This window comes from Callospermophilus lateralis, chromosome 19 (assembly GCF_048772815.1).
Source record: "Callospermophilus lateralis isolate mCalLat2 chromosome 19, mCalLat2.hap1, whole genome shotgun sequence".
Taxonomy (NCBI): Eukaryota; Metazoa; Chordata; class Mammalia; order Rodentia; family Sciuridae; genus Callospermophilus; species Callospermophilus lateralis.
Window position 1 is genome coordinate 20,424,698 of NC_135323.1, and position 136,380 is coordinate 20,561,077.

General features: G+C 45.0%; 2 protein-coding genes and 4 pseudogenes across 5 annotated transcripts; 2 read left to right on the forward strand and 4 right to left on the reverse strand.

Moving 5' to 3' along the window:
* Positions 1-2,281: 2,281 nt before the first annotated feature.
* On the reverse strand, positions 2,282-4,544 carry LOC143384679 (sulfotransferase 1A1-like; annotated as a pseudogene).
* Positions 4,545-10,522: 5,978 nt separating this feature from the next.
* On the reverse strand, positions 10,523-23,174 carry LOC143385448 (sulfotransferase 1A1-like; annotated as a pseudogene).
* A 14,077-nt stretch (positions 23,175-37,251) lies between these two features.
* Positions 37,252-114,613, forward strand: LOC143385449 (SAGA-associated factor 29-like; annotated as a pseudogene).
* On the reverse strand, positions 39,189-41,451 carry LOC143384965 (sulfotransferase 1A1-like). 3 transcript variants are annotated; one of them, XM_076840142.2, is made up of 7 exons: positions 41,304-41,451; positions 41,071-41,196; positions 40,890-40,987; positions 40,252-40,378; positions 40,069-40,163; positions 39,423-39,603; positions 39,189-39,301 (listed from the first exon to the last, which is right to left on the reverse strand). In XM_076840142.2, exons 1-7 carry the CDS (start codon positions 41,449-41,451, stop codon positions 39,189-39,191), a joined length of 888 nt encoding a protein of 295 aa, XP_076696257.2. The 3 variants fall into 3 exon arrangements, with proteins under 3 accessions (XP_076696257.2, XP_076696258.2, XP_076696259.2); XM_076840143.2 differs by lacking the exon at positions 41,071-41,196 and having other exon boundaries at positions 40,890-41,024; positions 41,292-41,336; XM_076840144.2 differs by lacking the exons at positions 40,069-40,163; positions 40,252-40,378.
* LOC143385251 (cysteine-rich PDZ-binding protein pseudogene) lies at positions 94,507-94,831 on the forward strand (annotated as a pseudogene).
* A 284-nt stretch (positions 114,614-114,897) lies between the features above and the next one.
* Positions 114,898-117,341, reverse strand: LOC143384970 (sulfotransferase 1A1-like). Of its 2 annotated transcripts, XM_076840148.2 has the most exons (7): positions 117,194-117,341; positions 116,973-117,098; positions 116,795-116,892; positions 116,017-116,143; positions 115,835-115,929; positions 115,134-115,314; positions 114,898-115,010 (listed from the first exon to the last, which is right to left on the reverse strand). In XM_076840148.2, the coding sequence occupies exons 1-7, from the start codon at positions 117,339-117,341 to the stop codon at positions 114,898-114,900; spliced, it is 888 nt and encodes a 295-aa protein (XP_076696263.2). The 2 variants fall into 2 exon arrangements, with proteins under 2 accessions (XP_076696263.2, XP_076696264.2); XM_076840149.2 differs by lacking the exons at positions 115,835-115,929; positions 116,017-116,143.
* Positions 117,342-136,380: the final 19,039 nt, after the last annotated feature.

The following is a 136,380-nucleotide window of genomic DNA, read 5'->3' on the forward strand; positions in this document are numbered from 1 at the left end:
AGTACAAAAGTGCCTGGAAGTGTATGGCTCCTGCGGGTTTTGATGACCCAAAACCCTCAGGTCAACGGTGCCCAGGTCAGGAGACAGAGGTGACTGCACCTCCAAACCCCCTTTTAGCAACTTTCTAGCTCCTCCCCTCAAGGGTGACCACTGTCCCTACACCTCATCACCCTGGCAGTTTAGCTTGTCAGGGTCCCAACTTGGACATCTTGTGGATGGGCAGGGAAGGGGCTGGAACCTTAGTGGTAACTGGGGAGGTGGGGGCTCCCAGTTGAGATCCTCTGACAGCACAGGGCAGGGTGCTGGGAGTCTCAAGGCAGGTATCCCTCCCTGGGGCCTCAGGGGTGCATGTCCTACCCACAGTGGCCAAGATTGTGGGTTTGTACAATGACTCAGTGCCTCCTCGTAAGACTATGTGCGGAGGGGTGCTGATGACCTTTCTGCAGCAGTCGGCTATGACCCTGCCCCTTTGGATCGGGAAGCCTGGTGACAAATGAGGGTGACAGCTAACATGGGGGGCCTGGTGTCCAGACCCCGACTAATGCTCCTTCCACTCACGGGCCCCCACCCCTCTGTGGAGCCATTCCAGCCTCAGGGGACTATGTGGCAAGCCTGGAGAAAAGGTGGCTGCATGGGTCAAGGTTGTAGATGGGGATGAGCAGTGGATTCTGACAGAGGTGGTCAGTTACAGCCATGCCACCAACAAGTGAGTGGACACCCACCCCACTGAACCTTGCTCACCACACGTCTTCCGCTGGCATTGTTCAGCCTGTGCACAGTGGGTGAAGAGCTCCCCCAGAGGACACCTGGCCAATAGGTATGGGAGGCACTGGGCTCCTCGGGCCACTTTCCCACTCTCCATCTCCCCCTCCTCCTCTTTCTGGCTCCCTGGCTTGCAGTGGGTACCTGGCTACCCCTGGTATTCTCCTTCCATTCCCCCACAGGTATGAGGTAGATGACATTGATGAAGAAGGCAAAGAGTGAGTGTCCAGCTGGGAATGGGTGGCCAGGCTCCTGGCAAGTGATCCACTGGGCTGCCTTAAGCCACCGGTGCATCATCCAACCCACCCAGTGGACAGCCAACCCAGAGATGGTCCCCGAGGCCTTATCCAGAGGGGCAGCTGGCGTTGGCTCAGTATCTCCAGACCACCTGCTTCCACCATGTCTGGATCCCACATCCCACAGCAGGTAAGGCAGCCTCCACGGAGAGGACTTTCATCACCTCAGGACCCCAGACAGGGCATGGGGTCATCTTCCAATTCCTTCTCTTTTCTGCTCTCATGGCCTCACAACTTCAAGGACCTGCCTCTTCCTTGTGAATCCCTCCTGCCCATCCTAAGCCCGAGCCTGAGCCTGGCCCCAGGGAGCAGGCCACTCTGCCTGCCTGTCTTTCCTCACTTGGGCAGTCAGAGTAGCGCGAGCTGGGTGCACGTGCCCAGACCTCCTGACTCCCGCTTTCACCCCTCCAGCTGACGCTGACCCATGTGAAACAGGTCACATGTAACCTGAGGCAGGCTGAATGCTCTTCTCCCTGGGCCTTCAGGACACCTGCCTGCTGCCCTCTGCGTTGCTTCATCTTCTTAACTCAGGGGTCCTGAGTGGCAACAGACCCCTTGTCATTCTAGCGTGACCCTTTGAGAATGGAATCTCACCCCTCCTCTCCCTGTGCTTTGTCTTCCGCCCTAGGCCACCTTCACTGAGGACCAGCTCTGGAGCAGCAGGGAGTGGGAGGGGGACCTGGACCCCTTGACTTCAGAGGGGAAGGTGAGGCCTGGAGGTGCCTGGAACTCTCAGGGTTCCTGGTGGCCCAGGGCTTCAGGCCAAGTGGAGGCTGGCCTGTCCTGGAAGCCTCTGAGCAGTGCCTCCTGTCTGCATCCTACAGGTCTCGGGTGAAAACTCCATTCTGTTTGAAGACATCGCCTTCGCAGAGGGCTGCTCCCCCTCCCTCAATGTGGCCCAGAGGTAAATGGTGGCTTGTAAAGAGTCCCCCAAAAGTGAAGTGTGTTAGGAGACTGGCGGGAGGAGGCAACAGAGGATCTTACAGGATTCAACGTCCTTCCTTTTCTCTCATGTCTCCTGGGCCTTCCCTCTGCACACTCTCTTTCCCACTCAGGCAGAGCACATGGTCCTGGCAGGCTGCCGGGCAGAGGGCCCTACTTGGTCCCAGTGGGATTTAGTTAGTGTCTGGTGGCCTCTTGGTGGACACATCATATTTTATTCCTGAGGTCATAGGTCAGACTTGTGTCCATGCTCCCCCTGTAGTGGCTCCCCACGACACCACTCAGAGCTGCCAGCGGAAGTTGAGCTTGCAGCCTGCCATCTTCTTAGCATAGTGGGCGTCAAAGCGCTCATTCTGGGCCACGGTGAAAGCAGATTTCCAGTCCCCCACGATACCTGGGGAGGGAAAACAGGGCCTGAGTCCCCCCACACAGGTGGCCCCAGGTGGCTCAGGGCAGGCTCTGGCAGCTGCTTTCACCCTCCCTTCTGCAGCCACCCACACTGGCCAGCACCCACCTTTCCTCATGAAGGGAGAAATACTGTGGTCCATGAACTCAGTTGCTATGGTGGTGTAGTTAGTCATGGGATTCTGCTTCATCTCCTTGAAGGATGTGTGCTGGACAATGTGATCCACGGTCTCCTCTGACACAGAATGCCCCAGAAACTCCAGGATCTTATTAATCTCACTTTTGGGGTTCTGAAGCAAGGCACAGGCTCTTCAGAGGGGGCTTCTATTTCTAAAGGAGGATACACAACAGAAATCCCCTCTCTGGTGTTCTGAGGGAGCTGGCCCTTCCATTGGAAACCTCTCAGCCCCAGCTGCTTCACTCTGGGCCTGTTTCCCTGGACCCACTCTTTTTAGGGTCCAGAACTGAGCCCTGCTTGGTGTCGTATGAAACAGAGCAGGGAAAGTATTTTTTTCAGGAAATAGGCCCCAGGGTTGGCAGAGCCCCGGGCATGTGCAGCTGAGCCAGGTGCTAGGAGATGAGGGCTGTGCTGGGTCCGAGCTGGGCTGGCTCTGTGGTTCCATGCCAGGAAGGCAGTGTGGGCAACCCTGGGCTGGGTGGGCCTGCCAAAGGGGAGGGTCCTGGGCCTTGTCAGGAACCCTGAGGTTCCAGTCGCCTGGGTGGAACATGGAAGGAAGCAGTGGCAGGCAGTCTCACCTCCTTCAGGTCTTCATAGAAGAGGTAGAGCACAGGGTGGGTGTGGCTCAGCTCCCACCACTCCTGCACGTGCTGGTACCAAGACCCATACGACACTGGGGAAGGGGACCAGCAGGGTTTGGTATGAGTTTTAGGTGACCGTCCTCAGCTCCAGCCCTCTCCTTCCTCCAGATTGGGACCCACCTTGTCCATCCATGAACTTCTCCAGGAAGCTGTCCCAGGTGCCAGGGTCAGGGTGCACCTTGGCCATTTTGTAGAAGTTGTAATAGGAGACAGCCACGTCCTTTGCATTGCGGGCAACATAGATCACCTGCAGGAACAGTCGACATCCACTGCCAGCTACACCACCCCACACACACACCCAGTACTGCCTGCCCCCCTGGTTCTGGTCCCCCTTCACAGCACCCCTTTGGGGGGGTCCCCTCTTGGCTAGACAAGGGAACATGCTGAGGCCTTGAGGCTGACTTGCTGGAGACCTCAGGGATGGCTACGGCAGCTGGGATCTGACCTCAGTTTTGATGGGAGACTCCTGGCTGGTCCCTGGAGCCATACTTCATCCTAAACTGACCCCAGGGATTCCACCACACACCCAGATGGAGAACAAGGTAGGCAGAGGACCCTCTAGTCCCTCTGTGAACCTCTGAGCACCAGGCTCCCCTGCCCTCGGGTCTTTACTGAAGAGTCTCACTCTCCTCCTCATCTTGGCCCTGCCACAGTGAGGGCCGGTGGCCTTCCCACTTGTGCAGAGACAAAGCTTGAAGAGACTTTCCCTGCACAACAGGACCAAAGCTGGAATGGCCTAGTGGCCTCTACTGCCACTCACCTTGACCTTCTGATCCAGCAGACTCTGGGGCATCAGGCCCAGGGGCAAGTGTGTCTTGAGGAGCCGAGGGGCAGGTGTATCTTTCAAAATATCCAGACCTAAGGTGTGGGCAGGGGAACTGGTGGTGAGCTGGAGCCCCATCTTCCTAATACCACTTGCCCCAGCACCCTGGTACTCACCTGAGGGAATACCTGGGCCTTTAAACTCAAGGTAGGGTACGCGTATGTAAATGGGTGCCCGGTGACACTTCTCTAGGTCACCACCCTGATAGATCATTTCCAGTATCTCGCTCAACCAAGTGGTGCCTAGAAAGAGAGAGAAGCAGACGTGAGCAGGATGAAGGGCTGGGCCCTGGAGACCAAGATGGGGACTGCAGCCCCAGTGGGGGAGCAAAGTGACCCCCCTCACTTACCAGACTTGGGGTAGGTGCTGAGGAGCACATCATCGGGCCAAGCCTGGAAGCTCTGAATCGGCCCCACCATCTCTGCAAAGTACTTGATGAGCGGGACCCCCTTCACATTGACCAGTGGAAGGCGGCAGGAGTCGTGGACAAGTTCCATGCTGCTGAGTCAGGGGCCAGCGCCTGCTCTGCTTCTCTGAATCCCTTCACAAAACAGCATTTGCTTGATTTTTGTTTTGAGATAAGGACTCTGAGGCTGCAGGGCGTCCTGTGATTTGCTCAGTATGTCTAAACTACTAAGTGGGGAGCTGGGATTGGAAAGAAAGTCTAACCCCAGTGCTGTGTTTCACAGCTTAGGCTGCACCTTCTTATTATTTGCAGAGCATGACCCCAGTGCCTTCCCACAGCCCAGTGCAATGTCAGCAATATCAGGGGTTGGAGTCCAGATACACAGATTTGGAAGCTTTCCCCGTGATTCTTGTGATTTCTTTAGCAGTTGAGACATTCCTGTAGGCTCTGCATTTTCCTTTGTGTTTATTTTTCATTTGTTTTGTATTGTCTGTGGTGCTGAGGGTAGAACCCAGGGTCTCTTGCATGCTAGTCAAGTCCTCTACCCCCGGCTGCGCACTAGCTGCCCTGCCCATCTTAACTCTTAACATGCAGCTCATTGTTCTTCCTCCACTGCTGAGACACAGCCCCAGTGGGCTCATTTCTGATGTTCCCCTCTTGAGTCCCTAGGCCCTTCACATCTGGAAATACCACAGGCCAGCCAGGCCTGGGATCCCACTTGCCCACCAAGCTCCATCTTGGCTCCAGGATAAACAGCTCAATTGAGCAGCTGAACTTGGCTGGTGGGCCAGTCTTGCATGTGAATGAGCAATACTGATCACTCAGAAAAAGAGGGGAAGGGGACTCGGCCAGGCTGGGTTTGTCTATTGAGATGGGTGGTCTATTGAGATGGAAAAGAACTGGGAGGTAGAATTCCAGTCAAGGGATCAAGTAGGTGCCTGATCAAGTGAAAGGAGCACCTGGAAGATGTTGGAGCAGGAGCTGGGCAGGGACCCAGGCTTGTGTCCTCCTGGGCATGCAGGGGATTGGTGGAGGTGTGGAGAGGGTACTGCAGAGCTGTTCTCTGTGGGTCCACAGTGGGACGGGTGAGGAGCCAGTCCTGGGAATGGCTATCCTCTGGAAGGAAGGTGGGGTTTAGGAATGGGTACATCAGGGTTACCATCCTTATCATTCAGCTGGATCCAGGCACACACCTGTCTTATAATCCAACATGTGGGTTTAACCTACAGGAAACAACAGAATTGGAATAAACAGAAAGAGCCCAAGGGTCAGATGGTCCCTCAGCTGTGATCTGGCTACTGCAGGGCTCCCCAAACTTTGTCCCTGTAGGGAAGGTTAACAGATGGCTTTTTCTAACAGATTATATCAAGGGAAGGGAGGAGAAAATGGGGTGCAGGGCCACTCACCTTCCTGCTGGCTCTAGGCTGGTCGTAAGGCACCCAGGGCTCAGGGCAGAGCAGCCTCAGGCATTTCTGGAACTGCAGGCTCTGAGAGCAGGGCAGGTCCAGAGTGCTGAGTGGGCAGGGCGAAGGGATGGGGGCGGAGCAGAGCAAGGAAGGCTGTTTTGAGGCAGCATGGGATAGGAATGAAAAATTATGTTGGAGCCTAGTAGTTCTAGGAAGGAGTGAGTCCCTGCTTCATGGCTCTTGAGTGACTTCAGAGACATTGCTCACAGCTGCTGAATGGCCCCACAGGTGCTTCTTTCCCTGGGCTTGAGGGGCCTCCAGAGACAGACATGAAGAGGCTGGGGCACAAGACCACAGGGCTCCATACAAGGGAGCTCCCCAGCTCCTCCTCAGCCTGTTCTCTTATTATGTTTTATTAAAATCCAGTCTCGCTGGGCACTGGAGGTCAAGGGGCTCTGAGTCAGGGGTGTGAGTCTCCTGTGCCTTCCCAGAATAGTGTGTCCTCAGAGGTCAGCTGGGGAAAGGGATTCAGAAGGGATAGGTAGGGGGATGGGGGACACATGGTTGGGCCAGTGGCCCCTCCTCACACCTCGTTCTCCTCAATTCATGTCCCAGCAAACAACAGAAGGTACCATTGTTCAAAACTCATTTTTCTTCCAGTAACTGGGATTGAACCTAGTGGCTCTAACCATTGAACCACATACCTCGTCCTGTTACAAACTTTTTTTCTCATGGAACAGGGTCTCACCAAGTAGCTTATGGTCTTGATAAGTCCTGAGGCTGGCTTTGAACTTTTGATCCTCCTGCCTCAGCCTCCTGAGTCACTGGGTTTATAGCATTTACCACCAGGTCTGTCTCACTACTCCTAACTGTACTCAATAAAAGCTGTCCAGTTTCTGGTAGAGAGGAGAGGGGATAGAAAAGCAGGGGCAGGGTTAGGGAGGTGGAGGGTTAGGTATGCTGTGTTTCCATGGAGACAAGATGTGGTCACATGTAGCCTAGATAGAGGCAGCTAGGAAAAATATGCCAGAATTACCCCTCACCTTTTCTCATTCCCAGCCATCCTCTTCCTCCTCAGTGCCCACCTGGCACACTCAGATCAGGTCACCCCAAAGTAGTGACTTCACACAATAATCAAGAGTGTAGCTGCCAAGGGTGCTGTTGGCAGGAGATGATACAGAGTCAGGCTTCTCAAGTCCTCTGCAGCCCTGGCTCTGGGGGCCAGTGACTCAGCTGCCTCAGCCTGACCTGGACCACTGGGCACCCTCTCCCCAGAACTAGGCCAGGCTGGGAAAGAGGACAGCACTCACCTAGGACATTGGCCCTCATGGGCAGAAGCTGCCCTGGCTCTTTCTGAAGGGACTCCTCTGCCAGGCAGATCACATGGGCCCTAGAGGAAATCCTTGGTGAGGGTCAGACTTCATCCCACCAGAGATGGCAGGCAGGGAAAGGAAGACAGGAGCAACTCACGTGTACTGAGAAGTAGAGCCAGGCCTCCATCTGTTAACTTGTTAAGTATTATTCAACCATATTCTCTCTGCTATCCTGTTTTTTGAGTTTTTTTTTTTGGGGGGTGGTATTGGGTATTGAACCCAGGGTCACTTGACCACTGAGCTACATACTCAGCCTTTATTATTTTTAAATTTGTTATCATTTATTTATTTATTTTTGATACCAGGGATTGAACTCAAGGGCACTTAACCATTGAACTAAATCCCCAGACCTTTTTAGTATTTTATTTAGAGACAAGTTGTCACTGAGTTGCTGAGGGCCTTGCTAAGTTGCTGAGGCTGGTTTCGAACTTATGATCCTTCTACCTCAGCCTCCTGAGCCACTTGGATTACAGGCTTGTTCCACCTCACCAGGCTTATTTTTTATTTTGATACAAGGTTTCATAAAGTTGCTGAGGCTGTACTCCCACTTCCCATCTCCTGCATTAGTCTCCCAAATTGCTGGGATTACAGGTGAGTGCCACCACCCCTGGCTACTCTCTTCTGAAACAGTGAATATAAACTTCCTTCCTGTAGTCTACTGTGAAGAGTGGGGGAGCTGATCAAAAGAAAAAATATCTATATATATTGTAAAAAAAACTAAATGTATATTTATAATAAATAATATTTATATTTAAAAATATATACATTTATATATAATAAATATGAATATCATATATAACATTACATATCACTCATTATATATTACATTTTATATTATAACATATAACATGTATTAATATTTTATATATAGTCTATACAATACATTATAACACATATGTATTAGGGTTCTCTAGAGGAACAGAGTCAACAGGAAGTTGATTATCAACAAGGGATTTATCAGGTTGGCTTATGCGACCAGAAGCTAGATAGTCCACAATGGCCACAATGGACTGGAGAGCTGGAAGAACCAGTAGCCGCACAGTCCAAGAGGCAGAGGCCCCAGAACCCGATGGATAAAGGTGCTACCCTAGACCAAGACCGACTGCTTCTGGAAACTCCCTGGAGAAACACTGGCAGAGTTTGCTTTGCAGGAGTGAAGAAGCCAGAGTCCAATATCCTCAGATGATCAAAGCAGCAATTAAGAGTCCTTTAAAGAAGAATGGATCTTGCCTCTGCTGCTGCTTCCTTGTTCTCCCAACTTTCACTGTATCGAAGCCCCCATCCTATTAGATGTGCTGCCACACTTAGGGAGGGTCTCCACTTTAGTTGGGTATCCCACATGCCAATCACCCTAGACACACCCTCATTGACACACCCAGAAGTTTCTCTTTAAAAAATTTTTTTTAATTGTGGACAGACATAATACCTTTATTTTATTTATTAGTGTTTATGTGGTGTTGAGGATCCTAGCCTCAGACATGCTAGGCAAACACTCTACCAACCGAGCTACAACCCCAGACCACCCAGAAGCTTCTTAACCCAATTAAATTGACAATTAAAATTAAACATTGAAAGAATCCTCCACACAAGACACTTCACCGGGGAGAATTCCAATTTTATTGCAAAAGCTGTGTGCTTATATAGATCTAAGGAGAGATGGCAGGGCTTAGATAAATGGCAGGCCACCTGTTTATTGGCAAGTTCTTCCAGATACCAGTTCTGGAGCCCAGGAATTATTTCTTATTTGGGCTAAGATTCCCCACCAGCAAGATTTGTAATTGGCGCCAGCAGGAGAGTTCAATCCATGGGAACTTTTCGCGCTAGTGAAAAAAAAAGGGGAAAGTAGGAAGAGAAGGTCATTAGGTGCCATGTTGGGGTTTTTCTCTGGGGTGTGACTGCCGTTATACTTTTTCCAACATTTCTCCCTTTTTGTTTTCTTAGGAACTGGGGCATCATTGATCAGATCCGGCTGCTTCCTGCTGTGTGGGGGCAGCATGGGGCCTAGAAGGGAAAGTGGAGGAATGTTCGGGGGGCAGGTCTGGGGATATCATGGCAGCCAGAAATAAAACGCAGTGACTATAGACAGCTACTTCTGTAGGGGTGAAGTCTATGAAGGTTCCCTGAAGCCATTAAACCAGTTCCCTGATGGCATTGAACCAGTCCTGGAGGGAGGATATTGTTGGTATCAGCCATTGGTCCTGTAAGAGAGACTCTAGGAAATACTGGAAGCGTTGCCTTGACATGGCGTCACCAGCACCTGAAGAAGATCAGAGCAAACAAAAACAGGATGAAGATAACAATTAAAGCAAAGGTCAGTTTTTGGCAGAAGTTCCATGTTGGGGGACTGACAGAGAAGAGGCCAAGGGCCATGAGGAGGCTTAAAAGGACATAAAGGCTCAAGAATCCAGGGTGGCAGATTAAGAGGTTCTCCGGGCTCCTTGTCTCCTGCTGTCTGATGTCCGTTGCATTCCATCGTGCCTGGTAGTGAGCTTCAGCACTGAGTGAGCTGTTCTCTTGAAGATATTGGGGGTTCATTGGTCATCAGAGGCTGGTAGTGCCTAAGCAGAAGCTGGTTGAAGGTTTGATTAGAAATTTTCTGTAATTGGGTTTGAAGGAACTTCATTATGCAGGGCAAGAGAGCACAAAAAAGGAGCATCCCAATAAGGAGCCCCAAGAGAGGTAGCAAGTACGTGGTGAGAGAGGATTGGAAGAACCCGATTATGGGAATAGAGGAGGTGGGTTTGAGCAACTGGGTCAATAATTCTTGTAATTTAATAACATTTTGTTCTATTAGACCAGATTCATTAATATAATAACAACATTCTTCCCTGAGAAATAAGCAACTACCTCCCTTTTCTGCTGTTAGAAGGTCAATTTGGGGTATGCTCGATTCTCATAGCGAGGCTTATCTAGAAAGCGTTTTCTTGCATGAATTATAAGGGCATCTGCCTTAGGTGTCAGGTCAGTGCTTACAGGATTCCTCAGTTTGGTCTGCTATGAAGCATAGCACTGCTGACAATAAGTTGGATGAGGTGGCCCGGTTGAATCCAGTAACATTAAGGGCCCAATTACAGCCAGTGAAAGGGCAATCGTCTTGACCCATAAACTGAGAGTGGGTGGTGCCATCCTGTTGCCATGTTGCTTGGATGTAGAAGCTCCATCTTTGGTTTGGGATAGAAGCTTGAGAGAGATTAATGATTAGTAACAGGAGAGGTTGGCGAGAAACTTTGAGTTTGGTGGGCCCCAGCATGGTGGAAATATGACTGTATGGGGTCCCGTCCAGCGAGGTTTCAACGACTGAGAATGTAGCTCTCGAAGTAAGACTGCATCACCCGGTTGGAGAAGGTCCGATTCCATTCCTGGTTGTGCTGGAACAGAAGTAACAGACGGTGCAGGAAGACACGGGTCTGTGTGTTCTCTTAGGAGTTTGTATAGAAACATGAGATAGGGCAGGTAGGACACAAGGTGAGGAGGAGTGACAGGAAAGTTTTAGTTGATTAATAAAGGCACCCATAGAACAGCTCAAAGGGGCTAAGGCCTGAGGGGGCTCAAGGGGTTGCCCGAATTTGGGTGAGGGCCAATGGCAAAAGATTGGGCCAGAACAGTCTGAGTTCAATAGCAAGTTTAGTGAGATGATCCTGGAGAATGCTGTTAGTCCTCTAAACCTTACTCAAGGATTGGGGTCAGTGGGGGATATGGAGCCTCCAAGTGCTGTTAAGGCCTTTGGAAACTAGTTGAACAACCTGAGAAGTGAAGGCTGGACCATTGTCTGACTGAATGGAGGCAGGAAGTTCGAACCTAGGAATGATCTGCTCAATGAGGATGGAGGTGACAGTGTCAGCACTTTCCAATGGTGTCAGCAGTTTTCTTGGAGGTAGGGAAGGCTTCTATCCAACTGTAAGAGAGTGCTATCCCCAAATTACAAACAGTTAAATCCTGTGTCAAGGCCTCACTGAAGAGGTAGGGACTGTCCCTGAAGCCTTGGGGTAGGCCTGTCTATGTCAGCTGTTGAAACCTAAAGAATGTGAGGTCTTCCCATGTGAAGGCAAAGAGGTAATAAGAGTCAGGATGCAGAGGCAGTGTAAAGAAGCCAGCTTTAAGATCCAAGACAGTAAAGTTAGTGGTCAAAGAGCGGGGGGGGAGTATGAGTAAGAAAAGTGTGAGGGTTGGAAACCACTGAGTGGATGGGAATAACTGCCTCGTTAATTAGGCGGAGGTCCTGGACCAAGTGATAGGCTCCAGAGGGTTTGTGCACCAGAAATATAGGAGTATTACAGGGGGAGTCAGTAAAGATTGGGAGTCCCCGGGCCAGCAACCAGTCTATAATGGGTTTAAATCCCTCCCTATGGGTTTTGGAGATAGGAAATTGGGAAAACAAGGAAATTTAGTTTGGTGTTTCAGCGGGGTATGGACTGGCTTGTGGTGGGAGGCTATAACCAGCGTGGAGATGTCAGAGAGGGTAAGAATTAGAGGCAGAAGGAGATGGGTGGTGGTATTCCTGGGGTGTAATTGTAGGGTGGCTCCTAATAATTGGAGAACATCTCTGCCTCGGAGAGGAACTGACAGGATGGAATGACCAGAAGAGTGAGTGAATGGGTGTCCCTCCAGGGCACAGGCCAGCTTTACAGTTGTGTTTGGGGAGAAGGGTTTGTCATCAATCCCCATAACTGAGACCTGGGAAGGAAACAGAGGCCTAGAATGGGCAGGCATTCTAGGCAAGACAGAATAGGTAGTTACTGTGTCCACAAGGAAGCTTATGGACTTACCCGCTGCCTGGAGCACTACCCTGGGCTCAGAGAGGGCGATGGAGGGTCTTTGAATCTGGGCTTCTTCAGTCTTCTGCGAACCACAAAAGTTCAGGAGAAGGGACTGCCTGACTGGTCATACCCCTGCGTAGAGGGGCCGAGGAAGGGCCAGCCATAGGGCAGTCACTCTTTCAATGTACTGTCTGATTATGGGTGGGGCAGGGCCTGGAAGGAGGTCATGGGTTTGGGCATTGGCAAGCCCAGTGGCTTTCGCATCCACATTTGAGGCAAGCCTCTGGTGGAGAGGAATGCTGGTTCCTCTGAAAAGTCCTCATTTCAGCCATAAGCCTCAGGGCTGCTGCCAAGGCTTGTGTTTGGGGGTTACCTTTTTCTGCAATGGAGCCTGCTTTAAATGCCATTTTCACCAGATCTCAGATAGGGGTCTGAGGGCCCTCCTTAGGTCATTTGAGTTTTTCCTAATATCATAGGCCAATTGAGTAATGAAATGGGTTGCTAACACTGTAGCCCTGGTGGGAGACTCAAGATCCAGCTTAGTGTATTTGGTTAGGGTCTCTGTAAGGCAGTTGAGAAATAAGGCTGGATTTTCATCAGGATTCTGGGAAAGATCTTGAAATGAGAATGGGATGTGTATTCGAATGATCCCTTCAGCACCAGGGACTTCCCTGAGAGGACAAAGGAACTATGGGTTATCTGACAAGAGGGATTGTAGGACCGGGTGTGGGTACTGACTGAGAGGAGAGGCATGAGTAGGGCGAGGGGGAAGGGCTTATCAGTAGAAGAGGTGAGCAGAGCGGGGGAGGAGGCTCAGAGGGATCTGGAGATCCCACCCATTGCAGTCAGGTGGGACCCATCCTGCCTGCCCGTTGGATCCGGGGCAGCAAGAGGGAGGCACAAGCCAGTCAAGGGCTCGCGCAAAAGCTGCTGTGCACAAAAGCTGCCGTGGTGCAATGAAGGTGAAGGATGGCGGCTCGCCCACTGGCCGAGGTGGAATCCTGAGGCCTCTCCAGGCCACCGAGGGCGAACTACCCGCCTGTTTCGCCCGCGGCACCGGGAAGGTGGAGCACCAGTGCACATGTCTGGTGGCCAGGCAGACTGGAAGCACGCAGACAGGGCCACGGGTGGGGGGCAGCGGAGGACAGGAAGAAGAAGGAGGGGAGGGGGATGTCTCCGTGGAGGAAGAGGAGGGGAAGTGCGCAGGTAGGGCCACTGCAGCAGGGAGGAGGAGGGGACACGGATGCGGTACCACTGGGAGGGAGAGCAGACATGAAGAGCGGAGGGAAGGGCACAGAGGGAAGGTTGGGAGCAGAGAGTGGAGGGTAGAACGGGAAGACCTGGGAATCCCCTTCCATCCTTTCAGATGCCAGCAATAGTTAAAAAGGTCCCGGAGGAGATTTGCTTCTAATGAGCCTTCTGGAGGCCAATGATTGCCATTATCCAGAGGATATGTAGGCCGATCTTGGGTACAGAATTTGATCAGGAGTTTGGGCTTGATGTCTGGTGTGAGGGAGAATGTGGCCAGATTTTTTCATTAGACATTTGAGGGGTGAGGCTTCAGGTACAGATGAAGAGGTATCCATAGTCACAGGGAGAGATGGAAGAGAGAGAGAGAGAGAGAGAGAGAGAGAGAGAGAGAGAGAGAGAGAGAGAGAGAATAAGAGTAAGAGAGAGAGACAAAGGGAAAATCTGGGCAGGAATAGCTTCCTGGAAGCTCAGGGCAAACGGGGGTCAAGTGGGTGCCCCCAAAATGACCGACCATCGTGAGGAAATACAGAGGGCACTACCTGGTCATCACCAGGGAAGTGCGATCTGTGACACCCAATAGGGTTGGAGCCACGGGCAACTGGACGTCAGGAAAGTTTTTCGACTGGAACAAGAGAGTCAGGAAAGAAAGGAACAGAGCTCAGGCAGAACTCAGGTCTGGGCCGGAAGTTCAGCTCCGAGCAGAATGCAGCTCCAGCAGGACACAGCTCCAGCGGGACACAGCTCCCATGGAAGAGGAAGAAACCAGGGAGCCTCTCGTGTAAACCCAGAAGCCTCACATCCCAAAGGGAAGCGGATCCCCAGAGGGTCCACTGCGGCCAGTGAAGGTCTTAGTGGGGTGGGTTCCCTCCTCCCTACCGGGTGTCAGGAGTGTGCTGGATGGTCATGGTCACAGATCCTGCTGTCAGCCTGAAGGGAGTTGGAGAGCCAGGGAGGGGGAACTTACCTAAACCAGATCAGTGGTGAGTTCAGGGAGCCAGCGTCTGAAAGAATGGACTAGGGCAGAGTGTCTCTGCTGAGCCTGGATGGGGCTCTTGTTAGAATGAGCTCACCCATGTCCTGGGTTTCGGCACCAGAATGAAAGAATCCTCCACGCAAGACACTTGGCTGGGGAGAATTCCAATTTTATTGCAAAAGGCTGTGTGCTTATACAGATCTAAGGAGAAACGGCAGGGCTTAGATAAATGGCAGGCCACACATTTATTGGCAAGTTCTTCCAGATATCAGTTCTGGAGCCCAGGAATTATTCCTTATTGGGACTAAGGTTCCTGCCAGTGAGATTTGAAATTGGCGCCAGCGGGCAAGTTCAATCCACAGGAACTTTTTGCGCCAGTGGAAAAAAAAGGGGAAAGTAGGAAGAGAAGGTCGTTAGGCACCATGTTGGGGTTTTTCTCTGGGGTGTGGCTGCCTTTATACTTTTCCCAACAACTATTACAATATAATACATTTCATGAATAAACATTTATATTTTATATCATCATATAATACATATTATATTACATTATAAATATAAATACCATATAGCATATAAATATATAATATATACTTATAAATACATATTTAATATAATATATTTCATAATTATATTTATTAATATATATTTATAATATGTAATAGTATAGTTTATATTCTTATTCTCTATATATGCACATATATAAATATATATACTATGAAACAAAAATACATTAAGGGCAACAGTGGGCCAATCGCTGAGGGGTGTACCTGTATTCCCAGAGATGAGAAGTGGACTCGGAATGACCGCATGTTCTTGGTCAGCCTGACTAATTGGGCAAGACTCTGTCAAAATAACAACAAAAACAAGTGTTGAGATGTAGTGTTTTGGTGTGAATTGATCAACACAATAAGTCACTAATACTGGTTGTGTAAAGCAATTGCTGTGATTAAACTACCCAATCACTTGTAACAGACCCCTCCTGTTGGAGCAAGAAGCACGGAGTCACTGTGGCTCTATGAGCAAACAGATGTGGCTGAAGTTTCTCCATCTCAGCTATTCCAGACTCCACCTTAGTTTTTCTGTTATTGTTCCCACGAATAGACAGCTGCAGGACCCACTTCTGAGAAAACAAAATGAAAGCTGTTTCCTGATAAACACACAAAAAATTTATTGTCTTCTGTACTTTGTATCCCACAAAATGTACTTGCACCCAGGATGTACAAATCACAACTGCGCCTGAACCCAGGATGTGGTTGTCTGACGGCTCTGCTAACTGCTTGTTTCAGCCTTTGTACCCTTCTTGCTTGCAATTCACAGATTCCATAGGATGTGGTTTTCTTCCTTAAATATTGGAACCACAGACAGCCTGGCCGGCTTCTGTCAGAAGGACGTTTGGGCATGGCAGAAGTGTCCCTGGCCAGGAAATAAAGCTCTCTAATTTGTTTCAAATTCAGTCTTTGAGTGTTTTCTGAACGGTCTCCCTATAACAGTAGCTGAGTGATACAGTGCCCCACATTCCATCCCCAGGGCAGCGTTTTGGCACCTAGCTCCTTTGGCCAGAAGATGAAAGAGCTGGCCCTGCTGGGGCCTCCAAGGTGCCTCCAATGGCTCCCAGGAGATATTTGAAGCAAGCATCTTTCAGTTCCAGGTGCCCCCACCCCCCTCTCCAGGGGCCCTAGGACACAGCTTCAGGCCCTGTGAGAAATAGAAAGTCTGGTGGTCCATTTTCAAAATATAGTATCAGTCTCAAGTGGGTTTAGTTGTAGCCATCTTAATTATGCGCTTTCCCTTTTGCCGCCCCCCCACTCCGATTTTAATATTAGCCAATCCCAAGGGTTGTACCATTGAGTCTTCCAATCAGGAAGGCCGTTGGGTATATGAGCCGGCCTACTGCCCGTCTGTTGTGCCTCCTAGCCAGATTCTGTGGCATTCCCTTTTGTCAGAAGTGAATGCCTAGGGCACCCACTTTCCAGCATAGTTTGATTTCTTGTGGCATGTCTGTCTTTATTTCTAACACCCCTGGCACACAAAGTCCCTATGGGTCTCTGGGAGGTGAAGCAAAGCTGGGCTGTGTCTTATGCATCTACCTTCTCTACTACCTGAATCCTGGGCATGGGGTCTGCAACTATGTGGGGTTCACTGTCAACTCCCCAGTGGCAAGAAAGGGCTGGGGGATCCGGTAGACCAAAGGGAGAAGGCCTTGGTAAGAAGGTGAGGGTCTTCCTTCAGACAGGCTGGCTTTTGGAGGCCTCAGGCTCTTTGGGGGCAAAGGGCAGATTATATTGGGAAAGGGAGCTGTATTAGATATAGGGGAGGGTCTATCCTAAAGGGCTGGCTAGGGCAGTCAACCCTGTGCAACTCTAAGCAGGTAGGGAAGGGTTCCACCACTGGGAAATTGATGAGCAATTCCTAGAATAAAGTAGAGCTTTCTGGATGAGGAACAGGGGACAGTTAAATACCTACAACTGCACTCAGGGCCTAAGGATGGCAAGTGTGATAAGACAAGCCTGCAAAGTGGTGAAGCCTGGAGGCTGGGCTTGAAGGCCTTGTGAGGAGGCTCTAGATGGGCTTGGAGGCCAGTGATGTTTAGGGATTCTCTCCTAGTTGGGCGCTGGTCGGGTGGAGACTCACAGGTTTCTACCTGTTCTCCTCCCAGGGATACGGTCTTCCTCATGCAAGCCTTAGTGTCTTCAGTAGCCGCCCTTAGAATCAACTGCCCAACTGGTGGGCCCAGGAATTGTTCCCTGCTCCAGCCGTCCCAATGCTGTTCTTCCTGGTCACAGTTTTAGAGGCCCTGACTGCACCCCCACACCCCTCAAAACTCCTGTCCCTCTTGGAGTCATGCATGGGCATGGAACTATGGCTGGGGAGTGGGTGTATGCACCAACCAATAGGCGCGCGCATGGGCAGGGTTCCTTGTCACACAGACTCTGATTGGCTAACTCATGGTAAATGCGTAACCCTTGACTGTTGGAAGCGCCCCCCCTCCACCCCACCACCAACTGAGGACTTGAACTGCAAAGAGGCTGATGTCTTGCTGCGGGTGTAAGTACATGTTCCAGTGGAAGAGACTCCAGGAAGGATTGAATGTAGGCCATCCCAGATTCCAGACTCTTCTTTTTAAGGAAAGTTGGTGAGGAGTGGTTATGGGGAGGTATGTGGGAATGACACCAGTCCAGTAATCTCACGTCGGTTTCTGGTAGACTGGTTATCCCAGGATCCTCGGGCAGACTTGGTCTTCATCATCTGATCAATAGATAGTGATAAGAAGTCCCTTAAATTATAGGTTTCTCGAAATATGATGTCTCCCTTCATCAGTGTGTTGAGTATTTAATTAACAGTGCACAGGTAGATTTACAGGTATCCCAGGAATTGGGAGTAACAGTCCTGGAAGAGAGACAGTCATCAAGAGTGACAGGCTGGAAAAGTATGCAGGATTTCTGAATTAAAATCCTATTTTTTGGTCCTTCATTTATGTCTGCATTCTCTTTTTATTATTTCTCCGATTACTACCTCTTCTCACCCACATGCAGACATTTATCCCTTTATCTTAAGAGGCAACTAGGAACAAGGTCTGTCTTCTCTGACTGCTTCTGGCTGACAAGGAACCATGAGCCTGCTTAGCCAGGGATGGAAAGTCCTGTCCTGAGCGATCTTAAGGAGAAATAGAAAGGCCAGAATTTGTTGGTTGTGGAATCATCATTCTTTGATAGCCTGGGCCTGTGAGATACTAGCCCACCACAGCAACAGATCAAATAACAAAGAAGTATTGCTATGTATAGTATAATGGCTAATAAAAAGAAAAAGCTGTTCTGGAACAAGATATTCCAGAAAACCCAGAGGTTCGGAAGTCATTGAAACTTTGGGCAGAATCAGACAACTTATTACTTTGAGAGTCAAGGTCTTATAGAAGACATAGTTCCAGAGTTATCAGGGGTAACACAACATTCCACTGTAAGGATGGCACCTGTTCCTTCTGGTGCTGCAGGTGATACACCCAGGGCCATTTGATCTTGTAAGATGAGCTTTCTCATCACTTTCATCTCATTGCTCAATAGTGAAATGTTCTGAGAGGGGATTTTTTTGCGTATATTTGCTAAAGAGCTTGACATGCCATCTGCAAGCCCCATTTGGGGAATAGAGATAAGCCAGATGATCACTCCAGTGAAAGACTGCTTGTTCTCACCAATGCTGTAGGTTTGGGAAGTTGGCTGGAGAATCTGTAGTGTTAATTCACATGCCTGTACCCAAGGATATCCTCATGCTTATTATCCAGCCTGGAGATAACCATGGCCAAAGATGGGAATCATGTAGTCATTAGGTGCCATTTATCACTGTGTTTTCAAGACTGGTTTCTCAAGCCCTGAATTCCTTCCACCCACCCCCTGCCCTTACTTCCTCCCGAGAAGGGATGTGCAGGTGAAGCTGGGGGTCGTGGTGGTGACAGGTTAACCCTTCTGGTCCAAGCCGTCATTTCCTGAAGATTTCTAGTTCCCCTGAACCACGAGTGGAAGAACCAGTGAGTATATCTATTCAGGAGGCCCCCAGAAGGGCCCATCATCCCCATGGTGCAGGAGAGATGCAGAGAGGGAGCCTCAGTCCTTTAAGAGCCCCAGCCTACAGCCCCCGGCACCCGCCACTGCATTCACCACATTGTGAAGGGAGCCCTCCTATATTTTATAGAGAAGTGACTTGTCTACAGTCATATGGCTTGCATAGAGGGTGAGACCAAGTGGGTAGACAAGGACATTTCTACACCTGCCCCCAGCGTTACCTATGCAGTAGATAACGAAGAAAGGGCAAGGAATGGGGTTTTTGGTTGTCCCTGCATGGTATGACCCAAGCCATAGGGTGTCCCAGACACCCATCCCAAGGAGCTCTGTGTTGTGCCAGTTCAGGCAGTCACTCCTACGTTGGGCAGCAAAAGCTGCTCCCAAGACCTGCTTGACATGGTTGGACAACCTCTGCCTACCGGGTCCCCCAGTCACAGAGGCCAGGCCAGGTGGGTGCATGGGAAGGGCTCCAAGAGACAGGAGCACGATGCAGACTTAGCCCATGACTCAGGATCTGCCCTATGGAAGCCGATCTTTGGTTTGCTTGTGTGAAAATGAGGGTCAAGGTCTTGCTTTGATTCTACAGATTTTCCTAAAGGCAGTAGAATGAACAGGACATAGCTTTCCTATGTTCACATATCAACACAGGACCAGTGACCTGCCACATCGAGACAACAACAAGAATAGGATCCAAATTAGAATAAGTTAACACTTCCTGTGTGTGTAATATATCCAAGCACTCTCTAATGACATGTATATTTAAAACGAATAAAAAGAAGAAACAGAATTTATCTTAAATATGTCGCATTGTTATTTTTATACTTTGGTCCTGCAGTAGGAAACGTGTATCCCATAGGCCTGTTGGTTCATGTCCCCTCATTTTATACCACTGGCCAAACAGTAGATGTGTTTACACTAACACCTCCACACATGTGTAGTGTGTTGCACATGGCTATGGTGTCACTGGGTGAGAGGTTTCAAGCTCCTTCATGTGCTTTCTGTGTGACCGTCCTTGGGTGAACTGTCCTTGCACAGCACACGACTGTCCTCAGGATTTCCCTACTTCATCCCAAGACAGAGGTGATTCTGGTCACACCTCCTGGATCTCTCTTCTTCTGTGACCCAGGGCCTGTGCCTCCCTCCTTCCTCCCACTGCCCACTATGCTTCTTGCTGTGGGGGGAACCTGGGGACTTAGCAGAGCCCCACCCCGTGTCCTGAAGCAAGGCCCATGTGTGGCTGCCACCCAGGTGCTGCCTTCCAGGCCCACAGACGTCTTGTCATGGTGGGCAGACCCCTCGGCCGTTGGTCTTGTCTCCTTGCCAGTTTGATTCTGTTTGAAGTTAAGGGGTACATGGAGCCATGCCTGAGAGGCCAAAGGTCCACACTGAATGGTTTGTTCTCAATTTTGGGTGAATTACCACATAAATGAGTAGAAAAGGGCCCAGAGGGTAAGGTTAAGGCTCCTGTGGGTTTTGCTGACCCAGCACACTCAGGCCAGGGGAGGAGACAGAGGTGACTGCACCTCCAAACCATACTTTGGAAACTTTCTAGCTCCTCCCCTCGAGGATGACCACTGTCCCCACACCTCATCGCCCTGGCAGTTTCGCTTGTCAGGGTCCCAACTTGGACATCTAGTGGATGGGCAGGGAAGGGGCTGGACCCTTGGTGGTAACTGGGGAGGTGGGGGCTCCCTGCTGAGCTCCTCTGACAGCACAGGGCAGGGTGCTGGGGTCTCAGGGCAGGTGCCCCTCCCTGGGGCCTCAAGGGCATGCTCCTTCCCTCTGTGGCCAAGACCGTGGGTTTGTACAATGGTTTGGAGCTGCCTCAGGAGCCCACATGCAGTGGGGTGCTGGTGATCTTGCTGCAGCAGTCAGCCATGATCCTGCCCTTTGAATCTAGAAGCCTGGTGACAAATACGCATGGCAGCTGGCAGGGTGGGCCTGGTGTTCAGGCCCAGATTAATGCTCCTTCCACTTTCAGGCCCCCACCCCTCCGTGGAGACACTCCAGCCTCAGGGGACTCTGTGCCCAGACCTCCTGATTCTGGTTTCATCCCTCTTGCTGACCCTGACCCATATGAACCTGGTCACATGTGACCTGATGGAGGCTGAACACCCTGTACCTGTACCTCCAGGACACCTGCCTGCTGCCATCTGGGCTGTCTTTGATCTCCTTAACACAGGGAAACTGAATGGCATCTGACCCCTTGTCATTCTAGCATGACCCTTTGGGGACGGAGTCTCACCCCTCCTCTCCCTGACCTTTGTCTTCTGCCCTAGGCCACCTTCACTGAGGACCAGCTCCGGAGCATCAGGGAGTGGGATGGGGATCTGGACCCCTTGACTTCAGAGGGGAAGGTGAGGCCTGGAGGTGCCTGGAACTCTCAGGGTTTCTGCTGGTCCAGGGCTTCAGGCCAAGAGGAGGCTGGCCTGTCCTGGAAACCTCTGAGCAGCGCCTCCTGCCTGCATCCTGCAGCCCATGATGAAAATTCCACCATATTTGAAGACACCTCCTATGCAGATGGCTGCTTCCCTCCTCTCAGTTTGGCCCAGAAGTACCTGGAGGCTTGCAAAACTTGTTTGCTCCCGGAGAAAGCACAAGTGATGTCCCCTCTCTGGTGTCACAAGGGAGCTGGCCACTTCCACTTGGAAATATCTTAGCCTGAGATTTTTCACTCTGGGAACTTTTGTAGACCCACTCTGTTTTTGATCATGGAGTGAACCTCCCCTTGGTGCCTTAGGAGAGGGGAAGGGAGAGTCTTCTTTCAGAACTGTGGTCCCAGGCTTGGCACAGCCTTGGGCATGAGTAACTGACCCAGATGCTAAGAGATAAGGGTTGTGCTGGGTCCTGACCTGGGCTGGCTCTGAGGTCCCAGGCCAGGAAGGCAGTGTGGGGAGTCCTGGACTGGGTGGGCCTGCCAATAGGGATGGTTTTGAGGGCCTTGTCAGGTCCCCTGAGGTTTCTGCGCCCTGGGTGGGACATAGATAGAAATAGAAGGCAGTCTCACCTCCTTCAGGTCTTCATAGAAGAAGTAGAGCACAGGATGAGTGCAGTTCAGCTCCCCCCATTCCTGCACGTGCTTGTACCATGAACAATAGGACACTGGGGAAGGGACCAGCAGGATTTGGTAAGAGTTTTAGGTGGTCATCCTCAGCTCCAGCCCTCTCCTTCCTCCAGGTTGGGGCCCACCTTGTCCATCCATGAACTTCTCCAGGAAGTTGTCCCAGGTGCCAGGGTCAGGGTACACCTTGGCCATTTTGTAGAAGTTGTAATAGGAGACAGCCACGTCCTTTGCATTGCGGGCAACATAGATCACCTGCAGGGACAGACGACACCCTCTGCCAGCTACACCACCCCATGCAAACACCCCAGTACTGCCTGCCCTCCTGGTGCCTGGACCCCTTCACTGCACCCCTGTGAGGGGTCCCGTCTCATCTTGACAAGGGTGAACACTGAGGCCTTGAGCCTGACTTGCTGGAGACCTCAGGCATGGCTAGGGCAGCTGGGATCTGAACTCAGTTTTGATGGGAGACTCCTGGTTGGTCCCTGGAGCCCTACTTCATACTAATCTGACCCCTGGGATTCCACCACACACCCAGATGGAGAACAAGGCAGGCAGAGGACCTCCAAACCCTCTGTTAGCCTCTGAGCACCAGGCTTCCCTGCCCTCAGGTCTGCACTGAAGAGTCTCGTTCTCCTCCTCATCTTGACCCTGCCACAGTGAGGGCAGGTGGCCCTCCCACTTGTGCAGAGACAAAGCTTGAAGAGGCTTTCCCTGCAGAACAGGACCAAAGCTGGAATGGCCTAGTGGCCTCTACTCCCACTCACCTTGACCTTCTGATCCAGCAGACTCTGGGAAGCAGGGCCAGACCAGGTGTATCTTGAGAATTCAAGGGGCGGGTGTGTCTTTCAAGTTTCCATACCTAAAGTGCAGGTAGGAAAAGGTGTGGTGACCTGGAGCCCAATCCTTCTAACACCACATGATACAGCAACCAACCACTCTCACCTGATGGAACCCCTGGGCATTTGAACTCAAGGAAGGGCACCCATAGATAGATTGGGTCCTGGTGACACTTCTCTGGGTCACCACCCTGATAGATCATGTTCACTATCTCACTTATTCATGTGGTACCTGTAAGTGAAGGAAACAGCGGTGATCAGGGTGGAGGGCCTGGTCCTATTGACCGAGTTCAGGGTTGCAGCCCCAATGGGAGAGCAGGGTGACTCTCTTTACTTACCAGACTTGGGTAGGTGCTGATGAGCAGGTCATCGGGCCAGGCCTGGAAGCTCTGAAGTGGCCCCATCACCTCTGCACAGTACTTGATGAGTGGGATGAGGGTCAGGGTGCACCTTGACCTTCTGATCCATTGGCCAGTGGAGGGCAGGAGGTGTCCTGGACCAGCTCCATGCTGCTGAGCCAGGGGCCAGTGCCTGCTCTGCTTCTCTGAATCCCTTCACAAAACAGCATTTGCTGGACAAATAGCATTTGCTTTGAAACAGGGACATTGAGGCTTCAGGAGTCCAGTGATTTTCTCAAGCTCAATAAGCTAGTAAGTGGCAGCTGGACTGGAAAGGGGTCTAACTCCAGTGCACTGGTTCACAGGTCATGCTGCATCTTCTGATTACTTGCAGAATTTTCCAGGACCCCAGGCCTGGCTGCATCCCAAGCAATATAAGCAACTTCTGGAGCTGCAGTCCAGAAACCGTTTCGGAAGTTTTCCAGGAAATCCTAGGAAGCACTTCAGCATGTGAGAAATTCCTCCAGGGTCTGCTCTTTGTTTTCCTTTGTTTTGGAAGGTTTGTGGTGCTGAGAATGGAGCCCAGCATTCCTACCTGCTAGCTAACAGTTCTACCATTGAGCTCTGTCCTTGCCCAGCCTGCCCGGGCTATTTGCTCATTGACCAGCTTGCGGCTCTTACTACATTCTGCTCACATCACAGCGTACATTCAATGGGCTCCTCCTTGAGCTCCTTGGTCCTTTCCATCCAGAAACACACTAGGCCAGCTTTAGCAGGGATTCGATTTGTCCAGCCAAGCTCCATCTAGGCTCCTGGACAAACATGACCAATTGAAATGAGGGGAAGAGTCCAGGGGTTGGATGTGTTCTCAGCTGTAATCTGGCTCCCGAAGTGCTCCCTACACACATGCCTTCAGGAGAAGGCAGTAGACAGCTTTTTCTAATGGACCATGTAAAAGAGGGAGAGCAGAGGGGAAAGATGGGGTGTGGGTCAGCTCAGCTACCCTCTGGCTGAAGTCTCTGGAGACCAAGGGATCAATCCAGAGCAGCCTCAGGCATTCCAGGATCTGCAGGTTCTGAAAACCAGGGTAAGCCCAGGGTACTGAGTGGGCAGGGCCAAGGGTCTGGGGCAGAACAGAGCAAGGAGGGCTGTTTTGAGGCAGCAGGAGATAGGAAAGACAAGGATGCGAGGGCCTATTAGCCCTGGAGGGAGCCCCTGCTTCATGGCTCCTGTGGGACCTCAAGGAGCCTGGCTCACGGCTGGAGGAGCACAGCCCACAGTTGCTTTTGTTTCCTGGGCTGAGGAGGCTGGACAGGAAGAGTCAAAGGGCCTCACAGAGGGAGAGCTCCCCACTCCTTTGCCTTTTCTACTGGGATTAAATCAATTTGTAGCTGGGCACCGGAGCTGGGAGTCCTCTGAGTCTCCTAAGAATAGTGAGTCCTCAGTGTCAGCTGGACAAAAACAGGCAAAGAGGCCTTTGGGCAGGGCAGAGGCTGGCCACATGGTAGGTCCACTGGCCCACCCCCCATTTCTGTTTTATTCACTGAGAATGAATACTACTTGCAAATACCAGAATTTACCCTTAACACACACTTTTGATTGTGCTCAAATAAAAACTGTCCAAAGTGTGGTGGAGGGGAATGGGTGAAGAAAAGTTGCAGAAAAGGGTTGAGGAGGCTGAGGATCAGGTGTCTGGCATGTCTGTCCAGTGTTCCTGTGGAGATAAGAACTTGGTCAAAGGCAGCCCAGGAGATGGAGGTGGATGAGCGAATGGGGGCCAGAATCACCTCTCACTTCTTCTCGTTCCAAGCCATCTTCTTCCTCAGTGCCCAGCTGGCAGAGCCAACTCACTCCCCAAAGTAGTGAGTTCCACCTGCTAAGGGTGCTCTTGGTAGCTTATGATACAGAGTCAGGCTTCTCAAGCTCCCTGTAGCCCTGACCCTGGGTGCAAAGGACTTAGCTACCCCACAATGGACTGGACCACTGGGCACCCTCTTTCCAGGACTAGGTTGGGCTGGAAAGAGGACAGCACTCACCTAGGACATTGGCCTTGTAGGAGCAGAAGCTGCTCTGACTCTTCCTGAAGGAATTCCTCTGCCAGGCAGATCACAAGAGTCTTTAGGGTCATTCAGGATGTGGGCACAGGGGACTTTCTTCATCCTGTCACTGGTGGCAATAGGCAATGGATGTCAGGAAAAAAGTCATTCACACTTAGTGAGAGCTCAGTAGAAGCCAGGCCTCCCTGGTAATTTATTCTGCATTGATTGAACCTCTGCCCTGAGGTGGACTCTATTCTAAAAGAGTGAACAAGAACTGGAGTTGAGTGTGAAGAGTGGAAAGACTGATGACAAGACAAGAAATATATACTCAGTGAGACAACATAGAGAATGAAGGGCTGAAGTAGGCTGGGCACCATACATACGTGTAATCCCAGTAATCCGGGAGGACAAGGTAAGATAATTGTATGTTCTCAGCCACTCTGGCTAGCATAGGGGACTGTCAATCAAAATTAATAGCAAAGGGCAGGGACTGTAGCTCATTGTCACAGTGCTTGCCTAGCACCTGTGGGCATTGGATTCTATCCTTAGCACCACATAAAAATAAACAAAATAAAGCCATGCTGTCCACCTACAACTATAAATTTTTTTAAAAAAAAATTAGAACGAAAACAGGCTGGGGATGTATGGTTCAGTCCCTGTACCTGAAAAATAAATGAATAGGCAGATAGGGAAAACCTTCACAAGGAAGAACTATAGAGAGGCAGTGAGGACTCTGGGAGCACATCATATGTGTTCAAGTCTGAAGGTCTATGTAAGAGACTTCTGCAAAATGGGAAAGGGAAATGGCCACAGAGTAAGTTGTTCTCACCCAGGTCCAATGTGGGTGGTGGAATTTGGGTTTCCTCTGCATGAAGCTGGTTGGCTGGGAAATAAATCTAAGAAAAGAAGGAGGTGAAGATCACACTACACAGAAAGTAATTTTGAAAAGCGAGGGCAGGACAGCTCTAATACCTCAGGGGCCGAGCTTCCACACTGGAAAGAGAGAGGGCAAGAACCCCTGTTTGCTTTATTATAGATGTGGGAAAATTCAAAGGTTTTCCATAGAATGTTCTTCTGCCAAATAAGGTAGGAGGTGGGGTGTCCAGACTCAGTGGGTCATCCCCAATTCTGGAGCCACAAGAGCAACCTTCCTAGCCCAGAGAAGAGTGAGGTCATGTGCATTGCCTAATTCCTTCAGTGGGAGGAGCCAAAAAATGATTTGCAATGACTAAAATAACCAAAATCTCCTTGGCTCAAGGCCGAGGGAAGACGCTAAATAGCTCAGGAGTGGCTTCCCACAAGTTGTGCTGAGTCAAATGATGGCAAAGAGTACTAATCATTCCTGACTTAGAGATGGAGCAAGCAGGCGGAAGGGTGTCAGTTTGCCTTGCCCCTCAACAAACAGCTTGACCCCAAATCCTCTGAACACAAGCTACTACCTGAGATGGACCTCACCTGGAGTGGTCTGGCACAAGGGCTCAACGGAACCAGTAACTGGGTCGGTTTCCTACTTGCAGTTTGAGGCCCTATCCAGAGTGGCTGTGATGAAAGCCAGCAGCACCGGACAGTGGTGGTGGTGGGCAGATCCGTGCTGAAGCTACCCAGCCACAGTGAGCAGAAGGCACTGCGCAGCACACCCAGATTGAAGGCTAAGGCAGCCTCATCCATCCTGTGTGACCCCACATGTGTGCACTCGAATTGCAGGTGGGAGGACAGAGCATTGGGGAGGCCAACGCAGGGGACATTCCTGGCGTCTTCAATCCCATCGTGTTTCTTACCTGAAGGACAAGCCATGAACGAGGAGACCAGGATGGGCCCTGTGAGAACCCAAACCACAACTGCCCCGCATGAGGACAAACCCCCTAACTACCCTTTGCCTCTGTCCCACCAACCACCATCATCCTACATGCTTCAAGCCCAGCCATGAGGTTTCACCTGCTTGGTTCAGATAGTGCCCCTGGCCCTTGCCAAACTCGGGCCCGCCTCAAGCCTCATCCACTTCCACAAACTCTGGCTCTTCCCTATAATCCGGCTTCCGCCAGGTCCCGCCTTTCTGTGATAGACAGTGTGCTGCGGGAAGTCAAGGGGGACTGCGGTTAACCCCACTGAAACGCAGGCCTGATGCAGAGGGTTCAGGCAGTAGAGCAGGTGGACAGACACTCAAGAAATGTCACTGCCTCTCTTTACTCGCCCGGGAGCCCATAGGACATTTGGGTCAGGGCCGAATGCTGGGGATGTGATTTCTGTGATCAAGAACCCAGGGGAGGGCCTGGGTAGCTAGGACTACAGGATGCTTGTTTCAAGAAGGACCAGAGGTGTAGGCGACGCACCCTGCATCCTGCAGCAGGTGCAGCTCAGCGCATCCTCTCCAGGCCAGAGCCAGAGGCCCAAGCCCCGCCCCAGAACAGGGGAGGCAGTACACGTGGCCAGCGCCAACCAATTAGCGAGCGCTGGGGCAGGGTCAGTCCTCAGGCAGGCTCTGATTGGCTAGCTGATGGCCAACGCCAAACTCTCGCCTGAGGGAGGAGGTGCTGCGCTGACGACGCCCCAGTGAGGTTCTGAGTAGTTGTTCCAGCGGAAGTGGCTTCACTAAGGACCCTGGCCAAGTCCCAGGGGTCCTTCTCTCTCTTCTGGGTCGCCTTCACCCCTGGGCTGCTGCGATGAGACAGCGCAGACCGCCTCTGGGAGGAGCTGCAGCGGGACTTGGAGGACGAGTAAGCAGTGAGTTGAGCGGCCTGGGTCCTCCCTAGGAGGGAAGAGGGCTCCTGGGGCCGGGTAGGACCTGCTTCCCATCCTTCTGCCCCCAAGGAGGTGGGGAGTATAGTATTTAGCCTTCATTGGGAGGTAAGGGCCATTGTAGCCGTTTTAAGTATAGCCCTTCCCTTACCCTGCACCAGTTTTAAAATTAGATAATAGCTTAGAATGTAACCCTGAGTTCCTTTTGTCCGGGCCCAGGCAGAGCTGTGTTAGAGATAAACAGAGGCCAACTTCCCACTCAGGTGCGCTTGCTAACCGCGTTTGGTAGCACATCATTGACTGGCCTACTTCTGAAGACATGTTAAATTTCTTGCGGCATCTTGTATTTGTAACAGTGGAAGCCAGGTTTTGGGGAAGTGCCAACCATGGTAATAGACCCCTCAGGGCTTATAGTACCACTAATCACCATATCCCAGAGAGCTGGGGCTTCCTGTTTGCTGGTGGCTTTGAAGATGGAGAGTTGAGAAATTACTTAGGGTTTCAGAGCCCTTACCAGATGAAAAATCTATCCCTCTCTCCAACATTACCCCAATATTAGAGGCATGATAGAGAATTCCCCTGCAGGTCCCCCGCTATTCAGAAGTCTCAGTGAGGCCCAAGCAACGGCCTTTGCGAGCTGGAATTCTGATGTTCAGTGGTCCCCAGGAGAAAACCCAGTGGCTCCATAACCTTGAACTTGATGTGGCTACTGATGCCCCGTGAGGACCATGTTTTTCTGAATCATGGCGTTAGGAAACAGACAGATGAGGATGGTGGGAACATGAGTTAAGAGAGTAATTTTATAAAATGGGCCCTCTTTGCTGACCCCCACATGCTTTGTTTTCCAAGAAGCAACCTACCTGCAGCCCTGCCTGGCCTCACTGGACAGGATATGTCACATCCCTCAGTAAATCACCTGTTCAGGAGAAATGTGGGCCCAAAATAATGTTGATAAGAGGAACTCAAATTATCCTGAAGGAGAAGACTTGTGACCAGATCCTGAAACTCTGGGAGATAACAATAGTTTTTCCTATCTATAAAATCTGTTAGAATGTGTGGTTAAGTATCCAATTAGAGAGTTTATGGATTGTCTTGATTCAGGAGCCATTTTGGCACTATAGCCTGTTTGAGCCTATGGAAACTGAAACCCAGATCTGTGAGTTTGCCATTAGATCTGGTGGGCCTTTTTAGGCCTAGCAATCCAGAAGAAAGTCAGAATCTGGGAGCATTTCACCCAGGGGAACACAGGTTGGAGAGACTGGAGAAAGCTGAGTTCTCCCCAGCTCCATATTTCCTGAAACACACAGGGATGGACTGGTTCCCAAGCCCCTCCCAAGTCTCACATCCACCTATCCCCAGATCCTACCATGTCCAGCATTGACCTGCACCCAACAGGGACCTCTAGCTCCCTAATCCCCAGTTTTCCAACCCCTTCGTATCTTCCAACATGGCTCATAGCTGCTATGTGGCCAAGTGGGCCAATGCAGAAACAGTTTCCTTGATAGAACACAGGTCCTCAGTCCAGGCCTCAGAACCCCCTGGAGATGTGCCTGACTAGGAATTTGAAAGGGTGGGGGTAGAAGAGATTGAGTTTGGAGATCAAGGATTGTGGGGTCCAGAAGCTAGGGTTGTGGCTTAGTGGTAGAGTGCTTGCCTAGCACATCTGAGGCACATAAAAAAATAAAATAAAAAATTTAAAAAATAGAATTGTGGGGTCACACAATAAATGTTGGTGAGGATATGGGGGAAAAGGTACACTCATACATTGCTCGTGGGACTGCAGATTGGTGCAACCACTATGGAAATCAGTATGGAGATTCCTCAGAAAACTCAGAATGGAATCACCATTTGACCCAGCTCTCCTACTCCTCAGTTTATAACCCAAAGGACTTAAAATCAACATACTACAGTGACATAGCCACATCAATGTTTATAGCAGCTCAATTCACAATAGCCAAACTATGGAACCAATCTTGGTGCCCTTCAATAGTTGAATGGAGAAAGAAAATGTGATATATATTTGATGGAATATTACTGAGCTTTAAAGAAAAATGAAATTACAGCATTTGCTGGTAAATGGATGGAGTTGGAGAATATCATATTCCAAAACACCAAATCCTGAATATTTTCTCTGATATGCAGATTCTAATTCATATTTGGGAAGTGGCACTAGGGAAGAATAGAGTTTCTTTAGATTAGGGAGAGGGGAGTGAAGGGAGGGGAAGGGACATGGGAATAGGAAGAAGAGTGAGACATGTTATTACCTTATGTACATATATGACTGCATGACTGATGTGATTCTACAATAAATGTAATCAGAAAAATGAGAAATTATACCCCATTTTATGTATATCAAAGTGCATAAATTCATTCTACTGTCATGTATAAACAATTAAAACAAAGTAAAAACTGAAAAAAATTAAAAAGTACAAGTGAAAAAAAATTAAGTTAAATTTTTTTAAAAAATGATAAAGAAAGAATTGTGGGGTCCATAGGTGACATAAGGGGTTAAGACCAGGCGCCTATATAAAATGTGTGGAACACAAAAGAGATTCTTGGAGTGTAGTCTTCCAACATGAACTGGCAATTATATATCCTGCTTCCAGATGTTCTGCCTCCAAGTCTAACTTTCCCAACCTAGAAACCCTCAACACCCTGAGGGTAGAACTACCAGCAAACTCCAGACGACCACACATATCAGCTGAGAAGGGAAGTAGCTACTGTTCAATTTTCTATCAAGATCCTTTTTTTTCCCCTCTCATATTTCTACCATTTTTGAAACCAAGTAGTTTTTATGCATCAGTTTATTGAGGACTGAGGGGTGTCTCCCTAGTATATTATTGGTTTATTGTGTATTTTTTTTACTTTTGATTTTTTCATTTTTCCATTTTTATTATTTTTTCTTTTACTTTATATATTTTCCTCTCAGTTATCTGTTTCACTCGATGCTCTTTCTCTTTTCTCCTACTAACAGCCAACTCCTATTAATTCCTCTCTCTTCCTATAATATTTTACTTCTATCTTCTCTTTTCCTGTCTCATAAAGATCACATCTGATGCCACTTCTATTTTCTTTGTCCACCATTTGAAGTCAGAAGCCCCTTTTGCAAACTTACTGTTTATATTGTAGGTAATGATTGAACACATCATTTCTGTGAATTGTGACAAATCTGTACACATCTTAATAGGAGGTATTTGGTTTAAGACTGTGTATTGTTTGTATTGGGTGCTGTTAAATTTAATTCTAATATTCTTCCTTAATGGGAGGTACTGGAAACATTCAGGGACACTATAAGTCTATAGGGTAGGAATTGTACTGCCTCAGATCACATGGCTAGATGAGAAGATACACAAACAACATGAAAAACTAAGGGAATAAAGTGCTCCAAACAAACCAGGACGCTCCAATAATAGAATCCATTGCCATCACAGTAGAAGAAATATCAGAGAAGGAGTTCAAAATGTACATGGTTAAACTGATCCATGATGTGAAGGAGGATGTAAGGAGTGAAATTAGAGATAAATTTCTGGTGAAAGATAGCTTCAATAAAGAGATAGAGATCCTGAAGTGATATAAGCAAAAATATGTGAAATGGGGCTGGGGTTGTGGCTCAGAGGTAGAGCACTCACCTAGCATGTGTGAGGCCCTGGGTTCGATCCTCAGCACCACATAAAAATAAATAAATAAAACAAAGGTATTTTGTACAACTAAAAAATAAAAAAAAAAAAGTGAAACGAAGGACTAAATAAACCAAAGTAAAATTCACCAATAGAATAGACCACCTGGAAGACAGAACCTTAGGCAATGAAGAGAAAATATATAATCCCTTTCTTTTGGATACCAGGGATTGAACTCAGGGGCACTCAGCCACTGAGCCACATCTGCAGCCCTATTTTGCATTTTAATTAGAAACAGGGTCTTACTGAGTTGTTTAGTGCCTCACTTTTGCTAAGACTGGCTTTGAACTTGTGATCCTCCTGCCTCAGACCCTCTGAGCCACTGGAATTACAAGTGTGTGCCACCATGCCTGCAAAGTACTTTATCTTGAAAATAAAGTTGAACACACAGAGAAGATGGTAAGAAACCATGAATAGAACTTCCACGAATTGTGGGATAACATGAAAAGATGAAATTTAAGATTTATCAGGATAGACAAAGGAACGGAGATACAAAACAAAGGAATACACAACCTGTTTGATGAAGTAATATCACAAAATTTCCCAAACCTAAAGAATGAAATGGAAAATCAAATACAAGAGGCTGACAGGACTTCAAGTGAACAAAATTACAACAAACCCACACCAAGTCACCTTATAATGTGAATAACTAACATATAGAACAAGGATAGAATTTTAATGGCTGTGAGAGAAAAATATCAGATTATGTATAGGGGAAACTAATTTGGATCTCAGCTGATTTCTCAACCCAGACCTTCTACACTAGAAGGTCCTGGAACAGTGTGTATGTATGTATATAATAAGTATGTGTGTGTGTGTGTGTGTGTGTGTGTGTGTGTGTGTGTGTGTATACACATATGTCAAGCTCTTAAAGAAAATGAATGCCAACCAAGAATTTTATATCCAGTAAAATTAAGCTTCAGATATGAAAATGAAAAAAATCCTTGCATGATAAAAGAAAGTTAAAAGAATTCATAACTAGAAAGCCTGTACTTCAGAATATTCTCAATAAAATATTCCCTGAGGAGGAATTGAAAAAGCAATGTGAAACCTAGCAAACTACACTAAAGGAATAGTCAATGAGAGCAGTAACTAAGTCAAATTAAAAATCAGAAATAAACCAAATGACCAGGAATTCAAATCATATCTCAATCATAACTTTGAATTATAATGACGTAAACTCATCAAACAAAAGACAGGCTGGCAGACTGGATTAAAAACAACAAATGCTATCTCCAATTGACTCACCTCATTGGCAAAGCCATCCACAGACTGAAGGTGAAAGGATTAGAAAAAACATATTACTCATATTAATTGGGTAAACAAGCAGGGTTTTTCCATCCCCATATCAGATGAAATGGACTTTAAGCCAAAGTTAGTCAGAAAGGAGAAAGAAGTACATTTCATACTGTTTAAGAAAATTATACATCAGTAAGACATAACAATCATAAACATTTATGCCCCAAACAATGGAGCATCGATGTACATAAAACAATCCCTTCTTAATTTCAAGAGTCAAACAGACCACAACCCAATAATACTGGGTGTCTTTCGCACACCTCTCTCACCACTGGATAGATCTTGCAAACAAAAGTGAATAAGACAATCAACAATTTAGACTTAATGGACACATATAGAATATGTTATTCATCAAGGAGTGAATACACTTTCTTCTCAGCAGCACAAAGATCCTTCTCTAAAGTAGCTCATATTTTAGGTCACAAAGCAAGTCATAGCAAACACACAAAAAATTATAGTACCATGCATTCTATCAGGTCACAATGGAATGAAATTAGAAATTAATGAAAAAAATAAAAAAGCTACTCTAATACCTGGAGACTAAATAATATGCTATTGAATGATAAATGGATAGCAGAAGATATCAGGGATGAAATTTAAAAAAACTTAGAGATAAATGAGAAAACTTTATACAATATATCAAAATCTCTGAGACACTATGAAGGCAGTGCTAGGAGGAAAGTTGAGCTCGTTCATTGAGGGAATAGAAAGTCAATGAGTAAATGACCTAACTTTACACCTGAAAGCCCTAGAAAAAGAAAAATTTTTATATACTCAAAGTAGTAGAAAATAGGAAATGATTAAAATCAGAGCTAACATCAACGAAACTGAAACAAAAGAAACAATTCCAAAAATTGACAAAACAAAAAGTTTGTTCTTTGAAAAAATAAAGTTGATAAACCCTTAGTGCACTAATGAAGTGACAGAGATAAAACTCAAATTGACACAATTTGTGATGAAAAAGGAAATATCACAAAGGACACTCCTGAAATACCAGAGGAGAATTAGAAACTATTTTGAAAATTTGTACTCCAATGAAATAGTACATCTTGAAGTCATTGACAAATTTCCAGAGATATGTGATCTACCCAAACTGAATCAGGAGGACATACACAAATTAAACAGATCAGTTTCAAGCAATGAAATAGAAGATGACATCAAAAGCCTACCAACCAAGAAAAGCCCAAGGCCAGATGGATTCTTAGCCAAATTCTATAAGACCTTCAAAGAAGAATGAACACCAATTCTCCTCAAATTATTCCATGGGATAGAAAAGGAGGGAACTCTTCTAAACTCATTCTATAAAGCTAGTATTGCCCTGATACCAAAACCAGACGTCAAGGAAAGAAAACTTCAGACCAAATTCCATGATAAAGATAGATGCAAAAATTATCAATAAAATTCTAGCAAAGGGCATACCAAAATATATTAGAAAGAGAGTGCACCACCATCAAGTAGAGTTCATCCCAGGGATTCAGGGTTGATTCAACATACGGAAAACAATAAACCTAATTCATCACATTAATAGCCTTAAAGACAAGAATCATTGATCATCTCAATAGATTCAGAAAAAGCATTTGGCAAAAAGCAACACCCCTTCATGTTCAAAACACTAGAAAAACTAGGGATAGTAGGAATATACCTCAATATTGTAAAAGCTATCTATGCTAAACCCAAGGCCCACATCATTCTAAAGGGAGAAAATTGAAAGCATTTCCTCTAAAAACTGGAACAGAACAGGGATGCTCTCTTTCATCACTTCTATTCAACATAGTCCTGTAAACTCTAACTAGAGCAAGTAGATAAAAACAGATAAAATAGGTTAAAAGGAAAAGAAGAACTCAAATTTTCTCTATTTGCTGGGACATAATTCTAAATTTAGAAGATCAAAAAAAATTCACCAGAAAACTTCTAGAACTAATAAATGAATTCAGCAAAGTATCAGGATATAAAATCAACACCAATAAATCAAACACGTTCTAATACATCCACTGAAAGAGAAATTAGGAAAACTATTCCATTTACAATAGCATTAAAAATAAAATACTTGGCAATCAATCTAACAAAAGAGGTGAAGGATGTCTACAAGGAAAACTACAGAACACTAAAGAAAGAAATTGAGGAAGACCTTAGAAGATGGAAAGATCTCTGATGCTGTTGAATAGGCAAAATTAATATTGTCAAAATGGCCATACTACCAAAAGTGTTATACAGAGTTAATGAATTCATATTAAAATCCAAATGATACTTTTTAAAAAACATTGTTTTTGGTTGTAGATGCACACAATACCTTTATTTAGTATTTTTAATGTAGTACTGGGGATCAAACCCAGTGCCTCATGCATGCTAGGCAAGCGTTCCACCACTGAGCCACAACCACATCCCCAAATGATATTCTTAACAGAAGTAAAAAAAAAGCAAACATGAAATTCATTTGGAGAAGTAAGAGACCCAGAGTAGTCAAAACAATCTTTACAAAGAAGAATGAAGCAGTAGGCATCACAATACTGCACCTCAAACTATACTACAGAGCCATAGTAACAAAAACCGCATGGTATTGGCACCAAAACAGAATAGAAGACACAGAGGCAAACCCACATAAATACAATTATGTCATCTTAGACAGAGGCACCAAAAACATTCATTGTAGCAAAGATAGCGTCTTCAAAAAATGGTGCTGGGAAAACTGGTAATCCATAGGTAGCAGAATGAAAATAAATTTCTAACTCTCACACTGCAAAAAACTCAACTCAAAGTGGATCAAAGACTTAAGAACTAGGAGAGACCTGGTGGCTAATAGATGAAAAAGTAGACCCAAATCCTCACTATGTAGGGTTAGGAACTGAATTGCTTAACAAGACTCCTGAAGCACAAGAAGTAAAATCAGAATCAATAAATGGGATAGATTCAAACTAAAAAAGCTTCTTCTCAGCAAAGAAAATGAGAGCCTACAGAATGGGTAAAAATCTTTACCACATGCATCACAGATAGAGCTTTAAGAACTGAAAAAACTCAATACCAAGAAAACAAGTAACCCAATCAATCATAACTGAGCTAAGAAATTGAACAGACACTTCACAGAAGAAATACAATTAATTAACAAACATGAAAAAAATGTTCAACATCTCTAGAAATTAGCAAAATGCAAATCAAAACTACTCTAAAACTCCATCTCACTTCAATCACAATGGCAATTATCAAAAATACAAACAATTATAAATATTGGCAAAGATGTGGGGGAAAAAGGTACACTAATAGTTGCTGGTAGAACTACAAATTGGTGCAACCACTATGGAAAGTAGTATGGAGATTCCTCAGAAAACTTAGAATGGAACCACCATTTGACCAGCTTTTCCACTCCTTGGTTTATACCCAAAGGACTTGAAATCTGCATACTACAGGGACACCACCACATCAATGTTTACAGCTGTTCAATTCACAATAGCCAAACTATGGAACTCACCTACCCACCTAGATGCCTTTCAACAGATGAATGGATAAAGAAAATGTGAGATATATATATATATATATAAAATCTCCAATGGAATATTAGCCTTAAAGAAGAGTGAAATGATGGCATTTTCAGGTAAATGGATGGAGCTAGAAAATATCATGAAATATCATGATAAGCTAAATAAGCCAAACCCAAAAAACTAAAGTCTGAATGTTTTCTCTGATATGTGGATGCTAATTCAAAATAAGGGGGCGGGGCCAGGGGAAAAATAGAAGCACATTGGATTAGACCAAAGGGAGTGAAGGGAGGGAGGGGATATGGTAGTAGAAATGATAGTAGAATGAAGCAGACATTATATTCTGTATGCATATATGATACATGACCAGTGTGATTATACATTGTGTTCAACTTGAAGAGTGAGGAGTTGTACTCCATTTATGTATGGTATGTCAAAATGCACTCCACTGTCGTATATAACTAATTAGAACAAAAAAATTTAAAATCGAAACAAAACAGATCAGCATGGGCCACATATGCCATTGCCCTGGCTCCCCTGCCAATTTGTGCAGACTCCTCCGCCCTTGGTCTTGTCTCCTTGCCAGTTTGGTTCTGTTTGAAGTTGAGGGGTGCATGGAGCCATGCCTGAGAGGCCAGAGATCCACATTGAATAATTGTTTCTCAGCTTTTGGATGAATTACCACATAGATGATTAGAGAAGTGCCCAGAAAAGGGTAAGGCTGCTACGGGTTTTGCTGACCCAGCACACTCAGACCAACAGTGCCCAGGTCAGGAGACAGAGGTGACTGCACCTCCAAACCACCCATTGGCAACTTTCTAGCTCCTCCTCCGGTCTCCACACCTCATCACTCTGGCAGCTTAGCTTGTCAGAGTCCCAACTTGGACATCTTGTGGATGGGCAGGGAAGGGGCTGGACCCTTGGTGGAAACTGGAGACGTTGGGGCTCCCTGCTAAATTCCTCTGACAGCGCCAGGCAGGGTTCTGGGGTCTCAGGGCAGGTGGCCATCCCTGAGACTTCAAGGGCATGCTCCTTCCCTCTGTGGCCAAGATCATGGGTTTATACAATGATTTGGAGCTGCCTCAGGAGACCATGCGAGAGGGGTGCTGGTGACCTTGCTGCAGCAGTCGGCCATGACCCTGCCTCTGTGGATCGGGAAGCCTGGTGACAAGTGAGGGTGGCAGCCAGCAGGGGGGGCCTGGTGTCCAGGCTCAGACTAATGCTCCTTCCACTCACAGGCCCCCACCCCTCTGTGGAGCCATTCTAGCCTCAGGGGACGATGTGGCCAAGCCTGGAGACAAGGTGGCTGCATGGGTCAAGGCTGTGGGTGGGGATGAGCAGTGGATCCTGGCAGAGGTGGTCAGTTACAGCCATGCCACCAACAAGTGAGTGGACACCCACCCTGCTGAACCTTGCTCACCACACCCTCTTCCGCTGGCATTGTTCAGCCTGTGTGCACAGTGGGAGAAGAGCTCCCCCAGAGGGCACCTGGGCAGGAGGTGTGGGAGGCACTGGGCTCCTCGGGCCACTTTCCCACTCTCCATCTCCCCCTCCTCCTCTTTCTGGCTCCCTGGCTTGCAGTGGGCACCTGGCTATACCCAGTGTTCTCCTTCCCTTCTCCCACAGATATGAGATAGATGACACTGATGAAGAAGGCAAAGAGTGAGTGTCCAGCTGGGAATGGGTGGCCAGGCTCCTGGCAAGTGATCCACTGGGCTGCCTTAAGCCACCGGTGCATCATCCAACCCACCCAGTGGACAGCCAACCCAGAGATGGTCCCCGAGGCCTTATCCAGAGGGGCAGCTGGCGTTGGCTCAGTATCTCCAGACCACCTGTTCCACACAGTCCTGATCCACACATCCCACAGCAGGTAAGGCAGCCTCCACGGAGAAGACTTTCATCACCTCAGGACCCCAGACAGGGCATGGGGTCATCTTCCAATTCCTTCTCTTTTCTGCTCTCATGGCCTCACAACTTCAAGGACCTGCCTCTTCCTTGTGAATCCCTCCTGCCCAGCCTGAGCCTGAGCCTGAGCCTGGCCCCAGGGAGCAGGCTGCTCTGCCCTCCTGTCCTTCCTCATCTGGGCAGTCAGAGTAGAGCAAGCTGGGTGCACGTGCCCAGACCTCCTGACTCCCGCTTTTACCCCTCTTGCTGATGCTGACCCATGTGAAACGGGTCACATGTAACCTGAGGCAGGCTGAATGCTCTTCTCCCTGGGCCTTCAGGGCAACTGCCTGCTGCCCTCTGTGTTGCTTCATCTTCTTAACTCAGGGGTCCTGAGTGGCAACAGACCCCTTGTCATTCTAGCGTGACCCTTTGAGGATAGAGTCTCACCCCTCCTCTCCCTGTGCTTGGTCTTCCGCCCTAGGCCACCTTCACTGAGGACCAGCTCTGGAGCAGCAGGGAGTGGGAGGGGGACCTGGACCCCTTGACTTCAGAGGGGAAGGTGAGGCCTGGAGGTGCCTGGAACTCTCAGGGTTCCTGGTGGCCCAGGGCTTCAGGCCAAGTGGAGGCTGGCCTGTCCTGGAAGCCTCTGAGCAGTGCCTCCTGTCTGCATCCTACAGGTCTCGGGTGAAAACTCCATTCTGTTTGAAGACATTACCTACGCAGAGGGCTGCTCCCCCTCCCTCAATGTGGCCCAGAGGTAAGTGGTGGCTTGTAAAGAGTCCCCCAAAAGTGAATCATGCTAGGAGACTGGCGGGAGGAGGCAACAGAGGATTTTACAGGATCCAATGTCCTTCCTCTTCTCTCATGTCTCCTGGGCCTTCCCTCTGCACACTCTCTTTCCCACTCAGGCAGAGCACATGGTCCTGGCAGGCTGCCGGGCAGAGGGCCCTACTTGGTCCCAGTGGGATTTAGTTAGTGTCAGGTGGCCTCTTGTTGGACATATCATATTTTATTCCTGAGGTCATGGGTGGGGCTTGGGCCCATGTTCCCCATGTAGTGGCTCCCCACGACACCACTCAGAGCTGCCAGCGGAAGTTGACCTTGCAGCCTGCCATCTTCTTAGCATAGTGGGCATCAAAGCGCTCATTCTGGGCCACGGTGAAGGCAGATTTCCAGTCCCCCACGATGCCTGGGGAGGGAAAACAGGGCCTGAGTCCCCCCACACAGGCGGCCCCAGGTGGCTCAGGGGAGGCTCTGGCAGCGGCTTCCACCCTCCCTTCTGCAGCCACCCCACCCTGGCCAGCATCCACCTTTCCTCATGAAGGGAGAAATGTTGTGGTCCATGAGCTCAGTCGGAAGGGTGCTATAGTTGGCCATGGGATTCTTCTTCATCTCCTTGAAGGATGTGTGCTGGATGATGTGATCCACGGTCTCCTCTGACACGGAATGCCCCAGAAACTCCAGGATCTTTCTAATCTCACTTTTGGGGTTCTGAAGCAAGACACAGGCTCTTCAGAGGGGGCTTGGATTTCTTAAGGAGGATACACAACAGAAATCCCCTCTCTGGTGTTCCGAGGGAGCTGGCCCTTCCATTGGAAACCTCTCAGCCCCAGCTGCTTCACTCTGGGCCTGTTTCCCTGGACCCACTCCTTTTAGGGTCCAGGACTGAGCCCTCCTTGGTGTCCTATGAGACAGGGCAGGGAAAGTCTTTTTTCAGGAAATAGGCCCCAGGGTTGGCAGAGCCCCGGGCATGTGCAGCTGAGCCAGGTGCTAGGAGATGAGGGCTGTGCTGGGTCCGAGCTGGGCTGGCTCTGTGGTTCCATGCCAGGAAGGCAGTGTGGGCAACCCTGGGCTGGGTGGGCCTGCCAAAGAGGAGGGTCCTGGGCCTTGTCAGGAACCCTGAGGTTCCAGTCCCCTGGGTGGGACATGGAAGGAAGCAGTGGCAGGCAGTCTCACCTCCTTCAGGTCTTCATAGAAGAGGTAGAGCACAGGGTGGGTGCGGCTTAGCTCCCACCACTCCTGCACGTGCTGGTACCATGACCCATAGGACACTGGGGAAGGGGAGCAGCAGGGTATGGTATGATTTTTAGGTGGCCATCCTCAGCTCCAGCCCTCTCCTTCCTCCAGGTTGGGGCCCACCTTGTCCATCCATGAACTTCTCCAGGAAGCTGTCCCAGGTGCCAGGGTCAGGGTGCACCTTGGCCATTTTGTAGAAGTTGTAATAGGAGACAGCCACGTCCTTTGCATTGCGGGCAACATAGATCACCTGCAGGAACAGACGACACCCACTGCCAGCTACACCACCCCACGCACACACCCCAGGACTGCCTCCCTCCTGCCTGCCTGGCCCCCTTCACAGCATCCCTGTGGGAGTCCCCTCTCGGCTTGACAAGGGAACACGCTGAGGCCTTGAGGCTGACTTGCTGGAGACCTCAGGGATGGCTACGGCAGCTGGGATCTGAATTCAGCTTTGATGGGAGACTCCTGGCTGATCCCTGGAGCCGTACGTCATTCTGTCTGACCCCTGGGATTCCACCACACACCTAGATGGAGAACAAGGTAGGCAGAGGACCCTACAGCCCCTCTATGAGCCTCTGAGCACCAGGCTCCCCTGCCCTCGGGTCTGCACTGAAAAGACTCGCTCTCCTCCTCGTCTTGGTCCCGCCACAGTGAGGGCCGGTGGCCTTTCCACTTGTGCAGAGACAAAGCTTGAAGAGGCTTTTCCTGCAGAACAGGACCAAAGCTGGACTGGCCTAGTGGCCTCTGTTGCCACTCACCTTGACCTTCTGATCCAGCAGACTCTGGGGAATCAGGCCCAGGGGCAAGTGTGTCTTAATGAGCCGTGGGGCAGGTGTATCTTTCAAAGTTTCCAGACCTAAGGTGCAGGCAGCAGATTGGTGAGATGGAGCCCAGAGTGACCTTCTTTAAGATCTTTTGCCCCTGGATTCTGCCACACACCTGATGGGACCCCGGGAACTTTGAACTCAAGGAAGGGTACACGCATGTAAATGGGTGCCCGGTGACACTTTCCTAGGTCACCATCCTGATAGATCATTTCCAGTATCTCGCTCAACCAAGTGGTGCCTGGAAAGAGAGAGAAGCAGACGTGAGCAGGGTGAAGGGCTGGGCCCTGGTGACCAAGGTGGGGACTGCAGCCCCAGTGGGGGAGCAGAGTGACCCTCCTCACTTACCAGACTTGGGGTAGGTGCTGATGAGCACATCATCGGGCCAAGCCTGGAAGCTCTGAATCGGCCCCACCATCTCTGCAAAGTACTTGATGAGCGGGACCCCCTTCACATTGACCAGTGGACGGCGGCAGGAGTCCTGGACAAGTTCCATGCTGCTGAGTCAGGGGCCAGCGACTGCTCTGCTTCTCAGAATCCCTTCACAAAACAGGATTTGCTGGATTGTTGCTTTGAGATAAGGACACTGAGGCTGCAGGGCGTCCTTTGATTTGCTCAGCTTCTCTAAACTACTAAGTGGGGAGCTGGGATTGGAAAGAAGGTCTAACTCCAGTGCCGTGGTTCACAGCTCAGGTTGCACCTTCTTATTTTTTGCAGAACATGACCCCAGTGCCTTCCCACAGCCCAGAGCATTGTTAGCAATATCAGGGGTTAGAGTCCAGATACACAAATTTGGAAGCTCTCCCAGTGATTCTAGTGATTTCTTCAGCAGTTGAGAAATTCCTGCAGACTCTGCCTGTTCCTTTTTGTTTGTTTTTCGTTTGTTTTGTATTGTCTGTGGTGCTGAGGGTGGAACCCAGGGTCTCTTGCATGTCAGTCAAGTCCTCTACCACCGGCTGTACACTAGCTGCTCTGCACATCCTAACTCTTAACATGCAGCTCATTGTTCTTCCTCCACTGCTGAGACACAGCACCAGTGGGCTCATCTCTGATGTTCCCCTCTTGAGCCCCTAGACTCTTCACATCTGGAAACACCTGTGGCCAGCCAAGTTCCCCACCCAAGCTCCATCTTGGCTCCAGGATAAACAGGACAATTGAGCAGCTGACCTTGGCTGGTGGGCCAGTCTTGCATGTGAATGAGCAAACTGATCACTCAGAAAAAGAGGGGAAGGGGACTCGGGCCAGGCTGGATTTGTCTATTGAGATGGGTGGTCCATGGGAAAAGAACTGGGAGGTAGAATCCCAGTCAAGGGATCAAATAGGGGCCCGATCAAGTAAAAGGAGCACCTGGAAGATGTTGGAGCAGGGCAGGGACCCAGGCTTGTGTCCTCCTGGGCACACAGGGGATTGGTGGAGGTGTGGAGAGGGTACTGCAGAGCTGTTCTCTGTGGGTCCACAGTGGGACGGGTGAGGAGCCAGTCCTGGGAATGGCTATCCTCTGGAAGGAAGGTGGGGTTTAGGAATGGGTACATCAGGGTTACCATCCTTATCATTCAGCTGGATCCAGGCACACACCTGTCTTATAATCCAACATGTGGGTTTAACCTACAGGAAACAACAGAACTGGAATGAAGAGAAAGATCCCAGGGGTCAGATGGTCCCTCAGCTGTGATCTGGCTACTGCAGGGCTCCCCAAACTTTGTCCCTGTAGGGAAGGTTAACAGATGGCTTTTTCTAATAGATCACGTCAAGGGAGGGGAGGGGAAAATGGGGTGCAGGGTGACTCACCTTCCAGCTGGCTCTAGGCTGGTTGTAAGGCACCCAGGGCTCAGGGCAGAGCAGCCTCAGGCATTTCTGGAACTGCAGGCTCTGAGAGCAGGGCAGGTCCAGAGTGCCGAGTGGGCAGGGTGAAGGGATGGGGGTGGAGCAGAGCAAGGAAGGCTGTTTTGAGGCAGCATGGGATAGGAATGAAAAATTATGTTGGAGCCTAGTAGTTCTAGGAAGGAGTGAGTCCCTGCTTCATGGCTCCTGAGTGACTTCAGAGACATTGCTCACAGCTGCTGAATGGCCCCACAGGTGCTTCTTTCCCTGGGCTTGAGGGGCCTCCAGAGACAGACATGAAGAGGCTGGGGCACAAGAGCCACAGGGCTCCATGCAAGGGAGCGCCCCAGCTCCTCCTCAGCCTGTTCTCTTATTATGTTTTATTAAAATCCAGTCTCGCTGGGCACTGGAGGTCAAGGGGCTCTGAGTCAGGGGTGTGAGTCTCCTGTGCCTTCCCAGAATAGTGTGTCCTCAGAGGTCAGCTGGGGAAAGGGATTCAGAAGGGATAGGCAGGGGGATGGGGGACACATGGTTGGGCCAGTGGCCCCTCCTCACACCTCGTTCTCCCTGTCCTATGTCCCAGCAAACAACAGAAGGTACCATTGCTCAAAACTCATTTTTCTTCCAGTAACTGGGATTGAACCTAGTGGCTCTAACCATTGAGCCACATACCTCGTTCTATTACAAACTTTTTTTCTCATGGAACAGGGTCTCACCAAGTAGCTTATGGTCTTGATAAGTCCTGAGGCTGGATTTGAACTTTTGATCCTCTTGCCTCAGCCTCCTGAGCCACTGGGTTTATAGTGTGTACCACCAGGTCTGTCTCACTACTCCTAACTGTACTCAATAAAAGCTGTCCAGTTTCTGGTAGAGAGGAGAAAGGACAGAAAAGCAGGGGCAGGGTTAGGGAGGTGGAGGGTCAGGTATGCAGTGTTTCCATGGAGACAAGATGTGGTCACATGCAGCCTAGATAGAGGCAGCTAGGAAGAATGTGCCAGAATTACCCCTCACCTGTTCCCATTCCCAGCCATCCTCTTCCTCCTCAGTGCCCACCTGGCACACCCAGATCAGGTCCCTCCACAGTAGTGACTTCACACAATAATCAAGAGTGTAGCTGCCAAGGGTGCTGTTGGCAGGAGATGATACAGAGTCAGGCTTCTCAAGCCCCTGGCCCTGGGGGCTAAGGACTCAGCTGCCCCAGCCTGGACTGGACCACTGGGCCCCTCTCCCCAGAGCTAGGCCAGGCTGGGAAAGAGGACAGCACTCACCTAGGACATTGGCCCTCAGGGGCAGAAGCTGCCCTGGCTCTTCCTGAAGGGACTCCTCTGCCAGGCAGATCACGTGGACCCTAGAGGAAATCCTTGGTGAGGGCAATAGAGGGACACTGTTCATCCCATCAGAGGTGGCAGGCAGGGAGAGGAAGACAGGAGCAACTCATGTGTACTGAGAAGTAGAGCCAGGCCTCCATCTGTTAATTTGTTAAGTATTATTTGACCATATTCTCTCTGCTATCCTGTTTTTTTAGTTTTTTTTTTTTGGGGGGGGGTGGTATTTGGTATTGAACCCAGGGTCACTTGACCACTGAGCTATATATTCAGGCTTTATTATTTTTAATTTTTTTAATCATTTATTTATTTATTTTTGATACCAGAGATTGAACTCAAGGGCACTTAACCACTGAACTAAATCCCCAGACCTTTTAAATATTTTATTTAGAGACAAGTTCTCACTGAGTTGCTGAGGGCCTTGCTAAATTGCTGAGGCTGGTTTGGAACTTATGATCCTTCTACCTCAGCCTCCTGAGCCACTTGGATTATAGGCTTGTTCCACCTCACCAGGCTCATTTTTTATTTTGATACAAGGTTTCACAAAGTTGCTGAGGCTGTACTCCAACTTCCCATCCTCCTGCATTAGCCTCCCAAGTTGCTGGGATTACAGGTGAGTGCCACCACACCTGGCTACTCTCTTCTGAAACAGTGAACATAAACTGCCTTCCTGGAGTCTACTGGGAAGAGTGGGGGAGCTGATCAAAAGAAAAAATATCTATATATATTGTAAAAAAAATCTAAATTTATATTTATAATAAATAATATTTATATTTTAAAATATATACATTTATATATAATAAATATGAATATCAGATATAACATTACATATCACTTATTATATATTACATTTTACATTATAACATATAACATGTATTAATATTTATATATAGTACATATAATATACAACAATAAAATACATTATAACACATATGTATTAAGGTTCTCTAGAGGAACAGAATCAACAGGAAGTATGATTATAAAAAAGAGATTTATCAGGTTGGCTTATGCGACCAGAAGCTAGATAGTCCACAATGGCCATCCATAGGCTGGAGAACTGGAAGAACCAGTAGCTGTGCACTTCAAGAGGCAGAAGTCCCAGAACAAGATGGACACTGGTGCTACCCTAGACCAAGACCGGCTGCTTCTGGAAATTCCCTGGAGAAACACTGGCAGAGTTTGGCTTTGGAAAAGTGAAGAAGTGAGAGTCCAATGTCCCCAGATGATCAAAGTAGCAAATAAGAACCCATTCGAGAATAATCGAGCTTGCCTCTGCTGCTGCTTCCTTGTTCTTCCAACTTTCATTCCATCCAAGCCCCCATCCTATTGGGTGTGCTACCCACAATTAGGGAGGATCTCCACTTCAGTTGGCTATCCCACATGCCAATTACCCTAGACACACCCTCATTGACATACCCAGAAGCTTCTCTTTTAAAAAAATTTGTTTTAGTTATGGACAGACATAATACCTTTATTTTATTTATTAGTTTTTATGTGGTGCTGAGGATCAAACCTAGTCCCATGCTAGGCAAACACTCTACCAACTGAACTACAACCCCAGCCCCACCCAGAAGCTTCTTAATCATCAGCATATTTTAATCCAATAAAGTTGACAATTCAAATTAACCATTACAATATAATACATTTTATGAATATATAAACAATTATATTTTATAATATAATACATATTATATTACATTATAAATATAAATACCATATATATCGTATAAATACCATATATAGCATATAAATATATATTATGATACATATTATATATAGTAGTATATATAGTTTATATTCTTTATATATATATATAAATATAAATATATAATATGAAACAAAAATACATAAGGGCAATATTGGGCCAATCGCTGAAGTGTGTACCTGCATTACCAGAGATGAGAAGTGGACTCAGGATGACCACATTTTCTTGGTCAGCCTGGCTAATTGGGCAAGAATCTGTCAAAATAACAACAAAAACAAGTGTTGGGGATGTAGTCTTGTGGTGTGAACTGATCAACACAATAAGTTACTAATACTGGTTGTGTAAAGCAATTGCTGTGATTAAACTACGTGATCACTTGTAACAATTCCCTCCTGTTGGAGCAACAAGCATGGAGTCACTATGACTCTATGAGCAAACAGATGTGGCTGAAGTTACTCAATCTCAGCTATTCCAGACTCCACCTTAGTTTTTCTGTTATTGCCCCCATGAAGAGACAGCTGCAGGACCCACTTCTGAGAAAACAAAATGAGAGCTGTTTTCTGCTAAATTAAAAAATATATATTATCCTCTGTACTTTGTACCCCACAAAATGTACTTGAACCCAGGGTGTACAACCACACTGTGCCTGAACCCAGGATGTGGTTGTCTGACGGCTCTGCTAACTGCTTTTTTCAGCCCTTGTACCCTTCTTGCTTGCAATTCACAGATTCCATAGGATGTGGTTTTTCTTCCTTAAATATTGGAACCACGGACAGCCTGGTGCGCTGCTGTCAGAAGGACATTTGGGCGTGGCAGAAGCATCCCTGGCCAGGTAATAAAGCTCTCTAATTTGTTTCAAATTCAGTGTTTGAGCATTTTCTGAGTGGTCTCCCTATAACAGTAGCTCAGTGATACAGTGCCCCACATTCTATCCTCAGTATCAAAATAAGCACATAAATTGGGGAAGCAGGCCAACCACAAGGAAGAGCTATAGTTTTGGATGGAGCCAGGGAAGACCTCCACAAGAGGGTAGTACACGGTCAACTCTGAAGGTCTAGGAAAGAGCCTTTCACACAAGAGAAAGGTCAAAGGAACTGTTAATATTGGTGGGTCCGAGGACCTGCAAGTACTACCCTTCCCAGGTTAGAAGTGGGGGCAGAGCAGCTCAAAGGTGTGAACTGCCTGGTCTCTCAGCAAACACCTTGAACCCAGATCATGGGAACCCTAGCCCCCCATCCTAATTGGGGTGGATCTCACCTGCATCAGGTATCACAGGCATAGCAGAACTCTTTGCCCAGCTTCCTTGCTGTCTCCATGGGGTTCAACTTAACAATTCCAGATGCTGGGCTGTGTCAGAAGCAATATGCAGAGATTCCCCCCACCCACCGGGCCATAGTTCTATGCCCATGCATGACTCCAAGAGGGACAGGAGGATTGTGAGTGCAGTCAGGCCCACTCAAACTGACCAGGAAGAACAATAACATTGGGATAGCTGAAGCAGGAGACAATTCCTGGGCCCACCAGTTAGGCAGTTGATCCTAAGGGCGGCCACTGCAGACCCTAAGGCCTGCATGAGGAAAACCATATCTCTGGGAGGAGAACAGATAGAAACCTGTGAGTCTCCACCTGACCAGCGCCCAACTACAAGAGAATCCCTAACCATCACTGGCCTCCAGGCCCATCTAGAGCCTCCTCACAAGGCCTTCAAGCCCAGCCTCCAGGCTTCACCACATTGCAGGCTTGTCTTATTGCACTTGCCAACCTTAGGCCCTGAGTGCAATTTCCCAGTGGTGGGACCCTTCCCTACCTGCTTAGAGTTGCACAGGGTTGACCTCCCTAGCCAGCCCTTTAGGATAGACCCTCCCATATATCTATTACAGCCCCCCTCCCAATATAATCTGCCCTTTGCTCCCAAAGAGCCTGAGGCCTTCCAAAGCCTGCCTGTCTGAAGGAAGACCCTCACCTTCTTACCAAGGCCTTCTCCCTTTGGTCTACCAGATCCCCCACCCTTTTCTTGCCACTAGGGGGGTTGACAGTGAACCCCACGTAGTTGCAGACCCCATGCCCAGGATTCAGGCAGTAGAGCAGGTAGATGCCTAAGACACAGCCCAGCTTTGCTTTGCCTCCCAGAGACCCATAGGGACTTTGTGTGCCAGGGGTGTTAGAAATAAAGACGGACGTGCCACAAGAAATCAAACTATGCTGGAAAGTGGGTGCCCTAGGCATTCACATCTGACAAAAGTGAATGCCACAGAATCTGGCTAGGAGGTACAACAGACGGGCAGTAGGCCGGCTCATATACCCAACGGCCTGCAGACTTTTACCCTGATTGGAAGACTCAATGGTACAACCCTTGGGATTGGCTAATATTAAAATCTGGGCGGGGGGAAAAGGGAAAAGTCATAATTAAAATGGTCACAACTGAACTCCTTAAGACTGATATTATATATTGAAAATGGACCACAAGACTTTCTATTTCTCACAGGGGCTGAAGCTGGGGGTGAGTTTCTGTGTCCTAGGGCCCCTGGAGCAGGGAGTGGGAGGGCACCTGGAACTGAAAGATGCTTGCTTCAAAAATCTCCTTGGAGCCATTGGGAGGCACCTCGGAAGCCCCAGCAGGGCCAGCTCTTTCATCTTCTCCTGGCCAAAGGAGCTAGGTGCCAAAACGCTGCCCTGAGACTCAGGTAGGCTACCAGCACCAACCAATGGGCGCGCGTTTAGGCAGGGTTCCTTGTTACACAGAGTCTGATTGGCTAACGCATGGTCAGTGCTTAACCCTTGTCTGTTGGATCCCCCACCCCACCCCTGGCCCACCCCGCCACCAACTGAGAACTTGAACTGCAAAGTTGCTGATGTCTTGCTGCGGGCGTAAGTACATGTTCCAGTGGAAGTGACTCCAGGAAGGATTGAATGTAGGCCATCCCAGATTCCAGACTCTTCTTTTTAAGGAAAGTTGGTGAGGAGTGGTTATGGGGAGGTATGTGGGAATGACACCAGTCCAGTAATATCACGACGGTTTTTAGTAGACTGGTTAATTCCAAGATCCTTGGGCAGACTTGGTCTTCATCATCTGATTAAGAGATAGTGATAAGAAGTCCCTTAAATTATAGGTTTCTCAAAATATGATGTCTCCCTTCATCAATGTATTGAGTATTTAATTAAAAGTGCACAGGTAGATTTACAGGTTTCCCAGGAATTGCGAGTAACAGGCCTGGAAGAGAGACAGTCATCGAGAGTGACAGGCTGGAAAAGTATGCAGGATTTCTGAATTAAAATCCTATTTTTTGGTCCTTCATTTATGTCTGCATTCTCTTTTTATTATTTCTCCGATTACTACCTCTTCTCACCCACATGCAGACATTTATCCCTTTATCTTAAGAGGCAACTAGGAACAAGGTCTGTCTTCTCTGGCTGCTTCTGGCTGACAAGGAACCATGAGCCAGCTTAGCCAGGGATGGAAAGTCCTGTCCTAAGTGATCTTAAGGAGAAATAGAAAGGCCAGAATTTGTTGGTTGTGGAATCATCGTTCTTTGATAGCCTGGGCATGTGAGATATTAGCCCACTACAGCAACAGATCAAATAACAAAGAAGTATTGCTATGTAGAGTATAAAGGCTAATAAAAAGAAAAAGCTGTTTTGGAACAAGATATTCCAGAAAACCCAGAGGTTCGGAAGTCATTGAAACTTTGGGCAGAATCAGACAACTTATTACTTTGAAAGTCAAGGTCTTGTAGAAGACACAGTTCCAGAGTTATCAGGGGTAACACAACATTCCACTGTAAGGATGGCACCTGTTCCTTCTGGTACTGCAGGTGATACACCCAGGGCCATTTGATCTTGTAAGATGAGCTTTCTCATCACTTTCATCTCATTGCTCAATAGTGAAATGTTCTGAGAGGGGTTTTTTTGTGTGTATATTTGCTAGAGAGCTTGATATGCCATCTGCAAGCCCAGTTTGGGGAATAGAGATAAGCCAGATGATCACTCCAGTGAAAGACTGCTTGTTCTCACCAATGCTGTAGGTTTGGGAAGTTGGCTGGAGAATCTGTAGTGTTAATTCACATGCCTGTACCCAAGGATATCCTCATGCTTATTATCCAGCCTGGAGATAACCATGGCCAAAGATGGGTATCATGTAGTCATTAGGTGCCACTTGTCACTGGCCATCTCATTCTGTCCTCCACTTCCAATGGGTGGCAAGCCTATAAGTCTCTTTCAGTGTAATCCTAAAATGACAGTTTTCTACAGGAGTCCATCCTGTTTTACCTAGGGAACTACTCCAGGGATAGACTGCTTTCTTTGTTCCCAACAGTGAGCTGCCTGTTGGCTGAGCTGTCTTGTAGTGGGTGTTAGCCAAATATGTTTATCCCACATTTGAAAATATCCTGTCAGATATCTATAATTATCATCTTTTATTGTAGATGTATTTGAGGCTTGAGGTAGACAAGGCTAAGCGTAATGCCACATGTGAGTATTAGTTAAGATTAAGAGAAATCTTTTCTAGGGCCTTTTTGATGTAAGGTCTCATTTATAGGCCGCTGGAAAACATTAGATCTTGTTGTAAGCTGAACTAAAGGTGAGTCCTTTCTCCAAATCATGAGTAAGATGTAGTCACTGGGTTGTCCTTTTGACATACAGATTGAATCATCAGGAGTCAGAAGAACCCTGTTTCCATATTCTAATAAAAGTTTTTGCACTTGATCCAAATTAATTAAAGATTTAATAATTTTTTTGCATTCTATGTCAGTGACATATATGAAAAAGTATTCCATAAAGCATTTAATTAATATTTAGTTGGAGAGAAGTTTTAGGAATAATTCTGATTCTCAACAGAGCAATAGGTAGTAAACATGTCCAGGACTCAGAAGATTCTTGGCTAGTTTTCTCACAGTGGTTTGGATTTTTCCCCAGGGTTGAGCTAGCCCTATCAAACACAGTATTCTTTTCTTCATCATTTCTTTTAGATCTCTGTCTCTCCCAGGCTTACATTTAGGATTTAAATCACAGAGTCTATGAGATTTCAAGGCATATGGAAAACCAGTTAAGACCAAAAAAAAAGTGTCCCTTTTAAATCCAAGCCACTTCTGGGTTGGCTATCTTATCTACTGGATGTCAATCAAGAATCTTATATCCAGGAAAATTAAGCTTTAGACTTGATGATGAAATAAAAACCTTCTATGATAAAAGAATTTACAGTTCGAGAGTCTGCACTACAGAAAATCCTCAGCAAAATATTCCATGATGAGGAAATGAAAAACAACAATGAAAATCAGCAGAGGGAGGTATTACACTAAAGGAAAAAGTAATCAAAGGAGAATCCAAGTCGGTTAAATACCAAAAATAAACAAGAATAGCTAAAAATACAAATCATTCTTAATAATAACCCTGAATATTAATGGCCTAAACTCACCAATCAAAAAACATAGGCCAGCATGTTGGATTTTATATAAAGACCCAACAGTATGCTGCCTCCAAGAGACTCATCTCATAGGAAAAGACATTCACAGACTGAAGGTGAAAGATTGAGAAATATACCACTCACACAGACTGAGGAAACAAGCAGGGGTTTCCATCCTCACATCAAATGAAGTAGACTTCAAACCAAAGTTAATCAAAAGGGATAAAGAAGGACATTTCATACTGTTCAAGGGAGCCATACATCAACAAGACATAATAATTATAAATATATATGCCCCAAACAATGGAGCATCTACGTTCGTCAGTTAAACTCTTGTCAAGTTCAAGAGTCAGATAGGAGAGCCCGCCTGCACCATGACACCAGGGCCTGGAGTTCCAGAGGCAGAGCCCACCCACCCTGTGCCACCACGGCCTGGAGTCCTGGGGCAGAGCATGCTGGCCCTGTGCCTGCAGCCCAGAGTCCTGGGGGAGAGCCACCCCATGCCCACACAGAGAGCCACTCCTCACTGGGGTTCCTTATTCACCAAAGTGTGGCTCCACAGCCCAACATCAGGATACATATAGGCTTGAGATTGCCACCACCATGAAACTGGGATATCACTACTTCTATCAAGTGACAACAATAAGGACCTGGTAAGACATCACCAAGGTTTCTGTGGCCTGGCTACACCAGAGGTTTCTCTACTAGGGATGCTAACAGTTATCCTGTTGCTGCAGTAGCAGGGAGTCTTGGATGGGGTTGCCTATCTCTTGTTTCTCCCACTAACAGCCAACTTCTTATGATCACCCTCTCAGTAGTTATATAATCTAATACCTCCATATTCTCACATCCTACTTCATAAACATCTCAGCCAAATCCCCTGTCCTCCCTTCCACCATCAGAAACTGTAAATCATTATTCAATCCTATTGACTATATGGTTGAAGATAACTGAACTCATCATTTCTGTTTATAGTGACAAAACTGTAAATGTAAAAATAGAAGCTAACTGATAGCTGCATGTTGGGTACATTGAGTGCTGTAATATTGATCTCTCCCTTAAAAGTGAGGTATTGGTAACCTGTAGGCACACTATAAGACAACAGGGCAGAAGCTGTTATACCTCAGATCTACGCTGCAAGAGAGGAAGACACATAGACGTCATGAAAAAAACAAGGGAGGAAAGGGTCCAAACAAACCAAGATACCACAACAATAGAATCCATAGATATTGCAGTAGGTGAAATGTCCGAGAAGGCGTTCAGTATATACATAACCAAAATGATTTGTGAATTAAAGAACATCCTAAGTGAGCAGATACAGGCAAAAATCAATCACTCCAACAAAGAGATAAGAGAACAAATTCAGGCGACCATCAGTCACACCAACAAAGGGATAAAAGAGCAAATACAGGTTGCAAGAGATTATTTCAAGAAAGAGACAGAGATACTGAAAAAAAACCCAACCAAACAGAAATTAATAAAGAAACAATAAGCCAATTAAAAACTCAATAGATAGCATCACCAACAGACTAGACCACTAGGAAAACAGAACCTCAGACAATGAAGACGAAATATATAATCTTGAAAATAAGGTTGACCTCACAGTGAAGATCATAAGAAACCATGAATAGGACATCTAAGAATTATGGGTACCCTTGGGATAGAGGAAGGTTCAGAGATTCAAACCAAAGGAATGCACAATCTCTTCAATGAAATAATATCAGAAAATTTCCCAAGCATGAAGAATGAATTGGAAAATCAAATATAAGGACACCAAATGTACAGAATTATAGCAGATCTACACCAAGACACATTATAATGAAAATGCCTAGCATACAGAATAAGGAGAGAATTTTAAAGGCCATAAGAGAGAAAAATCACATTATCTGTAAAGGAAGTCCAATTTGGATCTCAGCATATTTTCAACCCAGAATCTCAAAGCCAGGAGATCCTGGAACAACATATAGCAAGCTCTAAAAGATAATGGATGCCAACCAAGAATCTTATAACCAGCAAAATTAAACTTCAAATGTGATAATGAAATAAAAACCTCTCATGATAAACAAAAGCTAAAAGAATTTAAAGCAAGAAAGCCTGCACTGCAGAACATTCTTAGGAAAATATTCCATGAGGAGGAAATATAAAACAACAATGAAAATATGCAAAGGGAAGAACTACAACAAAAGAAAAGCCAACCAAAGGAGAAACCAAGACAAGCTAAATACCAAAAATAAACAAAAATGACCAGTGATACAAATCATGTCTCAATAAAAACCCTAAATGTTAGTGACTTAAACTTGAATATTTATGCCCCAAACAATGGAGCATTTACACTCATCAATCAAACTCTTCTCCAGTTCAAGAGTCAAATAGATCACAACACAATAATTCTGAGTGCCTTTAACACAACTCTTTCACCACTAGATAGATCTTCTAAACAAAAGCTAAATAAAGAAAGTATAGAACTCAATAATACAATCAATAACTTAGACTTGACTGACATATGTAGAGTATATTATCAATCAACGAGTGAATATTACTTTTTCTCAGCAGCACATGGATCCTTATCTAAAATGGACCATATGTTATGCCACAAAGTAAATCTTAGCAACTACAAAAAAGTAGATATACTAACCTGCATTCTATTAAACCACAATGGAATGAAATTAGAAATCAATGATAATATAAAAAATAAAAGTTACTCCAATGCCTGGAGACTAAAATAATAAGCTATTGATTGAACAATGGGTGGCAAAAGACATTGAGGAGGGGATTAAAAATTCTTAGAGGTAAATGAGAACACCAGTACAACATATTGAAATCTCTGGGACACTATGAAGACATTACTAAGGGAAAAGTTCATTGCATGAAGTTCATTCCTTAAAAGAAGAAAAAGTCAACAAATAAACAACCTAACATTATATCTCAAAGCCCTAGAAAGAGAAGAACAAATCAACCCCCAACACAGTAGGAGACAGGAAATAATTAAAATCCGAAGTGAAATCAATGAAATTGAAACAAAAGAAACGATTGAAAAAATTGACAAAACAAAAAGTTGGTTCTTTGAAAAAATAAATAAAATTGATAAAACTTTAGCCATGCTCACCAAGAGAAGAGAGAAAACTCAAATTACTAATATTTGTGATAAAAAAGAAATATTATTTCAAGATAATTTATAATTATCTTGAGAATTTCTACTCTAATAAAATAGAAAATATCAAAGGCATTGACATTTTTTCCAGAGGCATATAATATGCCCAAACTAAATCAGGATAATATACACAATTTAAACAGATCAATTTCAAACAAGGAAATAGAGGACACCATCAGAAGCCTACCAACTAGGAAAAGTCCAGGACTGGATGGATACACAATTGAGTTCTACAAGACCTTTAAAGAAGAACTAATACCAATACTTTTCAAACTATTACAAGAACTAGAAAAAGAGGGAACACTTCCAAACATATTTTATGAGGCCATTATCACCCTGATTCCAAAACCAGGCATATACACATCAAAGAAAGAAAACTTCAGACCAATATCTCTAATGAATATAGATGCTAAAATTCTCAATATTCTGGGAAATCAAATACAAAAAACATATCAAAGAGATAATACATCATGAACAAGTAGGGCCCTTCCCAGGAATGCAAGGTTGGTTCAACATACAGAAAACAATCAATGAAATTCATCACATCAATAGACTCAAAGATAAAAATCATATGATCATTTCAATAGATGCTGAGAAAGAATTTGATAAAATACAGCATCCCTTCCTGTTTTAAACATTAGAAAAACAAGGAATAACAGGAACATACCTCAACATTGTAAAGGCTATCTATGCTAAGCCCCAGGTCAACATTACTCTAAATGGAAAAAAATTGAAAGCATTCCCTCTAAAATCTGGAAGAAGACAGGGATGCCCTCTGTCACCACTTCTATTTAACATAGTTCTTGAAACTCTGGTCAGAGCAATCAGACAAATGAAAGAAATTAAAGGGATACAGATAGGAAAAGAACACCTCAAATTATCACAATTTACATATGATATGCTTCTATACCTAGAAGACCCAAAACATCCCACCAGAAATCTCCTAGAACTAATAAATGAATTCAGCAAAGTAGCTGGATATAAAATCAACACCAATAAATTAAAGGCATTTCTGTACATCAGTGACAAATCCACTGAAAGAGAAATGAAGAAAACCGTCCCATTTACAATAGCCTCAAAAAATAATATGCTTGGGAATAAACTTAACAAAAGAGGTGAAAGAACTCCTCAATGAAAACTACAACATACTAGAGGAAAAAAAAGAAGACCTTAGAAGATGGAAAGATCTACCTTGTTCTTGGATAGGCAAAATTAATATTGTCAAAATGGCCATGCTACCAAAAGCACCACAGAGATTCCTTGCAATCCCAATAAACCCCAATGACATTCCTTATAGAAATAGAAAAAGCAATCATGAAATTCATCTGGAAAAATAGGAGACCCAGAATAGCTAAAGCAATCCTTAGCAATAAGAGTGAACCTATTGGCATTACTATTCCAGACCTTAAACTATACTACAGAGCAATAGTAACAAAAACAGCATGGTATTGGCACCAAAATAGACCTGTGGACCAATGGTACAGAATAGAGGACACAGAGTCCAACCCCTATAACTACAGTTATCTTATATTAGACAAAGGTGCCAAAAATATACATTGGAGAAAAGATAGCCTCTTCAACAAATGGTGCTGGGAAAACTGGAAATCCACATGTAACAAAATGAAATTAAACCTCTGTCTCTCACCATGCAAAAAACTCAAAGTGGATCAAGGACCTAGGAATTAAACCAGAGACCTTGTGCCTAATAAAAGAAAAAGTAGGCCCAAATAGCTATCATGTCTGATTAGACCTCAACTTTCTTAATAAGACTCCTATAGTGCAAGAATTAAAACCAAGAATCAATAAATGGGATGGATTCAAACTAAAAAGCTTCTTCTCAGCAAAAGAAACTATCAGTGAGGTGAATAGAGAGCCTACAGAATGGGAGAAAATCTTTACCAGAAGCACATCAGATACAGCACTAATCTCTAGGATATATAAAGCACTCAAAAACCTTAACAGCAAAAAAAAAACCAAATAACCCAATCAATAAGTGGGCCAAGGAACTGAACTGACACTTCTCAGAAGAGGATATATAATCAATCAACAAACATGTGAAAAAAATGTTCAACATTTCTAGCAATTAGAGAAATGCAAATCAAAACTAATCTAAGATTTTATCTCAGTCCAATAAGAATGGCAGACATTATGAAGTCAAACAACAATAAGTGCTGGCAAGGATGCAGGAAAAAGGTATACTCATACATTGCTGGTGGGACTGCAAATTGGTGCAGCCAATTTGGAAAGCAGTATGGATATTCCTTGGAAATCTGGGAATGTAACCACCATTTGACCCAGCTATTCCCCTTCTCGAACTATACCCAAAAGACCTAAAAAGAGCATACTACAGGGACACAGCTACATCAATATTTATAGCAGCAAAGTTCACAATAGCTAGACTGTGGAACCAACCTAGATGCCCTTCAATGGAGGAATGGATTAAAAAAATGTGGCATTTATATACAATGGAATATTACTCAGCACTAAAAAATAACAAGATCATGGCATTTTCAGGGACATAGATGGCATTAGAGCAGATTATGCTAAGTGAAGTTAGCCAATCCCTAAAAAACAAATGCCAAATGTCTTCTCTGATATAAGAGGGGTGACTCAAAATGGGATAGGGAGGAAGAGCATGAGAAGAAGATTACCACTAAATAGAGAAGAGAGGTGGGAGGGAAAAGGAGGGAGAAGGGGATTTGCGTGCAAGATGGAAGCAGACCCTCATCGTTATACAGAATACATGTAAGATGTTGTGAGGAGGAAAAAAAAGAAGTGTGTCACATTAGATTGGGTAGAGAGATGTGATGGGGGGAGGGGAGGGGAGGGGAAGAGGGGATAGGAAGGACAGCAGAATAAAATAGACATTATTATTGCTGTATGTATATAGGTGACTGTATGACCAATGTGATTCTGCAACCTGTAAATCAGAAAAATGAGAAATTATACCCTATTTGATTCAAATGTATGATATGTCAAGATCATTGTACTGTCATGCATAATTAATAAAAAAATACAAACAATAATAAGTGTTGGTGAGGATGTGGGGAAAAGGCATACTCATATATTGCTGGTGGGACTGCAAATTGGTGCAGCCAATCTGGAAAGCAGTAAGGAGAATACTTGGAAAACTGAAAATGGAACCACCATTTGACCCAGCTATCCCACTTAAGGACTTAAAAACAACAGCATACTATAGGGACACAGCCATATGGATGTTTATAGCAGCATAATTCACAATAACTAAATTATGGAAAGAACCTAGATACCCTTCAGTAGATGAATGGATAGGGAAACTTTTATATATACACAATGTAACATTACTCAGCATTAAAAGAGTATAAAATCATGACATTTGCAAGTAAATGGATGAAGTTGGAGAATATAATGCTAACCAAAGCAAGCCAATCCCAGAAAACCAAAGGTTGAATGTTTTTCTTTGATATGAGGATGCTGACTCATAATGGCAATGGGGTAGGGAGCATGGGAGGAATGGAGGAACTTTAGATAGGGCAAAGGGGAGGGAGGGAAAAGGAGGGGGCAAGAGGATAGGAATGATGGTGAAATGAGATGGACATCATTACCCTAAGTACATGTATGAAGACATGAATGGTTTGAAAATACTTTGTGTACAATTAGTGAATTAAAAAATTGTGCTCTATATGTGTAATATGAAATGAATTGCATTCTGCCATCATGTATAACAAATTAGAATAAATAAATAATTTAATAAAAAAGAGTCAAATAGATCACAACACAATAATTCTGGATGACTTTAATACACCTCTATCACCACTGGACATATCTTCCAAAGAAAAGCTAAACAAAGAAACCATAGAACTCAATAATACAATCAATAACTTAGGCTTAATTGACAGATGTAGAATATTTCATCCATCAATGAGCAAATACACTTTCTTCTCAGCAGCATATGAATCCTTCTCTAAAATAGACCATATGTTATGCCACAAAGAAAATCTTAGCAAATACAAAAAGGTAGAGATACTACCCTGCATTCTATCAGATCACAATGGAATGAAATTAGAAATCAAAGATAAAGTAAAAAATAAAAGCTATTCCAACACCTGGAGACTAAATAATATATAAATGGGAGCAAATTTTTAACACAAGCACATCAGATAGAGCAATAATCTGTAGGATATATAAAGCACTCAAAAACCTTAACAGCAAAAACAACACAAAACAAATAACCCAATCAACAAATGGGCCAAGGAACTGAACAGACACTTCTCAGAAGATGATATACAATCAATCAACAAATACATGAAAAAATGTTCAACATTTCTAGCAGTAAGAGAAATGCAAATCAAAATTAAGATTTTTTATCTCACTCCTGTCAGAGGCAGCTATCAAGAATACAAGCAACAATAAGTGTTGGTGAGGATGTGGGGGAAAAGGCACACTCATAGATTGCTGGTGGGATTGCAAATTGGTGCAACCAATCTGGAAAGCAGTATTGTCATGAGCCATCCATGTGTGTGAGCTATATGCATGGAGAGAAATGAGGGAACAGGTCAGGTGTTGCACACTGATTGGGCTGTGTGATGCAAGTGTGCCTTTCTTTTTGCTCTGCCTGTGATCCCACACAGCACCTGAGATGGGTGTGACTTGCTAAGATGTCAATCAACTTGCTGACCACAAGACATCACAAAAAAAAGACTCCACCTTTTGAAACTATCCCCTGCCTTATTTGGTAAAGAACATTCCATCGAAGCACCTTTGTTTGTCCCCCCCCCCTATAAAATAAAGAGATTCCAGGTGCACACTCTCTCTTTCCCGTGCTGTCCAGCATGGAAGCTGATCCTTAAGTTCACAGAGCAATCCCACCCTCAACCTGAGAAGCTCATGTTCGGGTGTTGCATGATTTCTTCACTGTTTTCTTAGTTCAATGTTGCAGCCAGCTCTTCTGAACCCAGCTCATCACATCAGCACAGGCACCTGGCAAGAAGTATGGAGATTCCTTGGAAATCTGGGAATGGAACCACCATTTGACCCAGCTATCACACTCCTCGGTTTATACCCAAAGGACTTAAAAACAGCACACTACAGTGACACAGCCACATCAATGTTCATAGCAGCACAGTTCACAATAGCTAAACTGTGGAACCAACCTAGATGCCCTTCAGTAGATGAATGAATAAAGAAAATGTGGTATATATACACAATGGGATATTACTCAGCATTAAAAGAGAATAAAATCAGACTTTTGCAGGTAAATGGATGGAGTTGGAGAATATAATGCTAAGTGAAGTAAGCCAATCCCAGAAAACCCAATGCCGATATAAGGATGCTGATTCATATGGGGATGTGGGGGAGCTTGGGAGGAATAGATGAACTTTAGATAGGGCAAAGGGGTAGGAATGGAAGGGAGCAGCATGGTGGTAGGAAAGACAGTGGAATGAGATGGACATCATCACCCTAAGTACATGTATGAAAACATAAATGATGTCTCTACTTTGTGTACATCCAGAGACTTGAAAACTTGTGCTCTACTTGTGTAATATGAATTGAAATGCATTCTGCTGTCATATATTACAAATTAGAATAAATAAAAAATTTGATAAAGAGTGTCTTAAAATGTAAATTTAAAAAGGAATCAACAGCTAAAAAAGAGATAAAAAGATTCTAGGTATGAAATTATATTTTAATATAAAAATTAAAAGAAAAATTTTTAGATAAAAATGTCATTTATTTGATAAAGTAAAAAGTTGTAAAATGCCTAAGTAATTTACATGAGGTTTGTGGAGGGTAAATTTCAAAAAGTCTCTGTGTAATTGGCTATATGTAATTAACACAATCAGTTAAAGTCATTTAAGGTTTGTTTTTCCTGTTTTAAAATGAAAATTCCCAATCTTTGGCTGAAGGTCTTGAAGAGTGTTTCTGGCATGGAGCATGCTTACAGAAACAGATAAGAAGAAATGGCTCTTTTCATGGGCATCTATTACATTTCAAAAGAAAATAGACTCCTAGGACAGTTGTTTACATTCAAAAGGTGGGGATCTAGGGTTAATTCATCCTCCTAAAAAATAAAGGCTGGGGGGTGGGGGTTGTGGCTCAGTGGTAGAGCACTTGCCTAGCACACGTGAAGCACTGGGTTTGATCCTCCGCACCACATAAAAATAAACAAATAAAATAAAGAAATTGTCCATCTACAACTACAAAAAAAATTTTTAAAAGAAAGAAAGAAAGGCTGAGAGAGGAAAGAAAAACTGACCCTTTTCCCAGACCATTCAAGTATTAATGTAGATATAAACCAAAACCTCTCTGTGTTAATGTAATAAGGATTTCTCAAAACATTAATCTGCTCTTATCCAACAAGATAATTTCTTGTGTCTGTTAAGTTGTATTATTTAGAGAAACTAATCTTAAAGGAATTAAAGTTTGTACAATTCTAATTAAACAACAACTGCTATTTTAGATTATTATACTGCATTACTAAGTCAAAGTTTTTCTTTTAAAGCTAAACTTGGATAATATAAGAACATTCGTGTAATGTGGTGCTCCTACTGGCTTCTTTGTGTTCTAAAAGTATTCCTATACAAGTTTTTAAAAATATAAGCTTTAGGAGAATATTTTACCAAACTGATGTTTTCCAAAGTAAAGTTCTCTATAAAAGTGGTCACTTATAGACTTCTATAAAAATAACAAATTTAGTTGGAAATTTATGTCATGTAATATTTTGTAATTAGATAAAAATAATCTGTCATAAGTTGTAAAATTCTGTGTTACTCTTTACATCGGGATGGGAACTTAAATTACATTTTAAAAAGCCACCAAGGAGATCCTGGTTTATTTAAAGGTTGACACTATGGGTCATAAAGACACTTTGCCACTTTCCCACAAAAGGGGGTTTAAAATCTCTTGTTGGGTTCATGTTTCAGATATAATGTTAAAATTATGTTAACCGATTCACATAGAGTCAAAAATGGTATATAAAACTATAAAATACTGTTTGAGAAAAAGTCCAAGATTAGTTTCAAAACTGAAACACCCTATCTAAGATGATCTGGCAAGAGGCACCTCACCTGAGTGAAGAATCTGCCTCTCACCTTATTCCACTCAAGTTCATTGAAAGGTAAGTTCAAAAGATAAATTTTTGTTATAAGGATTACTGTAATCTTGAAATAATCAGGAAATATAATATATAGCTACATTAAGTTTTGGAATTACAAAAAATTATGTTCCTCGATTCGTAGCCATTGTACAAACTACATGTGTTTACTCATATTAATATCATTTTGTGTTTTCCTTATAAACTATATAATTTTGTCTATTAGTGCCTTATATAAGTACAACTTCTAACATCACAACTGAGTTAATTTGAGTTAATAGGCCATCACCTATAAGACAGACAAGACAAGGTAAGCCTGACCTCTAGTACTTAGACTAAACCCATTTGATGATTTTGCTGCTCACCATATTATTAAAGGCAGGAGTTGAGTGATACTATTGGTGGGGGCTGGGCCTTCTCTCTTTGTGGCATCATTTTCAGTTCAACAACAACATTGATTTTAGGATCCTCACATGCTTGACAGGTGACATTTGCTAATTTTCCTGGTTAAGTAGAAGATACACATCAAATCATTTCCTAGTACTTAGCTGCTTTTGACTGCTGGGCCATCCTCTATAATTTAAAACTGACCATGCTCCAGCCTATACCAGTTCTTATTTTGGATGGTTTTATGATCAATATCCTATTGTCCACCAAACTGGCATCCCTTAAAATCCTCAAGGTCAGGCTATTGTAAGACAGGCTCACTTAACCCTTAAGTTAAAGTTACAAAATGAGTGAAATAGACCCCCCGAAAATTGTTTGAATTGTGCTCCTTTGTTTTAAAATTTTAAAACTGTGATGCTAGATGTGTCATCCCTGCTAAGTGCCATGTGACTCCCACTGCACAGGCCCATCTGGCTTAGTCTGGTGGAGAGACAAACGGCAATGAATTGGACTAGATCTGGTAATAAGGTGGGGTAGAGGCCATGCCTGTGTCTTTCCAGAAGGTGCAGTTCATCCTATCTGGGTACCTGAGTGTGCTGTTCACCATCATCATGGAGAATCTTGAACCACAATTCAAACAACTAAAGAACCTGAATATCAGGCTGAGCAGATGGTCAACCAGCAGGGAGATACTAGATCTCCAGCCACCATGTTTGTGTCTCTGCTGGCTTTATTGACCTGCAAGGTAAGCAGGGTTCATCAGGAATCCTAGTGGACTTATTTCCCAGATCCACCTTTAGTGCACCCAGCTGTGTGTTCTGGAGAATCCATTCAGGATTTACTACTGATACTCTAATGATGGAAGATTTTTCAGATAAGCATATGACACCTGTTTATTCAGTTGGCTTTAGTTATACTGGATATAGTGGGCATCTACCTATATGTTGATCCCACAGTAAATATGCTGACTGTTTAAGAGTAGCTCCAGAGGAAAGGTCAGCATATGGGGAAGCCACGGTAGCCATTATCCCTGGCCCCTGGGATTTGAAAATGTATGTCCAGACAGTTACAAAAATGGGACTCCCAATGACAAAACTGTGTTTCCCACAAAGCACCCACCAACACCTTTCTGCCCTAATCATGCTACAACAGAATGGGATGCCTTTCCTAAGTGGGTGGAGTGTGCCAATTTTGTGCCAGTGCATCACAATGTGTCTGGCAGCAGTGGATTTATTCTGGAGTGGTCTCACAGATTTGATAAAGAGCACCTGGACTATGTACAGGGTGCACATAAACCCCGCTCACCTTCTTGTAGTGTGGGCAGAAGAAGCTGTCCACAGTCCTTAGCAGGACAATAATGTCACTGGGCTCCAAGCCATTGTTGTTGCTGCTGCACTTGGGCGTGGCCAGCATGCTGAGCGACAGCATGTGGGTGTTTAGCAGGATGACAATGTCATTGGGCTCTGAGCTGTTGTTGCTGTGGCTGCTTAAACAAATACTTGATGATTTACATGGTTTTAATCCTTGGAATATGTTAAAACATACAATATGGTACATTTTTGGAAATATGTGCTTGCTACTAATTCTCTTTTGTGTTATAACAATAGGATGCCAAGTTTTATGAGGAGAAATCCAACAGCTCCATTTAAAAGCACATCATTTGTGCTTTAAAAATAAAAAAGGGGGAGATGTGGGGAGCAAGGATGTGGATCAAGGTGTCTGCTTCATCGTTGAAGTGTGGCTTCACTGAGATATTCCTGTGCAAAAGTATGTGCTAACATTGCCCAGTTGCTATGGTGACACTGGCCCATGGTCACTCTCTACCAAAGCTCAGTGTTACCAGTTTTAAGCTTGAGACTCAGACACTGGCTCCCAGGGATAGAGAATTCTGAGCATCATGAGATAACCATAATGTCTCATCAGTGCTGTTAAATTCAATCCTGTCTGCTTTACAGACACTTTTCTACAAATAAACATTTGATGATAAAACCTATATAATAAATGTGCCAAGCTACCTCTGGGTCATTGCATCACCATCCGTATGTAATGTCCCACCTGGTCTCATATTTCTGTGTGTCCTTTATAATCCCCTGTGGCCCCTCACCTGTTTCTAAATAGCCATGTAGGTCACCGCAGTCAGTCACAGAGAAGGGAACATGTGTCCTCAAAATATTCCATTCCTTATCTGCTACCTCTTGAAGTTCACAAATATTAGAAGATGTAGAAGTGATTGGATGATAAGAAATGCCACTTGTTAACACCAGCATGGTTGGATTTCTTCAGTTATGGAAGATAGAGAGGCTGACGAGCAGATGGAAGTCACTGGGGAAGAGGGAGTGAAGAATGCATAGAACTTTGGCCAGAAGTTTCATTAAAAGGCTCCAGGGATGCTACTGCTTTTGCAGTTTGAGCCATTGAATGTTGAAGAGGCCTGTTAGGAACACTTAAGAGAAAACACCCCGTTGGGTCTGGCTCATCTTTACTGGTTTCAAGGAGAACATGAGTGCAACAGATCTTACCAAATCTTAGTAACTTTGGGTTTTGATAGAAGGCCATAAAATCTTGAACATATGGTATCTCTATTCACTTTCCTTCCCTCTTGTAGAATAAATCAAGTTCATATATTGTGTTAATGTTTGGAGTCCCATTTTTAGTCCATATTTCTCCACTCTTTAATTTATCTTGAGGTGAAGTTGTGTTGTGGAAAGAAACCAATTTCTTCAAGTCCTCTATCTTAAAATAACTGCAATTTTTGATACACCAAGTGATAAGTTCTCAGGGTCAGACACTAAATTGCCCATGATCTTGTGATCTTTTGAAAATAAAAAGAAGGAAAGACCAACCACCACCCACAACAACAAAAACCCCATAGATCTCAGCTATTCTTTGAGTCCCCACTGAGATTGGGTTTTCAGCTATGTTTCAAATTGTATCTATGGAGTAATCTACAAGTACCCAATAGGATCAGACTTTTCACTCTGTCCATATTGTCCACATATTACCAGTGGTAGGACAGTGCCCCCAACTCCCCCATTAAGCAATACTCAGCATGCTTGTTAGCCCATCCTCAGGCATTCAAACATGAGATTGCACAGAGGTAGTTTAGAGCAGGCACTGGGGGAAGATGGACAAAAGCTCCTCTTTAGAACTTGGATTCATAGCAGAGGCTTAAAGTGTTAAGAAGTTGGCAACTAAGTATCAGACCTGAAAGTGGTGATTTATGAAGGTGGTTCCCTTGATTATCACATCAAGGCTGGGTCCCCCAACTTAGTGGCTCAGGTGAACCCCATGTGTGATGAAATGAGAGGGTGCCTAAGATATTGGAGGTCAACCCCTTATAATCATCTTCCAGAAGAGTATATTATGTTCCTTCTAACCCATGAACCAGGTGTGTTGGCCTAAGGGTGTCTCCTGTGTTCTGTGCTCTTATAAATCTTCTAAGGGGAAAGAGGGCTTTGAGATAAGGAAAAGAGGGAGAGACAGAGGAAAAAAAAGAAATATCACCCATTCAAGTCCTATAGCAGTTTGAGTTTAAAAGTGACACTCCCAACCACCCTTTGGTCTTAAATTTGTTTAGGGGTGATTCATGTGTAGTTTATGCTCTAGCCCTATTGAGATAGCAGCCCTAGCAAGGACAGACAGCTGAGACACCTGTGGGAACTCTAATTGAAGAGGAATGAGGGAAAGGGGAGGGTGTTAAAGACCATTGAGCTCCTTAAAGGATTTAGAGTTTAAAGACTTACCAGATCCTCAGGATGGCTCAAAATTCACCTTCCTGACATAGCTCAGGGTCTGCCCAGCCAACCAAAATGGGGAGTCATGCAAGTGAGGCAGATGAAGATTATGTCATTCTTTAGGAGTAAAGAAAGTGGGCATGGGCCCAGAAAGTGAATGCTGAGCCTGGCCAAGAGAGCAGCAGCAGAAATCCAGCCTGACGTGGATCCCAGGAGGAGTGCATTGAGGGGGCCCCTTGCCTCCCAGCTTGCTGTTGGAGATGCCACTGGAGTTGCTGGTAGAGATTTTCACCTTGCTGCCCCAAAGTGACCTGCCCAACCTGGCCCAGCTGTGCACCTAGTTCCACCTTGTCCTGTACACCCAGTCCATGCAGAGACGGCACTGGTAGGAGGAACACTAGCAGTGTTTGTAAAAATGTGAAGAAGCTGGAGATCACAGGGGTGTCTTATGAAGATGTCTATGTAAAACCTGCTTTCCTTTCCAAAGTCATCTCAACCTTCCCTGAGCACTCAGCCTCCTGGCCAATGGTCCTCCTGACTGGCCTTTCCACAATGGCAGCAATGTTCCTTTTTCACAGCAGCGGTTGGCTGATGTCTGAGTGTCACATTTCACAGGTTTCCATCTTCTGTTTTCTCTAAGATTTGTCAGGCCCCCTGACCTGCAGCACCTCAATGTTGGTTAGAAACAGATTTGTTTTCAAGAAAAGGTCTTACTCAGTTTCCCAGGCTTGCCTCAGACTTCTCCTGCCTTAGCCTCCCTAATTGCCTGGATTATGGGTATGTACCACTGTGCACAGCTTCTTTCTAATCTCTCAACTCCTTGAAAGTATTTGCCAAATGCAGAGAAGAGTACTTCCTACCTGTTACTTAGCACACCAAGGTGTCTGTTCTGCACCAGCCAAAGCAAATTCATGTTTTTATTGTTATGGGCCAAACTGTATGTGTCTTGACCAGTCAAGCTCCATTTTACCCTGAGACTACATTTCATGTAAGAAATTTTACTCTCTTGTGAAAACCCCACCTATGTAACCCACTGCTAAGCACACACTGTTTGCAAAACATAACTGCTAAAAATGTTTCTGTTATTATTACACAATATTCTCTTTTTACTTCCCATTTTTCTTGGGCAGGGCAATATACCCTGAACTGGGTCATTCTGTCCCACTTTCTACGTTGCTATGGTTTTGATTTACTGGCATCTTCTGGTTTTCCACTATAAAAATGGACCTTACCTTCTGCAAGGGGTTGAAGGTTGCAGAGGTCACTTGCTTGCTGTCCCTCCAACCTGCCACAGTGAGTTAAGTTCCATGTCTTGCTTCAAGTCTGATTCAGTGATTTATTTCAAATGCACCACAACATTTGGAGGCCACAGTGAGATTTCTAGAATCTGGGCTGTGGCTCTCAGGTGCACAGGGATCTGGATCCTCGGATGCAGAGAGAGGCACCCTCCCTTTCTAGTTGTGGGTACTCTCTGCCTTGTGAGGGTCTGGGCCTCCTGCAATGACTGATTCAAGTCTTCCCGTGGAGGAGGACATGGAACTACATGTGTTTGGAGGTATCTCATCTGTTCTCTCCATTTGATATTTGGCAGGGTGTCTGATGAGGCCCCAGGCTGTAACCCAAAGGGCTGGTAAAGGTGATGATGGTCTGGTGTCTGTGTATTCAAGGAGAGAGTGTCTTGTCCTCATCTGTCTCTTGCTTAAACTCAGACAGCCAGTAAATAGACTAGGGTCATGGTCCGGTATCTGGGTATTGGAAGAGAAGATGTTAGTCTTTTTATCCACATCCATTTGTTTGTCTATGTCTGTTTCGTTTATGTATTTCTGCCAATTGTTAGCCTTGTCATAGGAAACCTAATTTGAACCTAGCCTAATTACCAACCAGAAAAAAAACATGGTTAAAGGCCCTAGCTCCCTAAAGCTTACCTTGGAATGTACAGGGCTGCCCTCAGGCTCAGCAGAGGACCAATCTGAGACTGAAGGGGGAAAAAAAGGAAAAATGTCAGTTTAACTTCTTCCTGGCTGTGGCACAGGGAAAAAAATGATTTCAGGGGGCTTTCTCTCTCTCTCTCTCTCTCTCTCTCTCTCTCTCTCTCTCTCAAGCTGCTTCACTAAAATAATTAATGACCATATTAATTTGTCTAAGAAAAATGCTCAGCCATAAATCTGGCTTTTGTCTCTCAGTCAGCCCCAGATTTTCACAGAAAACTCAAAAAGCTTAAAGGATTTGCAGGCAGGATTTGCAACTATTGGAGGTGGCCCAAAGGGTTTTTTAACAACCAAGACAGCCCAGCTGATAAAGCTGCAAAACACCAGGCCAAAATTTTGGTGGCCACTATCAAAGAGACCAGAAAAATCGGTTTAGAATCAGATCAAAAATACACAGATACCTCTCTTCCCCCATGAGCCCATGGATATTACCATGGTTATTACCAAGATAGGGGGCCAAAGTGTCAACCTTGTAGTGAATACTTGAGTAGATTACTCCATCCTCACCTCTCATTTGGGTCCCACAGACTCTGGGGAACAGGTCACCATACCAGGTACAAGGGGACCCCAACCTAAAGGAGACTGCTCTCCTAAAAAAGTTAAACTGTTAGGTCGATGGAATCAGGCTCTCTTGCTGCCTCTCTGGAAAATTCCTTCAGGGAGGGATGGGACCATAGCCCCTTTGTCTACATTCCCTTACAATTAAAAAAAAATTTAAAAAATCCTCCTTTCTCTGAATGCCAAAAGTTATCATTTCTCTTCTCAAACTATTTTCACCTCTGATGAGCTGCACCTCACCAGGATGGAGATCAGAAAGGCTTTTAAAATTATATATTTTTGAACTCATAAATTTGATCCTGTGTGCCCAGGTTAATGTGTTTTTCTGATCACACTGATTTTACATAACTCTAGAGGTATTTTAATACTCCGCTTCATTCAGAGGTCAGTTATAAAGGATCAGCTCTCAATATAATAGTTTTTTTTTAAGAGAGAGAGAGAGAGAATTTTTTTAATATATACGTTTTAGTTTTCGGTGGATACAACATCTTTATTTTATTTTTATGTGGTGCTGAGGATCAAACCCAGCACCCCACGCATGCCAGGCGAGCGCACTACCACTTGAGCCACATCCTCAGCCCAATATAATAGGTTTTTAAAACCTACAAGACCTTTGTTTGTTCACTTGTTTTGTTTATGTATGTATACTGGTATATTGTCATGTGTATGTGTGTTTGGTAAATTTTTTTAAAAAGGCTTAAAATTGCTTTGTGTCATCACTAAAAACAAGATTATTAAGAGTTAAAAGTCCCAACAAGTTTAAACAAATAAAAGTAAAGATGTATTTAAAGTTACTAACTCAGGTTTTTTTCTAGGTGGTCAAACAAATAATGATGTGTATAAAATATCTAATATCCATTGTTTTCCTGTTTTTCTTCAACAAGGAAGAGATGGCTAATACTGCTCAAAAACACTTTTCTAGTATCTTGGTTTTTTAAAAATAGGTAAATTAGATTTGATGTATCTGATATTAATCATAAATGTGTTTGTTATAGACATCTGATTAATTTACAAAAATGCTGTTAAATATAACATCAAGTATTCTTAATTTCTTAAATTCTATGGGGTGATATACTTGAACATTGTTTATGTTTTCATAAATAGATAAAATAAATTAAAAGGCCTAGGTGTAAAGTATATTTATTTAAAAAAATGGAAAATGTTTCTAGGTAAGAAAGTCTTTATGTGATAAAGTGAAGTTGTAATACATCTAAGTCAACAAGAAGAGGGTCTAATTGAGTAATAAAAAGGTCTCTGTAAATGAAGGGTAAATTTTAAAAGGTTTGTATGTAACTAAGTTGGTTCTATATAAGTAACACAATCAATTAAAATCATTCAAGTTTTTCCCCTAAAGTCCAATATTAATTCTGATATAAACAAAAGTTCAGTTTATATGTTAAAGTAACAAGGGTTTCTAAAACATTAATTTACTCTTAACACTGTGTCTTAACATTGTGTCTGATAAGTTTTATTCTCTAGAGCAACCAGTCTTAAAGAAATCAGGGTTTGTACAACTCTGTTAAATAGCAACTGTTATTTTATAGTATTGTACTATATAACAGAATCTAAATTGTCTTTGATTAATATAAAAAATCAATGTAATTATAATGCTATTACCCTTATTTACATATTAAATGTGTTTATATCTTCCAGATTTTCAAGTCTTTAAAGTAAAATGTTTAAAAGAACATTTTATCAATCTGCTGTTCTCCAAGCTAAAGTTGTCTGTAATGGTAATTTTAGATTTACAAGGACAACAAATTTTATTGGAGATTTATTTATATCACTTAATGTTCTGTAACCAAACCTAAATCTTATGTTACCTTTTACACTGTGATAAAAATGTAAATGTATTTCTTAAAGATAATGAAAGCCTGATCTATTTAAAGGTTAATATTGTGAAACATAACAGCATTTTGCCACTTTTTCCACAAATAGAAAGTTAAAAATCTCTCTTAGCCTTTATTTGATTCATGTTTTAGATGTTATGTCATATTGTATTAACTAACATTCATATAGACTCAGCAAACAATATATGTAAACTTTATAAAATGATATTTAAGGAAGAGATAAAGATCAGCTTCAAATTTTAAAACACTTGACCTAAGATTTGTAAATAAATTTGTAGATAAAGATAAAGATAAATTTGTAAATAAATTTGTATCTAAAATTTGTAGATAAAGCTCTGCCTCCCACCTTACTTACTTGTTAGAATGGCTCCAAAGTAGTCTAGACTTGAGCTCATTTAAAGTTGTATTCAAAAGATTGATTTTTTACTGTAAAGATCACTGTGATCTCGAACAGAGGATATAATGTATAACTCAGCCAAGGTTCAGGATTATGTACAAACTAGATATAATTTTACTTTTGTTAATTTCGTTTTAAATTTTTCTCATAAATTTTAACTGCTATCTGTTAATGCCAACAAAAGTGACAATCTCAGTGAATTTGAGATATTAGGCCATCATCTATAGACAGAGAGTATATCAGGCTAACTTATAGTACTAATACAGACTCCAATTAAACAAAAGGGATAAAAATGACTGTAAAGTTAAAAACATTAAAGTTAAAGCCCAGTATTCTTACTTTAAGACTCATAAGACTGCCTAGCTCAGTGTTTAAGAGCAAAGCTTAAAGATGGAGGTTAAAATAAAGGGGTCAAGAAAACCAATATTTGGCTCTTGCCCTCTGAGTTGGCTTAGAACCCAGGGAACAGGGGACTTCTCTAAGAGCTTTTCATACCTAGTTTACATGAGTAAACTAGGGGATTGCTGGGAACCTAAAAAAAAGAAAGCAAATCAATGTACAAATACTGCAAAAGAGGAGGGTCACTGGAAAACATCTCGGTTGCTTCCAAGGTAAGCCACAGGGTCAGTGAGACCTTGACTTATCCTGGCAGATGGCACTAGCAGAGCTAAAAGGCTGCTCATAAGTTCCCCAAGAGTGACCCCCAAGGGAACTCAGCTGACTCTTAACAATAGATAGAAACAAGGTCCATTTGATCAGCTTCTTTGTAAACACCTAGCAAGACAAGTTATTATCAAAGGACAACCATTCCTGAGCATTTGAAAAACAATAGTTATTTTAATGTACCTTAAGATGCTTAAGATGTACTCTTGTGTTGAACTCCACAAGAATAATTAACACAAGTAAGACTGGAGGTGACAAAAAGGTTTTAGTCAGTTTAAGGCCTACAGATCTTCCTAACCTCCTACACAGGAAGGCTAAATCAATATTGCTAGTATGATTATCTAGCTCTAAATAACAAAGATACATTAAGTAGCTTAACTAAATGTTGTGTTTACATTCCTTATAACTCTGGCAATGTTAAAGATTTACATTCCCAAATAAAGGCCTTGGCCTCTCTGACCTTGTTAGGACTTGTTATGGGGATGACTTCTCAGCTCTTACAGTTCCCCGTGAGAGATTATTGATTCATTGACATGTTCTAGATGTTGCAGCATTAATTTTGTTTCTCTGTCCTAGAAGTACCCACCCCCAGATGACTTTACAAAAAAGGACTTCAAACTGCTCACCCCACCCATGTCATCCCCTCTCAGTTTGAAGCAACAAGAGCGGTCATCACCCTTTTCCTTACAGCAGTAAGGAGTCCCTAAAATGAGAGGGGGAAATGAAGCAAGAATTACAGTTAGTATAGATAGGTAATCAGGTCAGAGCACAAAAATGGAGACCAGTTTCGGTCCAGAAAGTTAGAGGATCTGAAATATTAATGCCTGCAGAGCCCTTCCTCCACTCTTACCAAGATAACCTACTCCTACTCCAATCTGTTGCTAAGTCTCTCCAACAGGTTCAAATTGAAGCTCATAAATTCCTTTGAGAGAACCAGCCCCAAGGGACTACTGATTTCCAACACCCATTGACTATGCCAATGTCAAACAGTTCCAAAAAGAAGGACTGACACCCAGCTGGAGGAGACCACATCTTGACCACCTGTCCCACACCTGTCCTGAGTTTCTGGTGGGAATGCTCCTATGAAAAGGGACAGTCAGGAGGCATCTTCCATAGTCAGTTCTGTCCGCCCAGGTGGGCTCACCTCCCAGCATGCCAGGTGGGTACGCATCCATGATGGAAACATGCCCAGGTGAGAAAGAGGGTGTTGATGTGAGTAAAATGTGGAACCACCCTCAATCCTTCCCCTGCTGTGTCCATCAGGTATAAAACCTCAAGCAAAATTAGGATGCTTTGTGAAAATTCTTCCCGATTATGAGCACATGAATACAGAAATATGGCATGTACACCTGCTGTACATACCTCCTGCTGCCTTTGGCTCTGCAGCATGAACATGGCTGTGTAGCTGCACAGAGGGTTGCCCAGATCACAGACTGACTGTTTAGACCCCAGAGTGAGCAGACAGCTTGACTCTGGCTGCCCTCCTCTGTTTTGCAGTGCCGCTCTGTGGTTTGCTGCAGCAGGGATCACAAGAGCAGCACCCAGACAGCTAACCACAGGGTTGGGGTTTTGCAACACCTTTTGGGGTTTTGGGCAGCACCAATCAGGGTCACTCTGGTAATGCACATTTCAACATCTGTTATTTACTAAGGAAGCTACTGCAAAAATTTATGCACAGGCCCAGGAGAGGACAGTGTAGAAAGAAGCCTTGAAAGTTTTTCATTCTAAAATGAAATATAATTTGACTTTTTAGAGTTATTATTCAGTCACCTTTAAATAACAAATGTGAATTTAAAATAAAATCATGTCGCTGGACATGGGAGTGCACACCTGTAATCCTAGCAGCTTGGAAGGCTGAGATGAGAATCACAACTTTAAAGTCGGCCTCGGCAACTTAGTGAGGCCTTGTCTCAAAAAATAAAAAGGGCTTGGGGCTGGGGTAGTGGCTCAGTGGTAGAGTGCTCGCCTCGCACATGATCCTTGGGTTGGATCCCCAGCACCACATAAAAATAAATAAAAATAAAAGGTATTGTTTTCAACTACAACTAAAAAATAAATATTCTAAAAATAATAAAAAGGGTTGGAGATGTGGCACAGTGGTAAAGTGTCCCTGGGTTCAATACCTAGTACCAAAACATAAAATAAAGTAATGTGCATAAATACCCATGGTAGACAATCAGAGGGAGCAATGGTTGATTCTTCAGAGATGAATTCCTCTTCTGATTGAGCTGTAGAAATTTTTCTAGGCTACGATTTGCAGGAAATTCATGCCCTCTCTGGTTTTTGTTGTCTCAGAGTAGTTGAGTAGAGATGGAAAGAGTAAATTTCAGTCATCAAGAAAGAGATTGCTGGGCACAGTGGTGAACACATATAATCCCAGATACTCAGGAGGTTGAGGCAGGAGCAGCATGAGTTCAAAGCCAGCCTCAGCAACTTATCAAGGCCCTCATCAACTCAGAAGACCCAGCCTCTAAATAAAAAATAAAAAGGGCTGAGGATGTGGCTCAGTGGTCAAGTGTCCCTGGGTTCAACCCCCGGAAAAGATTAAAATTATCTGCTTGCCATAAAAATCATTTTGAAGATTCTATTCTGGAAGCACTTGAACCCTCCTGCCTGTTGCTCCAGCCATTGGAGGGCCCACAATTCAGCACTGCCTTTCTGGAGCAGGTCCACTGCCATGTTTTATAAATGTCTGATTTCTAACAAAATCTACTGAACAGAAAGAACAAGCATATGTCAAGAAACTTAACCTCCCATCAAGCTCTGGACAGATGGCTGTGGTTTAATGACTGGGTCCCCTTCACTTGGTGACAATCCTGGAGTTCTACAGAGATGCCTGGGTTTGTTCAACATGCTTCCAGACAGTGTGAACACTTTGCACCACTAGTAACAAACCCCTGTGTATACACACAGGCACAGAGGAGAGCGGTCTAACTCATCAGAATTTGATAGTGGGGACATGAAGAGGATCCTGAGCAAAGGGAGAAGCATGTGGGCAGAGTTTGAGTGGGTGTGCTTTCCCACACTTTGTTGGAAGTGGCCTCTCCAGAACTTTTTGTCACAGCCCGACCAGTCCTTCCTGCCCAGCAGTCACACAGCCAGCTGCCACCCAGCCCCTGGAGAAGAGTCGACATGATGAGAACAACCAATCCTGCTGCTGCCAGGAACCGGCCTGGCATGGGCATTGGGGTGAAAATGGACAGGCTGAGCTGAGCAACAGTGTGGCTTCTCCCTGCCTTGGCTGGACTGTTTTACCTGGAACAAGTTCCTCTTCCCATATAGGCCTCTGTGTCCCCTCTTGTACAATGAACGTTCTGTCCTTAAGTCCCTTCCAGTGTTACCAAACTCTGATACTTCATCCAAGTGTATAACAAACACCGGACCCAGGAGCAATTTAAGTACAGGTGAGGCTTTCGTGAGGACTTTGAAGCCCAAAGGGAGGCAGCACATGGAGGCAGAAATCCCCAGGTGACTCGAGCAAAGATCAAAGGGAAGAGTGGCACCTGCAGTGTAGAAAAGAATTCAATCTCTTGATGTCACTCCATGTAGGGGTGGGTTTTAGCTGAGCCTGCCCTCTTCCTCATGCTTCTTCATGCATCATATGCCCGATACCATCTTCAGTCTCCAGCTAGACGTGTGGCTATGCCGGGCTAATGAGGTGAAGGTTCCGGGGGCTGTTGGGTGGCTGTTCTATGCATAGGTTTGCCCCTAACCACCTGGAGTGGTCCTCGTCATCTGGAAAGTCTCTAATACTGTTTTCAGAATAGGGAAGTCCCTGAATTACAGGCCCTTACCTCTCATTTCTGCTGACCACATAGTCTCAGAAGGCTGAGCTGACTTTCCTAGCCTCCCATCTCCTGCCACGTCATCTTCCTCAGCCTGGACAATGGGTGCACCTTTCAACTCCTGGCTTTCTAGAATGGCTGTTGCCCCTCAGGACTGAGAGCTGGCCTGATTGTTATTTCCCTTGAAATGTGTTCAGCTCTTAGTCCCATGGGGTCTTGTTTTTCCTGGGAGGTCCCCAACTGTCACAAGAGCCTCTGTTGGAGCCTCTATACTGCCACTAATCACACTATTCCCAGACAGCTGGGGGTTCCTGTTCACTACCAGCCTTGGAGAGATGAGAAAGTGCTCAGGGTTCCAGAGCCCTTACCAGATGAAAAAAGCTGTCCCACTCCTCAACATCACCCCAATATTAGAGGCATGATAGAGAATTCCCTTGCAGGTCCCCCCAGGACTCTTCATAAGCCTCAGGGAAAGTGCAACCAAGCTAGGGCCCCTTTTGTCACCTGGAAGGATGATGTATTCTGGTCCCTGGGAGAAGGCCCAGTGGACATGATGTGACTGCTGTCACATCCCCACAGTGCAGGAGAGATGCCGAGAGGGAGCATCAGTCCTTTAAGAGTCCCAGCCTACAGCCCCCGGCAGCCACCACTGCATTCACCACATGGTGAAGGGAGCCCTCCTATATTTTATAGAGAAGTGACTTGTCTACAGTCACATGGCTTGCATAGAGGGTGAGACTAAGTGGGTAGACAGGGACATTTGTACACCTGCCCCCAGCATTACCTATCCAGGTAGATAAGGAAGAAAGGGCAAGGAATGGGGTTTTTGGTTGTCCCTGCAAGGTATGACCCAAGCTTACTGTGTCCCAGACACCCATCCCAAAGAGCTCTGTGTTGTTCCAGCTCAGGCAGTCACTCCTAAGTTGGGCAGCAAAAGCTGCTCCCAAGACCTGCTTGACATGGTTGGACAACCTCTGCCTACCAGGTCCCCCAGTCACAGAGCCCAGGCCAGGTGGATGGGAAGGACTCTAAGAGACAGGAGCATCATGTAGACTTAGCCCATGACTCAGGATCTGCCGTGTGGAAGTTGATCTTTGATTTGTTTGTGTGAAAATGAGGGTCAAGGTCTTGCTTTGATTCTGCAAATTTTCCTAAAGGCAGTAGAATGAACGGGACATAGCTTTCCTATGTCCATATATCAACACAGGACCAGTGACCTGCCACATCATGAACAACCACAAGAATGGGATCTGAATTTTTGTAATTATTCTAAGTTACACCCCCCTGTGTGTAATATAGCCAAGCACACTCTAATGACATGTATATTTAAAAAGAACAAATAAAAAGAAGAAAAAATAATTGACCTTAAATATGTCTCATTGTTATTTTTATACTTTGGTCCTGCAGTAGGAAACGTGTTTATCAACTGATCCTGTTTGTTCCTGTCCCCTCATTTTACACCACGGGCCATGCAGTAGCTTCTGTGTTGCACTATGATGTTGAAATGGCTGTGGCGTCACTGGGTGGAGGGAGGTTTCTACCTCCCTTGTGTGCATTCTGTGTGGCCGTCCTTGGGTGAACTGTCCTTATGCAGCTCAGGATTGTCCTCAGGGTTTCCCTAGTTCTCCCCAAGACAGAGGTGATTCTGGCCACACCTCCTGGTTCTCTCTTCTTCTGTGACCCAGGACCTGTGCCTCCCTCCTTCTTCCCACTGCCCACCTTGCTTCTTGCTGTAGTGAGAACCTAGAGGGCTTGGCAGAGCCCCAGCAGGTGACTTGAAGCAAGCCACACATGTGGCTGCCACCCAGATGCTGCCTTCCAAGCCCCCAGACACCATTGCCCTGGCTTCTCTGCCTGTCTTGCCAAAGTGGGCAGTCTTTGGCCTTTGTTATTGCTCCTTGCCAGTTTGGTTTTGTTTGAAGTTGAGGGGTGTGTGGAGCCATGCCTGAGAGGCCAAAGCTCCATGCTGAATAATTGTTTTTCAACATTTGGGTGAATTACCACATAGATGATTAGAGAAGTGCCCAGAAGGGTAAGGCCCCCTGCAGGTTTGCTGACCCAGCACACTCAGGCCACCTGTGCCCAGGTCAGGACACAGAGGTGACTCCACCTCCAAACCACCCTTTGGCAACTTTCTAGTTGACACCCACTGTCAGTTACAGCCCCCAAGCACACACACACCAGGACTGCTTCCCTCCTGCCTGCCTGGCCCCCTTCACAGTACCCCTGTGGGGGGTTCCCCTCTCAGCTTGACAAGGGAACCCGCTGAGGCCTTGAGGCTGACTTGCTGGAGACCTCAGGATTGGCTACGACAGCTGGGATCTGAACTCAGCTTTGATGGGAGACTCCTGGCTGGTCCCTGGAGCTGTACTTCATCCTAATCTGACCCCTGGGATTCCACCACACACCCAGATGGAGAACAAGGTAGGCAGAGGACCCTCCAGCCCCTCTGTGAGCCTCTGAGCACCAGGCTCCCCTACCCTTGGGTCTGCATTGAGAGTCTCCCTCTCCTCCTCACGTTTTACCCCACCACAGTGAGGACGGATTGTCTTTCCACTTGAGTAGAGATAAAGCTGGAATGGCCTAAAGGCCTCCACTGCCACTCTTCTTGACCTTCTGATCCAGCAGACTCCGAGGAAGCAGGGCCAGGGCCAAGTGTGTCTTGAGGAGCCGAGGGGCAGGCATAGAGTTCAAATTTTTCAGACCTAAGGTGCAGGCAAAGAAAGCTGCAGCCCAGTCCTCCTAATGACACAGGCCCCAGCACCCTGCCACTCACCTGAGGAAAACTCTAGCTATTTGAACTCAAGGACAGGCACACAAACATAAATAGGGGCCTGGGACACTTCTGTAGGTCAGCACCCTCGTAGATAATGTCCACTATGGTAACTGTAAGGGAAGGAAAGAGAGCTAAGCAGGGTGAAGGGCCTGGACCCAATGACCAAGGGGACAGTAGGCCCAGTGGGGGAGCAGGGTGGCCCTCCTCACTTACCAGACTTAGAGTAGGTGCTGATGAGCAGGCATTGGGCCAGGCCTAGAAGTTCTGAGTGGTCTATCACCTCTGCACAGTACTTGATGAGCGGGACCCCCTTCACATAGGCCAGCAGAGGATGGGAGGTGTCCTGCACCAGCTCCATGCTGCTGAGCCAGGGCCCAATGCCTGCTCTGCTCCTCTAACTACCATCACAAAACAGCATTTGCTAGGTTGCTGCTTTGAAATACTGAAGCTTCAGGAGGTTTTGTGATCACCCAAGCTCACCAAGCTAGTAAGTGGAGACTCGACTGGAAGTCAGGTCCAACCCCCATGCAGTGGTTCACAGCTCAGGCTGCACCTGCTGCTCACCTGCGGAGCTTTCCAGGACCCCAGTGCCCTGGCACAGCGCAGACCCATGGAAGCCATCTCTGGAGCTACAGTTCAGAAACAGTGTTGGGAGCTTCCAGAAACCCTAGCAAGCACTTCAGTGCTTGAGAAATTACTCCTTTGTCTGCCCTTTGCTTTCTTTTGTTTTGCAAGGTTTGTGGTGCTGAGGATGGAACCCAGGGTTTCCTGCTTGGAAACCTGATGGAGCTAAGAGCTCTACCACTGAGCTCTGTCCTAGCCCAGCCTATCCCGCCTAATTGCTCATTGGCCAGCTTGGTGCTCTGACTGCTTTCTGCTCACATCACAGCCTACACTCAATGAGCTTTGGTTCCAGGGCTCTTTGGGCCCTTTATATCCAGAAACATACTAGGCCAGCCTGGCCAGGGATTCCATTTGTCCAGTCAAGAACCATCTGAGCTCCAAGACGAACATAACCAATTGATCAAGGGAACTGCTTGGAAGCCAGATTTGCATGTGAATGAGCAAAATTCAGATGACTCAGCAGAAGAGGGGAGGGGACCCAGGTGAGAAGTGATCTGTCCCTTTGAGAGATGGTGTCCTTGGGGAAAGAACAGAAAAGGAATAAGTTCTAAACAAGGGGTCAAAGGTGCCTGATCAAGCATTAGGAGCACTTAGAAGACATTGGAATCAGGATCTGGGCAGGACAAGGGTGGTCTGGCCCAGCCACCCCAACTCTGTCACTCACCTAAACTCTCAGGATCCTGGTCTTGTGTCCTTCGGGTGTGCAGCAGGTGTGTGTAGGTGTGGAGTGGGGAGTGCATCGCTGTTCTCTGAGCTGAAGTTCTAGGTCCAAGTGGGAGGGATAAGAAGTCAGCAATGGACACGGTGCCCTCACAGAAGGAAGGGTGGGGTTTGAGGACTGGGGATGTCACTGTTCCCCTGCTTCAGACCCAATGACACACCTGTCTTAAAACCCAACATTTGGGTTTAACATAGAAAACAAAAGTAGTGAAATGAGTGGAAAGAGTCCAGGGATCGCATGGGTTTTCAGCCGTATTCTAGCTCCTGAAGTGCTCCCCATAGGCATGTCTTCAGGAGAAGGCAACAGGCTGTGGGGAGCTGTCATATAGGAGCTGAGCGTTTGGTGATGGAAATGCAGAGACTGGCTTCCCTGCAGAGGGGAAGCAGGTGGATCCCCATCTCCACTCAGCAGGAGAGTGAGGGTTTGAGAGTGGGCTGCCTTCTTGTTCCTTTGTAATACTATCCCTTATCATTTTTGAATGGAATATTCTATCCAACAGCTCCCCTCAATAAATAGGGTGGTTTCAGGCATGCTCTCTTTCATCTGCCCCCTCTTGTTTCCCTTGTGAGAAACAAGGGGCCGAGGAACCATCACTGAACACCCCCGAAAAGGCATTTTCTGTGTCTGTGTGATGATTTAGCAGCCAGCCCAATTCACCTGGAGTGACCCTGACTGATTTAGCCACGTGTTAAGGCAACAGAAAAATTTTTCTAATGGACCATGTCAAAGGGGGAGAACAGAGGGGAAAGATGGGGTGCAGGTCAGCTCACCTTCCTGCTGACTATAGGCCAGTGTCTGGACACCAAGGGCTCAGGCCAGAGCAGCCTCAGGCATCCCAGGAACTGCAGGTTCTGAAAACAGGGCAAGTCCAGAGTGCTGAGTGGGCAGAGGGTGAAGGGAACAATGTATTGTATTTTTTTTTGTTTTCTTGAGGCAGGATAAGATAGAAAAGGAAAAGGAGGGCAGAGCCTAGTAATGGTGGGAGGAAGCCCTGGGATCATGGCTCCCACGTTACTTCACTGGGCATGACAAATGGCTGGTAGACAACAACCCCAAAGGTGCCTTTCTTTCCCTGGGTGGGGAGGCTGGGGTAGGAAGAGTCACAGGGTTATAGGGAGGAAGAGCTCCCCATCTCTTCTGCCTTAACCTATTTGGCTTACAATCAAGTTCCAGCTGGGCACTGGAAGTTGGAGTCTGAGTCACAGATGGGAGTCTCCCGACCCTCAACACTAGTGAGTCCTCAGTACCAAGATGGACAAACCCAGGCGGAGGGGTCTCCATGTTGGGAGAGCCTGGCCAGATGCTGGGGCCAGTGCTCCTCCCGTCCATTTCTGCTCTGTTCACCCACACCTCCCTGCAAATACCAAAAGGAACCTTTGACACAAAACTTTTGTCCAGTCTGTGGTGAAGGGGAGTGGGTAAAGAAAACCTGCAGTGACAGGGTTGGGAGGCTGAGGGTCAGGTGTCCAGCATGTCTGTCCAGTGTTCCTGTTGGTCAAAGGCAGCCTAGGAGATGGGGGCGGATGAACAAGCGGGGGCTAGAATTCCTTCCCACCTCTTCTAGTTCCAAGCCATCTTCCTCCCCAGTGCCCAGCTGGCACAGCCGATGCAGTCCCCAAAGCAGTGGGTTCTCCCAGCTGCCAAGGGTGCTCTTGGTAGCAGATGATACAGATTCAGGCTTCTCCCTGGGGGCCAAGGACTCAGGTGCCCCTGCCTGGACTGGACCACTGGGCACCCTCTCCCCAGAGCTAGGCCAGGCTGGGAAAGAGGACAGCACTCACCTAGGACATTGGCCCTCAGGGGCAGAAGCTGCCCTGGCTCTTCCTGAAGGAACTCCTCTGCCAGGCAGATCACATGGGCCTTTAGGGGACAGCCAGGGTGAGGGCAACACAGGGGACTGTCTTCATCCTGACAGTGATGGCAGATAGGAGAAGGATGGCAGGAAATTATCATTTACATTTATTGAACCTCTGCCCTGAGGTGGACTCTATTCTAAAATAGAATAGAGAGGCTGAGGGAAGTTGAGTCTGAAGAGTGGGGAGGCTGGTGACAAGATAACAAAACTATTTAGTCTTCCAGACAACAATAAGGATTAAGACTAAAGTGGGCCAGGCATGGCACCACATGACTGTCATTCCAGTAACCTGGGAGGCCCAGGTAAGGTAATGGTATGTTCCCAGCCATTCTGGATGACACAGGGAGACTCTGAATCAAAATCAAGAACAAAGGGCAGGGACACAGTGGCTCAGTGGCACAGTGCTTGCCTAGCACATGTTGGGCACTGGGTTCTATCCTCAGCACCACATAAAAATAAACAAAGGCCTGATGTCCATCTACAGCTATAATTTTTTTTAGAAAATTAAAAATAAAAATTTTAAAATATAAAAACAAAAAGGGCTGGGGATGTATTGCGGTGGTAGAAGGCCTTGGGTTCAACCTCTGTGCCTCAAAAATAATTAAATGAATAGATAAAATAGAGGAAATGAGCACAAAGAATGTGGGGATGAGTGTATGGAGTACTGCGTACATGGCATACCTTAAGGGAAACTGAGTGGCAGGCCACTCCTAGGTGCATGGGCGGCAGACGCTTACCCCGTAGGCACAGCCCCGGGCTTGAAGCCACATGTTGCAGTCCCAGCGCTTCCTCCATGCCTGCCCTTGATTGGTCGCTGCAAGGACAGTTAGCAGAAATTACATTGGTGGCTGCCTATAATCCACCTAGCTACTGCCTGAGTATATACGCATGGTAACTGTGCAATAAAATCAGATGTGCTTCCTGCTTGGTCTCCAGAGGTCTTAACAACTCTGCAGCCACACTGTCCTCTACCCTGTTCCGTGGACCTCCTCACTGGACGAGAGAGAGCCCACGCAGCTGGCTCCAGAGCAGGGACCTGAGGTAAGCAGTGAGGAAGGGAAAGACTCGCAGCAGCCACACCCTTTCCTAAGCTTACCTCAGGTCTTGGTTCAGATATTTCCCCTGGCCCTTGCCAACCTCAGCCCCGCCTCCAGTCTCATCCACCTCCACGTAGCCCAGCTGACTCTTCCCTATAATGCAGCTTCTGCCAGGCATTGCCTTTCTCGTGACAGCCAGTGTACGGTGGGACCGGGGAGCGGGGGCTGATGGTGGACCTCACTGAGATGGGCCCCGATGCACAGGGTTCAGCCCAAAGAGCAGGTAAATGCCCAAGAAATGTCACTGTCTTGCTTCACCCACCACGGGGCCCATGGGACATTTTGGGTCAGGGGCTGAATTCTGGGAATGTGATTTTTGAAAGACAAGTGACTCACCTGAGATGGAGATTCAACCAAGAGATTTTGTTGGGGGGGCTGCCCAAAGGAGAGGCAGAGAGCAGAGAGAGGAGTGGAGGAGGGGAGGGAGGGAGGGAGGGAGGGAGGGAGGGAGGGAGAGAGAAAGAGAGAAGAGAAAGAAGAGGAAGAGGGCAAAGAGGAAGAGAGCAGAGAAAAGACGAGGGCAGACAGAAAGAGAGAGAGAGAGCATGTGCTTACAAGCTTTGGCTTCAGAAGCTTTGCATAGGGGACGAGGTGGGTGCTGATTGGCAGGGTGACTCAGGAACAGTGAGCGGACACTGTGTCCTGTGGGGATTGGTGGAGGAAACATTTGAATTTGGTGCTCTTGGCTTGGCACCCTTTGGAGAGGAGGGGGAGAGGTAATGGATTCCATGATATTCTTGGAGAAGGGGGAATTTCCCACACACCCAACATTCCTCCCTTTTTGTTTTTGTGTTGGGAGCAGGGCAACGAAATCGTCTGGCTTCTTCCTGCTGGAGAGGGACGAAGAGTGTGAAGGAAGGGAGGAATGGTCAGGGTGTGGGGACAAGAGAAGCGTAGCTGTAAAGGCCAGAGTGCTGAAGATGTGAATTTCCTTGGGGCCAAAATCAATGAAAGTTCCTTGAAGCCATAGGACATGGATAGTCTCAATCCAATCCTTGTCCCTGCAAATGGGGGGAGTCCGCCAGCTATCCTGTTGGAGGGCCTCCGCGAACTCCACGATCCAGGTGTGCCACATGTGAGCCTAAAAACACCCAAGATACCCGGAGGCAAGGAGAAGAAGAGGGAAGAGGAGATACCACATTAGCTTCTGGCCAGAGATCCAGTGAGAGGGACTGGCTGAGAAAAGACCAGTGGTCAGGAGGAGGAACACGAGAGTGAGTGGGCCCAGACATGCTGGGTAACAGGCTAGTGAAGTTCCCGCAGTCATGTTTCTGTTTTGTAGCTCCACATCCATGATGGTGAGGTTCCGTCAGCCATGGGGGGTGAGGCCTTCACGTAAGGGACAGATGTCCTTTGAGGTAACCAGTAGCTGGAAATCCCTGAGGAGAAGCTGGTTAAAGGTCTGATTAGATATTTTGCCTAGTTGATTCTATAGGAATTTATGATACTTGGTAGAAAGGCACAAAACAAGAAAATCCCCATTATTGGGGCAATCTGGGATGTCTGAGGAAGCAGACAGAGTAGGTATGAGGGAAGTGGATGCCAGGAGGGTGGCAAAGAGAAGGGTGGAGCTAGAGTGAGGCATGTTGTTGTGAGAGTTTCTCGGGGTTGAGAAGGGTCCTCCTCGGGAAGGGGGGAAGGAACCCGCAGGCATGAGATGTGGAGCTTTAAAGGATTCTCAGGAGTATTTGTGGGAGGAGGATGGTGGACGGTCAGTCTGGGCTCTCTTGGTTAGAGGTGGGGCCGCTTTCAGCCTGGAAATGTGAATCCATGAAGTCAGTTTGCTTGGGGTTAAGGGGAAAGAGACGCATGACGTGGAGGGATCAGGTAATAGAGTTTCCTGGTGTTTCCAAATCTGTGTTTTGATAAAACTAAGAAGGGGATGACTGAGATATTTTGGAAGGATGCAGGGTGAAGGAGTCATCCCATGTGATTCTTGACCCTGGGCATGTGTGTGAAATCCAATTGCCAGTCGGCTCCTGGAAATCCTGAGAAAGGGGAATGGTGAAGAAAGTATCCTTCAGGTCAATGACTGAGAAGAAAGGAAGAAGAGTAAGGAATAGGAGAGAAGATGGTGTAGGGGGTTGGCACCAGAGGGTGAAAGGCTCCAACTGCCTCGTTAATGATTCATAGGTCTTGTACAAGGCGGTACTGTCCATTAGGTTTCTTTATGGCCAAATTGGAGTATTGTAAGGGAAGGGGGTAGGTCTTATTAAGCTCTTGTGCCATGGGTCCTTAATAATGGGCTGTAGGCCCTGAAGACTGCTAGTTGGAAGGGGGTATTGAAGTTGACAAGGGAAATGCTGAGGGTGCTTAAGATGAATTCTGACAGGACACAGTGAGCCAGAGAGGGGGTGGAAGTGTCTCAAACTTGAGGGTTTACTTCTGGAGGGAGAGAAGGAGGGGAGCCTGTGGACATGTGGGTTGCTTCTGCAAGGGTGAGTATAAAGAAAGGCTGGGATGGAATGTGATGGAGGCAAGGAATTTGGCTAAGATGTCCGTTCCCAACAGGGGAATGGGACATTGGGACAATACCAAAAACTGGTGGGAGAAAAGATGGTGGTAAAACCTACAAGAAAGCATGGGGGTTTTAAGGGGAAGGATTGTTTGTCCCCCCACCTTGACAATGGGGGGAAAGGATGGAACAGTAGGTCCCCAAAACTCCCTCAAGACTGAATAAGTGGCCCCTGTGTCTAAAAGGAAGTTAACCAGGCATCCATCCACCATAATAGTGACCCTGGGCTCCTGAAAGGTGATGGTGGTCATCAGGGAGGGAGTCCTAAGGTCCCTTCAGTCATCTGTTGCCAGCCCCAAAAGATCCAGATCTGGGCTTGGGGCGAATCCGGATTCGGCTCCCTTTTGGGGGCCGGGGCAGTCCATGGCCCAGTGACCCCTTAATTGGCATTTAGGGCATGGACGCATAGGTGGCCTGGGATTCAGACACTCTCATGCCCAGGGTCCCTCTGTCCCACACTTTTTAAACAGGGCCTAGGGGCCATCTTTGGGGGGGTACTGCCAGGGCCCAGAAACAAAGGGGCCCATGGGGTAGGTCCCCGTAGAGTCTGTGCCAGCAACTGGTTTTTTTGCTTTCTGGTCTGCTCTTCCTGGTTGTGGTACACCTTAAAGCCTGTGGCCAGGACTTCAGTCTGAGGAGTCAAGGGTCAGTTTTGCCTGAATGCTGGGGTAGATCTGGGAAAAGAAGTAGGTCATTAGGAGCTGTCTTCCACTGGGGGTCTCAGGGTCTAAATTAGTGTATTGCTGGAGAGCCTTAGTCAGTCTATCTAGGAAGGTGGAAGGGTTCTCATTTTTTGTCCTGAATGATTTCTTGGAGTTTTTCAAAGTTCACCGCCTTCCAAGACCCCTGTCTGAGAACTAGGCAGGTAGAAAATTGGTCCCTCAAGACTAATCATGCCTCGGGCCAGGGTGGTTAGATAGATCTCATCAGCATAATTATGGGCTTGTTCCCAGACCTGCCTGTGTTCCTCTGGGAGAAGGGTTTTGGCCAGGACCTTGTAAATGTCATGAAAAGTAAGGCTTGGAGTAAGTACTAAAACTCCTTTATGTATGAGGCAGAGTTGGTGGTGTAGGAACCCAAGCGTTTTTCAATCTGTGAAAGGTCTGCTATGGAGAAGGGCACACAGACCTAACAATCCCTTCTGCCCCAGCAATCTCTCTCAAAGGAGCCATAATTGAAATAGGGTGTGGCTGGACAGGGGAACAGGTGAAGAAGGACTGAAGGAGAAAATGGGGTAGGGCCCAAAGAAGGAGGAGCAGAAGTGGGGACTGGCACAGATGAGCAAGAGGAGAGTGGGGGGAGGGGCTTGGGCAAGATATGGTGGTGGCTGTTGGCTGGATCTGTGGATGAGGAGGCAGAAAGAGAGAAGGGTTTATAAGCCAAGAGGACATGCTTTGGATTGCAAGAGGTACAGAGAGTCATATTTGAGCAAAGGAGGAAGAAAGCCTGAATATATAAAAATCTCTGCTCATTTTTTTGATCACACATAATAATTGTAGAGATCCTGTAAAATCCCCCACCTAATGACCCATAAGGGGGCCAATGATTTTGGTTATCTAAGGGATAATTGGGCCAATCCTGAGTAGAGAATTTTATCAATTTCTTGGGTTTGATCTCTGGGGTTGGGCAGAGGGTGTCCAAATTGTCCAGGAGACATTTGAGAGGGGAGTCAGCTGGCAGGGAGGAGGTGCCCCCCCATGGGGCTAAGGGTAAGATAGGTTGACTGGAGAGGCGTCCCAAATATCAGAATAAGACCTCAGGCTGAGGATAGGGTCGTCACCAAAAACCCTCTGGTGAGGTGCCCTCCTAGAGGGCCCTGGGAGCTATGGGTCACCTGGCACCAGGGTTTCCGACCTAGAGGGGAAAAGAGGAGACCCATGCTCGAGGAGGGGAAGGAGCTTGCCAGTTCTCAAGCTGGCTGAGGCCTGTTACAAGGGGAAGACTCCAAGAGGAGTACTGCAACCGTGAAGGTCTGGGTGGGGTGTATTCCTCCACGCGAGACACCACAGGGGCTGCTGGATATCAGTGGCCAGTTCCCTGTTACTGTGCCTCATTGGGTTTAGGAGTCTGGAGAGGGGGACTTACCAATTCGTAGGCTGATGGTGGAAGCAAAGCAGCAATCGAGAAGATGGGTGTAGGTTGGTTTCCGCTCAGGTGGTGATCTCCGGCAGGACGGGAGTCCTGCTTAAAGACAAGGGAGCCCCATCTGAGTCAGGGCACCAATGAAAGGCAAGAGACTCACCCAAGACGGAGGTTCAACCAAGAGATTTTATTGGGGGGCTGCCCGAAGGAGAGGCAGAGAGCAGAGAGAGGAGAGGAGGAGGGCAGAGAGAGAAAGAGAGAGAGGAGAGAAAGAAGAGGAAGAGGGCAAAGATGAAGAGAGCAGAGAGAGGAGGAGGGCAGAGAGAGAGCATGTGCTTACAAGCTTCAGCTTAAGAAGGGTTGCATAGGGGACATTGGGGGTGCTGATTGGCAGGGTGACTCAGGAACAGCGAGCGGACACTGTGTCCTGTGGGGATTGGTGGAGGAAACCTTTGAAAAGGAGGGGGCTTGGCACCCTTTGGAAAGGAGGGGGAGAGGTAAGGGATTTCATGCTGTTCTTGGAGAAAGGGGGATCTCCCACACACCCAACAATTTCTGTGACCAAGGACCCAGGGGAGGGCTTTGGTAGCTAGGACTACAAGATGCTTGTTTTGAAAAGGGACCCGCAGGTGTAGGCGAGGCACGTAGCAGCTCATAGCAGGTGCAGCTTAGCGCCTGGCCTCCAGGCCAGAGCCAGAGGTCCAAGCCCCGCCCCAGAACACCGGAGGCAGAACACGTGGCCAGCGCCAACCAATTAGCGAGCACTGGGGCACGGTCAGTCCTCACGCGGACTCTGATTGGCTAGCTGATGGCTGGCCTCAAACTCTTGACTGTTGGAGTCGCCTTCTCGCCTGAGGGAGGGGGTGCTGCGCTGAGTACACCCCAGTGAGGACGTCCCAGCGGAAGTGGCTTCACTAAGGACCCGTGGCTGAGTCCCAGGGGGCCTTCTGTCTCTTCTGGGTCGCCTTCGCCCCTGGGCTGCTGCGATGAGACAGCGCAGACCGCCTCTGGGAGGAGCTGCAGCGGGACTTGGAGGACGAGTAAGCAGTGAGTGGAGTGGCCTGGGTCCTCCCTAGGAGGGAAGAGGGCTCCTGGGGCCAGGTAGGACCTGCTTCCCATCCTTCTGCCCCCAAGGAGGTGGGGAGTATAGTATTTAGCCTTCATTGGGAGGTAAGGGCCATTGTAGCCCTTTTAAGTATAGCCCTTCCCTTACCCTGCACCAGTTTTGACGTTAGTTAATTGTGTAGATCATAGCCCGAGCTCCTCCTGTCAGGGCCTGGGGCAACCCCGTGTTAGGGAGAAATAGAAGGCAGACTGCCCGCCCAGGTGCACTTACTAGCCAAGTTTGTTTGCACACCATTCTGCCTTGCCCACCCACTTGCAAGGATGTGTTTGATTTCTTGTGGCACCTTGATATTTCTAACAGTGGAGACTAGATTCTGGGAAAGTGCCAACAAGGGTAATAGACCCCTCAGGGACTATAAGACCACTAATAACTCTATTTCCAGAGAGCTGGGGCTTCCTGTTTGCTACTGGCATTGAAGATGGAGAGATGATAAAGTGCTCAGGGTTTCAGAGCCCTTACCAGATGAAAACCTTGTCCCTCTCTCCAACATTACTCCAACATTAGAGGCATATTAGAGAATCCTTTGCAGGTCCCCCCAGCCATTCAAAAGTCTCAGGGCAAATGGGGCCCCAGCAAGGAGTCTTTTCCAGCTGGAATGCTGATGTTTTCTGGTCCCCAGGAATAAACTCAGTGGCTCCATAAATAAACTTTGGACTTGATGTGGCCACTGGTGAGGACCTTAGGTTTTTCAGAATTGAAAAATTCTATAAACTGGCCCACAGTGCTGACCCCTGTATGCTTTATTTTCCAAGTAGCAATTTGCCTCCTGGTCTCAGTGGATAGGATGTGTCACATTCCCCAGAAAACTACATGCTCATTGCAGGAAAAATGCTGGCCGAAAATTGAAGCATATGGAAAATAAATTCCAGGACACTTCTCCCTACAGCTATTTCCCCGCCTGCCTTCCTACCGCTGTGTGTAGGGAGAGGAGTGTGGCAAATTGGAGCTTTTGTCATTCAGAAGTTAAGGCCTCAGCCAGAGGGAAGGCAGGAAGAGAAAATGGGGGAGAACACAAGAGGAACTCACACCTGACCCCACCTGACTGAACTGGATGTCCCCACTACAGTTGGCCCCAGGGAATTTCCCTACCTGCCCTCCTGTCCCACCCTAAATGAGCCTTCCCACAGTACCTGACCAACTCATCCCAGGACCTTGCTTTACTAAACCCTATAAAACTCAGACTCTTGTTGTAGCCCTTTGTCATTTTCTCTCTTGGACACAGGCCCCTCTGCTTAACAAAAAGCATGGCTTATCCATCCAGGTCTCTCTACTTTTTAGTTATTTTTGTTTTCATTTTGGTTCTGAAACCCAGGAATAGGAGTTTCTGGGGTTCTTTTTAATCCCTTCCTATTCCAACAAACCTCCCTTCCCCACCCTTTGCCTTTCACTCAAAGTCATGTTAAGTGGCCAATTAGACCTAGAAAGTGACCCCTGGATTTCATTTTGGTGCCAAAACCCAGGTATGGGTGTTTTGGGGGTTCTGTTTATCCCTCCCAACACTTTCACGATCATTCAGCACTCCTATGGTTCTCTGAGGTCAGGAAAGCCCCCAGACATGGCTCATGTGGTCACTGCTGAATTCCCAGACTGACTATTCCCCTCTTTCCTTCCTGCTTTATAGAAGGAGACCCTTCACACTCTCCAGAGTCTATTTTGATTAAACAGTGGCTGGTACATGATCTAAATCCAACCCCATTCTTGGGCTAGGTTTTTGCTGCCTTACTGCTACATGGATGGAGCGAGGATCTATATCAGGCCCTTTATTGGTGTTGGAGGTGTTATCCTTCTATCCCTCACTTCTCCAATCCCTCCCTGTACTTAGACCTCTTCCCTGCACCTAAGGCCTCTGGATCAGAGGACACTTTCTGCCATTTTGTTCCTGCAAACAACACTGGTCTTCTCATTTTCAGAGAGGTAGGATCCCTTCTGGTCTCTTGCAGAGGTACCCTTACTGCAACCCTTGCCTTCTGGCTCATCTGGACCCCAGGGATCCTCCACCATTGAGATTGTAGAAAAGGATGCCCTCTTATTCTCCAGTGGAACTATGTACAGTGATGGGAGAGAGGTGTCCCTTATCTAGATGGTGACGTTAGTCAAACCTCTCCAACATGGGGACTAACCAGTCCATCTTACGGGACTCCCCACTATGTTGTTTCATTCAAAACCTCAAAATCCTCTACCTCCAATCTGACCTCAAAAGCAAATGCCTTATTAGGCTGAGTACCCAGACCTTGCCGCAACATAAATTACCCTAAGTTAATGGTCCAAATTTGGGAACTTTGACCTTCAAATTCTCCAAGATTTAGATAATTTCTTCCAACAAAATGACAGATGGTGCCGCAGTCTGGCTGGGCACAATTCAGGAGCCACTTGTCAAAAGAAACTAACTTTATTTTTAGAACCACACACGCCAAACAAAACCGCTCCTCAGGAAAAACCCTCAGAGCTCAACTGCCACCACCGGCTTCCCACAAGCCACTCCCACGACCACCAGCCTCCCCAACTCCCACAATCCTCCTGCTCTTGAGGCCGATTGGCTGGGTCATGTGGGCGGAGCCAAAAAAGTCCCCCAATGAGCAGCTCCGTGGCCTGAAAGGGCAGGGAAACAGCCCAATGAGCATCACCGCAGAGGAGCCAATCAGCTAGATGTTGTTGGGGCCGCTGTGAGCCAATAATCAGCTGGCAGTCTGAAAGGGCGGGGAAATAGCTCAATGAGCATCTCCAATGAGCATCACCGCAGAGGAGCCAATCAGCTAGATGTTGCTGGGGCCACTGTGAGCCAATCATCAGCTGGCAGTCTGAAAGTTTGCTGGGGCCAAGGGGCTCTCAACAGATGGCCTGAAGTTCCTTATCTCCAAGCTTTCTTTGACCTTCACTCAAAGCCCTCATTATGCCAGCCCTGCTCTGCTCCACAACTAATCTTCACTGACTTACAACATTCTTCCTCATTCACTGCCCCCAAAATAGCGGGCAAACACCCTCTTTACAGACACCAGGGGCCCTATAATCCCTCTTCCCACCCCATCCTCAAACCCCACACCCATGCTCCCCCTCCCCCTCACCATTGCCTCCTCTTTCACAATCTAAAACTTTTCCAATGAATTACACGTTCTCTCTCCAGAAAGTGGAAGAGGCCAAAGGGATGGTCTGACAGATATGTTCCAAATTGAGGACAAATTAGGCTCATTTTCTGAAAGTTTTACTACTGAGGCTATTACCAAATATACCACCCTAGATCTCAATACTCCCACCAGTACTTCTTTCTCCATGTTCCATTTATTGGTATATCTGAACCTGATATCTGTAAACAATAAAGAGTCCCAAGACTCCTCAGCAGCAACTTTTAGAGGCTGCTTTCAAAGTCTTTAACAATCAGGAAGACAAGACCAAAAGGAGAAAGAAAAACATCCTAAAGCTACAGTGGGAGGCCATCCTCGCACGTGATTTGAGTTACCTCCCTGGCTGGGTAAGAGGCATTTAGACACAGCTGTGTTAGAGCTTTCCCCACCCTTTCCCAGGTCCGAGGGCTTGTCTGTGCAGAGGTGTGTTTGGCCACTGCCCCGAAGACCCAATCATTGCCCCTGACCTTGGGATTCTGCCCCCCTTAACCTTCATTGGATGGGATTTTCCCTGGGATATTTTGTTCCCCAATAAAAGTCCACTCTCTGGCATGTTCTCTCTCTCTCTCTCTCTCTCTCTCTCTCTCTCTCTCTCTCTCGCTAGTCTCTTCTGTAAACCTCACTACCGCATTAGGTGGCTGGAGGCGGGAGCTAGGAGAAGCCATCTTGGAGCTGGTATTAAAGGTAATAAGAGTTTTATCTCTTTAATTTAAAACTCCCTAGCATTTACTCATGAATTGAACCTTCTTTCATGAAGCCAGCGCTGGTCGCATGGCAGAAGCTACATATTAACTTCTGGCGTCAGCCATCCATAAAAAACTCCTGCTGCTCATGGCCCTCTAAACACCTCCTGTTTCTGATGTGGACACACAAGACACTGGGCAAAAGCCTGCCCTAACCCAAGGCCTCCCCCACCAAGCCCTGTCCCAACTGTAGACAATGGGGATACTGGGAGGTGGACTGTCCCCAGGGAAGTACACTCCTGCCCTCAGTACAACCCATTTCCCCCACTTCCCAAGCCCTATATAGTGATTTACTGGAATGAGGAGGCCCAAACTCCACTGCCACTATCACTTCAGATGATACATTCAAGCCCTCAGTTACAGGCATGGTGAATGGCCAGGTAATTTCTTTTGTGGTCAACACTAGGGCAAGACTTTCCCTTCTACCACAATAGCATGGACCTACTCCCAAAGCAAGTATTATGGGAGTCCCCAAGTTAAAAGCCTTCACCATCATGCCTCCTTTAAGATCTCCTACCATATTTTTTTTAGTACATTCCAGCCCAGACCTGGTCTCTGCACCCCTTAAGCCTCCTGATTATTCCTTACTTTCTGGGATTGACCCCACAGTCTAGGAACACCTCCCAGCCCAATATTGCTAAACACCATCCCCCTGTTCAAATTCAACTAAAAGATCACATTCAAACCTGGCCCATCTGAGAAATAAAACTGGTATCCAGAGGAAACAAATTACAGGACCATACCTTAAGAGACTGATCTTACAAAGAGAAAATGATTAAAATGCTCTAGGCATGAGGTGTATCTCAAACAGCAGATTCCCTTGGCTTCTGCTAGATTCCTATCTCACCAAGGCTTGCATTGAAATGTAAATTGCAGAGGCCTGCCAAGCTTACAGGACTTGGAACCAGAGGGAGAACCCCTTTTAAATCCCAGCCACTATTACTGGCTATCTGACCACTCTGAGGGAAGGAAAATGAAATGGTCAAGTCTTCTTCACCTTGAGAATCCTTACCTAAGTATTTCTGAGCTCTCATTCTTTTACTATCCGAACTCACTCTAATCTGATCCAAAAAGTAAACTCTGATCTGATAAAGATGTTCTGTGTGATCCTTTACTAGAGTTATTAGTGGCTGTGTCATGTTTTTTTTAACTCTTATTTTTAAAAATTCTGTATTTTGAAGCTCATGGTTTTATGGTGAATTCACATTTTGATCCTGTGTGCCTAGATTAACATATTTTTCTGATCAGTCTTATTTTATTCAACTATAGAGGTTTTTACTCTTTTTTCAGAGGCCAATTTGCAAGGGTTAGCTCTAAATCTAATAGCTTCAATAAACATCTGTAGCATTTCAGTGGTGATCTACTTACACAGCTACAAGGTCTTTGTTTCTTGTTTGTCTTTTGTATGTATGCAGACCTGTGTATTGTATTGTTGTACATGGTATCAAAATTGGTATATATATAAATAAGCGCTCATAAATTAAAATTTGAAAGAAAAATGGATCCAAATTCCTTTAGTTTGTATGATTTCAAAAGTTCAATTTAATTAGGTAAACAAATGGAGTAAAGATTAATAACTCACAAGTTTTTCTGGGTTATCAATTAATAGAGCATTGTTTTTTATAAAATGACTAGAATATAATATTCATTGCTTCTAGGATTTTTTTTCAACAAGGAAGAGATGGTTAGTACTATTAAGTACACTTGTGATATCTTGATTTTTACAGTAAGAAATAAATAAATGAGATTTAACATTAATAGGATTAATCTTCATAAATGTGTTTTTTAAGGAGACATCTGATTAATTTACAAAGTTAAAGTGCTAACTGATAAATATAAAATCATGTACTCTTGACCTTTTAAATTCATATAATATATTTAAACATTATATATGTGTTCATAAATGAGTAAATGGAAAAAGGTTTAAGATTGCCTTGTGTCTGTGTCTGCACTAAAACAAAGTGATTAAGAGTTAAAGTTCTAACATATAATTCTATATACAAAATGTCCAAAAGGTTTTAGCTGTGTTTCAATTAGAGTACTGTAAATAGCATAAAGTACTTTATCTTAATAATTTAGAGTAATTTGTTTAAATTCAGAAATTTCATTAAGATTGTTTCAAAATGAAAAAATGGGGGGGGGGAGGTGTCAACAACCAGGTATGAGATAAAAGAAGGTTACAGATATGGAAATACATTTTAACTAGGGAAAGTAAAAGAAAAAGAAAATTTTCTGGATGAGAAAGTCTTTGTGTGGTAAAGTAAAAAGTTGTAAAATGCCTAAGTAAGTTGAAAAAAGAGTTTGTGAAGGGTAAATTTCAAAAATTGTGTGTGTAACTAAATTGGTTATATATAAGTAGCACCATCAGTTAAAGCTACTCAAGGTTTTTCTCTAAGGTCAAATATTAATGTACTGATATAGATCAAAGTTTAATCTGTATGTTGAAATAACAAGGATTTTTTTTAAAAATCTTGTCTACAAATATAATCTCTTATGGTCTGTTAAGTTTTATTCTTTAGAGGAACTAGTCTTAAATGTTTTATTCTTTAGAGAAACTGATCTTAAAGGAATTAGGGCTTGTACAACTCTGTTTAAACAGCAACTGTTATTTTAGATTATTATCCTACGTTACAGAGTCTAAATTTCTCTTTAAAAACTTAACTTGGTTTAAATAAAAAATCCATGTGTGAGGCTGGGGTTGTGCCTCAGCAGTAGAGTACTTGCCTAGCATGTGCAAGGCACTGGGTTCGATCCTCAGCACTACTTAAAAATAAATAAAAATAAGATAAAGGTATTGTGTCCAACTACAACAAAAAAAAATATTTAAAAAAATCAGTGTAATTCTGGTACTATTATTGACTTCTTGGTATAGTAAATATATTCATGCAGGAAAGACTGTGGAATGAGATGGACATTATTACCCTAGGTACATGTATGACTGCACATGTGGTGCTCTATCAAGTGCAACCAGAGAAATGAAAAGTTGTGCTTCTCCAGCGGTAGTGTGATGTTTTTGAGTTGCTGCTGCTTCTGCATCTGAGGGAACCATAGATGGAAGGATGGTGTGTGAAAAATGTGAAAAGAAACTTGGTACTGTTATCACTCCAGATACGTGGAAAGATGGTGCAAGAAATACCACAGAAAGTGGTGGAAGAAAGCTGAATGAAAATAAAGCGTTGACTTCAAAAAAAGCAAGATTTGATTCATATGGAAAGAATAAGTTCCCACTTGCAGAATTTGTAAAAGTTCTGTGAACCAACCAGGTTCTCATTACTGCCAGGGGTGTGCCTACAAAAAGGGCATCTGTGCAATGTGTGGAAAAAAGGTTTTGGATACCAAAAACTACAAGAAAACATCTGTGTAGATGTATTGATGAAGTTACTGGCTTTCTGTGATTTTTCTTTCTGCTTTGAATTTTCAAAGCATAAATAGATGTTCAACTTAAAAATAACCTATTTCAGGACAAATGGTTAAGTTTTAGCCAGGAAAGTTGATCAGTATTCATTCTTTTTCTCTCAAAATGTTCTAAACAGCAAAAATGTAACTAATATTTTCCTTTAAGTGGTTATTTTTCTTATGAGCATTTTTTGAACTAAAGTGGCAAATTTAATGAAAAGGTATTTCTGAGTTCTGTATGCACTTTTTAACTTATCATTGTTTTATCTTATCCTCTCCATCCACTTTTATTTATAGATATTGTAAAAGTGAGGAGATTATTGATACTTTGCCTTGAACTTGGCATCCAGAATGAGAATTCAGACCTCATTCCCTTACTAATGGCATAGTTCTTAAGAGTCAGCAGTCCCTTAATGAATTGCAGTTTCAGAGGATATTTAAATATTTGAGGCCATTATTGCTGAATAGATCCTTATTAATTAATTCAGACCCAAATCAAAGACAAGTTGGATTTGTGATTTTTAAAAAATTTGTTTTTGAAGTCAAAGTGCCAGTTCCTTTCATATGTGAACAAGAATACAAGGAGTACTGTGTGTCCATATGAATACGTTGGTTTTCTGAAAGCATATTACACATATTAATCACTTGAATTCAAATTGATATGAAAGCTAGGAGAATGGTATTCATCCATATTGATGTGTATTGAACATGAATCCCCCCTCCTTTGGAAAAGCTCTTTGAAGCAGATAACAAACTTTTTTTTTTAACCTCCTTCCCACCCCTCAAAGAAATAAATAGAACAAAGCCAACATCTTGACTCTTTTTTATAATGTAGATAATTTTAAAAATTTTTTATTCTAATTTGTTATATATGACAGCAGAATGCATTATAAGTCATATTAAGCACATATAAAGCACAATTTTTCATATCTCTGGTTGTATACAAAGTATATTAACACAATTTGTGTCTTCGTACATGTTCTTAGGATAAAGATGTCCATCTCATTTCACCCTCATTTCTACCCCCGTGCCCCCTCCCTTCCCCTCCTACCCCTTTGCCCTACCTAGAGTTTGTCTTATCTTCCCATGCTCCCCCCACAACCCCACTATGAATCAGCTTCCTTATATCAGAGAAAACATTCAGCATTTGGGGGGGGGATTGATTAACTTCACTTAGCATTACATTCTCCAACTCCATCCATTTACCATGTTTTTTTTTCTCTTTTATTGCGGAGTAATATTCCATTGTGTATCTATACCACATTTTCTTTATCCATTCATCTACTGAAGGGCATCTAGGTTCACAGTTTAGCTATTGTGAATTGTACTGCTATAAATAAGGAAGATAAATTGGGAGATGACAATGAGATTTGAATAAAGTTCTTCCTTATATTGCCTTCACAAATTCAAAACTTCTCCTTTTAAAATTCGCAACCTATGTGATTCTGCAATCTTTGTAATGTTTTGAATAACCAATAAAAAAATAAAATTAAAAAAAATAAATAAAAAAATAAAAAAAATAAAAAATAAAATTTGCAACCTACTATAAGTGACCAATAGGATATTCCCTATTTCCAATAGCAGTATGTATAAATTTGTGTCACTATAAAATATGTAGAATATTGCAGATAACATGATAATTTATGTGGTAAAAACATTGCTTTTATTGTCTTAAAATTACTATGAAAAATATTTAAAGTTTTAACTGTACATGATTTTTCAAATAGTATTTTTTAAGATACATTGTTATTTTCCCAGAAAGATTACAATAATAATGCAAAATACATAGTATCTCTGAAGCAAAAAAAAAGTTGTGCTACAATTGTGTACAATGAATCAAAATGCATTCTGCTCTCATATATACTGATTAAAATTAATTAATTAATTAATTTTAAAATTTATATTTTCCAAGTATATGAGTCTTTAAAATATAATGTTTAAAATAACATTCCACCAACCTGGTGTTATTCAAACTAAGGTTTAAAGTAAATGTTTGGGATAATAAAAATCATGTTTCTTAGTTCACAGTTATTATACAAATTCAATGTTTTTACTCTGGTTAATTTCATTTTGTATTTTCCTTGTAAACTCTGTTTTCTGTTAATGCCTTACAGAAGTACAACTTTCAATATAAAAATCTGAGCTATTTGAGATAATAGGTCATCATCTACCAACAGACAGTATATAAGATTAACTTTCAGTACTAACACAGAACCCAATTAAATAAAAGAGGTAAGTGACTGTAAAGTTATAGACATTAAAGTTAAAACCTAGTAATCTTACTTTAAAATGGGTGAAATTGGCTTGCTGGACATTTAAGACCAAAACTTGGGGAATAAAGTTGAAGAACTAAAAGGGTCAATAAAGAAAACAGCCAGTATTTGGCTCTGGCCTCTGAGTCAGCTTGAACCCTGGGACTGCTAAAGTCTTTACAACTCTGGGCCACATGTTACCCCAGCTCGGATAACAAGGCATGGCTCCAGAAGTAGATGTCACCTGCTGGGGTTGAGTGACACTCACCTATTCCTTTGTAATCCTACCCCTTTGCCCTTTGGGGAATGGAATATTCCATGGAACAGCATCCCACAATAAAACCTGGATGTGAGGCATGCTCTCTTCCTTTTCTTGCCTGCCTTGCCTCCGTAGTGGTAGCTGCGTCAAGGGAGCCATCACAGAACCCAAAGAAAAAGGTATTTCTCTGTCTCTGTGTGATTGTTTTGTGCCAGTCTACTTCATCTGGAGTGATCTTGACTGGTTTAGTCATGTGTTGCAACAAATGGTGGCCTGTACAGGGACCTCCAGGGTAAATTTTAGAAATCTAATGGGTTTGGAATTTCTCTCCAGAAGGTAAGCACACTTAAGTTTTCAGAGTATTGTGGGTTGAATTGTAGAATATAAGTGAATTAGACTGAAGAAAAACATTTTTTATGGTAAACTTATAATATCTGGGAATTATTGTCTTTAGAAAGATAACAAATATTTTTGCAATTCTAGAGACCATAAATAAATGTAAAGTGTGGGAGGCCATCCTCGCATGTAACTTGAGTTACCTTCCTGGCTGGGTGAGAGGCACTTAGGCATATTTGTGTCCAGAGCTTTCCTCACCCTTCTCAGGTCTGAGGGCTTGTCCACGTGAAGGAGTGTCTGACCACTACCCCAAAGACCCAATCATCGCCCCTGACCTTGGCATGCTGCCCCCCTTAATCTTCATTGGATGGGATTTTCCCCAGAATTTTTTGTTCCCCAATAAAAGTCCACTCCCTGGCATGTTCTCTTTCTCTCGCTAGCCTCTTCAGTAAACCTCACTACCACAATAGGTGGCTGGAGCTGAAGCTAGGAGGAGCCATCCTGGAGCTGGTTTAAAGGTAATTAGAGTCTTGTCTCTTTAATTCAAGAATCCCTAGCGGTTTCTTACATCTGGAACCTTGATTCATGAAGTCGGTGCGGGTCGTGGGCTAAAACTGGCGCTCTGAAGTGAGGCACGTGAGTCAAATCGACTAGGTTGAGTTAGAAAGCATGCTATAGAAATGCAGAATTTCTGACAATTTTTAGGGTCATGGAGGTACCAGGCAGTTTTTGGAGCTAAGAGACGTAAAAAGAATTAATGATGGGAAATTCAACTTCTACCAATAAGGACATGTATTTGACCATTTTAGAGACAATAATTAATCAGAAGGGAAAGCAGGTCAAAAGGACCCAGCTGTTAACAATTTTTTAAAATTGTTGGTGAATTTTGTCCTTTGTTTTGTGACCAAGATTCACCAAATTTACATACATGGGAAAAATTAGGAAGAAAATTACATAAAGTATGCCTTTCTAATAAATTACCTGGAAATATTGACAATATTCAAAGGTTTGAACAGCATTAGAGATCTGTCTTTTTGATTACATGGGCCAAAGTCCTTGGCCCCCGGAAGATCTATTGAAAGGTATTCAGAGAGTCTATTCAAATGGAAAAATTGCCTGAGGCTAAGTAAGCCTATTTTCCTTTAAGCAGACTAAAAACAAAAACAAATTCTATTCAAGCAAAAATCCTCAGGGCAAGGCCCAAGGTAAAAATCATAGCTTTGCCTGAACCAAACCGGAGTAGTCTGGAGGAAAACCATAGAGAGGAGGCCTCCGGGAGGATAGAAGATACCTCTCCAGGAGAGGAAAATCCAGAGGAAATTCATAGAGAGACAGAAAGTCCTCCTCCTCCAAGAGGCTTTGAAGGTTAGACTCAAGATGTGACAGGGAAGGGTTCACAGAAGAATTGCAGTCTGAGGGAGAGGAGTCAGACAATGAAGTCCAGGAATTACCAGGGAGTTTTAACAGATTATGCTTAATGGGGCCTGCTCCATCTATTCAAATTCGGCCGCTCCCTGTTAGAAGGACAAATTTGAACAGGTATTCTGAACTGGCGATGACCTTTTTTACTCCATTACAGTGGGGAGTTAGAAAGGCGCAGGAAGCTAGAGAAGATATTAGTGGCTTTCAACTCTTTCCAGTTTTTGAGCAGGTTAATGATCAAGACCAGCATGTTCGCGTCCATGTGGCAATTCTATTTAAAACTATTAAGAAATTTAAAAATGCTTATGATGTTTACAGTCCTAATTGCCATCTGTACAGAGCTTGCTTAAGACAATTTGCCACCAGCCACTCCCTCTGGGTGACTGGGGTGCCAATAAACTCTATTCTGATTTTGTTGCGTGGCTCTATCAGACTGCAAACCTATCAGAGAGCACATGGCAGGGGAAGGAAACTACCAAGATGGCTTCGACCTTTCCACATTTTGGTCTACACTTCCACCTGGTAGGGAGTCAAACAACTTCCAGTCGGCCCATCCCTGGGCTGGAAAAACAGGGGAACCAGAAGAGAGGTCGCACAGCTTAACATCATCACGGCCGACCATGGGGAGCTGCCATTTCTACCAGAGAGAACCTCACAGGCAATTCCTTTACAACCATCCATGGTAATTGAATTGATTTCTGAAAAAGGGCCAAGCAAATCCCTTCTGGGGTTTTTGGGCCACTCCCTAGAAAAAATATAGGGTTAATTTTGGGATATAACAATTTAAAAAAGGCCATTGAGGTGATACCTGGATTAGTGGATTCTTGTTTTGAGGGAGAATTAAATATTATAAAATCAAATTATGCCATCCAGCTTACTCCTAAAAACAAAGCCCAATTAATCCTTTTACCCTGTAATTCGGATGAACACCCACAAGTAAATTCAGTTTCCAAATCGCCAGAGTGTACTGGTCTCAATTAGTGTGGCAGGAGAGCGCCCCCTACTGGAACTTAAAATTAATCATAAAAAGTTCAAAGGCGTAGTGGACACTGGCGCAGATAAATCAGTCCTGTCCAGTCCCTACTGGCCTAAAAATTGGCCCTTGTATATAGCGCCAGCTAACTTAGAAGGAATTGGACAAATCTCACAGCCTGCTCAGAGTGCTCTGTATGGCCGTTGGGAAGATCCTGATGGGAATAATGGAGTTTTTAAACCTTATGTGTTAGAGACTTTAGTATGGGGAAAGGATATAGTAAGCAAAATGGGATTATTATTAATAACTCCAAATTCTATGGGATCGTTTGAGGAAATTAATCAAGGGTTTCTTCCTGTAGATAATGAAGGAAATTATCAGGAAAAGTATCTGCTTACAAACCAGTCTCCTCGACATAGATTAGTAAATGCTCCAAACAAAAATTTTTACTAGGGGCCCTGAGTGTCTCCCCAATCCAAAAGACAGCAGAAAAAATCACCTGGCTCACAGAAGAGCCTATATGGATTTCTCAGTGGCCCATCTCAGGGGAAAAACTTAAGATAATTCATGTGTTAGTTGAGGAACAACTTCAGGCTGGATATATAGAACCAACACTTAGACCTTGGAACACCCCCATTTTTGTTATTAAGAAAAAGGTAATTGGAAGTTACTGCAAGATTCAAGGGCAATAAATCATGCAATTCAGCCTATGGGACCATTGCAGTCTGGACTTCCTTCTTCTACAGCAATTCCTTTAAATTATAGCTTAATGGTGATAGATCTAAAAGATTGTTTTTTCTTAATAAAATTGCATCCTGAGGATTGCGAAAAATTTGCTTTCAGTGTTCCAGCAATTAATTTTAAAGAACCAGTTAAAAGATATTTCTGAAAAGTTTTGTCTCAAGGAATGCATAATTATCCAACATTATGTCAAAAATTTGTGGGTCAAGTGATAACTCCTATAAGAAATAACTTTTCTGATGCATATATTATTCATTTCATGGATGATACAGTATTGGCTCATGCTAATCCAGAACTACTTTCAGAAATTTTTACTCAGAGGCTTCATTTACAGCAATGGGTTTGTGCATTGCCCCTTAAAAGATACAAAAGATGCCTCCCTTTCAATATTTAGGTCAGGTAATTCAAGGATGTACAATCCATCCTCACAATCTATAGATAAAAGTTCAGTAGTTACATACCCTTAATGATTTTCAAAAACTATTAGGAGATATCAATTGGCTGAGGCCATCCTTAAAACTAACTACTTCTGATTTAAGTCCTTTATTCCAGATATTACAAGGAGATCCTTCTCCAACTTCTCATCAACTAACAATAGAGGCTAGAGCAGCTTTAAAAAAAGGTTGAAATTGCAATTAAAAATGCACAACTTACTAGAATTAATCCTCAAGAACTGGTATACTTATTAATATTTCCAACTGCTCATGCCCCTACAGGAGCTATATGACAAAAATTGGGAGTTATTGAGTGTATTCATTTAGCCCATTCTCCCCAAAAGACATTAATTTCTTTTCATGACTCTATTGCTCAATTAATAATTAAAGGTAGAACAAGAGTTTTACAACTAATTGGATATGAACCTGATATTATAATTATTCCATTTTCTGATCAACAAAATAATTGGCTTTTTCAAGCTTCTAGTTTATGGCAAATAAATAGAAGCTGATTTTCCTGGTCAGATAGAAAGTCATTACACTCGTGATAAAATTATTCAATTTGCATCAATAACACCGCTTATTTTTCCAAAGATTGTTTATGCCCAGCCCATAGGTGGAGCTCTAACGGTGTTCACTAATGGTTCAAGCACAGGTAAAGCAAGTTTTTATAGCCATGTCCACACAGAAGTAATACAAACCTCATATACTTCTACTGAAAGAGCAGAGCTACAAGCTCTCATTTTTGCCTTAAATTACTTTGCAAATGAGCTTATTAATATTTATTCTGACAGCTTATATGCAGTCATAGTTAAGAAAAAATATTGAAACTACAGTTATTGGATATACATCATCACAAGAGCAATTTAAATTATTTCAAAATCTACAAAAGGCGGTGCAAATGTGAAAATATTCATGTTTCATAGGACACATATGAGCTCACACTAATTTTCCAGGACTATTAACTTCAAGTGATGACAAAATTGATAAATTGGTAGCTGTTTGTCAACAGATGTCTCCATATGATTGTGCACAAGCTTCACATTCTTTACATCATCAAAATGCTTCTAGTTTACATTAAAAAATTAATATTACCAAGAACAAGCTCGTCAAATTATAAGTCAGTGCCCTAAATGTGTTATTCACACTCCATCTTTGCCATCAGGGGTAAATCCCCTTGGATTAAGATCAAATCAAAATGGCAAATGGGTGTAACTCATATTCCTCAATTTGGTAAAAAACGTTATGTACACGTAATAGTTGATACACATTCCAAATTTATTTTTGCCACAGCACATACAAAGGAAAATACTCAACATGTAATTTCTCATTGCCTAGCAGCCTTTGCTGTGTTAGGGTGCCCTATACAGATCAAAACAGATAATGCAGCAGCTTATGTAAGCTCTTCTTTTCAACAATTTTGCCAAGAGTTTCAAATTAATCATAAAACAGGAATTCCTTATAATCCCCAAGGTCAAGCCATTGTGGAACTAGCTCATTTATCTATTAAGCTGCAATTACAAAAATTAAAAGGGGGAATAGGTTTATGACTCCCCAAAATAGCTTCAATCATGCCTTGTTTGTTTTAAATTTTTTAAATTGTGACACAGAAGGTCACACTACAGCTGAGAGACATATGTCTCCCACAGCAACAAGCCTTTTCGGCCGAGTTTTGTGGAAAGACTTACAGACTGGTCAATGGAAAGGCCCAGATCCAGTGATTATGTGGGGCAGAGGTCATGCTTGTATTTTTCCAGAAGGTGCTTTCCTTCCTATCTGGGTACCTGAACACGCAATCAGACATGGAGGAGATAGAGCCGAGATTCAAGTGACTAAAAATCGACCCGGAGAAGCCTTCACTCAAAACAAAGAGATATTGAAGAAGAATGAAGATGACCCAGCAAGACCCACTGAAAAGCTGAGCTCATGGGAAGATGTGAAAAAGCTGACAACACACGCTTCACGAATGATTCGACTCCTAGGGAGAAATAAGACCCCATTGATGATGGTAGCTACAGTGATTGCCCTGCTGGACCGTCAGGTAAATGGGAGTTGAGCATACATTTACTGGATATATTTCCCAGATCTACCTGGTACACCCAGCTGTGTGGACTGGAGAATCTATTCCAGTGTTTACTAATGACTCATTCATGATGGGAGGATTTACAGATACTCATATTACTCCCAATCATGTAACTAGATTTAATTATTCTGGCTATCAGTGCCAAATTACCTTCGTGTTGGTCCCATGATAAACATACTGGCTGTCTCAGAGTGTCATTTGAGGAAAAGACAGAAATTGGGAGACCTACACTGATTAATCGTACTATTGATGGAGACTTAAAACCTTATACTAGATTAGTGATCAAAATGGGACTTTCCCATAACCCCATAACAAACCAGTCATTTCTGCAAAACCTCCATGAATACCTCATTGTCCTAATAGTTCTACAATTGAGATTGGCACCTTTCCTAGATGGATAGATTGTGTAAATACCTTTCCAGTGCAACATATGGTGTCTAAAGATAGTGGGTATATTTTAGACTGGACTCTAAATATTGACAAAAGACAATTACAAAAAAGTTCTGCTATGACACCTGCAGGATTTGTTAGCAATATTTTGACCTACAGCAAAGGTGGTATTCAAAAAGATGTTTGGCGCTTAATTGCTGCCTCAGAATTCTTACATTTTACAGACAAGCCTTTACCAAAATTTGTTGGCAAGAGCTGTAAGGAAGGTTCTTGTTATGGCTTAAAAGCCTGAGTCCAATTGCCTTACGTTTTAATCATTGGAAATGTAAAAGTTAAATGGATAGATGACAGATATGTTGTAACATGTAACAAATGTAACCTAACCAACTGTATTACTAGATATAATAGAGGAAAAGGAGTGCTGGTACTTCATCAGCCCTCTTTTGTTTTATTGCCTGCTAATATTTCAGAGCCATGGTACGCTGATGCTGGTTTTCAAGTCTTCAGCAAATCCATACTCAGCTAGCAAGACCTAGACATGCCATTGGAATTATAATTGTGGGAGTTTAGCCTTGGTTTCTTTCATTGCATCCACAGTCACAGCTTCGATGACTTTATCTCAAAATATTCAACATGCAAAATTTCTTAATAATTTAGCCCAAAATACTTCCAAGGCCCTGCACAATCAAGTAAATATTGATGAAAGGATTGAGACTAAGTTAAACGCCTTAGAGGCGACTGTTATAAATATAGGTAATGAACTTTCAGCTTTAAAGTTTAAAGAAACGCTTAAATGCCATGTAAGTTATAAAATTGTGTGTATTACAGCTGCCAAGTTCAATTCTTCTCTCTGGGATTGGGAGAAGGTTAAAAACTATTTGTTAGGTATTTGACAAAATAATAATAATAGCTTGGATCTTTTGGAACTCCATCATCATATCCAAGATATTCAAAATAATAGAGCTGATTTTTCAGATCCTTCTTCTTTAGCTAATCAAATATTAAAGGAATTAAATGGATTTAAATCCCTGGAAGCATTCTTAAACACTCGGCCTGGTACATTATTGCATTGCTCTCTTTGCTGTTAATTCTTTTTTGTGTTATAATGATAGGATGGCGAGTCTTCAGAGCGAGAGTGCAGAGACTTGACAAGTAAATCATCACTGGCTTTTTAAAAGAAAAAAGGGGAAATATGTGGGAGGCCATCCTTGCACGTGATTTGAGTTACCTTCCTGGCTGGGCGAGAGGTGCTTAGGCACATTTGTGTCCAGAGCTTTCCCCACCCTTCTCAGGTCTGAGGGCTTGTCCACTACCCCGAAGACCCAATTGTCACCCCTGACCTTGGCATGCTGCCCCCCTTAATCTTCATTGGATGGAATTTTCCCCAGAAGTTTTTGTTCCCCAATAAAAGTCCACTCCCTGGCATGCTCTCTTTCTCTCGCTAGCCTCTTCAGTAAACCTCACTACCACAATAGGTGGCTGGAGGCTGGAGCTAGGAGGAGTTGTCCTGGAGCTGGTTTAAAGGTAATTAGAGTCTTGTCTCTTTAATTCAAAATTCCCTGGCAGCTTCTCACGTCTCAAACCTTCATTCATGAAGCTAGTGCTGGTGGCAGGCTAAAGTAAAGCATTATTAAGGTGATTAATGGGATACATTGCTAAGTTCCATCCTCTCCCATGGGAAAAGCGCTTTTATGGATTTTTTTTCCTTATTGTTTTTGTAAATTTTTATATCTTAAAATATTAGGTAAAGATTTTTTGGAATTTATGTGCTAGGATATAGGAATCAATGTTTGGAGAGTGAGAGGAAAAAGGAAAATTTTTTCATGGTGAAACTTGATACAGAGGATTTTCTACTTCTAGGGAGGCAAATTTTCTTTTTCTGCTGTTTTTAAAAGGTGCTCAAACAATTTTTATAGAGCCTCTTCATTGCATTCTTGTCCTACAGGGGTCAAAATAGCTGTAACTCGGCTGCTGCAGACACAAGACTCTAGTCACTGTGCCCAATGGGGCACCACCATCAGTACTTTTTACCCTTAACAATCTGACTTGGGTGCAAAAGCAGACTGTCTTAAGATCTGATAGTAACACTGGTGTCTGCCATTAAAACTCACTTTTAAAGTCCCCACACATTACCAAGGGAAAATACAAAAGACAGAAGAACACACACTGCTGTGGGAAGATACAGGGTAAGGGCCCATCAACTGTGAGTGCTAACACCTGTGCAGGTTGCAGAGACAAGGAAAGCCACTGCCTGCCATAGGATCCTGCCTGGGGTGGGGAAATGCAAACAAATCCAATGTGAGCCTTCCAAAAGTACTGACCAACACATCCCATGACCTTGTTTTTGTAAACCCTATTAATAACTCAGACCCTTGTTGTAGCCCTTTGCCCTCTGACATTTTCTCTCTTGGACACATGTCCCTCCTCTGCTTAACAAAAAGCATTGCTTATCCATCCATGTCTCTCCACTTTTCAGTTATTTTTGCTTTCAAAAATAATGTTGATAGAGGAACCCAAGTTACACTCAAGGGGGAGACTTTTTGTGACTGGATCCTGAAACTCTGGGAGATAAGGATAGTTTCTCCTAACCATAAAAATCCATAAGAGAATGTATGGTTAAGAATTCAATTCAAACAACCAGAGAAATGAAAAGTTGTGCTCCATTGTGTAAGAAAAGAATACAATTGGAACCACTCAACATGAGTCAAGTGACCTAGAATTGCCATGACAGTAGGGACGTGAGAGTCTGAAGTCACCCTACTGTCCCTCAGAAGACAAGATGTGAACCTGGGAAGGACCCTCTGGAAACTTCTCTATGATGCCCATTAAAACTGGAATTCAGGAGAAGCATGTGTCCCCTCTCCTCTCTGAGAGGACCCACTCTCTCCCTTGAGATTATCCCCATTCCCTCTTCTGATACCTTCAATAAACTCATTCCTGTTATTCTGACTGATGTATCTGAAATATTTCAAATTTGATTGCAAAAATCAGGGATTGAAGAGGGGGTCTCTGTGCTTGTTAGGTTGGTTTGAGGTAGATAAGGAAACAAAGCACCAGGCAACTCGCACGTGCAAAAGAACAACCAATCAGGCACTGACAGACAAGCAGTGAACCACCTGTCAATCAGTGGGGTCTCCTGACCAATCCTGGAAGGACATGGATCTCAGAAAGATCCCCTGACCAATCCCAGGAGGACAAGGGACTCTAAAAACCTGCCTTTCCTGTCCCAAGACCTCCCTTCCTTCCCTAAGCCCAATAAAATTCCAATCCAGCTGAGCCTGAGCTTGACTCCCCTGGACCTGTTCTGTTGGATTGGAGGGTCTCCTCCAGGTGAGACCTTGTTCAGCAGCCTTTTAATCTGCCTCCTTTTGGTCACTGTTGCCTGACCTTACATCTGGTGCTGAAACTTGGGAGGGCTTTTTGTGCCTCTCCCTTAGGGGATTGATGTCCACCCTCCCCTTCAAATAAACCAGGAAATTCCTAAGTTGCTCCTTCTTTCCCTCTCCCTTCCTCCTTGCCAACAGGAGTGTGGTAAGTTCCCTCATTTCCCCTAACCTTCCAGCCCCTCTCCACCCAGGGGGAGGGGGTCTATCTGTAAGTCACACACATGCCATAGACCCCCACCCATTTTGTTCAAGGCCCTGGGAACTGTGGAGACACCCCTATCCTCTTGTGAGTCATTCTGATCTGTTTGGGCCCCAGGCAGGTTGCAGGGACACCTCAAACCCCACCTGGTCCTTATTCATTCCTCAGGTGAGTGCAACCAGAATCTGGAAGGCCTTTTTCTGCTCCCACCCATCCCGAGGATGCCAGAAGTTCATGGGAAACACCTAGTCCTCCTGACACCCCAGAACTCCTTTTGGGTTGTCTATATTCAAATTTTGCCAAATTAGGACTCACTCAATACCTACACTGTAAGTGCCTGGTGTCTTACTCCACTGTGGCCTGGCCCCAGTGTGTGACTTAGACAATGGGTCAAAATGACCCCCAGAAGGAACTTTTGATTTTTAAATCCTCACTGATTTGAGCAATTTCTGTCACCGGACAGGGAAGTGGGCAGAAGTCCCTCACATCTGGAGGCATATTCAGGCTTCCTGAGATTCTCTCCTGTCCTCCCCTCTGCTCTACTTGTTCCACTGCTCAAGTTTTCCTTGCTAGGAAAAATTCCCAAATCCATTTCCCATTATTCTTTTACATCTCCTTCCTCATTCTCAGATCAACCTGAGCTGCTCTCAGCCCCACCATCCCATCTTCCCCCTCCCCACCCAAGCCAATACTCTCCCTCCACCCTCCCACACCTGCCTTCCTCTCCCCCTCCTCCTGCTACCAAGGCTCCTCCTCCTCCACTCCAGAATGCTCCCCCTTCATCCCTTCCCCCTCCTCTTCCTCCTCCTGTCCTGAAATCATAATTCCTCTGCCCACCTCTTCTACCCCTCCCCCTCCCCCCTCAATGGATCCCTCTACCCACTCACTCCTCTCTTCTCCTGTCAGTGCCCACACCTGGTCCCACCAGGCCCTCTTACCAGCTAATCCAAAGCTCAAACATGCTGAAGAGAGCCCTCAGACCCCTGTCCGAGTTCTGATGAAAATGGCCTTTAAAATTGCTTTGTCATCACTGAAAACAAGGTTACTAAAATTTTTAAGTCCCGACAGGTATAATTCTATATACTTAAACATTGTTTATGTTTTCATGAAATGTTAAACAGACATGATTAACTGTGTACTGTAAATAACAAAATATTTCTTATTAAAATGGAATAATTTGCCCAAATTCAGAAACTTACAAGTATTGTTTCAAAATGTGAATAAAAAGGGGGTTAACAGATGGGAAAGAGAAATTAGAAGGTTCTAGGTATGTAAACCATATTTAATTGAAGGGACAAAGTGTTTCTGGATAAGAAAGTCTATGTGACTAAGTAAATAAGTTAAGTAAGTGATAAAGAAGGTCTGTGTAAGTTGGTTATATATATGTAAGTTTTTTGAGAAAGTAATCTTGAAGAAATTAAGGATTATACAACTATGGTTAAACAACAACTGTAATTTTACAATATTCTAATATGTTATTTAAGAGCTAAATTGATTAATATAAAACATCAATGTAATTGTGGTGCTATTACTTTTTTATATTAAACGTGTTTATATTTTCCAAGTATACAGGTCTTTAAGATAGAAGCTTTAAAAGAGCATTATGTCAAGCTGGTGTTCTTCAAAAGGTTGTATGGTAATTTTAGGCTTATAAGAATAACTTATTGGAAATTTATATCATTTAATGTTCTATAACTGGACCTATTATCAATAAGATTAATATAAAGTTCTATTTAAGTAGCAAAGATCAGCTTCAGTACTAGAACACTTTACCTAAAATTTATAAAGATCCATTTCTTACCTGAGATAAGGCTCTGCCTTCCATCTTACTACATGTCAGAATGACTCCAAAGTAGGCCAGACTTCAGTTAAAGCTCAGTACTCTTAATTTAAGACTGGTGAGACTGACTTGCTAGATGTGTAAGATCAAGATTTAAAATTAAAGTTAAACTAAAAGGGCCAAGAAAACCAATATTTGGCTCTGGCCCTCTGAGTCAGTCTGAATCCAGGGAACAAGGAACTTCTCTAAAGAGCTTTGCAACTCTGGGCCCCATAACCTCCTGATCAGGGAGATTAATGAGACCACTGGAGAATGAAAGCCAATCAGTGCACTTGCTATGAATAGGAAGGTCACTGGAGAAAGGAGACATTCCTGTTGCTTCCAAGGGAAGCCACATTGTCAAGCAAGACCTGGACCCATCCCAGCACAAATGGCACTAGCAGAACTAAGAAGCTTCATTCAAGTTCCCCAACGAGTGACTCTGTGGGAACTCAACTGACTCTTAACAATAGAGAGAAACAAAGTCAATTTTGACCAGCTTGATTTTAAACACCTACCAAAAACAGTTAAACCAAAACAGTCATTCCTGGGGGTAATGAAGGACAAGATCAAACAACTACAAAAACAGCTAGAAAAGAACAGACAGTGACTAGGCCAACAGTCTCCATGGAGACTGGCCTTGGCTGAAGGTCCTCCCCATTGCAGGACCCCTATTAGTCCTCTTTATGTTTCTCCTAATAGGATCATGTCTGTTAAATTGCCTAGAGAAGTTCCTGCAAGATCAGATACACAAATTCACCAACCAGCCAGTCAATCAACTACTTCTTCAAGACTACCAGACCCTGATGCTCAAGTCGGAGACCTACAACTCCTAACCAACTGCTCTGGCTCCCGAGACTCTGCCCCCACCTAAAACCCTCCCTGATCCATTTACAGGAATGAGATTTTTCACCCCTAACCAGCAGAAAGTAGCCAGACGTAATTCAGAGCCCTATATCATCAAGAAAAAAAAGCCAGGATATTAGGTCAGTTTGAGGTAGCTAAGGGAATAAAGCACCAGGCAACCCACATGTGCAAAAGAACAACCAATCAGGTGCTGACAGACAAGTAGTGAACCACCTGTCAATCAGTGGGGTCTCCTGACCAATCCTGGAAGGACACGGATCTCAGCAAGATCCCCTGACCAACCCCAGGAGGACAAGGGACTCTAAAAACCTCCCTTTCCTGTCCCAAGCCTTCCGTTCCTGCCCTAAGCCCAATAAAATTCCAATCTATCTGAGCCTGTGCTTGACTCCCCTGGACCGGCTCTGTTGGACTGGAGGGTCTCGTCCAGGAGCGAGTCTCAATAAAGCCTTGTTCAGCAGCCTTTTAATCTGCCTCCTTTTGGTCATCGGTGCCTGAGCTTAGCCAGATAGTACATCTATATCAGTATTTAGCTATTTACACTAGCCTCAAGCCATGAGCTCAACTGATCCTTTCCCCTCAGCCTCCTGAGTAGTAGAGAATATAGGTGTTCACCTCCATACCTTGCTTTTCCTTGCAGAGAAGGAGCATCATTCATTTAAGGGGCCCAGATTACAGCCACTGGCAGCCACCATTGCATTCACCAAATGCTGAGGGGAGCCCTCCCTATTGTACAGAGGAGAAGTAACTTGCCTACAGTCACGTAGCTTGCAGAGAGAGTGAGACCAAGTGGCTCTTCAGGGACATTTGCTCACCTGCCCCCAGTATTACCTATCAAGGTAGATAATGAGAAAAGGGCAAGGAATGGGGTTTTGGGTCATCTCTGCATGGTATGAACCAAGCCCTGCTATGGCGCAGACACCCATCCCAAACAGCCCTGTGTTGTCCCCACTCAGGGGTCACTCCTAAGTTGGGCAACAACCTACTCCCAAGACCCCTCTTCACAGAACCTATTCCTGCCAGGTCCTTCTCTCCCAGAGGCCAGGCCCAGGCAGGTCCCCCAGAGGCAGCAGCATAATTCAGTGAACAACTAGACCATGACCCAGGATCTGCCCTTCTGGGAGCCTGTCTCCTGCTTGTGCCTCACTTTGCTCATCCTTAAACCAGGCCAGGCTGTTCCTTTGGTTCTAAGTTTTTGTTTTTTTACAAAAGTTCACATTCTTGTGTTTATCCTTTGGTTCAGCATTCCTAGCATACATTAGGCCTGTTTTGGGACCTTGACAAGCTACACTGCCAGGGTGATGAGGTGTGCGGACAGTTGTCACCTTTGAGGGGAGGAACTAGAAAGTTGCCAAAGGGTGGTTTGGAGGTGCAGTCACCTCTGTACCCTGACCTGGGAACCGTTGACCTGAGTGTGCTGGGTGAGCAAAGTCTGCAGGGAGCCTTACCCTTCCGGGCACTTCTCTAATCATCTATGTGGTAATTCACCCAAAAGTTGATAATCAATCATTCAGTGTGGACCTTTGGCCTCTCAGGCATGGCTCCACGCACCCCACTAATTCAAACAAAACCAAACTGGCAAGGAGACAAGACCAAGGGACGAGGGGTCTGCCCACTTTGACAAGACAGGCGGGGAAGCCAGGGCAATGGCGTCTGTGGGCCTGGAAGGCAGCACCTGGGTGGCAGCCACACGTGGGCCTTGCTTCAGGACACAGGGTGGGGCCCTGCCAAGCCCCCAGGTTCCCCCCACAGCAAGAAGCAGAGTGGGTGGCGGGAGGAAGGAGGGAGGCACAGGCCCTGGGTCACAGAAGAAGAGAGAACCAGAAGGTGTGGGCCATTATCACCTCTGTCTCGGGGAGAACTAGGGCAAGAAACCCTGAGGACAGTCCTGGGCTGCAGAAGGACAGTTCACCCAAGGATGGCCACATAGAATGCACATGAAGGAGCTTGAAACCTCCTCTCACCCGGTGACACCACAGCCATGTTAACATCCTAGTGCAACACACCACATGTGTGTGGCAGTGATAGTGTAAATAAACCTACTGTGTGGCTGGTGGTATAAAAATAGAGCATGTGTAATTATGTACAGTGCAGCATACTTGATGATAGTAAGGGACTGTGCTACTCTTCAGCTACTCATTATACTTCACTTCTGATCATTAGAGTGTAGTCTCTTTATGAAAAAATATTCAGGAAAGCAATACACCCCGTGACACCAGCAGCAGCCTGCACCATGCAACTCATGTTTACTTCATCTTTTGTTTCCCTCAAGAGGCAACATTGAGGTGGGTGCAGTGGCTCAAGTCTACAATCCCAGCGACTTGGCAGACTGAGGCAGTAGGATCACATGTTCAAAGCCAAACTCAGCAACTTAGCGAGGTCCTAAGCAACTTAGTGACAGCCTGTTTCAAATTAAAATATAAGAAAGTGGCCAGGACAATTCTCAAGCACCCCTGGGTGAAATCCTCAGTACCAAAATAATTCTTACAACTACATGATTGTCTAATGATGCACATCTAGGAAGAATTTAGGAAGATCTGGTGGCCCATGACTACATTTTGTCTTTTTTGCCAGTTTGGTGTTGTTTGAAGTTGAGGAGTACGTGGAGCCATGCCTGAGAGGCCAAAGGTTCACATTGAATAATTGATTCTCAACTTTTGGATGAATTACCACATAGATGATTAGAAAAGTGCCCGGAAGGGTAAGGCTCCCTGAGGGTTTTGCTGACGCAGCACACTCAGGTCAATGGTGCCCAGGTCAGGAGACAGAGGTGACTGCACCTCCAAACCACCCTTTGGCAACTTTCTAGTTCCTCCCCTCAAGGGTGACAACTGTCCCCACACCTCATCACTCTGGCTTCTTAGCTGGTCAGGGTCCCAACTTGGACATCTCATGGATGGGCAGGGAAGGGGCTGGACACTTGGTGGTAACTGGGGAGGTGGGGGCTCCCTGCTGAGCTCCTCTGACAGCACAGGGCAGGGTGCTGGGGGTCTCAGGGCAGGTGCCCCTCCCTGGGGCCTCAAGGGTGTGCCTTCGTCCCATAGCAGTCAAGATCCCTGGGTCTGACCATGACTTGGAGTCTCCTTGGAAGACCATGCACAGAGGGGTACTGATGACCTCACTGCAGCAGTTGGCCATGAACTTGTTTCTGTAGATCAGGAAGTCTGGTGACAAGTGAGGGCAGCAGCAGGGAGAGGACCTGATGTCCAGGCCCAGAATGAGGCTCCTTCCACTCACTGGCTCCTACTCCATGTGGGGATACTGCAGCCTCAGGGGAGTATGTGGTCAAATCTGGAGACAAGGTCGCTACGTGGGTCAAGGCCGAGGGAGGGGATGAGCAGTGGATCCTGGCAGAGATGGTCAATTACAGCCACACCATCAACAATCGAGTGGACCCCCCACACACACCTCAGCTGTACATTGCTCACCACACCCTCTCAGTTGACATTGTTCAGCCTGTCTGCACAGTGGGAGAAGAGTTTCCCCAGAGGGCACCTGGGCAGGGAGGTGTGGGAGGCACTGGGCTCCTCAGGCCAATTTCCTACCCTCCGTCTCCTCTTCTTTCTCTTTCTGGCTCCCTGGCTTGCAGTGGGTACCTGGCTACACCCAGTGTCCTCCTTCCGGTCCCCCACAGGTATGAGGTAGATGACTTGATGAAGAAGGCAAAGAGTGAGTGTCCAGCTGGGAATGGGGTGGCCAGACTCCTAACAAGTGAACGCCCCTGGCCCTGGGCTAATTTGGTCTCCCCTCAGGACACACAATTGAGCAACAGGTGCATCATCCCATAGCCCCAGTGGAAAGCCATTCCTGAGAAAGACCCCGAGGCTTATCCAGAGGGCCAGCTCCTGTTGTCTTCCATATCTGGACCACCTGCTTCTCCAGTGCCCTGATACATACAGTGCCCTGACCACAGACAGTAAGGCAGCCTCCACTGAGAGGCCCACCATGACACCAGGACCCCAGACATGATATGGGATCATCTTCCAATTCTTTCCCTTTTCTCCTCTCATGGCCTCACAACTTCAAGGACCTACATCTACCTTGTGAAGCCCTCCTGCCCAGCCTGACCCTGAGCCTGCCCCCCAGGGAGCAGGCTGCTCTGCCTGTCTGTCCTTCCTCATCTGGGCAGTCAGAGTAGTGCAAGCTGGGTGCACGGGCCCAGACCTCCTGACTCCTGCTTTCACCTCTTTGCTGGTACTGACCCATGTGACCTGGGTCCCATGTAACCTAATTCAGGCTGAACACCATTCCCCCTGTACCAGCCTGTGACCCTCTGGGTTGGGTTTGATCTTCTTAACATGGAGGTCCTGAATGGCACCAGACACCTTGCCGTTCTAGCATGACCCTTTGGGATGGAGTCTCATCTCATCCTTCCTTCCCACTGCTCTTTGTCTTCTGCCCTAGGCCACCTTCACTGAGGACCAGCTCTGGACAGCAGGGAGTGGGAAGGGGTCCTGGTCCTATCTGCAACCTACAGGCGCTGGATGAAAACTCCATCCTGTTTGAAGACACCTCCTATGCAGATGGCTGCTCCCCTCCACTCAGTGTAACCCAGAGGTATGTGGTGGCTTATAGGAAGTCCAAAAATAAGGGAAGTTGTCGGGGAGACTAGAGGGAGGAGGCAACAGAGCAATTTACAGGATCCAATGTTCTTCCTCTTCTCTCATGTCCCTGGGCCATCTCTCTGCACACCCTCTTTCCCACCCAGGCAGGGCTGGTGGACACCACAGGCTGCGGGGCCAAGGTCCCTACTTGGTCCCAGTGGGATTTACTTTGTCTCAGGTTTCCTCCTGGATTCCAAGAGAGCCTCTTGATGGACATATCATGTTTTATTCCTGAGGTCATGGGTCAGGCTTGTGCCCACGCTCCCCCTGCAGTGGCTCCCCACGACACCACTCAGAGCTGCCAGCGGAAGTTGAGCTTGCAGCCTGCCATCTTCTTAGCATAGTGGGTGTCAAAGCACTCATTCTGGGCCACGGTGAAGACAGATTTCCAGTCCCCCACGATGCCTGGGGAGGGAAAGAAAGTGGCCTAAGTCCCACCCACATAGGTGGCCCCCGATGGCTCAGGGCACGCTCTGGCACTTGCTTCCACCCTCCCTTCTCCAGACACCCACCCTGGCCAGCACCCACCTTTCCTCATGAAGGGAGAAATGTTGTGGTCCATGAGCTCAGTCGGAAGGGTGGTGTAGTTGGCCATGGGATTCTTCTTCATCTCCTTGAAGGATGTGTGCTGGATGATGTGATCCACGGTCTCCTCTGACAGGGAGCACCCCAGAAACTCCAGGATCTTTTCAATCTCCCTCTTGGGGTTCTGAAACAAGAGACAGGCTCATTAGAGGGGCCTGGATTACTTACAGTGCAAACACAAGGGAAGTCCCCTCTCTGGTGTCACAAGCGGGGAGCTGGCCCCTTCCACTTGGAAACCTCCCAGCCCTCACTCTTCACTCTGGGCCTCTATCCCTGAAGCAAAAACACTATCTCTCAGCCTTAAGGTCCTGGAGTGAGCCCTGCTTGGTGCCTTAGGAGTGAGGACAGGGACAGTCTTCCTTTAGAACCGTGGTCCCAGGCATGGCACAGCCCCTGGCAGGAAGACATGAAAACAACAAACAGCTCATCTGTGACCACATGTGTAGCTGACCCAGGTGCTAGGAGATAAGGCCTGTGCTGGGGCCTGAGCTGAGCTGGCTCTGTGGCCAGGAATGGGAAGAGTGTGGGGAATCCTGGATTGGGTGGGCCTACCAATGGGGAGGGTCCTGAGGGCCTGGGCAGGTCCCCTGATGTTCCTGTCCCCCAGATAGGACATGCAGAGAAGTGTTAGAATGCAGTCTCACCTCCTTCAGGTCTTCATAGAAGAGGCAGAGCACAGGGTGGGTGCGGCTCAGCTCCCACCACTCCTGCACGTGCTGGTACCATGACCCAAAGGACACTGGGGAAGGAGTACCGTCCAATTGGTATGAGTTTTAGGTGGGCTTCCTCAGCTCCATCCGTCTCCTTCCTCCAGATGGGGACCCACCTTGTCCATCCATGAACTTCTCCAGGAAGTTGTCCCAAGTGCCAGGTTCAGGGTATCCCTTGGCCATTTTGTAGAAGTTGTAATAGGAGACAGCCACGTCCTTTGCATTGCGGGCAACATAGATCACCTGCAGGGAGAGACGACACCCACTGCCAGCTACACCACCCCACGCACACACCCCAGGACTGCCTCCCTCCTGCCTGCCTGGCCCCCTTCACAGCATCCCTGTGGGAGTTCCTTCTCAGCTTGACAAGGGAACACACTGAGGCCTTGAGGCTGACTTGCTGGAGACCTCAGGGATGGCTATGGCAGCTGGGATCTGAACTTAGATTTTTAAAAAATATTTTTAGTTGTAGATGGACACAATACCTTTATTCATTCATTCATTCATTCATTCATTCATTTATCTATTTATTTAAGTGGTGCTGAGAATCAAACCCAGTACTTCACATGTGCTAGTCAAGTGCTCTACCACCCAGCCACAACCTCAGTCCCTGAACTCAGCTTTGGTGTGAAAACCCTGGCTGGTCTCTGGAGCCTTACTTCATACTAATCTTACCCCCCTTGAGTTACCCCACACACCCAGATGGAGAACAAGGCAGGCAGAGAACCCTCCAGCTCCTCTGTGAGCCTCTGAGCCACAGGGCTCCCCTGTGCTCAGGTCTGAACTGAAGAGTCTCACTCTCCTCATGTTTTGCCCACCACAGTGAGGACAGGTTGTCTTTCCACTTGAGTAGAGACAAAGCTGGAATGGCCTTGTGAGTCCCCTGCCTCTCACCTTCACCTTCTGATCCAGAAAACTTTGGGGAAGCAGGGTCAGTTGCAAGTGTGTTCTGAGGAGCCGAGGGGCAGGTGTATCTTTCAAAATGTCCATACCTCAGGTGCAGGCAGGAGAAGATGTGATGAGCTGGAGCCCATTCCTCTAAGGTCACCTCCCCCAGAATCCTATCACTCACCTGTGGAAAGCCCTGGCCATTTCAACTCAAGGATAGGCACCCGTTCATAAATTGGGGCCCGGTGACACTTCTCTAGGTTTCCCCCCTGGTAGATCATTTCCATGATCTCAGTTACCCATGTGCTACCTGGAAAGAGAGAGAAACAGAAGTGACCAGAGTGGAGGGCCAGGCCCTGCTGATCAAGGTGGACCCTGCAGCCCCAATGGGCTCTCCTCACTTACCAGTCTTGGGATAGGAGCTGATGAGCAGGTCATCGGGCCAGGCCTGGAAGCTCTGAATTGGCTCCACCATCTCTCCAATGTACTTGATCAGCGGGACCCCCTTCACATTGACCAGCGGCTGGCGGTAGATATCCTGGACCTGCTCCATGCTGCCGAGTCAGGGACCAGCGCCTGGTGTGCTTCTCTGAGTCCTATCACAAAACAGCATTTGCTGGATGGTTGCTCTGAGATACTGAGGCTTCAGGAGGTCCTGTATTTGCCCAATCTCACTAAGCTAGTAAGTGGCAGCTAGATTAGAAGGCAGATCTATCCCCAGTGCAGTGGTTCACAGCTCAGGCTGCACCTGCTGCTCACCTGCAGAGCTTTCCAGGACCCCAGTGACCTGGCACAGCCCAGAGCCATAGAAGCCATCTCTGGAGCTACAGTTCAGAAACAGTTGTGGAATCTTTCCAGAAAATCCTAGCAAGTACTTCAGCATATGAGAAATTCCTCCATTGTCTGTCTCCTTTATTTTGTTTGTTTTGTTTTGAAGGTTTATGGTACAAGGGATAGAACCCAGGTTTCTACCTGCTAGCTAAGAGCTCTACCAGGGAGACCACGGACTGTCCTTGCCCAGCCTGCCTGGCCTAATTGCTCATTGGTCTGCTTGACATGAGACTTTGGGCTCATGTCACAGCCTACACTCCATGGGCTCCTCTCTGTGCTGAGTCCCTTCCAGAGCTCCAGGGACCCTTTACATCCGGAAACACACTAGGCCAGCCTGAGTAGGAACCCCATTTGTCCAGTCCAGCTCCCTCTGGGCTCCAAGAGGAACATGACAATTGAGCAGGGGAACTTGCTGGGAAGCCACATTTGCATGTGAATAAGCAAAATTCTGATGACTCAGCAGAAGAGAAGAGGGGGACCCAGACCAGGCTGGATTTATCCTTTTGAGATGGGGGTGTCCTTGGGGAATGAACAGAAAGGGTAGTAGTCCCAGACAAGGGACCTGTTCAAGCATTAGGAGCACTTGGAAGACGTTGGAATCAGGAGCTGGGCAGGACAAGGGGGGTCTGGCCCAGCCACCCCAACTCTGGCATTCACCTGGCCTCTCAAGGTCCTGGTCTTGTGGGCATGCAGGAGGTATACGTAGGTGTGGAGTGGGGAGTGTGGCTCTGTTCTCTGAGCAGAGGTTTTAGGTCCAAAGTGGAAGGGATGAGGAGGCAGCACTGGAAATGGTGCCCTCAAAAAAGGGTAGGGTTTGAGGAGTGGGGATGTCACTGTGCCCCTGCTTCAGGCCCAGACACACACCTTTCATAAAACTCAACATATGGGTTTCACATAGAAAACCAAAGGAGTGAAATGAGGAGAAAGAGCCCAGGGGCACCTGTGTTCTCAGCTGTAATCTGGTTCCTGAAGTGCTCCCTACACACATGCCTTCAGGAGAGGCAACACACAGCTTTTTCTAATGGACCATGTCAAAGAGGGAGAGCAGAGGGGAAAGATGGGGTGCAGGTCAGCTCACCTTTCTGCTGGCTCCAGGCAAGTGTCTGGACACCAAGAGCTCAGGCCAGAGCAGCCTCAGGTATTCTGGGATCTGCAGATTCTGAAAACCAGGGTAAGTCCAGAGTGCTGAGTGGGCGGGGCCAAGGGACTGGGGGCGGAGCAGAGCAAGGAGGGCTGTTTTGAGGCAGCATGGGATGGGAAAGACAAGGAGCCAGAGCCTACTAGCCTTGGAGTAGACCCTGCTTCATGGCTCCTGTGGGACCTCAAGGAGCGTGGCTCACGGCTGGTGGAGCACAGCCCACAGGTGCTTTTCTTTCCCTGGGCTGAGGAGGCTGGACAGGAAGATTACAGGGTCACATGGAGGGAGAGCTCCCCACCTTCTCTGCCTTTATCTATTTGGATTACAATCAAATTCTAGCTGGACACTGAAGGTGGGAGTCTCCTGAGCCCCCCTAGAATAATGTGTCCTCAGCACCAAGCTGGACAAAGCCAGGCAGAGGGGGCTTCCAGGCAGGGGAGAGGCTGGCCACATGTTTGGGCCAGTGGTCTCTCCTCCCAGTTCTGTTCCCCTTGACAGTGGCCTCCCTGCAGATACCATAAGTTTCCCTTGACACAAAACTTTTTTGATTGCACTCAAATAAAAACTGTCCCATCTGTGGTGGAGGGGAGTGGTAAAGAAAAGTTGTAGGGCTGGTCATGGTGGCACACACCTGTAAAACGGTGGCTCGGGAGGCTGAGTCAGGAGGATTTCGAGTTCAAAGACAGCCTCAGCTACTTAGTGAGGCCCTGAGCAACTTAGCGAGATGCTGTCTCTAAATAAAATATAAAAAGTTCTGGGGATATGACTTAGTGGTTGAGTGCCCCTGGGTTCAATACCCAGTACCAAAAATAAAAGATGTTGAGAAAAGTCACAGGGTCAGGGTTGGGGAGGCTGAGGTTTTCTGCGTGTATGTCCAGTATTCCTGTGGAGATAGGAGCATGGTCAAAGGCAACCTAGGGGATGAATGTGGGTAGGGAGGGTGGGGCCAAAATAACCTCTCACCTCTTCTAGTTCCAAGCCATCTTCCTCAGTGCCCACCTGGCACAGCCAATTGACTCCCATAGCAGTGAGTTCTCATAGCTGCCAAGGGTGCTCTTGGCAGCAAATGATACAGAGTCGGCTTGTCAAGCTCCCTGCAGCCCTGGCCCTGGGTGCCAAGGATTCAGTTGCCCCAGCCTGGACTGGACCACTGGGCACCCTCTCCCCAGAGCTAGGCCAGGCTGGGAAAGAGGACAGCACTCACCTAGGACATTAGCCCTCAGGGGCAGAAGCTGTCTGCCCCTGCAGGAATTCCTCTGCCAGGCAGATCACATGAATCTTTAGGGGACAGCCAGGATGTGGCAACACAGGGGACTGTCAGTGGTGGCAGATAAGGAAAGGATGGCAAGAAATATGTTATTTGTACTTCCTGAGAGCTCAGTGGAAGCCAGGACTCCATGTTAATTCTGCATTGATTGAACCTCTGCCCTGAGGTGGACTCTATTCTAAAAGTGCAAACAAGAACTGCCCTCCTGGAATTGAGTGTGAAGAGTGGAATGTGGGAGACCAACCTCCCAAGTGACCGAGTCACTCCCTGGCTGGGCAACTGAGGCCTCAGGCAGCAGCCATGCTGCTAGCCTGCCCTGCCCTTCTTGGGTCCAGGGATGGTGTCTTCGTGTAGAGGCATGTCTCTCCACAACCCCAGGGATCCAATCACCTCACCTGTCCTTAAAACATTGCCCTCCTTGACCTTCATTGGACAGGATTTTCCCCAGAATTTAGAGTTCCCCAATAAAAAGCCCACTCCAAAGTGTGCTCCCCCCCCCCCTCTCTCTCTCTCTCTCCTCTCATGTAGATCCAAGTTCCGCCACTGGGAAGGTTGAGGCAGAGAGCAAGAGGAGCCATCCCAGAGCTTGGGTTGAAAGCAAAATTGTGTGTCTGTGTTTTATTTCTAACTCCCTGAGAATTTCCCTGAGTGACGTATTCAAACTAAAAAGTTTTTTCTCAGCAAGAGAAACAATAAGAGAGGTAAATAGGGAGCTTACATCCTGGGAACAAATTTTTACCCCTCACACTTGAAATAGAGCTCTAATCTCTAGAGTATACAAAGAACTCAAAAAATTAAACAACAAGAAAACAAATAACCCAATTCAACAAATGGGCCAAGGATCTGAACAGACACTTCTCAGAGGAGGATATACAATCAATCAACAAATACATGAAAAAATGCTCACTATCTAGCAGTCAGAGAAATGCAAATTAAAACCACTCTAAGATACCATCTCACTCCAGTAAGAATGGCAGCCATTATGAAGTCAAACAATAACAAGTGCTGGTGAGGATGTGGGGGAAAAAGGTACACTTGTACATTGCTGGTGGGACTGCAAATTGGTACAGCCAATTTGGAATGCAGTATGGAGATTACTTGGAAAGCTGGGAATGGAACCACCATTTGACCCAGCTATTCCCCTTCTCGGACTATACCCAAAAGACCTTAAAAGAGCATACTACAGGGACACAGCTACATCAATGTTCATAGCAGCACAATTCACAATAGCTAGACTGTGGAACCAACCCAGATGCCCTTCAATAGATGAATGGATAAAAAAAAAAAAAGTGGCATTTATACACAATGGAATATTACTCAGCACTAAAAAATAACAAAATCATGGCATTTGCAGGGAAATGGATGGCATTAGAGCAGATTATGCTAAGTGAAGCTAGCCAATCCCTAACAAACAAATGCCAAATGTCATCTTTTATATAAAGGGGGTGACTCAAAACAGAGCAGGGAGGAAGAGCATGAGAAGATTACCATTAAACAGGGAGAGGTGGGAGGGAATGACAGAGAGAAGGGGAATTGCATGGAATATGGAAGGAGACCCTCATTGTTATACAAAATTACATATAAGAGGGTGTGAGGGGGAAGAAAAAGAGAGAGAGAAATTTGTTACAGTAGATGGGGGTAGAGAGAGGTGATGGGAGGGGAGGGGAGGGGAGGATAGGAAGGGCAGCAGAATACAACAGACACTAGTATGGCTGTATGTATAAACGTGGCTGTATAACCAATGTGATCCTGCAATCTGTACATGTGGAAAAATAGGAATTCATACCCCTTTTGAATCAAATGTATGATATGTCAAGATCACTGTAATGTTTTGAGCAACTAATAAAAAAATAAAAGAGAAAAAAAGATTTATTGGCCCATGAAAATTTTTATAGGGTCATGGAGGTAGCAGACAGTTTTCAGCCAAGGAAGTTGAAGATTAATAATGGGAAATTCAGTTTCAACAGATAAGGACATGTATTTGACTATATTGGAGACTATACTTAATCAGAAATGAAAACAAGTTTTTTTAAAAAGCCAGCTATCACACTTTTAAAAAACGGTTAGGAAGTTTTTGTGAACAAGAATTACCAGATTTATGTACTTGGAAGAGATTAGGAAGAAAATTATATAAAGCCTGTCTCTCTGCTGAATTATCTAAAAGTACAAAAGATAATATTCAGAAAGTTTGGAATGCTTTAGAAATATGCCTTTTTTGATGACTTATATCAAAGTCTGTGCCCCCCAGAGGATCTGCTGAAAGGGCTTCAAAGAGCCATCAAATCTATAGAATTTGAAAAACTGCTGAGGCTAATTCTTCAAAAAGAATCTCTCTTCTTTTAAGGAGGCTGAGAACAGAATCAAATTCCATTCAAATCACCCATCAGGCGGATAACCTCAGGGCAAGACCAAAGGCTGAGTGTTTAGCCTCAACTGAACTAGACCAGATTAGTCACTTAGACAAACACCCTCCCAGAAAAGCCAAGAGGAGGTCCCTAGAGAGATAGACAGTCCCCCTCGAAGCTTTGGGAAGTGAAATCAAGATAGCGATGAGGACACAGATGAGGAATCCCAGACAGAGGGAGGCCAATCAGATGATAAAATCCAGGAATTATCAAGAAATATTAATAGATTACGTCTAGTGAGACCTGTGCCAGCTATACAGATTTTGCCACTTCCAGTTGGGAGAACAAATTTTAATAGGTACTCTGAACTCAGTGACTTTCCTTACATTATTACAATGTGGGTTCAGGAGAGCACAGGAAGTGGGAGAAGATATTACCAGGTTTCAGTTTTTCCCCCTTTGAATAGGTAAACAAGCAAGATCAGCGTGTTCGTGTACATGCTGTAATTCCCTTCAAAACTGTAAAGGAGTTTAAAAAATGCTTGTGATGTTTATGGTCCTAATTCACCATTTGTACAAAGCTTGCTTGAGTCAGTATGTCATGAACCCCTCCCAGCCAGAAATTGGGCATCTATCGCATGGTTCTGTTTGAGTGGTGGAGACTTCCTCCTTGGGAAATCATATTGGTTAGATTTTTGTATGGAGCAAGCAGAAAGAAACCGAAGGCAAAATATTGAAACCCCCTTAGAAATGCTTATGGGGAAGGGTGAATATCTGAACTTGGAAAGACAGTTGAATTATGAATTTGCAGTTTATGACCAGATAACCACATGCTCCAAATGCACGTGGCAACCAATTAATTCCTGGGACCAGTCCAGTTTAGTTTTAACTAACATAAAACAAGGTGCCGAGGAGCTACATTCAGATTTTTGTGGACCGCCTATATCAAATGGCTAATAGATCAATAGGAGATCCAGTTGCTGGTGAATTTATTGTTAAGCAGCTAGCATTTGAAAATGCATATAAACTTTGTCAGGATGTTCTCAGGTCCCATGGGAAAAAAGGGACAGTTTCAGAATTCATTTGCCTTTGTTCGGATATTGGCCCGACTCAATTACAAGGTTTTACACTCACTGCTGCTTTAAAGCAAGCATTTCATCTGCAGCCACAGGTATGCCAATCCCGCGGGCCGTATTTTAATTGTGGGAGAAATGGTCATTTTGTGCGAGACTGTGTCTCAGCACCACAAGTCAAGGGCCTTTCCCGGTGCCATTACAGGGTGAGAGGCCAAGTGACAGGGGAGGAGATAGATCAATATGGCGTCGTCCTGCCTCCATCTTGGTCTTCACTTCCTGCTAATAGCGAATCAAAAAACTTCCGGGGGGGGGGGGGCTCTCCCCTGGCCCGGAAATGAGGGGAAGGGAGAGAGGTCACAGGTCTTGATATCATCACAGCCGGCAGTGGAGAGCTGCCATTTTTACCAGGAAGGTGAGCCCAGGCCATACTCTCGCGACCAGCAACGGTGATTGATGTAATGCCTGAAATGGGACCAAGTTAGATTCCTACCAGAGTTTATGAGCCACTGCCTGCAGGAAGTATAGGATTAATTTTGAAACATAACAATTTAAAAGAGGCAATCCAAGTATTACCGGGAGTTATTGATTTTTATTTTAGAGGAGAAATAACAGTTACTGTAAAATTGGACTATGCCATCCGGCTTTCTACTAAGAATGCCATAGCTCATAGTAATTCCGCCAAAAAAACCTCAACTCCTAGGCCACTGGATGTGGGAAGCCATTCTCGATCGTGATTGGGCACCTCCCTGATTGGGTGTGAGGCATTCTGGCTAAACTGTGTCAAACTAATCCCCACCCTCTCTAGGTGTGAGAGCCCTTCCGTGTGGGGGTGTGACTGACCATTGACCCTGAGACCAATCACTGCCCCTGACCTTGGAATGGTGTCCCCTTCGACCTTCATTGGATGGAATTTTCCCCTGAATTTCTTGTTCTCCAATAAAAGGCCACTCCCTGGCGTGCTCTCTCTCTCTCTCCTGCTAGTCCTGTGTAAACCTTGCTGCCCCACCGGGTGGCTCCAGGCAGGAGCCAGAGGGAGGGCCATTTCAGACCTGGTCAAAGAAAAAGGAAAATTGAGTTCTGTGTGTTTATTTTGATCTCACTAGTTAACTTCTATGCTAGGAACCTCTGGTATGAAGTCAGCATGCTGGTCACACGTCGGAACTGGACAGAGTATACTGGGCCCAATTAGTGTGACAGGAGCGCCCCCTACTGGAACTTAAAATTAATCATAAAAAATTTGAAGGAGTTGTAGACACAACTGATCAGTCTTGTCTCTCCGATTTTGGCCCCAAACCTGGCCTTTACATATAGCGCTAGCCAATTTAGAAGGAACAGGACAGATTTCACAGCCTGCCCCAGAGTGCCCAATATCTTTGCTGGCAGGACAAAGATGGAAATAGAGGAATTTTTAAGCCATATGTGCTAGATTCTTTACCAGTAAACTTATGGGGAAGGGATGTACTAAGCAAATTAGGATTAGTATTAATAACTCCAAATTCTATCAGGTCACTTGAGGAATTTAATCAAGGGTTTCTTTCTAGGGATAGTGAAAGGAGTTTACAGGACGAATATCTACTTATAAACAAGTCTCCTTGAGAGAGATCAGCAAATGCTCCTGACCAAAATTTTTATCAGGGGCCTTGAGAGTCTCCCTGACCCAAAAGGCAGCAGAAAAGATCACTTGGTTCCCAGAAGAGACAATATGGGTTTCTCAATGGCTCCTATCAGAGGAGAAGCTTAAAATAGTTCACATGTTGGTTGAGGAATAGTTTCAAGTTAGTGATATAGAACCACCACTTAGCCATTGGAACACACCCATTTTTGTTATTAAGAAAAAGTCAGGTAGTTAGAGTTTATTACAGGATGCAAAGGTGATAAATCCTGCAATTCAGTCTATGGGAGCATTATAGTCTGGACTTCCTTCCCCCACAGCTATTCCTTTTGATTATAGCTTAATGGTAATAGATCTAAAATATTTCTTTTTTCTATAAAATTACATCCTGAGGATTGTGAGAAATTTGCTTTCAGTATCCCAGCAATTAATTTTAAAGAATCAGTTAAAAGATATTGCTGGAAAGTATTGCCTCAGGGAGTGCATAATAGTCCAACTTTATGTCAAAATTTTGTGGCTCGGGAAAATATGATGCATATATCATTCATCTCATGGATGATATATTACTATCTCATGCTAATCCAGATGTACTTTCTAAAAGTTTTGCCCAATTAGAGACTTTACTTACAGCAATGGGTTTGTGCATTGCACCTCAAAAGGTGCAAAAGATGCCCCCTTTTCAATATTTGGACCATGTAACTGAAGGAGGTACAATTTGTCCTCAAAACTTACAGATGAGAGTTAAGGAGTTACACACCCTTAATGATTTTCAAAAATTATTAGGAGATTTTAATTGGCTAAGGCCATCCTTAAAGCTAATTACTTCTGATTTAAGTTTTTTATTCCAGAAATTGCAAGGAGATCCTTCTCCAACTTCTTCTCATCAGCTGACAACAGAGGCTAGAGCAGCTTTTTAAAAAAGGTTGAAATTGTGATTAAGAATACACAGCTGGGCTGGGGATGTAGCTCAAGCGGTAGCGCACTCACCTGGCATGCGTGCGGCCCGGGTTCGATCCTCAGCACCATGTACAAACAAAAATGTTGTGTCCGCCAAAAACTAAAAAATAAACATTAAAAAATTCCCTCTCTCTCTCTCTCTCTCTCTCTCTCTCTCTCTCTCTCTCTCTCTTTGAAAAAAAGAATACACAGCTTACTAGAATTAATTCTCAAAAGCTGGTATATTTATTAATATTTCCAACTGCGCATGCCCCCTGCAGGAGCGATATGGCAAACATTGGGAGTTGTTGAGTGGATTCATTTAGTCCACTCTCCCCAAAAGACATTAATTCATTTTCATGATTCTATTGCTCAATTAATAAGAAAGGGCAGAAAAAGAGTTTTACAACTAGTTGGATCAGAACCTGATATTATAATCATTCCATTTTCTGCTAAGCAGAGTAATTGGCTTTTCCAAGCTTCTGATTTATGGCAAGTAGCTTTTGCTGATTTTCCTGGTCAGATAGAAAGTCATTATCCTCATGATAAAATTATTCAATTTGCATTAATAACGCCATTTATTTTTCCAAGGATTGTACATGCACAACCAATAGATGGTGCTCTAACAGTGTTCGCTGATGGCTCAAGTTCAAGTAAAGCAGGTTTTTATAGTCATGTTCATACAGAGGTAATACAAACCTTGTATGCTTCTTCCCAATGAGCAGAACTACAAGCTCTCATTTGTGCTTTAAACTATTTCACAAATGAGCCTATTAATATTTATTCTGATAGCTTATATGCAATTGGACTCACCAAAAATATTGAAACTTCAGTTATTGGGTATGCATCATCACAAAAGTTATTTAACTTATCCTGTAAACTGCAAAAGGCGGTGCAAATGTGAAAGCACACATGTTTTATAGGCCACATATGGACTCATATTAATCTTTCAGGGCCTCTGACATCAGATAATGACAAAATTGATAAACTAGTACCTGTTTGTCAGCAAATGTCTTCGTATGATTATGCAAACATCATCAAAATGCTTCTAGTTTACATAAAAATTTTAATATTACCAGAGAACAAGCTCGTCAAATTGTAAGTCACTGCCCAAGTGTGTTATACACGCTCCATCTTTGCCATCAGTGTGTTATACACACTCCATCTTTGCCATGGATTAAAACCAAATTAATTATGGCAAATGGACATAACTCACATTCCTCAATTTGGTAAACAGTGTTATGTCCATGTAATAGTAGATACTTATTCTAGATTTATCTTTGCTACAGCTCATACAAAAGAAAATGCTCAGCATGTTATTTCTCACTGTTTAGCTGCTTTTGCAGTATAGAATATCCTTTGCAGATTAAATAATGCACTGGCTTATGTAAGCTCTTCTTTTCAACAATTTTGCCAAGAGTTTCAGATTGACCATAAAACAGGTATTCCTTATAACTCCAAAGGTCAAGACATTGTAGAATGAGCTCATTTATCTATTAAGCTGCAATTACAAAAACTAAAAGGGGAAGATAAGACTATGACTCCCCCAAATAACCTCAATCATGCTTTGTTTGTTTTAAATTTTTTAAATTGTGACTCAGAAGGTCACACTGCAGCTGAGTGACATATGTCTTCCACAGCAAGAGGCCCTTTAGGCCAAGTTTGGTAGAAAGACTTACAGACTGGTCAATGGAAAGGACCAGATCCAGTGATTATGTGGGGCAGAGGTCATGCTTGTATTTTTCCAGAAGGTGCTTTTAATCCTATTTGGGTGCTTGAACACACAGTCAGACATGGAGGAAACAGAACCAAGATTCAAACGACTGAAGATTGACCTAGAGAAGTCTTCCCTCAAAAGGAAGAGATCTCAAAAGAAGAAGATGACCCAAGAAGATCCAGTGGAAAAGCTGATCTCAAGGAAGGACCTAAGAAAACTAACAGCATAAGCTACACAAATGATTCAACTCCTTGGGAGAGATAAGACCCCAATGATGATGCTTGCAGCAGTAATAGCCCTAATGGGCTGTCAGGTAAAAGGGAGTCAAGCAGACACTTACTGGACATATTTTCCAGATCCACCTTTAGTACACCCAGCTGTGTGGACCAGAGAATCCATCCCAGTATTTACTAATGACTCATTTATGAGGGGAGAATTTACAGTCACTCATATTACTCCCAATCATGTGACTGGATTTAATTATTCTGGCTACAGTGCCCAATTACCTTTGTGTTGGTCCCATGATAAACATGCTGGTTGTCTAAAAGTATCATTTGAGGAAATGACAGCAGTTGGGAGACCTAGACTAATTAATCATGCTATTAATGGAGACTTAAAACTTTATACTAGATCAGTTATTAAAATGGGACTTTCTCATAACAAACCAGTCATTTCTGCAGAACCTCCACAAATACCTCACCATCCTCACAGTTCTGCAATTAAAATTGGCACCTTTCCTAGATGGATAGATTGTGTAAATACTTTTCCAGTACACCATAAGGTGTCTAAAAATAGTGGGTATATATTAGACTGGACTCCAAAAATTGATAAAAGACAATTATGTAAAAGTACTGTTATGACTCCTGAAGGATTTGTTAGCAATATTTTGACCTACAGTGGAGGTGGTATACAAAAAGGTGTTTGGCACTTAATTGCTGCCTCAGAATTTTTACATTTTACAGACAAGCCTTTACCAGAATTTGTTGGCAAGAGCTGTAAGGAAGGTTCTTGCTATGGCTTAAGAGCCTGTATTCAATCTCCTTATGTTAATTGTTGGAAATGTAACAGTTAAATGGGCAAATGATAGATATATTGTAACATGTAACAAATGTAATATAACTAATTGTGTTACCAGATATAATAGAGGAAAAGGAGTGCTGGTACTTCATCAGCCCTCTTTTGTCTTATTGCCAGCTAATATTTCAGAGCCATGGTACACTGATGCTGGTTTTCAAGTTTTACAAGAAATACATGCCCAGCTAGCAAGACCTAAATGTGCCATTGGATAATAGTAGGAGTTGTTGCCTTGGTTTCCTTTATTGCTTCAACAGTCACAGCTTTGGTGGCTATATCTCAAAATATTCAGTATGCCAATTTTCTTAATAATTTGGCTCAGAATATTTCTAAGGCTCTTCAGAATCAAATAAATATTGATGAAAGGATTGAGACTAAGCTAAATGTCTTAGAGGCAACTGTCATAAATATAGGTAATGAGCTTTCAGCTTTAAAGTTTAAAAAAATACTTAAATATCATGTGAGTTATAAACATGTGTGTGTTACAGCTGCCAAATACAATACCTCCCTATGGGATTGGGAGGAGGTTAAAAACTACTTATTGGATATTTGGCAAAATAATAATAACAGCTTGGATCTTTTGGGGCTCCATCATCATATTCAGGATATACAGAATAATAAAGCTGATTTTTCAGGTCCTTCTTCTTTAGCTAGTCAAATATTTAAAAAATTAACTGGCTTTAACCCCCAGAAACATTCTTAAACACTCTGCATGGCATATTTTTGCATTGTTCTCCTTGCTGTTAATTCTCTTTTGTGTTATAATTATAGGATGGCGAGCCTTCAAAGCAAGAATTTGGGGATTTGAGAGAGTAAATCATCACCTGCTTTTTCAAAGAAAGGAGAGGAAATATGTGGGAGACCAACCTCGCATATGACTGAGTCACTCCCCGGCTGGGTGATTGAGGCATCAGGTGGCAGCCATGCTGCTAGACTGCCCTGCCCTTCTTGGGTTCGAGGGACAGTGTCTTCATTAGAGGTGTGTCTTTCCACAACCCCAGGGACCCAATCACCTCATCTGTCCTTGCAACACTTCCCCTCTTGACTTTCATTGGATGGGATTTTCCCTAGAATTTAGAGTTCCCCAATAAAAGCCCACTCCAAAGCATGCTTGATCTCTCTTGATAGCCTTTTGTGTAGATCCAAGCTCCCCAGCTGGGGAGCTTGAGGCAGAGAGCAAGAGGAGCCATCCTAGAACTTGGTTTAAAGCAAAATTTTGTGTCTGTGTTTTATTTCTAACTCCCTGAGAATTTCCCTGAGTGACTGAACAGTTAATCATTTGTGACGGCCACAGCCAATAGTAGAGAGACTGATGACAAAATAATAAAATTTATGGTGTGGGGAACAACAATAAGAATTAAGGGCTCTTTGGGGCCAAGCCAGGTAGCAGAACCCTGTAACGTGGGATCTCAGGGTAAGACGATTGTATGTTCTAGGCCAGCCTGGCCAGACTCTTTCTCAAAATTAAAAACTAAAAAGGCTGGGGATGTACAGCAGCAGTAGAGGGCCCTTGGCTTCAATCCAAGTACCTCAAAAATAATTAAATGAATAAATAGAGGAAATCAGAACAAGGAAGAACTATAGAGAGGCTGTTAAGATGTCTTAGAGAAAGTGATACCATTCTTGGAAGTCCAAGTCCTGTTCCCCCTTGTTGAATTTTGAACATCTGAGAAATGTCAAGGCAAGTGCAGAAGTTTTATTTAAAAGGACAGAACAAACAGACTGCTCCCAAGGGAGCAGGGGACCCAGAGTGGGTATCTATTGAAGTGCATGAATCTTGTCCTCCCACAGTTTCCAGATTTCTTACTTATCATGCCCCTCCCTTCTACCCTGCTCATGGGGCCAAAAGGCATGAAGGGAATTATCCAGGGGTACCTCTCCCCATTTTCCATTGTCTGACCAGAAAGGCAGAAAGGGAGCCACCCAGGGAATACTCATTAAGATTTCCTGCCAGGTACAGTGGCGTATGCCTGTAATCCCCGTGGCTGGGGAGACTGAGGCAAGAGGATCATGAGTTCAAAGCCAGCCTCAGCAACAGTGAGGTGCTAAGCAACTCAGTGAGATCCTGTCTCTAAATAAAATGCAAAATAGGGATGGTGATGTGGCTCAGTGGTTTAGTGCCCCATTTCAATTCCCAGAACCAAAAAAAAAAAAAAAAAAAAAAAAAAAAAGATTTCCTGCAGGTGACCTTGGCCACTGTGAGGTGGAGGGGGAAGTGTCCTGAAGGTATTAACATTCAATTCCCTTTGAATCAGCTTCCATTCTCTTGGCCCAGTCACCTATCTACACTAACTACCTGTCCTTTGTTCTTGCTTCACCCCCTACTTGAATTGTAGGGAACCCTTGCTGCTGTAAGGGGAAATGGACATGACTGCTCTGGTGGCTTTGAGCTGAGAGGGGGAGACCTGGGACTAGCAGTTCAGGTTTCCCTTTTAGGAATCAGGTACTTTTTAGGACACCAGTAAAAGTCTGGTTTGGAAGCAACAGATTGTAAGTTCATTTGAGAATCAAGTGATCTGTGAGTAAAATAAGATATGAGTACTGAAATAAATTAATGCAAAAATAAATGCTGCAGCATGTGAACATGCCAATGAGCATGATGGTGAAGACAGATTAACAATGTCTTCCATCAGGAGCTATCTATCACAGAACCAGGAACTAAGAAGTTGTTCCCAGGACAAGGCTGGTAAGGACATGGCCTCTATCTGGGTATGAATATCTTTAAGGATGTTAGTAACATTGCCAGAATCATTGGGAATGTAAACACAATGTTCAGTTCTAATAATGTCACAAGTGTCACCTTGGGCTACAATGAGGACATCCAAAGCCATTCAGTTTTGTAAGATGGCTTTCCTCATAAGTGCTTGTGGGAGACCAACCCTTCACGTGACTGAGTCACATTCCCCGGCTGGGTGCTGAGGCACTCAGTCACAGAAATGTGGCAGAGCTTTCTCCACCCTTCTTGGATTTGAGGCACGGTGTCTCATGCATGGGTGTGTCTTGCTACAGCCCTATGGGTGGAGCTACACTCACCTGTTCCTTTGTAATATAACACCTTGCCCTGTTTAGGATAGAATCTTCCATGGAAGTGCCTTGTGTGTGTCCCCTTCTCTTACTGTGCCCTTGGATGTGACCTACCCAGTCAAACTGCTGACAGTGGACATCATGAAGATAGACTCAGCCCCCTGAAACTGGACCCCTTGCCTCATTTGAATAGCTTCTCCTCAATAAAAGGGGTCAGCACATGCTCTTGCACTCTCTCTCTTCCTTCGGACCCTTGAGGCCAGAGGAGCCATCACAGCGACCCCGAAGAAAAAGGTATTTGTGTCTCTTGTGTGGTTATTTTGCACAGCCCAATTAACCCAGTTTAACTGGAGTAACCTTGAGCCTTTTAGTCACCAGAACAGAAACCAGGCAAGTGCTAGACTGTGTTAAGGAGAGAAATACTTTCCTCAAACTCATGGGTGGCAGCTTTAGTATAACTGGTTAGGGTTTCCATGTGCCACATTACGTTTTCTAAGCCAATCCGTGGAATAAACAGTGAAGCTAGATGATCATACCAATGAAAAACAGATGGTCCCCACCTATTTCTGGATTGGGGAGATTTGCCTGCTGTTCTGTACTTAGTGTCCATCTCCCTAACATCCAGGACTACCCAATAGTACATCTCTCTATGCAGCCTAGGAGAAGCTGGGGCCATAAATGAGTTCCACACATCCATTGGATACCCTTGAGTGTTGGCCATCTAATTTCAGGTCTAGAGAACCCCTTAGTCCCAAACCAATCACTGGTCTGTAAAATCACAATATGTTGGCATAGTGATTCTGGGGTCCATCCTAATTCCCAAGTAGCATTAGGCCATTTGTCATAGGTGTGGTTACTTTGTTCCCAAAAGAGTGGGGCTTTTTGGTTGAGATGCTCTATGGTGGGTGCAAGTCACATATATTCATCCCAAATATGATAGTAACCATCCATATACCTTTGACATGTTGGCGGTGATGGTGGAAAGTGAAAGGTGGATGGACTTAAATGTGATTTATCAGTTTTAATGGCCTGAAGATTAGTTTGTTCTAAAGATTGTTTTTTTTTTCCATGATCTGGCTGTAATAGTTTCATTTACAGGCTATAATATAATATCAGCATGAATAGTAGTTTGTAAAGAGTGTCTCTCTTCTTTTTGTTATAACATTAGCGATTGTAATTTTATCCAGTCACTTCATTGTAAGAGGGGTACCCACCAACATAGTTCAGAAGTTCCGAAAAGGGTTGTAATAGTAAACATATCCAGCAATTATCTTTCATCAACCTAGTGGCATACTTTTGAGCCCAATCTAGAAAACAGTTAATTTCAGTAAATGTGTCTAAAATAATAAAGAAAGAGATGGGGGGAAAACAGTTTACATATCACCATTGTCTTTGTGGAAGAGATATTTCAGGTCTTCTAGTTGAGTGCATGAGTATCATTCCTCAGTTCCTTGGGAAGGACAAGTTTCTCTGGGAGTTGATCCAGGATGCCAGGATTTTACCTGAGAGTGGAATCAATCCAGGGTGGCAGAATTTTACCTGAGAGTGGTGGATCCAGTTCTCTGTCCAAACACTTCCACTGCAGAGGAGGTAGATAAAATTACCGGGAAAAGTCCCATCCAAATAGGGTCTGAATTGGGGGAATTTGAAGGTATAATCTTGACCCTAACCTAGATCCTTCACACAAAGATAAAGAAGTAAGTGGCTCAGATATAGGATATCTATAGATTTCAGCTTGAAACTTGGCCAGCTTTGTGACATGAGCCATCAGATCTGCAGTTCCCTTATCTTTAAGAATATCATTCTTGGGCTGGGACAGTGGGTCAGTGGTAGAGCACTTGCCTAGCATGTGTGGGGCACTGGGTTCAAGTCTCAGCACCTCATATGAATAAATAAAGCTCATTTACAACAAAGAAAATATTTTTTAAAAATATCATTCTTTAGGAATGCACTTTTACATGAGAATAAAACTGGGCTGGTTTTCTTGGGGTGTTTCTGATTCTGAGTGAGGGAGCTTAGGCCATGGATAGTGGGTTTCTTCTTGAGTGAGTTTTCTCAGATGTCTCTTTAAAAGATCATTAACCTTTTCTACCTTTCCTGAGGATTTTGAGGCCTCCACACAAAATGGAGATGGTATTTCATGCCTAGGATTTTAGATATTCCCTGGGTGACAGCTGCCTTGAAAGTTGCCCCATTGTCACTCTGGAGGCTGTGACAATGATGTGTCCACATCAGAGAATTATTTCCTGTAACATGGCTTTTACTACTTCTCTTGCCTGTTCAGTTTGGGAGGGGCAGGCCTCAGTCCATCCAGTAGAAGTATCTACCCTAACCAATAGATATTGGAATTGACCACTCTTACACCTGTGGGTAAAATCAAGTTGCCAGTCCTCCCCAAGAAATTGTTGTGCCTTTTGTAATCCTGCAGGCTTTTTGGTGGAATTAAGTGGTTTATTTCTCTGGCATCTCTCACAGGCTTTGAATACTTAATGGATTGTCTTTGGTATATTTTTCCTTCAAATATCTCTCAAGTTAATTTGAGAGTGTTTTCTTCTCCCAAATGGAAATATTGATGTAGGGTGTGTAAAATCTTCCACTGACAGTTAGCAGGTAAGAAAAGTTTATTATCATCCATCTGAATCCACCCAGAAGGCAAGAGACTGTTTCCCATAGGTAAGGCCTGTTATGTATCCTCCTGGGAATATTGAGGTCTTACCTCTGGGGGAAGGCCTGTTCATAGTAGAGGGGCTAATGTTGTTGGTTGATGTAAAGTTCCCTTAGCAGTCTCTTTGGCCTATTTATCTGCTCATCTATTGCCTTCTGATATCTCATTTATTCCCTTTTGATGCCCTTGGCAGTGGATTATTGCTACCTCTTTAGGTAAATTAACAGTTTCTAAGAGTCTTAAGATCTATTCATAGTTTTTTATGGACATTCCCATAGCTGTTTGAAATCCACTCTTTCCAAATTGCTGCATTTGCATGCAGGATTAGGTAGGCATATTTAGAGACCATGTAAACATTATCTCTCTGCTGTTTGCTGGTCTCATGTGCTCTCCTTAGGGCTATCAATGCTGCAAGCTGTGCACCTGTGCCTGGGGACAAAGACTATACCTCTAAAGTATCATGTAAAGTCATTATGGCATATCCAGCCTTGCATTCTCCTGGTTCCATAAAGTAACTCCCCTCTGTGTACATGGTGAGGTCCAGATTAGACAGGGGAAGGCTCTGAAGGTCTCCCCAGGCTGAATAGTTAGTTTACAGCTAGTTATGACAGTGTTATGACAGTGATGACAATCAATCAGGGCAGATTCCCATTTCCCTAGGTGCTGAAGATTGAACACCTGAGGAATGCTGAGGCAAGTGAATAAAGCAAGTTTTACTTAAAGAATAAAACAGAGATAGATTTCTCCACAGAGAAGGGGACCTAGAGCTGGGTGTCCAATGAAGGGGGGTATTGAAAGGAACACGAGGAATTGGGAGATGGGTGAGCAAGAAATGAAAGACAGAGACCAAGCAGAGATATACATGAGAGTTTATTTGTCAGAGCTGACATATAAAGGCCATCTCTCCACAGACAGAGAGAGGCAAAACAGGCTTGGGTTCTAAGACTTTTATGGGGCAGGCGGCAGGTCCTAATGCTGGCAGTTAAGGGTGGGGTTGGTATGAGGGAGTGGTGAGCCTTTCTCAGAAAGGCCCTTGGGTGGGAAAGTGAAACTTTTTCTTAAGATGGCAGTTGTCACTCGGGATGGCCATCCAGACACTAAGCAAGGATCTTACAGGTATTCCACCCCATTTTTTAAATATTTACTTTTTTTAGATGTAGATGGACACAAAATCTTTATTTTCTTTTATGTGGTGCTGAGGATCGAACCCAGGGCCTCACACATGCTAGGCAAGCACTCTATTGCTAGGCCACAACCCCAGCCCTCCACCCCATTTATAGATTTTAGGTTTCCTTTGTTTTCATACCCTCTTCTCCCCTTATCTTGTCTATGTGACTAGTGACAAAAAGGTGGCCAAAAGGTGGGAAAGAAGACTTCAAAGGCTGCCTCTCTGTGTCTGCCCAAATGAGCAGGAAAGGAGCCCCAGGAGGTACTTCATTAACAACTTTTATTATCTTATAGGGAAGAACAATTCCATAGAGTCAGGTAGCCTTGGCAACAGATTGGAGGAGGGAGGAAGGGCTTAGGAGATATTAGCATTTTATTTCTTTCCTCTAGAATCAGCCTCCATCTTTCTGATCAGAACCAATTCTTTATTACCTATACTGACTGTTCTTTTGTACCACCGCCACCCTCAATCCTCCCTCTGAGGACATAACTCTTAGTGCTATAAGGGAAAATGGGTGATGACCACTCTGGCTTCTTTGAGCTGAGAGGGGGTGACATGGGGAAAACAGTTTGGGCTTCCCCCTTAGGAATGTTTAGAGTCAGTTGAGGGGTCTGTGGCAAAAGTCTGGCTTAGAAGCAACAGGTTGTAAAGTCATCTGAGAGGCGGGTGGTTCTATGAGAGAAAAAAATACATGAGTACTAGAATATTATTAATGCAAAATAAATATTGTGGCATCTGGA

Bases quoted from the DNA above. Each gene is read 5' to 3' on its own strand.
- LOC143384965 (XM_076840142.2), bottom strand. From the start codon at position 41,451: ATGGAACTTGTCCAGGACTCCTGCCGCCGTCCACTGGTCAATGTGAAG. The intron at 41,197-41,303 runs GTAAGTGAGGAG...CTCTCTTTCCAG, and splicing joins CAGCACCTACCCCAAGTCTG to GCACCACTTGGTTGAGCGAG. The intron at 39,302-39,422 runs GTGGATGCTGGC...TTCCCTCCCCAG, and splicing joins TTCTCCCTTCATGAGGAAAG to GCATCGTGGGGGACTGGAAA.
- LOC143384970 (XM_076840148.2), bottom strand. From the start codon at position 117,341: ATGGAGCAGGTCCAGGATATCTACCGCCAGCCGCTGGTCAATGTGAAG. The intron at 115,930-116,016 runs GTGGGTCCCCAT...CTCCTTCCCCAG, and splicing joins GAAGTTCATGGATGGACAAG to TGTCCTTTGGGTCATGGTAC. The intron at 115,011-115,133 runs GTGGGTGCTGGC...TTCCCTCCCCAG, and splicing joins TTCTCCCTTCATGAGGAAAG to GCATCGTGGGGGACTGGAAA.